The 126,315-nt window shown below is 40.8% G+C and overlaps 4 protein-coding genes and 1 long non-coding RNA gene across 6 annotated transcripts; 1 reads left to right on the forward strand and 4 right to left on the reverse strand.

Moving 5' to 3' along the window:
- Nucleotides 1-11,923: 11,923 nt before the first annotated feature.
- On the reverse strand, nt 11,924-38,478 carry cbsb (cystathionine beta-synthase b). The gene is made up of 15 exons (XM_072685485.1): nt 37,632-38,478; nt 29,615-29,950; nt 27,819-27,925; nt 23,937-24,071; nt 22,754-22,833; nt 22,406-22,610; nt 21,705-21,796; nt 20,994-21,119; nt 19,804-19,888; nt 19,496-19,601; nt 19,151-19,228; nt 18,264-18,398; nt 15,689-15,797; nt 13,876-13,960; nt 11,924-13,113 (listed from the first exon to the last, which is right to left on the reverse strand). The coding sequence occupies exons 2-15, from the start codon at nt 29,941-29,943 to the stop codon at nt 12,977-12,979; spliced, it is 1,809 nt and encodes a 602-aa protein (XP_072541586.1). The 5' UTR covers nt 29,944-29,950; nt 37,632-38,478; the 3' UTR covers nt 11,924-12,976.
- Nucleotides 38,479-40,919: 2,441 nt separating this feature from the next.
- u2af1 (U2 small nuclear RNA auxiliary factor 1) lies at nt 40,920-51,891 on the reverse strand. The gene is made up of 8 exons (XM_072685006.1): nt 51,795-51,891; nt 47,795-47,882; nt 46,794-46,857; nt 45,636-45,685; nt 43,892-43,990; nt 43,252-43,385; nt 42,528-42,620; nt 40,920-41,256 (listed from the first exon to the last, which is right to left on the reverse strand). The coding sequence occupies exons 1-8, from the start codon at nt 51,836-51,838 to the stop codon at nt 41,136-41,138; spliced, it is 693 nt and encodes a 230-aa protein (XP_072541107.1). The 5' UTR covers nt 51,839-51,891; the 3' UTR covers nt 40,920-41,135.
- A 9,866-nt stretch (nt 51,892-61,757) lies between these two features.
- LOC140560865 (uncharacterized) lies at nt 61,758-78,669 on the reverse strand. The gene is made up of 4 exons (XR_011980000.1): nt 78,593-78,669; nt 71,413-71,521; nt 69,279-69,446; nt 61,758-63,539 (listed from the first exon to the last, which is right to left on the reverse strand). It is a non-coding gene; the product is annotated as an uncharacterized lncRNA (long non-coding RNA).
- A 2,596-nt stretch (nt 78,670-81,265) lies between these two features.
- LOC140560866 (uncharacterized) lies at nt 81,266-101,983 on the reverse strand. Of its 2 annotated transcripts, none has more exons than XM_072685487.1 (4): nt 101,830-101,982; nt 98,036-98,135; nt 91,200-91,390; nt 81,266-81,441 (listed from the first exon to the last, which is right to left on the reverse strand). In XM_072685487.1, the coding sequence occupies exons 1-4, from the start codon at nt 101,888-101,890 to the stop codon at nt 81,374-81,376; spliced, it is 420 nt and encodes a 139-aa protein (XP_072541588.1). In that variant the 5' UTR covers nt 101,891-101,982; the 3' UTR covers nt 81,266-81,373. The 2 variants fall into 2 exon arrangements, with proteins under 2 accessions (XP_072541588.1, XP_072541589.1); XM_072685488.1 differs by lacking the exon at nt 81,266-81,441 and adding an exon at nt 81,448-90,732 and having other exon boundaries at nt 101,830-101,983.
- A 10,751-nt stretch (nt 101,984-112,734) lies between these two features.
- LOC140560533 (B- and T-lymphocyte attenuator-like) lies at nt 112,735-120,073 on the forward strand. Its single transcript, XM_072685007.1, has 6 exons — nt 112,735-112,887; nt 115,549-115,884; nt 116,010-116,036; nt 117,466-117,594; nt 117,744-117,775; nt 119,018-120,073. The coding sequence occupies exons 1-6, from the start codon at nt 112,800-112,802 to the stop codon at nt 119,258-119,260; spliced, it is 855 nt and encodes a 284-aa protein (XP_072541108.1). The 5' UTR covers nt 112,735-112,799; the 3' UTR covers nt 119,261-120,073.
- The last annotated feature ends 6,242 nt before the right edge of the window (nt 120,074-126,315 follow it).

Here is a 126,315-nt window from a genome sequence, read left to right on the forward strand (position 1 = left end):
ATTAATCTATCCTATATTTTCATTTTTAATGATGACATTAGTGATGCATGAGTAAGAACTTAGACAGTGTTAAGACTGTGTTGTACAGTGTTCTGCATGAGTGAGAAAATACAGATCTGAATCTGACTGCTTTTAGCCTCACTGCCATCTAACCCAACCTCTTACAGCTTTAAATAATGTATTATTATTATTATTATTATTATTATTATTATTATTATTATTATCTGATTAATATTCTTCTTAGTCTTCTTCTTCCTAATATTATTATTTTTACTTTTTACTTTGTATTTCATATCTTGCAGTTTTCAGGACATCGACACTGTTGTTCAGTCTGTGTGATTCAGGCAATAACTTGGGAAACCAAAGCAACCAGCTAGCAACCACTTGGCAACACCAAATTAACCACCTGGGAGTTCAATGGAATGCCATCTCTATGGTTTATAGCTTTCGTAGCAATGGTGCAAAATAGTCAAACTAAGACTGAAACTGGAAACACCACATCATCCTTCCCCTCCAATCACATGCTCCAAATATACAAATCAATTAACAAACAAGCAAACACATAAACAAATAAATACATAAATAAATAAGTACCCACATTGGATACCATAGCAAGCACCTACCAACCACTTCTCCCGAGCAACCACAGCATTCACCAAGCAACCACTTAGCAACACCATAGCAATCAAATTGGCTACCATAGCATCATCTTTGGAACCTCTTTAGATAACATAGCAATATTTAGCAGGGTCTTGGCAACCACTTTAGATACCTTCAGATAGCAACACCCTGAGATACCATGGCAACCAACTAGAAATCACTTAACAACACTATAGCAACCACCTGGGATACCATAACAACCACATATTAACATCCTAGTGGCTGCCTGGCAGAAGGAATGACTTTAATTCAGGAAATTCACTTTTCTTTTTATTTATTTTACTATGTGTACTTCCCCTCACGCTTTTCTTACTGTGTGTTTCATCACGAAGACAGAGGTGTATAATTCCACTCTCATTTGTGCCCATACACTTCTCTCTCTCTCTCTCTCTCTCTCTCTCTCTCTCTCTCTCTCTCTCTCAGTGTTGCTTTATTCTTTCTGTCTCTCTTGCGGCTCCTCATTTCTGCTTGCTGCTGCTCAGTGATAACTCATACATCGTCATCTGGGGCTATGGCTCACAGCTGGGGGAGGAAAGAGGGGGGAAGAGAATGCCTTCTCAATGTCTCAATGATTTTCGTAGCAATGACGCAAAATAGTCAAATTAAAACTGAAACTGTAAACACCATATCATCCTTCCCCTCCAATTACATGCTCTAAATATATATATATATATATATATATATATATATATATACCAACAGAGATGTATAGTAATGAAGTAGAAGTACTTAAGTACCAAAATACTGTATCTATAGTACTGTATCTTTTACTCCACTACATATTTTGGATGAGTTTTATACTTTTACTCCGTTACATTGTTTATGTGCTGCATCGTCACTCGCTACTATTATAAAAACAGTACGAATCATTTCAAACCCACATTATCACCTCCAGAGAGCTAGATGGCGCTGTCACCGGGTTTAAACAACATTGAGCAGAACAGGCGACCGAGCCGTGAGCGAGCATGCTGCCGTACTTCCTCTCACTCCGCTGCTGCAGTGAGGACGCTAACGCTAGAGCTCTGTTAGTTTATCTCCAGATGGAAGAAGAAGAAGAACCACCAGAAGAAACACCTCCATCTTCACCTCCTGCAAATACTCGTATGTGCCGAATGGCCTGAGATCTTTCAGCTGTAGCTGAGTTTACAGAGAGTGAAGCTCAGGGGTTTGAGCTGCTCCTCACTGGTTTTACAGATGAAACTCTTGGCGGGTTGAGTCAGGTGTGTTCAGCTCTCTCTCTTTTGGGTAAGTTTAATTAGAGAGTGAACTGAAGACTCGTGTGTCTTCTACAGTCCTGTCCTTCTACTACAGCCAGAGGAACTGAGACCGTCCTTAAGTCTGAGCGTTTATAATAATATACACACTGATACTCAAACTTTTGACTGCTTTCTGTAAGAACTACAGAACACAGTACTGTCCTTTTACTTTCAGTACTTAAGTAGTAAAGTTTAGAATACTAAACTACTTGCAGTACTTAAGTACAAAAAATGTTGAATACTTTAGTACTTTCACTTAAGTCTGGAGCTTAAAGACACGTCTACTTCTACTAAGTCACTTTTGAGCACATGTACTTTTACTCAAGTCTGGGCCTTTAGTACTTTATACATGCCTGCTCACCAAGCACTTTATTAGGAACACCACATTAATACTTGGTATTAAAACCATTGCCTCTGTTCTTCTAGACATGGATTCCACAAGATGCTGGATGCTGGAAACATTCCTTTTATAGATCCATGTTGACATGATTGCACCTTCATGCTCTCAATCTCCTGTTCCACCAAATCCTTTGGATTTAGATCCGGTGACTAGGAAGAACCACCACTGAAGATCATGACCATGAAACCGGTCTAAGAGACTTTTGCTTAGCCAGATGGTGCATTATCATGCTGAAGTAGCCGTTAGAGGATGGGTAAACTGTGGTCATTAAGGGATGCACACGGTCAGCAACACTACTCAGATAGTCTTTGTTGTTGAGGCCAAATTCGGACCTACCATCTGTGTACCTCAGCAGAAATGAGATCCATCAGACCAGGCTGTGTTTTTCCTGTCTTCAGCTGTGCAGTCTTAATGAGCCTGTGTCCACTGCAGCCTCAGCTTTCTGTTCTTGGCTGATCAAATGGGATCTACACATTAGTCAGCAAGTGAAGAGATTCGGTTCTTGAAGGTGATGAAGATGTTAAAAGCAGGTCAATGGCAAGCATAAGAATCTGAGCCACTTTGACAAGAACCAAACTGTGATGGCTAGACGACTGGGTCAGAACATCTCCTGAACATCAGCAGTGGAATGCAGTGGTCAGTACCTACCAAAAGTGCTCTAAGAAAGGACAACCAGTGAACCTGAGGTAGGGTCATGGGCACTTAAGACTCACTGAGGGGATCCACAGAGGTCCGGCCTCACCCCTTACCAGACTCTGTAACTAACAGGGATCTACTGCTAACATCTAACGTACCAGATACAACAGGACACCTTCATAGGTCTTGTGGAACTCATGCCAATAAGACAAGACAAGACAATAAGGTGACCATAGTACTCTATTCGTCCAAGTACTCTCGGAAGAAGTGGGTCTTTAGTCTGCGTTTGAAGACAGCGAGGGACTCGGCCGTTCGGACACCCAGGGGAAGCTCGTTCCAACACTTCGGTGCAGGACAGAAAAAAGCCTGGACGCTCGTCTTCCGTGGATTTTGAGGGATGGCGAGGTCGAGCCAGGGCCGTACTTGAAGCTGGAATGGTTCTTGGTGCGGATCGGCTTTTGACCATTGCCATCAAGTACAGAGGGGCTGGTCCATTCTGGGCTTTGTAGGCCAGCGTCAGGGTTTTGAATCTGATGTGGGCAGCAGCTACAGGAAGCCAGTGAAGAGAGAACGCAGCAGTGGAGTGACATGGCTGAATTTAGGAACATTGAAGACGACCCGTGCCGCTACATTCTGGATGAGTTGCAGGGGCTTGATGGAGCACAGAGGGAGACCAGCCAGAAGAGAGTTGCAGTAATCAAGTCTGGAAGTGACGAGAGACTGAACAAGCACCTGGGCGGCCTCTCTAGAGAGGAAGGGTCGAATTCTCCGGATGTTGTACAGGAGAAATCTGCAGGACCGAGTTACGTTTGCAACATGACTTGAGAACGATAACTGATCATCCATCACTACACCAAGGCTTCGAGCTTCAGTAGAAGGAGTGACCAGCGAGTTCTCAAAGGTGATGGCAAGATCGTTTTTTGGTCCAGCAGTTCCCGGGATGTACAGCAGCTCCGTCTTGCTGGGGTTGAGTTTGAGGTGGTGAGCCGCCATCCAAGAAGAGACGTCGGTGAGGCATGCTGAGATACGGGCAGAAACCTGTGTGTCAGACGGTGGGAAAGAGAGCATGAGTTGAGTGTCATCGGCGTAACAGTGGTAAGAGAATCCATGAGAGGATATCACTTTACCAAGAGAGCTAGTGTAGAGCGAGAAAAGAAGAGGACCAAGAACCGAGCCTTGTGGAACGCCAGTGGAGAGACTACAGGGAGCGGACGTGTCGCCCTGCCATGTTACCTGGTATGAGCGTCCCTGCAGGTATGATGCAAACCATTGCCATGCAGGGCCGGTAATTCCAAGGCCGGCAAGGATAGACAGGGTTGGTTTCCACTGAGTTGGTTTCTTTAGGATAGGCTCTGGCAGACTTGAAGGCCGATGGTACATGACCTGACATCATTTAATCATTTAAGTCCTGTAAGTTGTGAGGATGTGGGCCTCTGTGGATTACATCAATGAGCCTGGGGCACCCCTGATCCTGTACCCAGTTCAGGCTACTGACCACTGCATACCAGAAACACCCCATAAGACCTGCCAGATGTTCTGACCCAGACCTCACAATTTGGCTCTTGCTTTTAACACCTTCATCACCTTCGAAAACTGACCGTTTACTTGCTTGACAGATGCCATTGGAGCCAGATTATTAATGTTATTTAGATGTCAGTGTCCTAATGTTTTGGCAGGTCAGTATGTACGTACCTATACACAGTAATGAGCGCTGTATGTTGTAAGACCTCAGCTGTGACCTGAAAAGTATTTGCCTGCAAACTCTGAGTACACACTCTCTCTCTCCTCTCCTGCTCGTCCTTTCGCTTCTGAGAATCCCCAAGGTTTGTGGGAAACGCTGCGTTTCCCCCAAGAGGACACACACAGGAAATGAGCTTTTCCTGTAAATGTAGGTGTATATGAGGGTTACACGAGGACATGACATTTGCCTTTGTGAATAGAGGGAGAAAGTGGGAGTGTGTGGGCTGCTCAGGGAGGACTTTTGTGACCTTTGGTGTGTTGTGAGTGTAGGTCAGTGTGTGTGTGTGTGTGTGTGTGTGTGTGTGTGTGTGTATGTCGATGTGGAGTTCTTACAGCATTAGCTGTGTGATAATAATCAGGCTTGGGAAACCCATTGTTTTCAGCAGTGCTCACAGTTACTGTAATGCTGGGATCACTAGAACTCTGATATATGGATTAGTAACTCCTGAGTCATGGCATGAGTCAAATCATTCATTTCTCTGTAAGTGTATATATAGTTACGCAAAAACCTTGCATCTCTAAACGGCAGCTTTACAGGACAAGGAAAAGGACTTCCTAGTCATTTTGGAGCATTTTTATTGGTACAATTATCATAAATTCTGATACAATATGAAGAACAACTGCTGGATTCATATATGTTAAAAATGAAAACAAGCAAAAAGTCAAAGCAACTACATATCCAATTTTAGTTTTCGCCATGGTTGAACCCTGTAGCTGCTCTGTACACTGTGTAAATAATCCTGGATGAACAGACCAATAGAAATGCTCTAAATGACTTGGAATAAACTCTTATTTTACGTTAATTTTCATTCAGAGTTAACAACATTTTTGCCTTCTCCTGTAAAGTTGCCATCTTGAAGATACATGTTTTTTTATTGGACAGCGATGGTAATGTGCTTTCTGTATCCTAAACATTTTAGTGGTAGTGACTAATGCTCTTCTCACTGAATACAACCAAATCCACACAGCAGTGCTCCAAAATCTATTATCATTCAATTAGATTATTAGGATAGATTATTAAAATCTATCCTTCCCTGGACAGTAGCAGGATAAGCTATTTCAATACCATTGACTTCAGAAGAAACAATTAATAAATAGGTGTCCCAATACTTTTGTCTGTATTGTGTATGTGTAGGCGTTAGTACAAATGGAAAGAACTAGAAGTAAGCGGCAGTGCCTGGAGCACAGTAATGAATTACGTTCTGGGACGGCTGAGGGGAAGAAGTGATTATTTTGGCGATTAAGAGCCGGCTATGTCGTCCGCTAGACGGAAGATGGTGAAATATGAGGTGTGCTGGGTGAGAGGAGGCGGAGGTGAGGTTTGATTGATGATGGCGGGCGCATGATCTACGGGAATTTCACTGATGAGAAACAGCATATTTTTTGAGGCCTTATTTTGCATTTATTTTGCATGTGTGTGTACAGCCTCGCAGCTCCAGTTCAGGAATAAGGAGATTACCATCAGATGGCATTCATATCTCACTGAGTGACTGCGTTTGGGGTAAAGAGGAAAACTGCAAATTTGACTTCTGAATAAACTATTCCTTTATAGGAAAATAAACATTGAAGGAATGTCCGCAGCACATCTCCCCAAAGCTGGCCTGCACGTTAAACAAAGACATCCTGAAGCTCATCCCACAAAGCTTCCACTGAGCTGCTCTCCGGCACATAACGAGGAGCTTCAGCGAAGGCGGCCTGTTTCTAAAAAGCCACCACATGTTCTTGGCAGTTCCTCCTCCCTCATGAGAGAACACAGTTACCCTGTCTATAGCACACTGTGTTGACCGGCCAAGCCACAACAAGTGTTTCAAATTAGACTCCCTGTGGCCTCGGAAAGCTGCAGCGTGTGTCAGACTGAATGATGCCTCATCGTGAGAGAGCAAAGGTGTGCACTCTTAGTGATAACCTCCATTATCCACAAGGTCATACGATTGGCTGGTAATATGTTAATGAGTTCTGGGTATAGGCATTAAATAATGATTAAAATATGATAATATATATATATATATATATATATATATATATATATATATATATTACATAAGCCCAAAGATAGTAGTTATTTTAATGCAATTGCATGAAATATTATATATTATATATATAATATATATACTAAACTCCTCCTATACAGGTTAACACAGTTCCCTGGGGTCTTGATGAAATATCTGGGACATGCTTTAGTTTTAATATCCATAAGGATCCAGTATCCTTCTCACCCTGTCTAAACAGCCATGTGTATAGCTGCTGGTTTCAGTGTCTGTCCCTTTAAATGATAATGAGCCAGTGCTGACCCCGCCCCTCCCCCATCCTTTTCATTACTCCTTTTCCCAGCTACGAGAAATATTAGGTATTTACTTCACCTTGAGTTCATCTCTCTCTCGCTTGCTCTTTTACACCACACACACACACACACTCTCTCACTCCCAGGTAGTGGGAGGAGCTACTCAGATGGGCAGTGGGTGGAGCTATCCTATATGGAGGAGATATAATGCTATTGAGATGGCTTGTGACATAGAAAGCTGAGCAATATTACACCTTCAAACACGCTCTGCCTTTCCCCACCCAACCTCAGCGCTTCTTAGCCACAACCACTGACTACAGCTCTTAGCTACGTCTGACAATTGCTTCAGGGCTGTCCTCAGCACAAGGCCTCTAAATCCAAATTCAACCAGTGATGAAGCCTATGCTTGGCCACTTCAGCCACCAGATCTGCATACCTCAACCTTTTCCTTTCGTTAGGTCCATCTATGCTCAGCTATGCTCAGCTATAATATATATCATATATGTATATATATATATATATATATATATATATATATATATATATATATATATAAGCAATAATTATCAGTCAATTACCAGCTACCAGATCGATCGAGGTCTTTTTGAAGGCCTCATAAGTGCACTATAATGTCCTCCTATGCCATCACTAAAAGGAATAACTACATTCCTTCATTCCTTCAATCCAGAATACCTTACAAATCTGTAATCATATCTCAAAGCAAGCAATTTGAAATGTAACATATTTTAGATTCCTGTATTATAAAGTATGTAAAAATGCCTTTGTGCTCATAAGTATTTAATTATAACAATAATTAATGTGACAAGTTATTCCAAACCTTTAAATGGTAGTGTATTCTGGGCACAGGTGCCCTAATGTCACCGCAAACCACTGATGTAGCCAGTGTTATATTAATATTAATACATGCATTATGACAGGGTGGGGTATTATGGTGGATTGGTGGTGATTTGCATATGGATGATAAGAGCAGAGAGTGTTTCAGTCTCTCTCTCTCTCCGTTAGATAATGATCTTTAATATGAATTCTCACTTAATGAACTTCGACTCATCACTTAATGAATTTCTGCTCAAACGGCACCACAGCGATAGGGAATGACGCACTAAGGGGACACAGCCTAGCCCTTTTACATAGCCAGTGTGTGTCTGTGTGTGTGTGAGCACAACGACTCTGACAGAAGTGAGAGAGTGAGAGAGAGGTGGGATAACCATGACGACTGTGAAAGAGCTCAGCTTCATGGGTCTCTTCATCAGCCTTTCCGGCCTATTAGCGCTGTAGCCGCACAGCACTGACCAGGCTAATGATACGCTGCAGCTACAGGGCTGGTGTTGACACACTGGCTCACAGCTAATGGAGCGACCGTAAACCTTTGACAACTTCATGAGAATACTGTGATGTTAGCAGCACAGACGTCATTGTCATCATCATCATCATCATCATCACATTCAGGTTGTTGATATGTGAGCCTGGGTTATAAAAGCTATTCAATCAAGATTTATAGTAATAATAAATAATGCACTTTGCACTACTATATGGACAAAAGTATTGGGACACCTGCTCATTCACTGTTTTTCTTGGAATCAAGGGTATTTTAAAAACAGTTTATTCTACTTTTGTTGGAGTAACTGTCTCTACTGGCCAGGGAATGTTGGGAGCATTGCTGTGAGGATTTGATTGCATATAGTGACAAGAGCGTTCGTTGGTTGATGATGATTACCACCCCACCTCATTCTCAACTCCCCAGCTTATCCCAAAAGTATTTGATGGAACACCATTCATTATGTGACTTCTGAAGGTAATTGGTTGCACCAGAATCTTTTAGGGGCTTCATAGCAAAGGGGGTTTCTCATTTTACTTCTCCAACTTCATCACATACAGTTTATATGTAAAAAAAAAACATTTTAATACAGGTTGTAACAAAACAGGTAAAAAGCCAAGATGGTGTATACTTTGGAAGACACTGTATACACCACCAGTCAAAAGTTTTAGAGCACCTACGCCCAGTGAATAAGCTGAACTCATATAGAGTTCAGTGACCTCATCTACAACAGCATCAGAAGACCCTTGGAAACTGGAGGAAACTGAAGAGGTCTGGTACAGGAAGACATCTGACACACTCAAATCCACACCAGCATCGGAAGACGAGTTTAACTTTCTGAGAGTCAACAGCTTGTGTGAAAGGAGGCTCACTTGAGAGCGCCTTGTAGCTCAGCTGAACACTGGGCCGAGTCTCAGTTTTAGCTGTGAGGAGAAGGCCTGCCAGTGGACTACAGGTCAAATTGTTAAAAATGGGTTGTTCTAAAACTTTTGACTGGTAGTGTACATAATAATCCACTAATCTTACAATATTGCATATATAATGAATATATAGATATATAGTATGTAGAATATACAGTTAAGCTCAGTGCACCCGTTGTTGACGTCAGTGCTCAACTGCGTACACACAGCTTCTATATACCCGACCTCACTAACAATCCTGTGGCCGAAAGCAATAAACTCCCCACAGCAATCACAACAAGCTTCCAACCGAATTCCCAAGTCACAGCAGATTCCAAGAAGAAGACCATCTGAAGCTTTGAAGCCTGTGTGAAGTTCTGTCATCTTTCCACTCTCTGATAAACAGGCCTTGTTGTCCTGGTGATTAAATGGCTTCATGTTCCTGGATGGGAACAAAGCAGGGAATTCCCACAACATCCAGGGCCTTGGGCCAGGAGGCTGAAAAAAAGAGGAACAACAGATGACATCCCTGATGGTCAGGGAGGGGCGCCGTCCAAGATGAAAAGTTTCCCAAACAACATGTGTGCATTCATGTACACACACACACACACACACACACTCCATATTCCACTTGGGTTTCCTCTCCGCTTCTGCCACAGTCCTGTTACATCATCTCATTCCTTCCTCCTGACCTGCTTACGGTCACTCCAACCATCTGTTTGCCATGGACATGAGTTTACTGCTCCCAGCCATTGTCTGTGTGTGTGTGTGTAGTCATAACACAAAATTGCACAGTGTGTGTGTGTGTGTATGTCTTTTCAGGCTGGTCTGAAATGAGGCTAGGGAGGAGATTAGGTCAATAGTAGCTCAAATACAGCCACATATCAATGGATCTGCTCCTGGTCAAAAGCTAAATTGTTAGCAGCCACTGATGCTCGAATTAACGTTCTACAATGTTGTGCTGTAGCACTGAAGCACTGGTTCCAACAAATGTCACAGTTCACACAGTTATTCTCCTGCCCAAAGTGATTTAGTGTCTAAAGTCTGCTTCAGCTACAAGGCTAATCTAGCTAACAAGTAATGAAAGTTCATATCTGGCAGATTAGCACCGACAAAACTACATGGCTAAAGCATCACCAGAGACTTTCTAAATGAGGAGAACGGGATCTTGACGTGGAGATCTGTGCAAGCACAGTAGGGCAGTAGGGTTAAGGGCCTTGCCCAAGTTCCCAGCAGTTAGTAGAGCCAGGTATCACACCTACTAGCCTGTAGTTAATACCACGGCACTCCCAAGTAAAATTCCATGAAAGACGTGGGAAAGGTTCTCACTAGTGATGGTGTTGGTGGCCTTTGCTTGATTCTTATCAGAGTATTTACCAGAGGTTATGTCACACTAACTCACATTGCTGTTTTCAGGCTTTGACTGGCTGATTGGTACCAATTTAATTCCAAAAGTGTTGGATAGAGCTTCACCACTCCAGACATTGCAATTCCAATGTAACCCTCTAACCCCGCAGTTCCCAACCCTGCTCTGACACCACCGTCAACTCCGGAAGGGCTTTATAATTAGCTGATTACCTGGATCAGGTGAAGGGTTCGGAACCACTGCTATATAACCAGTAATTGGCATTTGGAATGATGACCTTAGGCTCGTGTGCAGCTGTTCTGGAGAATCCTGTAGTGTTGATGATGCTTTTTCAAGGAGATAATAGAAGCTGTGTATAACTGAACGCCTGTGTTCACCTTAAAGTAGCTAAATTAATTAAGAGATTAACCAGGGATACAGTCAGACATCTATTGGAGTCCATGTTGGGTTGTAGTACATTAATCTTCAAACTTTAATGATACAGTAAACCTTTTAAAGATGGAGTGTGAGGTGCTAGTGACAACATATGTATGCATGCAAGCAACATATACATAGGTAATGTTATCCTAATTAGAACATGTTTAAATAGGGTTAAATTAATTAAATGGGGTGTCTTATAATAATGCTGGTTATTAAAGCTGTACACACTTTTACTGAACACAGATCGCACATTATGAACTTTATGAGGCAATATATACTAATCAGCCATAACATTAGTACCAATGAATACTGGGTAGGTCCCTTTTGAGCCACCACAACAGATCTTACCATTCAAAGTATGGACTCCGCAAGACTTCTGAAGGAATCCTGTGGTATCTGGCACCAAGACGTTAGCAGCAGTTCTTCAAGTCCTGTAAGTTGTGAGGTGGGTCCTCCGTGGATCACATCAATGAGCCTTGGGTGCCTTGTTCACCAGTTGTCCTTTGTTGAAGCACTTTTGGTAGATACTGACTACTCCATACCAATAACTCCCCACATGACCTGTCTGATGTTTTGGAGATGTTCTGATTTGTCGTCCAACCATCACAAAGTTCTTATCTAAGCGGATCAGATTCTTCAGCCTGGCCATTTTTCCTGCTTTTAACACCTCACTGTTCACTTGCTGTCTAATATCTCCCATCCTCTGGCAGAGGTCACTGCAGATTATGAAGGTTATAAATATTTTATTTTTTACTTTTCAGTGGTATTAAGGTTATGTCTGATCAGTGTAGTATACCAGTGGCCAACAATCCTACTCCTGAAGCTCTACCAGTCATCCTGCAGACTTTAGAAGATCTAGATATAAATGAAAAATGTTTATTTTGTGCCCTCTTGTGGTCAAATGAAGAAGTACAAGAATTGGTCCTCAAGAGAGAGAAAAAAGATTTTATTTTAAAACTATAGCAAATTCATTACAGCATTCAACAGATCATATCAACAAACAAGAAAAAAATCAAATGAAGTTACTAATATACAGTAAAGACACTTTCTGAGAGCCAGACACACAGCCTTGTCCACATTTAGGCTCCTGACAGGAGTCTGCAGACCTCATATCTCACATTCATCCCTATTCTACAATCCTGATCCAAACAAACATGCTCCTCTTTAGTCACTTTAACCTGCTCATACACTCAGATCCAAGCACATAAAAAGCAAAGTCAAAAGAACAGAATAAAAAGGAGATAAAAGAATAAAACATTGAAACATTCAAGCCCGCCGTAGCCAGGACCACGGCGCACAAGCAAGGGCTGACCCTCTGGAACTATTTACACACTCGTCCGCTATCGCAGAAGCTTTCTGCCAAAAAAATTGTTGATACAAGTCAGTCAAGGCTGTTCGCTCAGCCAAACACACCTGTGCTGCACCACCAGCCATATTTACCACAACCAGCCAAGGTCAACCACAGGCTTGAATTATCCAAGCATGACTGGAGAAGGCTGATGATTCTGCAGTGACTTTTTACAGGTCACAAGGTGGCGCTAATCAGTCCTTCAGGAGGATGGTCAATTTTAAAAGCAGAAATGAGAAAATAGCAGCATCAAAAGTGAAAAGTATAAGTTAGAACAAACCCAAGATAATTCATGCTTTTATATCAGTATATACACGCTGTAGAATTTGGTAGTGACAAACCTGCACAGCTTCCTTCTCTGATTGTAAATAAGGCTACTCTAAAACAATCAGCCGACAGTAAACTTATGACTAATTATTTGGCAAAGCAGAGCAACCCAGTCTGGATCAACAACACTGACCTGATCTCCAACAACAGCGAATCAATCATTAGGTTCACATATGCGTTTATATAAACAGAAAAAAGAGAAAAGTAACTAAAAGTTACAGCCTCTCTTTCTGTAGTACGATCTTCAGCTGCTTGAGCGTAGATGAGAATGCGTGTGCTCTGAAGGTGTATCGTGATCAGAAAGCAGTTACAGGTCATCAGGGAGCGAGCACTCGGACAGTGTTCGCTCTCTCCTCTCGCGAGTGGTCACGTAGTTCAGCAGGTCGATAGCTGTGACAATGCCAAATACCATCTGCTTCAAGGTGGACGACCCATCAGTCATGACTACAACAAACAAACAAACAAACAAACAAACAAAGAAGGTAAACGGGCTAAACTCATTAAATTCACTACATGTGCAATTTTTCTTGGACACCCCTTCTACTAATGAAGTTGCACTTTTTGCCGATACAGAGGTGCAAATGCACACCACTTATCTAATCCCTGTAGAGATGTACTGCCAAAAGCACAGGACTCCCCAGAGCAGATAAGCATGAACCTATTGGCACTGTGCCTAATGCCAGGCATGGGCTAGAGGGGTATAAAGGGGGGGTAAATCATGAGGTCAGATGAGAACATCATGAGAACAGATAAAAGAGGCAACTGCCATATGAATAAACACCCAAGACCGTACACTACTTACATACTCTTAGGTATAAAAGGAAAGATCAGGACATTGAGAAGTTTATAATTTCTCCCACAGTGCAAAATAATGTCTAGGAGACTATTTTGTGAGAAGTGTGTGTGATTAATCTGGAATATAACTTGCACAAAGCTAATTGGTGGTCAAAACCTTCCCTTAACCATTAGCTTCACTAGCCTCATAGATCCAGTGCAAAGCTTTGGAAGCATTGTTCTGACTCCAAACCGGTCTTGGCTGATCAACTACATTTGGGGTAGGTGGGAAATCGGTGTGATTATTTCGCCAAAATAACCTTTAAAAAAAAAAGGGTCATGACCAAAAGATCGGCAGCGGAGAGCTCAGTGCAAACTGAGTAAATCGAAAAAAGGGTTGAGGCTGAAAACTCAGAGTGTGAGATTACTTACACTGGATTTGTTCGTGCACCACCAGGGCGAAGTGATCCGTCTCCAGGATTCGGGAGAGTTTGCCCAGATTATCTGTGAGACGAACCTGCACACACACACACGCACAGTCAAACTTAAGAGTCCATATGACGGTCTATTGTGGATCAGACAGCGATTAAGCCTAGTCCTAGACTACACAGCACTTGAAATAGAGATTCCCCACTGAACGAAAAGTCTAGTACATTCATGGTATTTAGCTGACTTACATGGTTACTTGTATTACACAGGTGGGCCAATAGTAGTGTTCAGAGTCTTGCCCAAGGACTCTTATTGGTGCAGCAGTGTCATCCAGGCCAGGAATCGAACCACACTCCTACATATTGTGGTAACTCACTGGCAGGTAGTGGTGTTATCTTTTGCACCACACCAACCACACGAGGACTATGACTCAATATTGATTCCCTAACTGTAAAACAAGTATAGAAATCAATCAAGTAATTCTAGTTCGTTGCAGTCCTCTCCAAAAAGGAAACTTTACAGGAGATAAACAAAACCCCTTAATTAGTCATTTTGGAGCATTTATATTTGTCCATTCATCAAATTCTGACTCAATGTAAAGAATTAATGCCAGATTTACATCATGTCAAATGGCTTGCTGTGGTCCACGGCGTTGCATGAACCTGCTGGCTGAATGAGGGGACACCGAAAGCAAGAGCAGGCCGAAAAGCTGCAAGCGAGCTGGAGTACTCACTAGGCTAATGGCCGACAGCGGTCATTTAATGTGCCTGTTGTTGCTGTGGTCATGAACTACCCCTTACTTGGTTAATATGAGTGTTTAAAAGCAGGAAATGCACATCAACGTCCTTTTTTTTTGTTTTGTTTTTTGCAGAGAGACGCGCTACTGCCCAGCATGTTTTTGTGCCCAGCATGTTTTTGTGCGTTTCCAGCAACTTCAGCCACACTAAATGACCACTGTAACAGCTAGAGTCAGCCATTAGCCTAGTGCGTACTCCGGCTCACTTGCAGCATTTCCGCCTCCTCTTGCTTTCGGTGCCCCCCCAATTAAGCCAGCAGGCTCATGCAACACCATGGACCACAGCAAGCCTATCATGATCATGGCAGGGTCTGGGAACGTTATGCATTAGTTGGAGCAGTTGTGTTGGAAGCAGGGGAGAGAAAACGTGCAGAGCAGTGTGCCACGGCCAGTTTGGGAAACCCTTTGGTGAATGTGAAAGCAGAGCACACTGAGGGCGGGTTCACAGTTTTTAAGCCGGGCCGGGCCGGGCCGGGCCAGGCCGGGCCCCCCCCCGGTCAAAATTAAACCCAAAGCTATTCTGAGAGTTTTTGGAAAGCACACCCAGCTGCCACATTGTGTTTTTGCTACATTTGCTTCATCATCATCCAACAGCCTGGACAGTTCTGCTTTACTTTCTGGACCTGAATTTGCCATCTCTAGTTAGGTTCAGATGTAGGGTGTGGGTGAGTGACTAAATATCTGTTCTACTGTCCTTCACTTCATCTCACTAAAGCCTGAAGCTTCTACAGCAGACCCATGATCTAGTTCACTAGTTTATAGAACACAGAGCGAAACCAGCTTCCTGCTGCTGTGGGGGGTGAGAGCGCATGTGGTATGGGAGGGTACAGGCAGGAACACATGCGCTTTCCCAGAGAGGGTGTGTCTGGCAGTGTGCCCAAATGTCAGTGAGCCTCTGTGTGTTGATCTTCTGGGAGTTTTTTTGAGTGTGAGGTGTAAGCAGAGAATTTGTTTGCCGAATGAGTGTGTGCACACGTGTGTGTGCATGCGCACACCAGTGTGTAGCAGTTTAACTTTTACCTGTTTGAACTGCTTGTAGAGCACCTTGACGACGGGATCCGATGGGCTAACCTTACCAGCGAGCACAGAGGAGAGCATGTTGCCCAGTGTCACCATACCCAGAATCACTCTGCAGACAAACGGAGAAACACAAACAAACACACACATTAATACTTTCTCCTTTGGACTCAAACATGACCAGTGTGTGGGTGAAGATAAGATAAGATAAGATAATCCTTTATTAGTCCCGCAGTGGGGAAATTTACAAGAGTGAAGACCTGCCGATTCAGCGAATTTCACTCGCAGAGGGTCTGGATGCAACTTTATAGCCAAATGCAGCTTCTGGCTGAACAAGGGTCAAGAACTCAGCACAGCTCTGCTTTTCTTGTTGGAATCTCAGTTTTTAAACTCTAAATTTACATATTTCTTTTTTCCTTTATTTACATTTGAAAAACTATCAATTACGTAGTATTTGTAGACGTTTTGTTCAGTAGTTTAAGAATTCAGATCAAGTGGATTATCCTAAATGTACTAATATTATACTTCTAATTCTTAATCTTGTAAATTGATTAGTTTTGAAATGTGATTCATTGTGAATATTCATTTATTTTTAACCTAAGATGGATGAATTATTTTTTCCTTATTTATTTATTTATTTTTTCTTTATTTACAGCCATCAGGTGCCCAAACTATAATTTGGAAGTAGTGAAGGTGCACAGACCTGGCATATTAGAACCATTTCATACACTCGTCCTCAATCAAATTGGGTTCATGCTGTTAAAACACACAGAGTGGTTGTGTACACTGGCTTTCAAAGGGGAGAGGGACTACTTAAAATAGTCAGGCTAAAAGTAATCTCTTCTAGTAAAGACATCAACACACGCAGAATTACAGGCATGAACGTTCACATTGCTGAATGCAGTATTGTGTTGATGTCAGCTTTACTTCTTTAGAAGGATTGCTTAAGAGAACACAAACAGCATGTGAAGAGAAACCTCGCTAAAATTTACTGCTGAAAACAGGAAAGAAATGTACAGTCACAACCGGGTCTATTCACGAATGATTTAATGCAAGGCTGATTATTCAATCCTCTGAGGTTGAAGGGCATTTACTCAATTTATGCACAAATTTCATTTAAAAGGCACTTGAATAAGATGATACCCAGAGGTTTTTATATGAAAGGAACAACCTCAGCTAAACCTCCCTCTCTATAAGGAGACCTCATGTGACCTTGAGCACAGTGAGTAGATACTCTATGACCCGACTCCGGAAAAACTTCAGATTGATCAAGGACAGACAGGTGAGGGAGTATCTTGACCAGTCTTCATAGCCTCGTAACTCTGGATGGGAGTCATGTGTAATCTGTACATTGCTGCAATTGGAAAGACGGCTTGTCAGGAAATGTTTGGAAAAAAAAATGTTCGCAAAGATATTCATAGAAACGGTGGGTTTGGCGTGCCGGCAGTTCGTAGACTCCAGAGGGCTAATTATTGAAAAGGCAGACTTCTGGTTGACAATCAGCTGCATGTTTCTGCAAAAATAAAAGCTTTCCAAGCTTCAGAATTCATTTTTCTTGACTTGATAAATGTTGATGTAAGTAGTTTTGGGCCATTAGTATTCAGCTGGTGTTTTACGATGAAAATAATGGATTATACATGAATAATTATAATAAATAGAAAAGTCACTGATTTACTCATTCAACTGGCTAAGAGTCAGATTTTTTTTTTGTAATTAGATTTTTTTTGTTGTTGTTGTTTAAAACACAGTATCTCTATCAATGCTGTAATTTTCCATGGTGTAGATCTCCTGTTTGACAACCACAAAAACCACCTGACTCCACATTCCAGGACCTTGGTGATAGCTCTTATCTGCTTTGTAGCAGTGGCTGCAGGGCACCAGAGAAAATGTTCCTTAAATGGGCCATCTTGAAGCTTCAGTGGCATCAATCATTTTTATAAATAACCGTCACATGGTTTCAGAAAGTACATAAACAAGTCTACCTACAATTTACGATCTTTGAGGAGAGGCTCTGATGATTTAGGCCTGCAGTTTGTACAATGGCAAGTGTCACATAAGCTTTTATTTGCTTGTTTAAAATAAATAAATAAATTAATTAATTAAAATAAAATAATATTGATTTGAATTTGATTTCAGATGCAGTCGATCATCAAAACATGTCTTTGCGATCTGATGTGCGCTTTAGTTTACAACAGGAGATGCTAGGCTAATGATTCTAGCAAACACTGGATTTAGATTGTCCCCAACCTCATCTTGGATGTTTAAAATACGCACCAGCTTTATTTACTTGTTATAAAGATAGAATTTAGTTCAAATGCTTTCATCATATTTAATCATTTCTAAGGTCAGAACATGTTCTAAACCAGATTGCTTTTGAACACATTGACATGTTATGTAGGTGGGTTTTAAGCCTAACATCTAACTAGTCCTTGCTGATTGACTGCAACTGTTCCTTTAACTAATTTGGCCTTAAGGCTCCGGAGCTAAACTAAGGGGTAAAGGGGAAACTGTAGATTTAATTGATAAACCTGATCTGACGTTCATAAGCTTAACAGTGTACTTGAGATGAATAACCTACCCAGACTCGTCCACAACAGGAGCCTGGTCAAAAGCCTTCTCCTTCAGGATCTTAATGGTGTTTTTAATATTGACCGAGGGCAGAACTGTCAGAGGGGCAGACAGGCGCAACTCCTGAAGAGTCAGATTCCACCACCTAGAAAGACATCAGAGACACAGAGCGAGAGAGAGATGGTAAGACCACACGTCCCACACATCAGGGTTGGTGTTCAGTACCTAGCTGGACATTCCAGGCACAGGCCCACATGCTGAACGACTGTGCCTATGTTTAGAGCCGCTTCTCTAGCCAGCAACACACTAAATTTGCCGAGAGGAGTTCAGATTTACACAAGTATGAAATTCTAGAAGGAGTAAACGGTCTATACCCATATTCCAAGATTTTTGTGTCTGTTTTAAATGCAGGCATTTAAGGAAATAAATAAATATATGAATTATCAACCAAAACCAAACAAACAAAAAAATAAGTAAAAAAAATAATTCAATAAATAAAATTACCACCCTGTTACAACTTCTCTATAAATACTGTGCTGTTGCTTGAAATTACATCACATTAAAAGAAAATGACATCACAAAATTAATAAATAAACAATACACTGCTTATTTGTTATTTTATCCATGTTAGGCCGGTCAAGCTCAACCCAATTAATAAAAGGTTTAATAATACCATTAACGCAAAGAAATTTATATTTCACATTGATTGAAGTGTACCAACTTAGGAAGAACTGTGGCCACTTTTGGAGTGAAATTTAAAAATGCCTCGTCACATTTTATTGTAAAAATGGCTCCCATGTCCGAATAAAAAGGATTATGAGGATTTTTTTTCCCCATGAGGTGAGAAAAATATGAATATCGTTCTGGTTAATATTACTGTGCGTTTCCATATCTTACCATGGTTTGTTTACTATCAGGTCGTCTTCTCTGATGAAGCCTTTTTCACACATCCACTTGTCGCTGAGGAATTTGGACCTGCGGAAGGATTTACGCCCTCTTCGGTCAGAGATCACTACATGCCTTAAAAATTCACTGGTCAGTTCAACACCATTCTCATCATGTTTCCAGAAATCTCACTAGGCTGTGCAATTTACCATTACAAAATTTCAGTATGTTTAACTACCCAGGTGTTAAATATCAATTTCTTTAAAAGCTGAAGTTGTCTGTAAATGGCAGAGAGGTCCCCTGAGGACAGGGGTCAGATCATATTATGCAGCTGAAGCTTGAAAAGAATCAGCTTACATGTAGTTGCGAACGGAGTCTGGCAAAAGGACGACACAGCGCTGGCCCTCTTTCAGCTCCTTGGCCACGGTCACTGCTGCAACCATGGCTGAACCTGAACTACCACCTACATACACACACAAACAGAGATTAAGTTTTGACTAACCCCTTAAATCTTACGGGCTTGTATGAGAGTCTACACCACACTTCAATTCCTCAGTTTTGTAATAAGTGAATAATATCCCTGTTAAAGGATTGATGCTCATACGCTGGATCATTTAATGCCATTTTCACTCATTTCTAAGCAAGTATCCATAAGGAGTTCATACCGCACAGTAAGCCTTCGTCTCGGATCAGCATGCGTGACATGGCAAAGGACTCTGCATCATTGGACTTGTACCAGTTGTCCACCACCTGCCAACAAGCGAGCAGTGAGAGGGTTAATAGTTCCCCCTAAATAATTATTGCAACATTCACCCGAATCAAACCCAGCAACATGGTGGTGATCCATTCAAAGTCTTTATCCCATTTAAAAGCTGATAGAAATAATTAAATGTACTTTTTTGCTGCTTTTTAATCACTGTACGGCTCAAAGAGTGCTTAAAGAACACTGACTCATTACTGAGTGTGTTATTAGTGCTGTAATTAGAGGAAGTGTCTAATATTAATCCCGGTATTCAGTATGGGAGAGTATTTGAATAGCAGTTTTTAAGAATCTGCCACTACTGATGCATTTTACCAGCATGTCAAATACTGTCTACCCTAAAACTGTCAAAATATCAATACTTAACTGCAATAGATTCTGACCGGGTCATATTGCAATGAAAACACTCATTACTGTTTTGTTTAAATACTAATAATTCAAAATTCAATAAAATAAAAAGTATATAGTCCCAGTCAAAACATGCAAAAACCTTGTATCCCCATTTTTGTTGTTTTCAGTTTGACATAATTTAAGTACTGAAGACTTTTCTTATATTTGTGTCAGACTTCATGAGGACTAGACCAATGGAAATGCTCCAAAATGACTTGAATTAAAATTATCTTCCATTGAAAGTTAAGAAAGTTTCCTTCTCTCTGTAAAATTGCCTCATATTTTAATTATTTATTATTTTTTCATATTCGAATCAATAAATCAATACTTTCAGCTTTCCTCAGATCAAGTTCTCACATATAAAAGTCCAACAGCAGATTTGAGAAATTAATCCTGAACTAAACGAAAAATGCTCTTCTGTTAATGGTGTAAAGGGGTTAGAAAGTGTCACAGTACCATGGTACATAACCAAGTTACCAAGATCTTTGCCGATGGCCTTGTATAAGAGGAGGCTTGATAAAAGACACTATGTAAACAGGACATTCCATTTAGCAGAGAAAGCATTTCCAGGACATGAAGAGAACATTGCTCATATTATCTGTATAATATCAGAGAGTAGAAATACTGGGATGAGCTCCTCACTGTTCTTCTTTCTTACAAACACATTCATTTAATAAACACACAACTCCAATGGTTCATACTTACAGATTTATCCATAACAGTGGGGATGAAGTCATATCCGATGCCCTCCACCTCATAAGAGGTCTTATCGGACTTATTAAGGTCCTCCGGCTCTGCCAGGATTGAGCCCTCGGGGTCAACACCAACAATCTAACATCATAGATGTCACAGATGTCACATCATTACATTCTGAGCAGGGATCATACCAAGCACAAAACATGATGAATGGCAATACAGACCATTTTTTAATCTGGTAATAGAAAACGTAAACCCTGATGTTAAACAGACCCCACAGGTGTCAAACCTCACGTCACTTAAACCAAATCACAGTAAGTCAGTTGTTATGTAGATTCTTTATATAGGCTACTGCCCTGCCATTGTAACGTATGCGTTTATACAGAGGGAGTGGACTAATACCATCAACCTGCCTGCCAACCACAGCTGATGACTCACAGCCATGTGCCATGACTGCATTACAGTCATTATAAATTATATGTTATAAATACTATGCAATTAAGAGTCATTTGCAATAATCTGTAAATAATACTGTTATTGCTTTTTTTTTTATTCTTATTTATATTGTGAATATAGTGTAAATTATTTATCTACATTTTTTGTAACTGAGTGTCTTGCTATCCCTTTCTGCTGCGACACTGAGACTTGACCCACTGTGGGACTAATAAAGGATTATCTTATCTTATCAAAGGTGTTCGATAGTATTGGTCGGAGCCAAACCTTGACGTTGGGGCACTTTTCCTTCAGCTTGCGGGCAATGCCAGTGATTGTGCCACCTGTGCCAGCTCCAGCCACCAGCATGTCAATTTTACCTGTAGGAGCACAATGATGAGAGTTACAAATGCTAAAAAATACTTTTGCATATTTAAGGGAGAAAGGAAGAGAGGTTTACGATAAATTTAGCTTCATAATCTCGAAAGTCAGGATTGGCGCCTTGTCTCGGTTTCGTGTCATATTTGGACACATATGCTTATACCCTAAAATTCAAATGGTTGAAATCTAATTTTCTGAAGTTTATAAAAAAAACTATTTGGTTGCAGGTGACTGTCTGAATGTCTAACATTCTCAACTTCTAATCAGATAACAGATAATTAGGAAGGTAAGATCATATAAAACCAGTCCAGAATGATGCACAGAGCAGTCGATGATTGTAAAACCTTAAGAATTAAGCTGTAACCTAAGGAATCTGTGTGTAAAAGGTGGTGATTAAATGTCATGGAAAATTACAATTGTACAGAAAATAGATTGTAGCAGCACATTTTACTTATTCAGTAACTTTCATGGTTCTCAAAACACCCCAAAATACCACTTGCTGGCTACAGTATTTAAATCTACAGTGTATTCCAAAATATTATTACATACAGCATACAGTTACAAAAATATTATAGTATTAAATATTATATAAAACATCGACACATTACCGTCACACTGCTCCAGGATCTCCTCAGCAGTGGAGTCGTAGTGAGCCAGGGGGTTGCTGGGATTGCGGTACTGATCCAGGATGTGAGCGTTGAGAATTTCGTTTTTCAGACGCCAGGCCACGCCTACGTGAGACTCGGGAGAGTCAAAGCGAGCCGAGGTTGGGGTTCGAACAATCTCCGCACCAAGAGCTCGCAGTACGTCCACCTAACAAAATACACAAATTACCTAAAAACCTATTGTTTTCAAAAAGACATGTACAACAGATGCACACATCTGCCCCCGTGTGTTCAGCTGTATACTCTGACTTTATCCAGAGTTTCAATTGCAGGATTCTCACACACACTCACCTTCTCCATGCTCATTTTCTCAGGCATCACGATGATGCAGCGGTAGCCCTTTACTGCCGCAGCCAGGGCAAGGCCAATGCCTGAGAATACACACATGCAGAACACACGCAAAACAGTAAGAAATCATGCGTTAAATATTTTAAAAAGAATCAGGAGCCAATATTCAAAATATATTTGTTATATTAGAAAGCATGATGTGTTAATTTGCCTTATGTGACTTTGTACATTCTGTGGTGTGATTAACGTGCACATGCGCAATGCAATGATGATGCTAAAATGATAAATTGTGCAGTCCTAACTTGGATGTACAAAAAAAACAAAAAATAAATAACATGACAATCACTTCATAATTAGAATACAAAAATAATATAAAAAGGCAACAGCAAGATAGTTACAATAATAATATATAATAATCTTTCTAAAAGATGCAAAGCAACCAGTAATTTGAACAAAAGACAAATCATATTCCTGTAGGCTCCATATACTGCGAAGCCTATAGAAAGGGACAGCCAGATCACCACAGCAGTGTGTAGTCTACCAAAAATAAATGTAAAAATGACCCTGTAGCGTTACTTTACAAATTACAGGCCTGATGACCATAGTTTCCAGACCATTAGAGCTCAAGTTCATTAATTTGTGAATCAACCAAGATAAAATATTAGATTACATTAACATTTAGAAAAAGTCAAACTGAAAACAATGGTCTATTGGTCATTTTGCTTGTCAGTCAATTCAAGCTTTCCTTTAACCAAGGAGGTTTTTGGGGTCATGCTGATCAACAGAATATACCAGTATACAGGACAACATGCCTACAGCTAACCAGTAGGTAAAATGCATCAAAGGTACACAGATGAAGTCCAATGCTTAATGGTAAAAAGTATATTAATGTAGCACTCAATGTCAAAGATATAGGGGCGGTTCCTGGCTTTTAACGCACCGGTTGTTCCAGTTTGCACCGCTTTACATGTGGCTTTCGATTAATGTATTTAATGTCACAAAGCCTAAGGGGTTAAAATAACCCCATACATGAACCCACACACCCCCACACACGCCCATGTGACCCCTATATTTAGAATGTGCTTCCAGTGTTGAAGTGAAAGATGATATTTTGCCTGTGCCAAACAATTGTAGACTATGTGCCAATCCTTCCCTTGGTACAACTGGTCCACAGACACACACAGACCTGTGTTTCCAGAGGTGGGCTCAATGATGGTGTCTCCAGGTTTGAGGATTCCAGCTTTCTCTGCGTCCTCCACCATACGCAGACTGATGCGATCCTTCACGCTGCCCCCAGCGTTGAAGAATTCACATTTAGCCACTGCAAAAACACACATCAACCAACACAATCATCAAAATAATCACCACCACCACCACCACCACCATCACATGTTAAACCATGACTAAGCCATAAAAAAAAAAAAAAAACAACTTTTAAACTGTTAAATCCATTTTTCACAACCTCACTCAACGCTAATTGGGGGACACATCTACCCTGGACATTTTCTATAGGCCACAGACACCTACAGTATTCACTACTGTCTCGAGGTGCCCTTTGTGGCTGGTTGCTGCTGCCTACCTGCACTCTGGACCAGTTTCTCACCCTGTGTGAATTTGGGCATGTGCAACTCCTTCAAATCCCTTTGTGTTTTTTCCTTTTGTTCTGTCTCTCTTCCCCATGTATCCACTTCATCCAGATATCCACCCACCTGCTACCTACTTCAATTCTGTCCTGCTCTAGACCTTTGTGTTGATTAATTTTCAGCAAGAGGATACGGCACAGCTGTACATAGACTTTAATTCAGTTTTACCCCCCCCCCTCCTCCTCCTCCTCCTCCTCCTCCCCACTCACAATAGGACAAACCTTGCATCCTGCACTTACTCACATCTTCATAACTAATGACCTTCTTTCACATTAAGGCTGGTTCATACCTAGCGCAGACGCAGCAAGACACGGCATGTGTGCCATAGCACTGGACCATCTGCGCTGCTCGATGTTCATACCTCTTGTGCAATTAAAAAGGAAACGGAACTAAAAAAAAAAAAAAAAAAGGAACTAAAAAGCAATTGTTGATCAGCAACATACAGGAACTTCTGCTGAACCTGGCTCACAGGCGGAAAAGCAGTGGCATGTACATAATTTACATTTACTACAAGAGGCAGCAGTGTTCATTTAGCCAATTCGTTTAGCCATATATTCTACTGCCATTTTGTTGTGTTGTGCTTGATTCTTGATTCCCCTCAAGAATTACCTCCAGTTGATCTTAGGGAGTTTTTTCTGCCAAGAGACTCGAGAGAATAAGTTGCTTTGTTACATGATCCGCTGTACAAAGCGCCATATAAGAAATACATTTGACTGATTACATCAGTAATTGAACATTATTTTGACATAATTGACTACAATTCTGTTTTTAAAGGCCAAAAGGCTAAAACAGGCTTGAGTGAATAGTAACTATAAATACTATAAAAGTGTTAATTGTTACTGTTTTTGCTGTTGTATAGTAAACATAACACGACCACTCAGATAACCAACTGCTCACATACACATGGTAAACTGGCAACCATTCCAAAGCCCTTCTGTTCAGACAGTGAGCTAGTGAATAATCTGTTTCACATGAGCTTTCTAGAAATATCCTGGTTTTGAGCTTCGTTAAGCGGTTCAGAATCATTTGGCTTTGACTTCCACACGGTTAAATAAACGGCTTGTTAAATAAAAGAGGGGCTTAAGCAAAAGCCTGTGATCCATCTGACCCGTTCAACTGAACCCGCTCACCCTCAGACTAGAACTAGCTCCAGTTACAGGCCAGCCACAGGGCTCCTTCACAGCCACACCATTCCTAGAGTTCCTCTAACAAGGAACCAGACAGGTGGCAAACGGACAGATCGCAGATCCGTCCCCCCAATGACTGTCCAAATGTTTATGTTTGTTGTGGTCTTTGTTTGTCGGACCCCAGGACGAATAGCCGATATTGTGATAGCAGCTAATGGGCATCCAAATAAAACAAACACACACAAACAAACAATTTATTTAAAACAAATCAATATTCTTATGTATATGTAGGTATGTGTGTTTTGCTAAGTTGCATAAAGCAAAATACAGATAGTAGTAAGGTTAGGTCTTTTTATTCATTTATTTATTTAAAAATTGTCTTTTTATTAATTTTTAAAACCTTATTTTACCATCAATTTTGAGCAGTGCATCAGGCAGAGATTTCCATTCTTTTACGGCTCTGTAAATAACTGATCTACACATGTAGGTGGTTTTTGCTCCTGGTACTTTTAAGTAATTTTTTGCTAAATATCTTGTAGTACATGTTCCTTTCTCTGTCATTTGTTCCAATTGATCATTAAGGCTGGATGTTTTAGTTCATAAGCATTCTTTATGAGTTCCACAAGGATGGCCCCACCTTTTCAACCTTTAACCACTTTAGTTTGTTGTGCATTTTATTTATACTTGTTCAGTATGAACACTGCAAGACCATTCCTGCAGCCTTATTCTGCTGTCTTTGTAACTTTGTTAAATGTTTTTTGCTGCATTTGACCACAGTGCTGCACAGTAATCTAGTTTAGATAACACAACAGATTGTATTACTATTTTTAAAGAGTAAAAAATGCTGTGCATCATCTTATTACAGCCTGTATGACTCCAAGACTGATAAGATAAACATGCTCCATTCTGATAGGCTGGGCTATACTGTGCCCCTATCAAAAAGCAGGCCTTATAATTTTAGTGTGAATGAGCAGACGTAAACGGCTATTAGGTTGATTACAAAGATATACAGAAAGTAAGCAAGTGTGTTAATATGTGTGGCTTTAAGTGTGCTTAAATGTTGAAATTGATAAAGAATAAACATTAATTTATTAATAACAGAAATTCAAAGTGTGTGTGGCAAGTTCCATCAAAGCAATACAGATGAGAATATTCCATGAAAATGCAGAAAAAGGATCAGACCCACTATATAAATACTGCGGGCCACTGGTAACTCTAAGAATTCCCATTTCCCAGCCCCTCGTGACAATCCAAATCCGGCTTGGTGCCGACTCGGCCCTTAGCAGTCTTCCTGAGATTTACAACTGCTGCCAACTTTTGATTCCCCATCTCACCAACCTTGCCAAACGAGTCTCATATCTCCAGAAGACAGAAAGGTTTTCTAAGCCCCATTGAAAAAGGAGGGGTTAAAGTGATGTTGTTGATGTGCGAGTGGACGAACAGCTCAGTAAGTCCCTGTACTGGTTGAAATTTGATAAAGCTTATCTTTGTGAGGGAGTGTACAAGAGTACCAATTTTGGGTTCATTGGTTTTCTTGTATTTGGCAACAAATGCGGTCGGTCCAGAATGTTCCGGAAAGCTACAAATACCTGTCCTGTTCCGTTTCCACCTCACTGATTTTGACAAAAACAAATGATAAACTTTATTTTTTGTCCTCTCAGACTTAAAAGGTAAGCCTAGATCAAGTATTCATCTTTTATTCCTAAAGTATTATTAATTAGTTCAGAAAGCAGATTCTTTTATTAATAGGACACCAAAACCCTGCAAGATGACTTACAAGGTTTCTGTGAGTGGTGCCAACAGCAAGTGCAGTTGGACAGTATGGTGGACCTCACAACTGTTCTGCACAAGGGAGAATGGGGGTTCAATCCCCTGCTCAGGCAGGAATCCGGAGCACCATCAACATAACAGTATCTACCACAGTGGAACCTTATATTTTACCAAGTACTCTTGATAATGATAGTGTAGCGGGATGGTGATGTTAACTGGAAGTCTGAGGAGCTGCTAGTATGGGAAATCGAATTGCTCAAGAACCATATTAACACAACCTCAAGATCCTGATCGTCACCATCCACCCTTTTTTTTTTTTTTTAAAACCTCTCCACACCAACCAACCTGCTAAATGGCACTCACCCATATTACATGATTTAAAAGTAAAACCCTGATCAAAGAACACCTGACAGCAAAGTCAAAGAAAATTGAGGAAGAATCTGGTGAGTCTTCATTATCTACTCATCATCTACCCATTCCTATCCCAAGGAGTTAGGACCTGTGAAGCTTCAGCTGATCCATACTCACAGATCTCACACTTCAGCCCGAAGGTTTTTGGGATCTTGTTGATGCGGACCATCGGGGTCTCCCCAATTTTTCTTAGGATGTTGGGAAGAATGCTGGGCACTTTCGTCCTGGTTGAAGATGAAGCAAATTACTGTTAAACATCTTGAGGAGATCCTTAACAAAAATTACCCAAATAAAACATTGACGAGAGTGCTTCATAAAGCAGGATTCTTCAGGTTCGTCCAGCAAAGGAAGATGTCAGGGAAATTTTTAGATTTCTTCATATGCATAGAAATCGGACACAGAAGCTCAAACTAATGCCAAGCAGTCAAGAAACCCTTTCAGGTATCCATGACATCTACATGTTTTTGGTCACAGGGCATTGGTAAGCATATATACATGTTCAGCCCAAAGTTAAAAGCAGGACAAAAACATATGGAACCAAATTTGACTTTATATATTTTTAGATACAATTGCAAGCAAAGGTTTGGGGCATACGTGGCCTTTTTTACTGTGAATAGTTTAGAGAGTAGAAGACATTTTAAGAGAGATTACTGCATTATTTTTCAAACTTTGTCCCAACAACCAGCAGCCATGTGCTCATCTAAGCAGCTGCCCACAATGCAGAACAAGGTTATTAGGAGAAAGTAGGTCATTTTCAGGTGGCTGTCTCCTCCGTTTGTAACGTAATTAAGACATGGCAGTTAACCGGAACGGTAGAGGTGAACTGGAGGTCTGGAAGACCAAGAAAACTAGGAAAGGAGCAACGTTGGAGAAAAGGGTCATTCACACATTTCCAACTTCATGAGTTCTACAGCAGGACAATGATCCTAAACACACCTCAAACTCCACACTGGACTGAATCAAGAGTCTCAAGCCGAAGGTAGTACATTGGCTCTTACAGGCCCCGAACCTAAACATGGGGAAAAATCCCCAAAACAGGAAAAGAAAGGCACTAAGCTGGCTGGAAAAAAAAAAAGAAAAAAAAAAAGATATTTGCCAAGGTGGGTTTCACAAGGGACTGACCAATGTTTGATTTGGTCTCTTTAGTACATTTAGTAAAAAGAAAGAGTTTTAGAAGTAGGTGGCTTACACACTGCAACCAATCAATGGAGTATAAATATCACTGGATCAAAAAGGTAGTCTATGTCTGGCTCACTAATAAGACACTCGCAACACTCGCCAAGAGACACATGTTCAGTTCTGTTCAGGCACTATGATTCTGCAACCTACTTGGCGAATCATGGAGTCATGCTGTTGCATGGGGGGGGGGGGGGGGGGGCACTGTAAAACAGGTTATTTGAAAATAGCGCAGCACATTTAATCGCCACATGAATCAGTTTACAAACAAAGGCTCCGGTTACGATCTTTAACATGCCCATGCGGGACACTGGTGTTTACGAGCGCATAACTCAAGGATATGATATCTGGGGAATGTTTCACAACAGTATTTTATACAGGGCTAGATTTTAAGTAGACCTGCTATACTGTAAAGATCACTGCTCTAAATCTATTCCTTTAACTTCTCGAGACCCTGCGTCTTCATATGGGGACATTACATTTCTGCTTCTCTTAATTTTTTTCAACTTTGACCCTTTGGCCTCATATGAGGACTTTGTTTTTTGCAAAAATTACTTCCTGTACAAGTTCCAAGTTTAGTTTTTATACTTGTTAGGTCCTACTAATCCCAAATGGAAGAAATTAAAAATTAACACCAAGCAAAAGTTTGGATCTCAGGAGGTAAAAAGTGTGAAAAGAAAAAAATAATTGTCATTGGGACTCGACAGCTTCCCAATCATGTTTATCCATTTCCTCACCGAATGGAATGGTCATGTGGCGAATCCACGTTCGGCCCACCAAGCTTCCAAGTGCATCTGCTGGCCAGATCTGGACGGATCCATTTCCTCTCTATGACGCCCTCATCTCCGTTTTTTATCTGCTCTTCGTTCTCCACTATCTTGTGAACCGAGCCCTTCTCGACACGGTGACTGTTTTCTTCCTTCTTATGAGCCGAGCCATTGGCCGTCACCTTGAGGGCATCTTTCCCGTTCAGTACAGCCTCCTCGCTCAGGAGCGCCATCCCTTCCATGTGTGGGCAGACCGGAGCCAGAGCGGCAGTGTCTGAATCAGTAGGGACGGAAGGCATGACTCACCTGTATGAGAGAGAAGGAAAATATATAAAAAAAAATGAATCAATATAGTGTCCTAATAAACCCCAGGTTCTCAACCCAGTTCACAGTTCTGTTTGGGTGGTCTGGTGACTGATTAGCTGAGGCCTCCTAGAAACAGTTCGCACCAGAACTATGAACTACCATCACTTTTGTCATTAGGGAAGCGATTCAGGAAGATTTGCTGCTGCACCAGCAGACTAAAAAACAGCATCTGTCCCTAGTCGTTTATATCACCACTGTTCAAGAACACAGCAGTAGTGCTATAATTGCTTGATTCCTATTTAGCCTTTCTGGTTAGACGCCAACTGCATTTCACTGGCTTGTATTTGTGCTCGCTCAATGACTTGTTGAATTGAATCAGAGCTAATCTAATCCAATTATACTCACTGAACGGATTCAATAGAGGATCCAAAGTGACACATGGAGTTAGGTAACTTTCTAGAGCAATTACAACTTTAGTTAACTTTTCTAGTTAGTTTAGCAAGGTCCAGTCTGGTGAACATTTCCTCAAGCCAAGGTCTAGAACATCTTGCAACTTGCACTATAATTCAGTGCCATATCCTGTATACTGAAGTAGCTTAGTAGGTTATACTGACATTTTACCTACTAAACAACTGACTGTTCAAACTTTTCCCTTTTTAAGAGCCCTTTTGACTGGCTTTCTTCCCTGACGCACAGACTGGAAGAGTCAAGTGTGAGGAGTACAATGCATGTGAAAGGTTTGAGAGGTTCCCGGGTCGTTAAACTTGCACTGCAAAAGCTAGAACATTTACACCACCTCAAATTACAAATAAACAGCAGACAGGACACCGTCTGGGTTCGGACCCGGACCACGGTGCGCCCATTAGTGATCTGTGCTCTTGAGTACTGATTGCATGGTTATTGGGAGATCCAAGGTTTTTGCATGACCGGCAGGGCCTTTACCCTCCATGAGAGAATTACTAAAGATCCTTTTAACATCCATGTAATAAGTGGCCTCACACTGTCTCTCTAATCCGATAGTGGAGACAACCCACACTCTATTCCAGCAACCAACATCCCTGTAACAGGGTGGTAACACTGCTGTTTACCAGCCCCAGGTCCGCTGTTCCCCCCCTTAGTCTGATTTAATAAAGCCTAAATCACAATCATAACTGAATCCACGTCAGGAACACCTAAAAACTGAATAGACCCATTATCCCCAAGCTCCCACCAGACCAGTGGAGCACTACTGCAACAACCTGGCTACAACCTGTCCGGATACAGAGCTGCATTATCCAGGTTCTTACGTAACGAGAACAAACCAGAACAGGTCAGAAAAGCAAGACGCTTTAGCTGAGCCAAGAGCACCAGACACACCCACCGACACGCAGCAACTCTGGCAGACTCGACTCCAAAACTCCAAACACAACATACACACCCCTCAAACTCCGCTGTGCTTCGTCAGGAACTGAAAGGGTAATCAGCGGTAATCAAAGGCCACAGCTCCAGCTCGGAGTTCAGAAATCTTTAACCTGAGGAATGTTATAGCCTTATTACGGAAAAACCCGAAACTTTGAGGGGTTTATGCCGGAGGCCAGCATGGCAGAGAGACGTTGGTAGATCAGACATGCTCAGACCTGCTCATTGCATAAAGAATGAATGTCAGCATGCATCTATTAGATCCTAAAAATGCACTAGTGTCCAAAAGTTTGTGGACACCCCTTCATATGAGCAAACTGAGCTAGTTTTCCATCAAGTCAAATCAACAGAATGGGATGGGCTTGAGTAAGTCATCCTCCGAGCAGCCCCTAGAGGGGGGATAAATCTCCCCCGGCATTGGCAAAGGAACATTTCAAGAATTTTCTGGAACGAAGGAGCTCGATCCAAAACCTTTGAGAAAAGTTGGGAGAAGAGCAGAATTAGCCTCCACATGCTGCCACTGGGCCAAACAGTGCAGGACAACAAAAAGATTCATCATTTACTGCATGTTCAAAAGTATACGGACACCCCTTTTAATGGGTGCACTGAGCTTCCAGTGCCAACACTGGTTTTCTGCAGCACACTCCGCTTGTCCAATCTCCTAAATAAATAAAAAAAATAAATAAAAGGAGACACTCTGGAGCAGGGACACATGATCCTAAGGTGCCCAAAGCAAAGCACCTAGCGGTACTGGGCTGTGGAGCAGAGGAACCATGTTCTTTGGAGAGATGGAGCTCCAGCCAAACCCTTTAAACCCTTCCAACATGTCGTGTAAAGCCTTCCTGAAAGATTTGAGGTTCTTACTGCAGCAAAAAAAATAAAAATAAATAAATAAATAAAAAAAATGGGACACACTCCTTTTTAATTACCCCGAAACTTGGATGAGCAGGTGTCCACAGTCTTTTGGTCATATACTGTACAGTTCCACATCAGAATCTGTTAATTTAGCTGTGCAGTAAACAGGTGGCCTCATTCTAGAAACCCCAGAGCACAGCACGAAGCATAAAAAAAAGGTACAGGTCAACATCCTTTTTATATAAATCTTTTATTGCACACTGAAAAGTGCGATTGCCTTTGACCTTAGTCCGAATTGTAAAGTCTGATTACCAGCAAATAAGGAGTCGACAATTGCAGACTTCCCATGGAATGGCTCCTGTTCCTCTCCGAGAGATAACAATAGTAGATAAAGTCCCTTTCAGAAACATAGAGAGAGAGAAAAGAACAGACGAGAGATGCCATTTGGTACATAACACACAGTTGTGTCCATAAGTATTTGGACAGTGACTTTTTTTTGGGAGTTGTATCTCTGTACACCAACACCAATTTGCAAGTCAGTGACTGCCTGAAGTCTGAGACTAACGAACATTATCAAATGCTGAGGTCTCACAACACCAGTGACCCAGTTTCACCCAGTTCCACTGGCAGCAAGATTTGTATATACCCAGATCATAACACTACTTCCACCATGTGTGACCGATGATACGAAATGGCATTGCTTCAGATCATGAACCTTTCCCCTTTTTGGCTCAGCGGTCTATTGGGTTGGGAGTTCAAACCCATGTTCTATGCGAGTGGGTAGGTGGTTCATTCTACCCTCATCACTCTTAAAGCGATGTTGGCCGACACAGGCTTCTATTAGCTGGGGTGGCGGAGCCAGGGATCTGGCACTTTCCTCAGAGCGTGTTGGCCGCCCAGCAATGCTGTATCGGTGGCTGTTTGAAAAGAGGCAGAGGATTACATCTTGTATGGCTTTTGATGCCACATTTATTTATGTCACATTTTTTTCCTTAATTTTGTTTTATTGTTTTTAATCTTGTTTGAATTTTTATTATGATCCAGTGTCGACCTGAGTAGGATGGGTTTCCCTTTTGAGTCTTGGTTCCTCTCAAGTTTTTCCTTGCCACTGTTGCCACTAGCTTGCTCAAAAGAGGCTCAGACCCAGATCTCTGTAAAGCTTCTTTGTGACATTTGTTGTAAAAAGCCTCTATAAATAAAATTGAATGGAATTGAATGTGTTAAGTCCCTACCCTCCCAGTGTCATGAGCAATACTCCCCTTTCCTTCCCTCCCTCATACTCAAATTAATCTTGGTTTTATTTGTCCAAAGAGTCCAATTCCAGAACTGGGCATGCTCAGCAGGTCTAATCTGGCCTTTGAATGTCACCAGGTTTACATCTTGACTGAAACTTGTCCCTTGATTATAGACTTTGACAGGTGATCAGTCGAAAGACCTGATGAAGAGGTTTTAATTCACCAAGAAATCTCTAATCATCTACTTCGGTTGAATCTACGTCACCTTCGGTTGTCTTCCCTGACTTTTGGTGTGCACCCAATGCACCCCCGCCACCCTACTAAAGTTTCTGCTCTCCTCCTTCACTTCACTCCACTGCACTGCATGACCTCGTTCATTTGCATCAACACCTCTTCAGACCACAAATTAAGATTTCCAATGAACAGCTGCTAAATACAAAATTCAACTTCAGACCATTTATCTCCTTCATTAAATTGGACAATTAGGGAAACAAGCCACACCTGACATGAAACTTGAGTAAATGTTCAAATTACTTCTGAGCCTGTGAAATGTGAATGGAAGGAAAATGTGTAAAGAAAATAAATACGGAGAAGGGCTGTAATTCTTAAACAGCCAATGCAATAACCCTGTTGAGATAAAGCTGGGAGTCTACACTTCAAACACAGCCTCATTGCTTTATTTCAGAGCTATTAGATAATGCTTGCCTCTGGATACCACAACAATGGCATCTCTGTCCAAATACCTACAGACCCAATTGTACATTAGACCATTTGAGTTGAAGTAGGGTGGGGCATTCTTATAAGTATTATTATTGACTATCCTTAGGAGGTTTTCACACCTACAGTTGGCTTGCTCTGGTCCGAATCACCTAACGAGTTTGTGAACTTTAAGTGGAGAACCAAGAAGAAAATGCTCAATGGTCAGACCTGTCTGGGACAGAGGAAGGCAGCCCTGTTTTCTGGACTAGTGCAGATTTCTGTGCGGTTTAACATGGAGGAACAGCAGAGCTGGCATTTGTTCATAGCTGTGGTCATTAAGCTGAGTTGTAGACCAGTATACCAGGTTAACTCCTGGAAACGGGAGCCAATTGGCTCAAACTTGTGGAGTGCACCTGATAGTTTGGTCAGATCAGGGTCAGGTTATGTTCTCAACACAAACTAACAGCTCCAAAGTTCATTTGGGACCAGACCAAGACCACCTTTTCTCAAGGGTCCTGATGCGATCATTTTGGTCCACATTTGAATGCAATAACTGTATTCACACCTGCCCAAACGAATCAGACCAAGGGTGGGAATGAACCAGGGCCTGATTTAACCAGTGCAGGTGTGAATGCACCCTTAGTTTAAAAATCAAGACTAAAAATGAACAATCCCTAAACCCCAAAACCCATCACAGTATTTAAGAGTATTTGACACACACAGTGGTCCTCTAATCACTTCATACTGAACACAACACCCTGCAGACCATTTGTCCTGCAATTTACATCTGGAGGAGCTTAGCAGGAGCACAGCAGAACCCACGAGTCCAAGAGCTGCTACCACTGCTGCCCTGTAAAACCATATCAGGCCTGAAATTACTTGCTTTAGTGTTTTACTTTTATAAAATCTCAGACTTTAAAAAAAAATAAAACAAATAAAAAGCCTCCAACAGACTCATCTGTCCACAGGCCGATAACCCATGGCCTGAATAAATGCAGAGATCAGCATTATTAGAGCCAAATTATTAGGGAGTGAGAGAACCAGGGAAACCAGCGAACTGTGCTGGACTCCAGCCCCTGTTGCCCACCTCGGTTTTAAAGGCCCGAGTTCTTTACCCAATAGTACGGCCCTACATGTGGGATTAGAGTATTCGCTGTTGAAAGTGAAGAATCAGTCACTAACTAAGCTTCCCACAACATCCAGCGCATCCCTAAAATACAGGAATTTTCCGTTCCACCTTAAATGATGCAGAAGTTACAGAAAAGGAACTCTCTGGACCTCTCTGGACGGACTATTACAGGTCACTTCACACTCCCACACCTCCATCACAAAAATGTGGTTCTTCTGTGCTATTGCCCAAAGATCCACATTTTTGTGATGGAGATGTGGGAGTAAACATAGACATAAAAGCTGACTGGAGTCATTTCCTGTTTATGTGAACCTTACACCTCACATAAAGGCAACTATGAGGAACGTACCAACGTTCAGGGCCTGAGCAATTTCACACTTTGTCTTGCATCATGTCTAAACAAGTCCACACATGGCAGTTGTACTACACACGTCCTTCACAGTCAGGAAGAGAAACCAGACTTAAGGGCTCAGTTTATCACAGATCCGTTCTTCACAGTTACGGCAAATGCCAGTTTTATGGACTCACTCAAAATGCCTCAAAAAGGGCCTGTATACTTTTATATGACTTTCCATGGATTTCTTTATTTCTGATATTTTTGAAGCTGTGTTTTTATGAGCATTTATTAAACATAGGTTATTCTTATTTTAAATAAAGTGAGTGGACTTTAAATCTAAAGTTTTAAAGACTTCTGAGCAAAAAGTCTCTTATAGATTTCCACAGGGCATCAAACATGACCATTTTACTGTCATTGACTATTATTATAATATAAACAAAGAAAAATAAGACCAAATCAATAAAACCAGTAAAAACATTATTTTAAAGCCATTTTTGGAATGTAAAAATAAGGTAGGGAAACCAACAATTTAAAAAATCCATTCCCGTGAACCACCATGGAGCATCTTACCAAGTGTATTGGTCACGTACATACATAGAATCAATATCACATAAAACCTCAGATCTCCAAAAGGCCAACTTTACAGGAGAAGGGAAAACGATTTTATTCCAAGTCATTTCTATTGGTCAATTCATCATGAAATTCTAACAAAGAACAAAGAACTACCAGATTCACATTGTCAAAAAGTGAAAAACTGATACTAAAAGAAAAGATTTGCTTGACAAGGTTTTTGCATGGCAGAGGTACAATGTGTAGTACGATGTTTTGCTAAATGCATTTGCATCAATCATTTAAATTATTTAATAAAACAAAAGTGAATTGTTTATTTGTTAAATATATACACAATGCTTGGGTTGGGCGATATGGTATAAAACATTATATCACAATATTTAGCACTGACAGCATCAAATATGCTCAAAAAGGCTTTTTTTTTAAAAATCACAATTCACAATTAATGATAGTATGATAAATATGGTCCATATGGTCCAATTGCCCACCTCTGAATAACTTCAGCAGGGCAGCTTCTTTTAGACAGAGGGGACAGTTTACCCCAACTTCATTAATGCATTATTTTAACAAGGAAAGTTGAAACACTCATATGAATTATTAATATGTTACTTTACTAAATGATAAATTCAATAAATAAAAAGATCAAAGGTTTTACCTTTATTACCTTTACTAGCCAAGTTTTAGACTTGACGCCTAGCCAGCCCTCCAGCCAGAGTGTTTATGGTAGGACCAGCAGGGGAGCAGTAAAATCACACACACTAGACTTAAATACACCTTATTCTCGATAAAATTTACAAAATAGCCTTAATTGAAGAATAAAAATGTGTTTAATTAATCTATGTAGAAGGTACTGACAGATTCACTAGGGCTGTGATTATAATAAACCTGCAACCTCAATGCAAAAAGGCACAGCTGAACATAACAGCTGGTTAGCTTTGCAATAATAATAATAATAATAATAATAATAATAATAAATACTATAGCAATGACATTAATTAGCAATACATGAAGGACTTTTAACCATGCAAGCCTACACTGAGTCATTCAATATACACATATACATTTAAGTAAAGCATATTAATAAAATCAGCACCTCGTTTAATTAATATAAGGCTGATAATCTTAATTTAGGACACCCTTCTGCAGGACCCCGGTTAAAGGAGCATTTGTACCCTGGATGATGCAATCGACACCAAGCTAATGCAGCCTGTCTGTATTAGAGATGCTGGGCTGGATCATCCCGTACAAAGCAGAAATGGCCGATCTGATGACCATAACATTGCAGTAAACGAAATATGAACATTTAAAACGATGGATGCATAAAAACACCCCCGTGTGAACAAAGCCCCCGTACAGCATGCGTGCCCCCCTGCACCGGCGTGATGCTCAGAGGCGCTGGAAACGCTCAGAGCGCAACACTGGGCTTGATTTCGGCTAATAAACAGAGGTTCCGCTCACCTGAAGGGTGTATAAGTTTGTCTGGAGCCGAGACTGGAGACCTGGTTTCAGTGATGACCTTCCTAAAGGCTGAACACCGAGCGAGTGGGAGAGGGAGAGGGAGAGGGAGGGAGAGCGAGCCCAGCTTCCCCAGCTGCTCACATGCGTTAAAGGGCCGAGCAGGCGACCAATCAGCGCTGATTGGCTACGGCGAGGGTGTCTGCTGATCTCAGCCAATCACAGGGCGGGATTTCTGCCGAGCCTCTGCGACGTCACGCAAAACAATCCGCCTTCCTCTCGTCCGGGCTGCTAGCTAGTGGCTGCTAAAGCGCGACGACAGCGACGATTTCAGCTGTTTTTCGAGCTCATTTCATTAAATATCCAGCGATAGTTGTGGGATTGAGAGGTAGACGCGATGTTGGCGTGTTTAACGCACGCGGTACACGTTTATAAAGCACGCTACGGCCCACGTTGTGAGCTTCCTTCCTTCCGTACAGCTTATCATGTGGGAGGGTTCTCTTTCTGTGACCTAGGAAGTTAGGGGTGTTTTCATAATTCACCCCCCATGCCCGACTAATACACTTGATGTCCAAATATTTGTGGACACCCCTTCTAGTGAATGCATTCAGCTACTTGTGCAACTTGTGCAGCTGGTCTAGTCCCTGTAGAGAAGCACTGCCAGTAGAGTAGGACTATCTGGTGCAGGTACACATGGACCTATTGACACCATGCTGCTTAGAGGGGTGTAAAGCCACCCCCCAGCATTGAGCTGTGGAGCAGTGAAGCTACTGTGTTCTCTGGAATGATGGTGGTTGGTGCTCCATCCAATACTTTTGGGATGAGTTAGGGGGTTGGAGATGAGGTGGGGTGGTGATCATCCAACATCCTGAGCTCACTAATGCTTTTGTTGCTGAATGCAATCAAATCCTCACAGCAATGCTCTTCCAAAATCTAGTAAAATACTTTCCCTAGACAGTAGAGACAGTTACTCCCACAAAAGCAGGACAAACTTTTTGTTAAAAAGGTAAAGGTGCATGTATTTGTCACTGTACAGTGTCCTCTGCATTTGACCCATCTGTGGTAGTGAACACACACACACACACACACACACACACACACACGCACTTGTGGTGTGGGGCAGTGAGTACAGACACACACCCAGAGCGGTGGGCAGCCAACTCCAGCATCCGGGGAGCAGAGATGCTCAAGGGCCCAACAGTAGCAGCTTGCCGAGCCCGGGAATCGAACCCACTACCCTGTTATCGATAGTCTGGCGCTCTAACTGCTGAGCCACCACTGCCCCATAGTAGCTGTTTTAGAACACGTGTCCCAATACTTATGGCACAGCCTCCTCTTCTTCTTAGATATGTATTGTTGCTGGTTTTAAAGCCCAGTCCCACACTTCATTATAAAGCCCCCTTCATTTGTGCAACTTAATAAAACCCATTCACACACAAGGTGGAGACGTTTGCTGTGGTTCTATGCCCCAGCCAAACCCATGGAAAGCCATTCAAAACCTTACCAAAATAAGCCAGACACTTAAAGGTCCACCTTGTTTCTCCACCTTTGAGAAACCATTCCTGGGTTTTACTGCCTGAAATATGTTAAATACGTTGGGTATCACTACCTTTTATCTGATACAGGAGCACTGATGCTGTATAATTAGACCCTCTTTACTACAAGCTCAGTCCTAGACTCAATCCATGACCCTAACTGGGTTGCTACATGGGGTCAGTCTGCCTTTCCTTTTGTTTTTCTTACGGTTTTAAGATTCTTTTAATTGCTTTAGTCATGTCGGCAACTCCTCACCAGTCCCCATAAGCAAACCCTCCTCCACAGAGATTCCTCAGGAATTTCATTTTGGCTATAATCATTACTGGTATTTTCATTCCAAAATAACAGTAATACAGATTTGCGTATACAACGCCCCATGTAGACAGAAATGAGATGGAACATTTTCTTTAAGACAGAAATAGTGTCAGAAATCCATGTTATATCAGGAGATCCATCCCTCACTGTTAAAAATAGCCAAAATAATGAAATCACTAACGAAGTGTTTGAAATGGTTAATTGGGAAGAAATGTATACAAAAGATTTACTCCCCAAACAACCAGTAAACCTACATGTGAGACAGTTAGAGTTGTATGGCCACAGTGACATGTTCAGAGGCCATATGTCCACACACATTCAGGTGGTTGGGGTATGGGCAAAGAAGCGAACATTAAGCTTTTGAAATGTCCTTAAAAAAGTCCGGACCTCAACTCTATAGAAATTATGTGGAGGGTGCTAAGATAAAGATCAGGTTCAAGCCAGGAAACCAAAACCTTTTCTTGAATTATCCAACCAGAATTCTACCAGAAGAATTCTGCTGAGGGCTACCAAAAGCATCTGGTCAAGGTGCAATATGCTAAAGGGACATTTAATCCACTATTAGGTGTGCTGTGTGTATATTCTTGAGCCTGTATGTATACTGATAATCCCATGTTGATTTCAGAACCCCTTCAAAAACCACTTGTTTTTATCTGTATGTGTGTGTGTATATATAATCACTGAAAGCCCTATACTGCCATGACAGAATGATAGAAGTCTATTTGAACTTGCAACCACTAGTGCAGCTTTTCAGAGGCATTAAACACATTGGATGCATGGTTTTCATCACTACCACGGTCAACTATTCTGCCTAAGCAGTTTGTCTAAAATGGAGCATCACACCAAACCACTATGAACGACGTAAATTACACAGAAATTTGGGGGAAAAGTGGTGGAATTCCCTTTCAAATTTACATAACATCAGCAAAGTCAAGGGCAGTCATTGTTTATATTTTTGGGATAGATGTAACTCTGGCAGCTCTTTATATTGTGGCAGTATTGCACCAAGAATGGACCAACAGAAATGCTCCAAAATGACTTATACTGACTTCCACTGAAAGCTAAAAAGGTCTTTTCCTCCTCCTGTAAAGTTGCCATTTGGATCTGAAACACGAGTGAATCAACAGAAGCTAGCAGTCAAGGTCTTGCTATAGATGCAGCAAAATGATAATAATAATAATAATAATAATAATAAAAAAAGCCATGAGGCAAGTCAGCTGTTAGTAAACCAAAGGTGGCAAACTTTGACAGTGTGAATCTGGGAGTCAACATTTCATGATCAACCACTTTAAATGTTCCAAAATGACTTTCTATTGACGCCCATCGAAAGCTTAAAAAAAAAAAGAAAAAAGAAAAAGTATTTTCTTTCCTTTTGGAGAGGTTTTCACATGACAGCAACAATACATTACCCAGTAAACCCTCACATAATGAGTTCACTACTACAGTACTACAGAGATTTTTTATTCAGAAACCAAAATTATGTCTGTAAAAAGGATACAGGACAAGTACGCAAGGGGAGGGCTACCAAAAAAGAAAAAGAAAAAGTAAAAGTCAACTGATGTAAAAACAAGTAACATTTGTTACGTTTTTTTGCCATTCGGGCTGAAGACAACCACTGGAGGGCAGAGTGTGAGCGTGAAGAAGAGATGGATGGTTTTAAAATCTTCCGGAGCGTTCTCTATCCCGGGACCTCCGCCGCTCGCGTTCTCGTCCACCTCCACGGTTGCGTTCACGGGAGCGGGAGCGGCGCTCACGAGAGCGAGAGCGGGAACGATGCCTGAAAGACATTAAAGAAATTATTTTACTCCCTTTCTTTCTTCCTCTCACACACACAACTTTGTCTAAAACACATCTTTGCTTAATTTCAGAAAGCAAGTTAGGAGATTAAATAAATGGTCCTTATTTTTAAAAGAAGGGACTACATGGCGATCTTCCACAAAGGCTATAAACCTACTGCACAGGGAAACCTCCACAAGTCAGACCTACATTCCTGGTGTCCAGTTCTGACAGATTTTAACAAGATACTCAAGAACTGCTGTTTTTTTCCCGGTTCTGTATTACAGTACATCCCAGAAACATAAAAGCACAAGCATTTACTTTTATTGCTCACAATTGAATATGATGCTTTTCCATCACAAAACACAAGTGCCTTGAAATAAGTAATGAAGGACAATTAGGGGTGCATTACAAAAAAAAAAAAAAGCCAAGAGGTAGGTCATCTCTAACTACACTCATTTTAGTTGCCGGCCCACATTACACTCAGTCCTAATTGTAGTGGACAGCAGACATGGTGAAAATGTTGACCTCTGTTTGCTTCTTAGCCTACAGTTTAGCCATTTTGGTATCATGAGCTAGAATGTGATTAAAAGGTAAAGGTGCACGTATTTGTCACTGTACAGTGTACACTGCACAGCGAAATGTGTCCTCCGCATTTAACCCATCTGTGAACACACACACGTCAACTAGGGGCAGTGAGTACACAGAGAGGGTAAAGGGCCTTGCTCAAGGGCCCAACAGTGGCAGCTTGTCGAGCCTGGGTATCGAACTCACAACCCTGTTGCACCTTATTAATCAATATCAGCAGTTAATATTCATTTATTAACTGCTCATGCAATATCAGAGTTGCTGAAAGTGCCTAGAGAAAAATCACAAAGTGCTTAATTCTGTGTGACCTAACAGATGCTTACAACTGGTTAGATTAGTTCTATATAATCACAACCCAGGATTACAGCACCATTCAGGCCCTGTTTAGCACCAAGAAGCTTCTGGAAAACGCTGTCCAGACTCTTCCTAAAGAATCACTGTTCAGTCAATTGCTTTTGCTGCCCTTATCAGCACGGTCAACTACACTGTGCAGTGGCCCTCTGAAGAAAACTCAACCAGAATGAGGTCACTCACTACCACAGGGGTTTCCTTTGCCTCGCCGTGGCCACTGTATGGTCAGCACATTTATAGATTTATCCTACTTTAAACACACTAGACCCAGCACATGAGGAGCCTGTTAATTAGCCAAGTTAACCAAGTTACGACTCAATCTGAGAAACACACCTCTTCCTTCGGCGGCCGTACAGCTCTCTCCTGAGTTCTCGTGAGATCGGCTTTAGGTGCATGAAATTGCAGAAGCCACCTCGAGTGCACTCTCTAGGGGAAGACAGAGGAACTACGGTTAGTCACTGTGAGGGAAGAGCACAGTGGAGCACAACTTTTCTTTTTGGACCAGACCCTGTAGAATTTTATGACGCAATAAAAGTAGCATCCACCCTTACGTTATGCTATATTGGGGATATATATATGGGGATGTGTGAAAACACAAGTTAACTGCCAGAGACACACAAACCCATTAACGGCTGTGTTTAGTAGTCAGAAGAGAAGGATAGATTAAAAGCATATTCCTCACGGTGTGGCTGCACAGTGCTAGTGTCTTTACTACCATTTATACATCAATTTATTTATTACTTTAGGAACGTAACTGTAAATGCATGTCACAAGCCATTTTTTTTATTTTTTTAAAACACATTAAGACATACACATGTTGGGGGTAAATGGGAATGTACCACGCCTGGCAATAAACAGGGGAGGTCAAGAAGAAAAGCATGAAACCGTGCAGAAATTCATCCTCCAAGACTGGACTTCCCTTCCCCTGGTGTGGAGTCAACATAAACATCCACAGACATTTCTCAGAAAGTAAATCAGTTTACAACAGAGATGAGCATGAGGGTGTTTTCTCAATATATAGTCTGTGGTGTAGTTCACTGGATGTAGCACTACTCACCCCATTTCATACTGCCTGCAGCAGGCCTCCCTAAAGTCTGTGACTGGAGAAAGCTCAGCATGGATGGGCTGCCCGTTAAACCAGCGGTTGTTGAGGTTCAGCACAGCCTTCTCAGCATCCTCCTCACGACGGAACTGCAGACAGCCAAACATAACTTTGACAATGTGCAAAATGCTCCAAGACACATCCAGAAACAAGTGTTTGCTAGTGAGATTTTGCAGACGTTAAAATAGCTTAATAATGTTTTTAACGGCTGTGTAATGATGCACAGCTATTCCAACAGACTGCCATCCACTACAGGCATAATAAACACTGATGTGGCTTTTTTTCGTTTCATATTTGAAATAAATAAAGAAATTAAATACACTAGCTCTACAGACAGAACTTTAGATGACACTGGTGCTGTGAAAGGAAAATTCCTCATGGTTAGATAGTTAATTAACAGTCAACACACTCAAACACCTCCACGCAGCCCAAGAAAACAAAATTACTCCCCCATTCAACTCAAATGAGGCCGTCTGGTCAATAATTAATCTATAAAAAAGATGCTATTAAGGTGTAACTGGTCACAAATCAACCTTTCTGGAGTTTACCAGAGCCTGAATGCCCCTTTTGCTCATTTGGTTCTTGCTTGACTCACCTTCACATAGACATTCCCCACCAAGTGATCACCCAGATTATCACACACGTTCATCTCCTCCACCTCGCCATACTTTTCCTCCATCTCTGTGAAGACCTCCTAAAAAGCAGCATAAAAAAAAAATAAGATAGTGATCAACAACAAGCGCTGTAAACCCTGTGCCTCAGAAAGTCTGCTCAGAAAGAATGGGGACCACTGAAGGCTGGGTTCCCAGCTAGTGCAGACAGACATTGACACGGCAGAGTTGTTCACAGTATAAACCCGCACAGTACAAACGAGGTACAAGGAGGAAACAGACCCCAGTTGGGATTGCACATATGACTCAATAAAGTTACACGATCTCCTTTTCTCAAGATAACGTTATATAATATTAGCATAAACTTACGTGACCCATTAAACCTCGTCATGTTATATAAAAGTGTAAACACACTGATCACACAAACACCATGGAGCTGGTTGGTGTTGATCAATAAGGAACAGGTGGTTGTCAGAATTGGTTTACAGACTGAGAAGTCCGTGGCATTTATACATCCTGAAAGGCAGCAGCATCAGTTTGGCCAATGAACAGTCAAGGCACGTCTGCAGTACAACAGTTTTAAACTACTGGAGTAGTTTGCGCCGTATTGTCTGCAATTATGTTACTTTGGCAATGTGCCCTATGGTGCAGTAGGCATGAACCAGCCTTAAAACACAAATAAAATTCCATACCATTTCAATTAGTGTTGCCCTGATAACGTTTACGTTTATTTATTTATTATTTATTTACTTTTTACATGGTTGTTTAAATGTTTGGTTTCCGCAAAGTCAAAAATGTTCTAATAAAGTTAATAAATATAAATGATAAATCATAAATAATCATAAATAATTCTTACCATTGAACAGACATTTAATGGAACTTTTTAAGCAGCTTGCTTAAAGGAAACACACTGAAGTTTAGTAGCTTTACACAGAGACGAGTACCTCAATGTGAAATTTGCTGCAGAAGCACTTCTTGTTTCTAAACTGGCATTTTATTTTTACTGCTCTCAAATGTGAATTTAGATGTTTAAATGTGAATTTGGTCAAACTTAGCAAGATCATGCTTCCCATGTGTTTCTGCATTGTGGCAACTTACATTGTGTCATAGCAATCAAACTTTACTAATGTAACTTTCTTACTCGACCAGTAAATGCTTTTCTTTCAAGCTAATCAGATCTTATTTGTGATAAAATAAGTGTTGGACACAAGGAAACCATATTGCCACTCGACAGCCAATGTGATGCTTAACAGCAGTTTCACGTTTACTATAGGCAGCAACACAGTGCAGCCCAAGAGTGTAATTTTCTTCAGATTTTCGATTATCTACACAAACAATTGGCACGACAATGTCTGACAGAGCACAAAGTTTTTTTTTTTTTGGAGTAAAGGCATGAGAACTGCATCAGACAGAATAAACCTCTTACTGTTCCACTGCCTACGAGTAAAACTGTTCAATACTGTGAGAACTGTTACGTAATGGTTTCAGCATTATAGTCAGGGAAAGCTGGGCACCAAAGTTAGCCAGCTAAGCAACATTGGGTTATGGAACCTGATCAACTGAAATTAGTGCCTGAGGAAGACAAACATCTAGTAATAATTTATTTATATTTATTAATAATTATATACATTTAATTTATAACCAGATCATTACATTTCCCCACACACCTAAAAACACAGCAACTGTATTCACAATCAACTAAAGTCCTGCTGGGACCAAACGGCTCACCTCAAAGAACTCATCATAGTGCTCCTGCATCTCCACATCACTAACCGCATCTGGAGGAAGAGAGAACACAGGGTCAGAAAATATGCAGTCTAAATCTGTTTGAGTTGCCTAAAGGGTGGTTATCCACCTTGAGATCTGAAGCAGAGCACTGTTTAATTACTGGGGATTTATTTTTTATGAATTTATTTTATTAATTTATATTTATTTTACTGCATCGTATCAAGCATGGGTTTGCTTGCGTCTAGAGCAGGGGGCAGCAACCCTAATGACTGTACATAATCTCAGTACATACTAATGCCCAGTATGGGCTAATATTAGTTTCTGTGTATAAAATCTGAACATATGGAACAGTTATTAAATTTATCGTCTCAGAACTTGCCTACAGCTTAAACAAGACGAGACCGACAGGAATAATAAAAGGTCCAAGTGTTGCGCAGTTTTACTAACCGTTATTATTGAATTCTACACATGTACCCACAAGATTTTAAGAAACCCACATGTACGTTGCTGATCACTTGTCTAGAGTGCTCTGGTCACTAAAGCCCAGCTTATGTTTACAATATTGTAATTTCTGAAGCCCCTAAAACTGAAAAATGTAAACACTACACTATACAAATTTAAGCCACTTTTAGTGTCACTGTTCAAAAACACTGCACAATACAAAGTCCTTGTATATAATAACCAACACAACACACCTACACCAAACAGCCATAACATTAGCACCACCTGCCTAATACTGACTAGGTCATCTTTGTGCCACCACAACGGATCTGACGATTCAAGGCATGGACTCCACAGATCCTTCAAGTCCTATAAGTTGTGAGGTGGGGCCTCCATTGATCTCATCAATGAGACCCTGTGGTCTGTTCAACAGTTGACCGTTCTTGGAGCACATTTGGTATGCACTGACTACTGTACGCCAGAAAAGAAAAGACCAACAGGACCTGCCTGATGTTTTGAAGATGCTTTGACCCAGATGTCTAGCAATCACAGTTTGCCCCTTTGTTAAAGCAGCTCAGACTCATCACTAGCTGCCTAATTTATACTCTGACAGATGCCACTGTAGATGAGGATAATCAGTGTTTTCCACTTCATCTGTTAGGTATGGCTGATCAGTGTATATAGTGCGCACACACACAGGAATGAATGAAGACTTACTTAATCCATCAGCAGACTGGGCAGTGTTTTGAGGGTTGCGGTATATGTTCAGGAGGGCAATAGTCTGCAACACAGGAGAGGACAAAAACACCACACATTAAAGACTCATGCCATGGAGGTCGGTCTACACTGAGCTACTTTAACACGTACATATCAGATATGCTTTTCTAAGCATATCATGGATATTAACGCTTGAAAAATATTGACCTACTGCACGTTTCATTACAAAGAGTGAAATTAATCCTGATAAACTGGATGATGGGCAGCATGTATTAAGGCAATGTATCAAGTATGAGACAGTATCTGGATAGCAGTTTTTAAAATCTGCTGCACAAATATGGTGCCTTTTGTCTGTGTGTCTAAATACTGTGATAAATAGAGACTGAGAGCTGTTTCGCTTTCTTTCACTGGAGAACAGGGATTTGGTCCCTGTGCTCATGCAGAGGCACACCTACACGTTAAATGTTAGTTGCTATGAATCATTTAAGCTAATTCCTAATACTAGAAACATCACACAGTAATAACAGAAGAACGAAATTCTAATATTAAATGCTCTCATAAGTGACTAGAACTGCTTAAAGCTCATTTTATCTCGAACGCTCCTGCTCTTCAACGTACAAGTTAGATGAGCTAATAGTAAGTCTGGTGCGTTTTGTCTGTGTATAAAAATACTGTGATGAACAGCATGAAAATCTCTTTAAATATTGTGCAAACATCTCTCTGTTGTACTCAATGTAAAGCACAATAAGCCTTTCAAATGCTGTATACACTCAACTACGCAAGCAAAAATTAACACCATTCAATTAATCGGCACAGAAGTAAACTAAATTGAATCACACTGTTAATTTTCTACTTTGTAGATATTATTGTTATAATAGAGCATGGTGCATTTACTCTTTCTCTGATACGGTGCTGTTCTGTACTTGCGGTGTGAATGGACTCATTCTGGTCTCACATTCAGTGAAAAAAATGGGGACAAACACTCTGAATGTGGGTCCTACCTGGCTGAAGGTGGGCTTGTTGTGGAGTCTGGAGCACCTGTCCCCATGGCGGCACGCTCCGATTTTGAAGTAGAAAGAGCAGTTTACTCTGGGGAAAGAGTGAAAAAAAAAGAATGCACAATGTAATCAATAAAAAACTGACAAAACAAGACATTTCTGGTCTGTTAACAAATCAATTCAAATCCCTCCAAGACTAAGAGTAAAGTAGCAGGATCACTACAGTTCTTCAAGAGGAAACGATGATCCCACTTTATTTACTTACTTACTTACTTATTATTGCACCTCGTTATACTTAAAGTCTACGCACTAGGGCTGGGCAATATGATAAAAATACTACATCACGATATTTAAAGACATTTTTCTTGATATCAGTAGCGTCAGATTCTTAAAAACTGCTTCTCAGATACGCTCCTGTACTGAATACAGTGATTTATACGCAACATCTGCTGCTCTTCATCTAATTAAACCATCCTAATTACACTGTTTATAACAAAACCTGCATCTAATCAGTGTTTATTAAGCACTAACAATATCCTCTATATGCTTAGAGAAACATATCGCGTATCACAATATTGCCCAGCTCTACTAAGCACCCTGTCTCGTGCTTTATCTAGTGACCCTGCACTATTGTGTTCTGCACCGGAAGACTTACCCCTACAGTGTTTGGTAGCACTGTACAGGCCTGTATTAGTAGAACGATGTTTAATAATCTGACTGCTTCTTTTAAAACTGTTTAACACGCTTTTACATGAGGTGTTCAATTAATACAGGTTATTTAATACGAGCTTCTAAAAGTAGGCCTTGATGCTCAATCCATCACACACCCCACTACCCCACAGGTAGAAACACACAGCTAATATCAAACCACTGTGAGTGTGTGTTGTTACATGATAGACGGATCATGGATGGGTAAATCAGGTGAGCTGGTGGTAGACCTGAACACATCCACACTGTGCTGGCCGCTGGGGACGTCCAGGAGAACCCAGGAACCAAGCTTTGTACTTCAGACTAGCTCACAAGATCTCCCCTACGTTCTGGTTTCGTTTTACTGGATTTATGTTCATCTGATCTGGAGTTTCAACAAGCAACAACACTCGGCAGCGTGGGTTCCCCTCACTGGAGAACACGGGTTGGTTCCTGGGTTTGTCCAGAAACACAGAGGGAGGGAGGGAGGGAGGGAGCGCAGTGTGGGTCTCTCTCAGACACTGATCTGGTTCATGGGTTCATCCAGAGACAGTGAGAGCAGGCTGTTTGGGGTTTTACCCCCATTGGAGAACAGGGGTTTGGTCCCTGTGTTCATCCAGAGACAGTGAGGGCAGGCTGTTTGGGGTTTTACCCCCAATGAAGAACAGGGGTTTGGTCCCTGTGTTCATCCAGAGACAGGGAGGGCAGGCTGTTTGGGGTTTTACCCCCATTGGAGAACAGGGGTTTGGTCCCTGTGTTCATCCAGAGACAGTGAGAGCAGGCTGTTTGGGGTTTTACCCCCATTGGAGAACAGGGGTTTGGTCCCTGTGTTCATCCAGAGACAGTGAGAGCAGGCTGTTTGGGGTTTTACCCCCATTGGAGAACAGGGGTTTGGTCCCTGTGTTCATCCAGAGACAGTGAGAGCAGGCTGTTTGGGGTTTTACCCCCATTGGAGAACAGGGGTTTGGTCCCTGTGTTCATCCAGAGGCAGTGAGGGCAGGCTGTTTGGGGTTTTACCCCCATTGGAGAACAGGGGTTTGGTCCCTGTGTTCATCCAGAGGCAGGGAGGGCAGCCTGTTTGGGGTTTTACCCCCATTGGAGAACAGGGGTTTGGTCCCTGTGTTCATCCAGAGGCAGTGAGAGCAGGCTGTTTGGGGTTTAACCCCCATTGGAGAACAGGGGTTTGGTCCCTGTGTTCATCCAGAGGCAGGGAGGGCAGGCTGTTTGGGGTTTAACCCCCATTGGAGAACAGGGGTTTGGTCCCTGTGTTCATCCAGAGGCAGGGAGGGCAGGCTGTTTGGGGTTTTACCCCCATTGGAGAACAGGGGTTTGGTCCCTGTGTTCATCCAGAGACAGTGAGGGCAGGCTGTTTGGGGTTTTACCCCCATTGGAGAACAGGGGTTCGGTCCCTGTGTTCATCCAGAGACAGTGAGAGCAGGCTGTTTGGGGTTTTACCCCCACTGGAGAACAGGGGTTCGGTCCCTGTGTTCATCCAGAGACAGTGAGAGCTGGCTGTTTGGGGTTTTACCCCCATTGGAGAACAGGGGTTCGGTCCCTGTGTTCATCCAGAGACAGTGAGGGCAGGCTGTTTGGGGTTTTACCCCCATTGGAGAACAGGGGTTCGGTCCCTGTGTTCATCCAGAGACAGTGAGAGCAGGCTGTTTGGGGTTTTACCCCCATTGGAGAACAGGGGTTTGGTCCCTGTGTTCATCCAGAGACAGTGAGGGCAGGCTGTTTGGGGTTTTACCCCCATTGGAGAACAGGGGTTTGGTCCCTGTGTTCATCCAGAGACAGTGAGGGCAGGCTGTTTGGGGTTTTACCCCCATTGGAGAACAGGGGTTTGGTCCCTGTGTTCATCCAGAGACAGTGAGAGCAGGCTGTTTGGGGTTTTACCCCCATTGGAGAACAGGGGTTCGGTCCCTGTGTTCATCCAGAGGCAGGGAGGGCAGGCTGTTTGGGGTTTTACCCCCATTGGAGAACAGGGGTTCGGTCCCTGTGTTCATCCAGAGGCAGGGAGGGCAGGCTGTTTGGGGTTTTACCCCCATTGGAGAACAGGGGTTCGGTCCCTGTGTTCATCCAGAGACAGTGAGAGCAGGCTGTTTGGGGTTTTACCCCCATTGGAGAACAGGGGTTTGGTCCCTGTGTTCATCCAGAGACAGTGAGGGCAGGCTGTTTGGGGTTTTACCCCCATTGGAGAACAGGGGTTCGGTCCCTGTGTTCATCCAGAGGCAGGGAGGGCAGGCTGTTTGGGGTTTTACCCCCATTGGAGAACAGGGGTTCGGTCCCTGTGTTCATCCAGAGACAGTGAGAGCAGGCTGTTTGGGGTTTTACCCCCATTGGAGAACAGGGGTTTGGTCCCTGTGTTCATCCAGAGACAGTGAGGGCAGGCTGTTTGGGGTTTTACCCCCATTGGAGAACAGGGGTTTGGTCCCTGTGTTCATCCAGAGGCAGTGAGAGCAGGCTGTTTGGGGTTTTACCCCCATTGGAGAACAGGGGTTTGGTCCCTGTGTTCATCCAGAGGCAGGGAGGGCAGGCTGTTTGGGGTTTTACCCCCATTGGAGAACAGGGGTTTGGTCCCTGTGTTCATCCAGAGACAGTGAGGGCAGGCTGTTTGGGGTTTTACCCCCATTGGAGAACAGGGGTTTGGTCCCTGATCAGCAAAATCCTGATGTTATTCGCTCTTATGTGTCTAGAACAAGTTAAAGCTCATTATCTAGAACGCTCCTCCTCTTCAACTCACCAGCTAGCCAGCTAGCCAATAGCTAAGTTAGCTAGCTAGCACTAACATTACTATCTATAGCTAATATTACTTAGCTAAATGCTTCTAAAATCAGAGTAAAACATACTTACATATTATATTTACTGTAATAATAGTGATAGCTACATCAGAGAGACACGGCGAGGTTACCTTTGAGACACAGCACCTAAGCACTGCGCCAAATATCAGCTAGGCTAATGACTATGCTAAGCTAATGCTAAAACCTTAGATTAGGCCGGTCTGTGAGCACCGTGGTTCTCCGACGATCTCTCAGATTACATTAGAAATAAGCCACGATTTGCACCCCAGCTAAATGACCACACTATTGATTTATTTAGCTAACTAACTTTAAGGCTTAGCGTGATCAGCTGGGTAGCTAGCTATAGCGCTAGCAGCTATGGCTAACGTGCTAGCTAGCTAGCATCTCTCCACACCACTGCTGCATGCTGCTGCAATAAGGCATTAAGCTCGTTAATTAAGCTCCAGTTTGAGATGCTGCCGTTGAGAGGAGCTCTGCAGAGAACACAGCATCTACAAAAGCATAGAAATGGCACTTACTTGTCCTTCTCTGTGCCGAAGATTGAAGCCAAATACTCAGCCATGTTCAACAAAAACCGCACACGGCGCGGGTTCTTCTGCGCCCGGTCAGCGGCTCGTCATAATACGGCACAGCGCCGCCCGCAGGCAGAGGGTGCACACAGCAAATGTGCACATGTGTGTGAACGCCCCCTTTTCACTGAATGCAGTAGGCAGCTACTTTACGTTGCATGACTTGCTGGCATTGATGTGCAAATGCACACGCACACACAGCTGGTCTGGTCTCTGGAGAGAGGTCAGAATCAGAATCTCTTTAGTTCACCAAGTATGTTACACATACAAGGAATTTGTCCTGGTGAGAGCAACACGTATGACAAGTAACACACACACAAAAAAAAACACAGAACACAGATTATTTACAGTATTAAACTAAAGGAAAATGACACTGAACAATAAATAGGGTAGGGGATAAATTAAAAAAAGTAAAAAGTAAAAGGTGCGAAATGCGTCCTCCGCATTTAACCCATCTGGTAGTGAACACACACTCACACTCACACATGTGTTAGGGGCAGTGAGTACACACACACACACACACACACACACACACACACACACACACACACACCCAGAGCAGTGGGCAGGCGACTCCAGCGCCCGGGGAGCAGAGAGGGTAAAGGGCCTTGCTCAAGGGCCCAACAGTGGCAGCTTGCCGAGCCCAGGAATCGAACCCACAACCCTGTTATCGATATCCCAGCGCTCTTACCGCTGAGCCACCACTGCCCCATGTAGTACTAAGGTACAAACATGAACCTACTGGCACCATGCTGCCTAATGCCAGGCGTGGGCTAGTAGAGGGGTATAAAGCCCCCCCCCCCCCCCCCAGCATTGAGCTGCAGAGCAATGGAGCAACTGTGGTCTGGTCTGGAATGATGATGATGATGATGATGATGGTGGTGGTGGTGGAGCTCCATCCAGTACTTTTTTGGGATGAGTTGGGGAGCTGGGGGAGGTGGTGGGGGGGAGGGGGGGTGATCATCATCTCAACCTCCAGACCTTATAAACGCTTTCTCAAGTCGCTAAATGCAATCAAATCCTCACAGCAATGCTCCTTCAAATTCTATTAGAAAGCCTTCTGGACGGCTACTCCAACAAAAGCAGGATAAATTCTATTTTTAATTGGGAAAAATACATTGAATGAGCAAGTGTCCCAATACTTTTGTCAATGTAGTGTATTCTCCGTTGCTTGTGATTTACAGGCCAACTTGAATTCATGCAGTAACTGATTACAGGGTGCTTTTCTGATTGAATTGTATTTAAGTCAGCTTAGTTTAGCCAACAATTCTCCTATTTGACATTTTTAACTTCGACATCTCAGTTTGGTCAGCATTAAATATTAAGTTATCATAAAGGTTAAGAATGAAGGATGTCAAAACACACCTGAGTGAATGTCAGTTAATGAGTTAATTAACCATTCTCTGTAACGTGATCTCATACAGGCCGGCTTTTGCCTTTTGGAATCCTAGGCCAGATTTGTTGGTAGGCCCAAATCTGCCTAGGCACTGCCCCCACTGCATGTTAATGTAAGCGAATGCTAAGGTAGGCCTATATGCGATACTTTTCTTCTTAGGAAATCTGAAAGAGTCGTTCCAGGAAACAGAAAACACAGCAGATACAATACAGAGGCAGCTCAAATCCAGTAATCTGAGATATCCAATCTGGGCAGGACAGATTGGTTGCAGTCTGAACCGCAAAACATAAGATCTGGATTTGTCTCATACTGTGCCACCAGGTGCCGCCATTTACTTACATTACATCTGCAGCATACGGCTGAGACTCTTATCCAGAGTGACCTGGCTTAATTGCTACCAGTATAGCCTGCTGTGTTTGCCCCAACCAAGGACTCGAACCCTAGTCTGGCACTAAGAGGCAGTGTTGTTATCCACTATTCTACACCAACCACTATCTGGTAAAACGTTAAGAAGTGCTTGGAGACCTTCTTACACTTTTAACAAGAAAGGTGATGCAAAGTGGCTCATAGAGGAAACCCATTTCTGTAAAGGGGCTTTGAGCTCGAGTTAAACAAACCTTTACACTGACTGTTCTGATTAAAAATCAATATATTCTGAGGATTGCTGGGTCAAACCCCGGGTCATGCTGCTTGCCATCAGCACCCAGAGACAGAGAGAGCACAACTGGCCTTGCCCTCTGAGGGGTGGGTTGATGGCACTTCCTGCCCACGTCACTCCTAGTGAGGTGTTGGTCAACACAGGCATCTGTTAGCCGCTTTCCTCCAAGCACGCTGGCTACCTAGTGATGCTGCATCAGTGGCAGTTGGAAAAGAGGCGATGGCTTGCTTTACACGTGTCGGAGGAGACGCATTTCAAGTGATAGGGGGGAGTGTGTAACTGGCATTCCAAATTTGGATGATTATTATGATTATTATGATTATTATTATTATTATTATTAATTCATTAATTATTAGTGTGGAAACATGACTTTTAAAAGTAAATAGTATTTTATTCTAGTGTAATTAAGTAAAAGTACAAATATTCATTTTCATCAATACCTAAAACTTGTAAAGGCACAAATTGACACTGTCACGCAAAAACCTGCCATCGCATTTTTCACTTTTTGACATAATTGTAATCTGACAGTTTAAGAATTAAGAATGGACCAATAGAAATGCTCCAAAATCTTTTACATTGACTTCCACTGAAAGCTAAGGTGTCCTCACCCTGTAAAGTGGCCATTTCATGTGATTAAATGAACCATGTTTAATTACTAAAGTATTTTTCGCCCAGTTTTCCACAGTTAACAGTAACTGTATAGTTACTGAGTTATAGTTAAAGATATAAGTTAGCATTATACACATATTTTGTCACAGACATATTATATATATACATATATATATATACATATATATCAGACATAGTCACTCAAATCAACAACAAAAACGATATCAGGGAACTGCTACCAGCCAGGATGGGAGAGTTAGTTGGTTTCACATAGTTTTCCCAGGCAGTCTTCTTTCCCATGGTGTTTCCAGTCTGCACCAGGAGCCAGACACCTGTAAACAATAGCTTTACAACAACAAATGACTCTGAAATCTGCTCCTTTCAGTTCAATGTACAACTTAGGCCTACTCGAACCTCCCAGCCACGACCCCATGTGTCCTCTTAAAAAATATAGTCATCCTAGCGTTTGAATCAGATGTTTTTAAGATACTGATTAGCACACATTCCACCAGGTGTGTCCAAACTCTTGACCGGTCCTGTATATAGACCTATTTTGTTTAAGACCCTTGGCTTCATTGTTCATGAATCAGTTTCTGACCATATGACTGCTGTTGGCATCATCTGAGTGAATCATTTCTAGCACCCGGAGCATTTATTATGGTAGTGTGTGTGTGTGTGTGTGTGTGTGTGTGTGTGGCGTTTGTGTTCCGCAAACTGTTCAGTGGATCTGTGAGGGAGGGTTTGTTTTTGAATAAATGGGCTATTATTAGTGCATATAGAAACTATTTAAAAGGTCACAAAGGTGTTAACTGCTCTTCTTAGAAGTTATTCATCCGATAGGATGCGCCCTTTCCTTGTGGAAGCTTCGCGGCTGGTTTATGCTGGAAGGTCACAGTACAGATCTGGACATTCCTGAGGCACAACATTCCAGCTGTGAAGTTTATAAAGCATCGGGAGCCGCCTCACTTGAAATGCATTCTGCTGAGGAGTAAGTTTATTTGAAAAGCAGTGTTGAATAAACAGGGGAGACATTGTGTACATGTGTTTACTTATTATAAAAAACCTTGAGGCAAGACTTTTGATTGTGCATAGTCAAAGTTAACACCCCAAAAATATTTGTACTGTGTAGGGGTATCCTTCACTTCTTTAAACCCTTAACTCAGAAAGGCTTATTACACACTAATGCGTATTACTCATCATACTCATACAACCACAGGGACTTCTGTACAAACTGGTGGGGCTGTAATAACACCTTTGGTCCTAGAAAAGGGGTGAATTTCTAATTTTATTTCTAAATAAAATCACAACTTAATAAGGCATAAAAATTCTAATTCAGATTCTAATACTTTTGTCCATCTACTGTAGGTTGTTCCAAAGAGCCTTACTTAATGTGTTAAAATATAGGCCTATCATAATGCCATAAAATAAAAATGATCAAATCAACAACCCCGGATGTTCTTCCCCTTCCCCTAAACCTGCACTGATCCTCCACTATGCTTAACTCATGGCTGTTGATAGGGCTTGAAGAGTCTTCATCATCAGCTCCACATCTGTTTTCACTTACAGTGATGTGTTGTTTTCTCACAGTGGAAGGATGGACAGAATAAGCAGAAGTAGAGGAGCTTGTGGATTTTCTTCTCTTTATCTGAGTGGAAAAGTGACCGTAGTCTACAGTCGTTGCCAGTTCTCACAGCTGCCAAGCAGCAGGAGGGACAGTTTTACCCTCAAGCAATTAGGCTGCTAAATAAAAAACAGCACAGTGTACCGGTCCATAGCAACAAATATAAAAACACTCTGCCCCCACTTACTCCCTGGAACTGTTCCTATGATCAGTCACACTGCTCTCACAAAGACTTCTGCCCACTGATACTGCATGCGCATTCACACACCTCCGGTGTCATTAGTAAATAGTAATGTCAGCATTTCAGATTATACCTAACCTGTACATTTAAACTGCGTTAAACCAGTGCAACATTGTGAACAGAGAGTATGTGTAGAGTATGTATAATGTGTGTATAATATATGTAAAGTGTAAGTTAATGTGTAAATATGCAGTATTTCTATTTTGTAAATATCTGTGTTTTTCACTCACCTTTACACCCGTGAAATGTGACATGACAATAAACGTGATTTCATTTGATTTAGAAATACTCAAACCAACAATCACGCCACACCCAAAATCACTGAGATCACATTTTCCCCCTTTCTGATGGTTGATGTGAACATTACCTGAAGCTGCTGACCTGCACATGCATGGTTTTATGTATTACACTGCTGCCAAACGATTGGCCGATGACATAATTGCATAGATGAGTATGAGTACAGGTGCTAGGTGAGAGTATACAGCCTATAATCATTGGTACATTATATAAAACACAGCATCAGATTCACAGTGACGTGCTGTGCTGAGTTGTTAGGTTTATTAAATGATGTAAACATATATACAGCTTGACTTACAATATGTACACAGTGTGATCAGACACAGTACGTGTACAATCATGAGCTTTCCAGTCATGGAAATAAAAAAAATAAAAAATCCTATCCTGGCTAAAGTTCTTGTGTTTTTGAAAAAAGACTTTCCCCTTCCAAAAAAGAAGTAGCCTATCCTTGAACTTTGTATCAGGAAGACACTCTCATCCTTTCCAATAGTGTCTTTGCATTGGGGGTCATTTGGTGACCATTATAAGCACCTCCGGGGCTTCAAAAGTACTGTATTTTTCTTCATATCAGTTACCAGGTTTCACTTAACCAAGGTGTGCCTGTGTCCAGCTATGCTAGATGGCACGATGACTTGATGATGACGATGACGTCTGTAGCACCGCAATCTCAAAAGCCGTCTATGTAGTCTTAGTGAGCTCCATAGGGATTAGTCTGCTTGTGGAGTTTACTCCTGGATGCACTTCCACAGCCAAGCCTTGGTACTCTCGCCTCTTCTCGGACACTGTATTAACGATATTGCGATCCAAAGGAAGGGCGATGTTGACAATGATTGCCTTATAAGCTTTACATCCCAGATGACTATGGATGGCCTCAACAGTGCAGTCTGTGGTGATTGCTATGTCCCAAAGTAGCTTAGTGTGTTTTTTTTTGACTCAGCTTGAAGACCGGCTCACTGGGTAGAGCTCCGGGCCATTGATTGACCTTTAGGTGTTGTATGGCTCCCTCTTTTCCACAAGGTCTGCTATTCTGCCAAGAACCTGATGTATTTACTACAGTAGCCACATCATTGTGTCCTGCTACACTGCTAAAAGTATAAGATCCTTGAGGACCTTTTGGAGGTCTTCAATCTTAAACTGTGAAACTGTTGCTTGGCCTTGAACAATGTACCAGTCAGATACATTCACACAGTTTCCTGCTAACTAGCGCATGAGATAGACATCTAGGAGAGGTTTATAATGCTGAAATAAACTGTTTATGTCTCCACATTTTCTAAAATAAGTCACATAAGATCTTTATCTGGTGCAGCTGTATCTACTGTTTACAAAAAGACAGCAACGGTACCTATAAGAATAAGAGATTGTGGTCATCAGCACCCTGACAATTTCAGGATATCATATTATGTAGATAATGGTAATGGCTGAAATCCGTGATCGAATTAGCATGATCACACTTTAACAATTCTGTCAGCCTTATCAACATGTTTTAGCGCAGGATTCCTTTTAGTGAGGTCAGGTTTGAATGTACTGATTGGAGAATGGCTTATCTATTAAGGACTCATGAGATTCCCTAAGTAGGGTGGAGCAGCATCCTGTACAAAAAAAAAACATGTGGGAAATTGCACTTCCTATGCTTTCATGGTTTCCTCTATTACTCTGTCTGAATCTGACTTGAACAGCTGGACCCCTCTTATGCTGTATGGTTTCCTGTAGCTTTTGATCCCTGAGTGATGATTGAGTGAGTGAGGAAAATCACAGGCCAGGTTGTAAACACTGTGTTCACTTGCTGGACACCTTAATAAACACACCTACCTTGTTGTTACAAAGGATTCTGAGAGTGATGCCATAGAAGGACCACTTTTGGTTTTATTAAGGCCTGTAATAGGGATGCGTGGGAGTGGGATGGGGCGAAAGAACCATCACTCGATGGAAAGGTTTTTACAAACATGTCTCTACAGTGGAGGAAAGTATTTGATCCCCCACTGATTTTGAAAGTTTGTATTCTGACAAATAATTAAACAACAGTGATTTTTATGGTAGCTTCATTTTAACAGTGAGAGATGGAATATCAAAAAAAAAATCTAGAAAATTAAATAATATTTAAATAAAAAATAATTTGCATTTCATTGAGGGAACTAAGTATTTGATCCCCTAAAAACCATGACTAGTGTTAGCTCCCACAGACCACTGACACAGCCTAATCTCAGTGAAGTCGTTACCTGCATGAGAAACACCTGTCTTAAATTGTCACCTGTGTTAAAGGCCACCTGCCAAGATTCTCAGTGATACTCCAACAGCTCCATCATGGGCAAGACTAAAGAGCTGTCGAAAGATGTCAGGGACAAAATTGTTGACCTACACAAGGCTGGAATGGGCTACAAAGCCATAAGTAAGAAGCTAGATGAGAAGGTGACAACTGTTGGTGCAATTATTTGGAAGTAGATAAAGTACAACATTACTGTCATTCGACCTAGGCCTGGAGCTTCATGCAAGATATCACCTAGTGGAGTCTCATTGATCATAAGAAAGGTTAAAAATCAGCCAAGAACTACACAGGAGAAGCTGGTTAATGATCTCATGGCGGCTGGGACCACAGTCTCCAAAAAACTATTGGTAACACACTAAGACGTAATGGTTTAAAGTCCTGCAGTGCACGCAAGGTTCCTCTGCTCAAGAAGACTCATGTACAGGCCTGCCTCAAGTTCGCACGTGAACATATTAATGACTCAGAGAGAGACTGGAAGAAGGTGCTGTGATCTGATGAGACCAAAATTGAGCTCTTTCGTATTATGTTTTGGGGTGTTTTTCTTTTAAGGGCACAGGCCAACTTCACCGCATCGATGGGAAGATGAACGGGGCCATGTATTGCAAAATCCTGGGTGACAACCTCCTTGCCTCTGCCAGGGCACTGAAAAAGGGGTGTGGATGGGTCTTTTAGCACGACAACAACCCAAACCATACAGCCAAGGAAACAAAGGAGTGGCTCCATAAGAAGCATATCAAGGTCATGGAATGGCCTAGCCAGTCTCCTGACCTCAATCCCATAGAAAATCTATGGAGAGAGCTGAAGCTTTGTGTTTCCAAATGCACGCCTAAAAACCTTAAGGATTTGGAGATGATCTGCAGAGAGGAGTGGGCCAAAATTACTCCTGAAGTGTGTGCAAACCTTATAAAAAACTACAAGAAACGTCTGACTGGGGCCAACAAGGGTTTTGCCACCAAGTATTAAAAAATTTCATGTAATGTGTCACTGTTAAAATAAAGCTGGCATAAAATGATGAGACATTTCATTAATTTTTTTGTATTAAAACTTTTAAAGTCAGTGGGGGGTGAAATACTTATTTCCTCCACTGTATATGGACCAGAAGTGGTTCTTTTATGACATTGCTCCTAGAACCTTTCGTAGCACCTTCATTTTTCACTTTTTTTGTAGATTTGTTTAGTCATCTTCTAGCCTGCAAGAGAGGCAACAGTAACTTTCCACTACTCTCACCACCAGTAGGCCTGGCACTGAAGTGGTGGAACAAACTTCCTCTGGGAGTCTGAACGGCAGAGCCGCTCGCTTCAAAAGTATTTGAGCAGAGTGTAGTGTCGAGTATTGTGTCTCCATATTGACTTCTGTATTTAGTAGTATCTAAGCTTAGAGGGATCTTTTGGACCCTAGTCTATACAAACTAGCTAAGGGTATTTTCTGAGTAAACAGTGAAGCACTTTTGTAAGTCGCTCTGGAGAAGAGCATCTGCTCAATGCCTTTAACGTAATGTAAACATAATGTCCGAGAAGCTCAGTGTAGATTTGAGAAGGATTATTATTGCCAAGAGCAAACAGCTGCAGACTCTTGGTAGGTGCAGCCAAACAGTCACTCTGAACTGAGTCACTCTGAACTTTTCTGGCCACAACTGTGAATAAATAAATAAATGGCAAACCTCTAACTGGGCTTCTAAACGTGCCATGTGCCCAGCCTGAACTAATGAACTGCCAAGTTCTTACATTTCTACTGTGCTTCAGTTGGCTACTTAAAGGAATACCACAGCACTGTCCATTCTGTCCATGACCTATTCTCTATTGGCTGTATTTGTAAAAGATGTTCTAGGTAAAGAACAGGGCGTTTGTGGACTCAAAACATAAGCTACTTATAATAGCAACTCATATGAAGGTGCTCTCATGATTGCCTTTGTTAGAAGTGTGCTTTCCTTCATGCTATGTCATTGAATACCTTCTTTCTCGCTGTTGCTCTTGGCTTGCTCATTAGGGGCATGAACAAGATTTCCTATGAACAGGATTTTTTAGAATTCAGGAATGTGAAACTTGTCCTGGAAACTGGAGGACATTCATTTCTCAGCATTATGTACGTAAACATACAGGGCACCTCCAATACGCCACACAGCCATACTTCTCTAGTCTTTCCTGGAAAGGCCTCGTGAACATCATGTAAAACCACAGGTAGGAAACTGGTCATGGGGCTTATGTTGTAGAACGGCTCTTCGCTCCAGTAAACCGTGAAGGCCAAATGACAACAATTGCAATTACATTTACATTTAGGGCATTTAGCAGACGCTCTTATCCAGAGCGACTTACAAAAGTGCTTTGCTATTTACCCAAGAAAAACCTCAGCTAGTTAGAATAGACTAATAGTTCAAAGATACCTCAAAGCTTAGACTCTACTAAACACAAGTCAAACACAAGTGAAACCCGAAACAGATCAGTTAAGGCAGAGAACACTGACAAAGCACCGATTTTACTTTAAACAGAACAAAACTTGAAATGTATGTGTCTGTGTGTGTGTGTGTGTGTGTGTGGTAGCAGTCTCTGTGTCACATGTATAGCATGCCAGAAATTCCTGGAATATCGACATTTAACCAGAATTGCTGTAAAATTAGATGAATATTGTAAATTTGTTGGGAATCTGTCAATGTATTAATCTAGCAATGCTAATCTAGCTGCAAGCCTCTGCTAACGGTACTCTCAAACAAGGACATCATCATTTATCACCTGGCCAATGTGCAACTTCATTGTCCTTTATTGTCCTTCATTTCTCAAGGTTTTGGGGGACAGGGATTTCTCAGCGTTATGTACATAAACAGACAGGGCACTTTCAACTTTCAAATTGGTGAATTTCAACACCAAGCACTTTTTAATACGCCACACTTCTGCAGTCTTGTCTGGAAAGGCCATGTGAATGTCATGTAAAACCACAGGTAGGAAACTGGTCATGGGGCTTATGTTGTAGAACGGCTCTTCGCTCCAGTAAACCATGAAGGCCAAATGACAACAATTGCAATTACATTTACATTTAGGGCATTTAGCAGACGCTCTTATCCAGAGCGACTTACAAAAGTGCTTTGCTATTTACCCAAGAAAAACCTCAGCTAGTTTGAATAGACTAATAATTTAAAGATACCTCTAAGCTTAGACTCTACTAAACACAAGTCAAACACAAGTGAAACCGAAACACAGATCAATTAAGGCAGAGAACACTGACAAAGCACCGATTTTTACTTTAAACAGAACAAAACTTCAAATGTATGTGTCTGTGTGTGTGTGTGTGTGTGGTAGCAGTCTCTGTGTCACATGTATAGCATGCCAGAAATTCCTGGAATATCGACATTTAACCAGAATTGCTGTAAAATTTGTTCTCAGCGTTATGTACATAAACAGACAGGGCACTTTCAACTTTCAAATTGGTGAATTTCAACACCAAGCACTTTTTAATACGCCACACTTCTGCAGTCTTGTCTGGAAAGGCCACGTGAACGTCATGTAAAACCACAGGTAGGAAACTGGTCATGGGGCTTATGCCGTAGAACGGCTCTGCGCTCCAGTAAACCACGAATGGCCAAATAACAACAGTAGAAATCTGTTAAATTCATAGTGAGCATTTGATGCTCAACGAGCTGCATCTAAAGGATCACACACATTTCATGTGTACAGTACATTTACATAAAAAACAAACAAACAAAAAACTAACAAACAAACAAACAATGCCCTTGACTCAAAAATGGGACCTGCCTCTCACAAGTTCCTCAATTGAACGTCTTTAAAACTTTGGTTAAGGCAGAGAACACTGACAAAGCACAGATTTTACTTTAAACAGAACAAAACTGTGTGTGTGTGTGTGTGGTAGCAGTCTCTGTGTCACATGCATAGCATGTCAGAAATACCTGGAATATCGACATTTACGGAATTACAGTAAAATCATATGAATATCGTAAATTTTGTTTTATGTGTATTTGTCAATTTATTAAGCTAGCAATGCTAACCTAGCTACAAGCCTCTACTAATGGTACTCTCAAACAAGGTCATCATCATTTATCACCTGGCCAACATAAAGCTGCATACTGTGTCACACAGATGTCAGTGAATTTTGTAATATTTAGATTTTAAAGAAAGAACAACTTCACATGTAGCACAAATTTATAATATTGCCTTTGTGTGTAACTACCTGGTAGCTCAGTAGCTAAATAGTAATATATAGTAAATATAGTAAGTATAGTAAATAGCTAGTAGTAAATTGTGCATAGTGCTGTTTACTGTGCAATGTAGATGCATATTTGTGCAATTATAGTATATGAGCAATACAGTGATATAACACATTTCTGACTGTAAGAGACGCTCAATGGATCAGCGTCGGGCCACTGGTTAAGAGTTCTTGACAAATCATAAATAGCCTGAGTATCAAATATTTACACAATAGGCAGCTATCCTTTAGGGATGGTATTGGTCCCCGGTATTGCACTGAATAGTTTGGTATAGGGAATTCTTTGGCAGGAAGAACAAATCCCCTTATAAATACTCTCAAGCTCAACAGCTTGTGAAGACAGCATGTCTCTTTCCTTCCTGAGATGTTTTCCATGTTGGAGGCCCTTCGTTAGATCCTGGAAAAAGAAAGACATTTAAGGTCAGTATGGTCAATGTACCATGCCTCTGTTGTTTTGGCACCAAAACTGCCCTGAGAGTTTCTTGAGTTGGCAAAGGCAAATCCATGCAAGGCAAGTGTATGTAAATAGCACATTTTAAAGGCAAAGAAAAACAAATGAGAATCATTAGTTTGAGAAATCGTGAAGCTCTATCCAAAGCTGGCAAGTCTGAATGATAGGTTTGAATTCAATTAGATTCCTCACTCAGTAGACAAGACACAGAGCAGAGAGATCAATCATTTCATCAGTTCATCAGTGTTTTGTTTGATAATGTGATGTAATTCTCCTTCTGCCTTTTCTACAATTATGGTATGCATTAGTTGGTATTAGGTGAGGGGAGATGTTAATTATAGTGGTTGACTGGTCGACTGGGGCGCATCGATTGCTTTGTACCATTTGCTGCAGTCATCGTTAACCTCTGGCATCAATGCCGCATGGGCTCCCACTGTAATACCATTGGGAGATATTCAGTATGTGAGTCCATTCTCACTATACCTTCACTACGATGACTCTGGAACATCCCACAAAGTACGTGGTTTAAAAAGATGCAACCACCCTTTGCCCACCGTCACAGTAATATGAGAATATTATGAATCACAGATGCCATCAGACAGTGTTTGCTGTACGTATAAATAAGCGAGCACACCAGTCAGTTGTAGCAGAGTGCAAAATGATTGTCATGGGCAAAGGATGCGATTTGACTGGTGTCCAAAAGAGCATGATAATAGGGTACCGGGAGAAGGATGGTAGCATCTCAGAACTGATCATATTGCAGGATGTTCTATAGCCTCCGTAGTAAAGGTGTACCAAGAATAGACTTCAATTCTAGTCAAGTCAAGCCAAATGTATTTGTATAGCTTTTTACAACTTTTTATAAATTATTGATGAAATTTACCAAACCATTGATACTGTTGAACTGCTCTGATCATAATCATAATGTATTAATCATGGTGTACTTCACACATTGGGTGCCTCCCAGTGATATAACAGTGGTGCCCCACAGGTCATTGATGCCAGAGATGAATGACGATTCCGGTGAGTGGTGTAGACCAATTGACGCGCCACTGTGGAGCAGTTAACCCGGTGGTCATAATAGTCAGATATGACTGTATGAGTGTATTATATATGAGTGTATTATTAGTAAGCAGTCATAAATCACAGTCATCTGTCATGAATTATCTCTGGCTAACTGCAAACCTTCCGAGACCTTAACAACCTTCTCCAGAAACTGAGAGTGTGTTGCGGTTAGTGCTGGATGATATGACCGCATATCAATATCACAATCTCTTTTACATTTTATCTCAATAACGATTATAGAGATATTACTTTATGGCCGACTGACATAAATTTTTTCTTTGGTACAAGCTGCATGAGTTGCTCAGTTGACTGGGTGTTTGAGTCCTCCTCCATTCTGATTCAATGTCACAGACATAAAATGTGAAATACTACTGAAAAAGATGAAAAATCCTGCACATTATTCTTGGGGTTACACATAGGGTCCAGCCTATTCCCTTCACCCCAATTCTAATCACTCACTATGCCACGACCCCTTTACTGGATTTTTAGCTAGGCACTTCCCTCCATCAGTGCTTCGCTGGGTTAAACCCACCTCAACCACCAAATACTACAACCTTACTGTGAGCAGAACACAGACATCGCTACTGTTTGATACTGGCTTCACCCAGTAGCACCGTAAAACACTGTGTTCATAATCTATTGTCTTAGCTACTAATTAGTCAGGCCTATTAACATTAGCATGAATGCATCAATACAGTTTAGTCATGCTCAGACATGCTGGGCCCTATTTACACCCTGCGCAAGGTGCGTTGTGATGCTCATTGCTATCTTACACCCTGCCAACAGTCTATTTTCACACCTTCTGCCTGGAGCCAAATGCCATTACTTATAAAAAGACTGAGGTAGCAGTTCTGCTGGAACTCATATCGTGGTGTTCCTAGAAGGACTTGTGGAGACTCGTGACCACCGTCTTTCAGTTGCAATGATGAAACATTTTATTACAATCAAAAGTACAGTGTGGAGAGAGCCTGCCAATTCTCTGTGCCCCTCTGCTCTCTCTTCAGACAAGAGGAACACCTCACATTTTATACCCGTCTACAGGTCATGTGTTGTTGCACTATTTCCATATATAGGATGTCACTGTCTAACTCCATGAGGGGTGTAAATCAACTGTCACATACTATATTTGTTCAGTTCATCTATGGCTTTACCAAGTTAGGCCTGGGAATGGATCACGTTCTCCTTTTTCAAGTCTAACCCATAGGCCTCACCATATTATTTCTCAACTCCATACCATTTCTTTAGATCTATGAACACCCGCAGAGCCAGTGTATATACACTACACTACACTACACTGTATATGCACTTGCACAATTTTATACTGCATTACAGTCATCGGTTTTTGCATATACTCATAGACTTCACATTACATTCCTAACGACTAGTATTGGACATAAGAATAGGAATAAACAAATTAACAGTACAGAAATTGAACTTCTACCAATAGAACTGGGTAGGGACATGTCCTTACCAATATCCAGCGACTACTGAATTGTCCCTAGCAATAATATTATTATATTGTATAATATATTATATAATATATTGATCATAAATTGAAATGCAGCGGTCAGTCAGCGTCTAGTCAATGTATTTAGGCCACAAACAGCTAACAGATCTAATTGTCTCTACCCAGATCACTAACAGGATTGGCCTTCCTGTTTTTCGCTAATGTGTGAGAGGCTGTGTGGGTATAAGAAGTGGAAAAACTTTGTCATCTAGATGTGCATGTATACACTCCTGAACATCCTGTTTTACACAACACACCCATCTCTGCTGTGCATATTTAATGCATTTTACTATTAGTGTACTATATATAGTATACAAGACTTAGTTTGGACAATATTCACCCAGTCTTAATGCACACATTTGCAAATGCACATATTTGTTATTTGTATAATTTTTGTATGTATTTGTACTTATTTTCTATGCACCCTGTCTCAAGTCTTGTCTTGTCTTACCTGTTGTGCACCAGAGACTGAGCCTAACAGTGTTTGGTTGTATTGTAAAGTTCTGTATTAGTAAAATGACAGTAAAACTGAATTGAATTGAATTGATTTTAACTGAATCATGTCTTGTACTAATTCAGTCAGAGACAGTGTATTTATTTTTAAACGAGAAAAGGTGTGTGTGTGTGTGTGTGTGTGTGTGTGTGTGTGTGTGTGTGTTTGGCAATTAGCCTAATGTGGTGATACACTCAGTCAGGATGGCTGCCAGGTGGACATTAGGAGCTGATTTACTACAAATCAAAGTGTGAATCAAAGAGCAAGAATCTCAGTTGCTGATGTGGAGAGTCAACACTACTGGTACTAATTCACTCGGTGCACGATGCAAGATGGCGTCTCTTAATTTCCAGTTCATGGTTGGTATGCATTACTGTTTCGATCATGAGTGTTTTTAAGATAAAGGAGAAACGATTAACATATCAACGCCAAGAGAAGAAGATCTCTACATTGTGAGGTGCCTTTGCGTGCTAATCCTTCAAGGTACAACTCAGAGAATAGCTTTCATAGGTTTCCAGAGGATCCTTAGGTGCGGGCTTACAAAGATACGTAGGGATATGTGAAGGCCGTGGAAAAGAGAAAACTCAATAAACAAGCGGTGCCTGCATAAGCAGCATATGACTGCATCAGTGTTATTTTATCAGACAACAAAAACAACCCGAGCGTGTAGTAGAGCAGACAGAGGCGAGGCAGGTGAAGAGGGAGGGTCACAGGTAAAGACGAATGATGACTTATGACTGATGTTGGTTGTGAGATTCAGAGTTGTGATGGATGTGAAGGATGATGACGTACAAAGACTGATATTTATTCAGTCATGTGAACAACAACCCATAAAAACTGAAATGAATCCAAAGCTGAATTATTTGGACACAGAAACAGAGGACATGTTTGTTGGGAGCCAGACACAGCATTTGAGAACAAGAACCCCTGTCAGCAATGAAGCATGGAGGTGGAAATGTCATGGTTTGGGGCTGCCTTTCTGAAGTAGGGCAGAGGAGAGCTCTCCAACATAGAATCCACTAGAACTTTTGCTGTATCAAAGGGGGCTTGAGGAAAATGTGAAACCAGTAGCCTATGACACAGCCATCCTGTGATATCACATCCTGTGTTTGGTTTGTTTACATGCTCTTGGATCAGGCAGTCTCACAGGAGGTCTCAGTCTTGGAAAGGCATTGTTCATACTCACTCTATCAAACCACACCATCAGGGCTCGTTTTACATTTACATTTATGGCATTTAGCTGACGCTCTTATCCAGAGCGACTTACAAGGTTACTCATACTACAGATGTGGGCCAAAGTAGTGTTAGGAGTCTTGCCCAAGGACCCTGCACATTGGTGCAGCACAGCATAGTCACCCAGTCACCCAGACTGAGAATCGAACCCCCTAGTGCTGTTATCTGTTGCGCCACACCAATCTAGTTTTAGACAAACTAAAGCTGACAAATAGAAAGACACCCTAAAAGACACAGGTGTACAGATGTGTTCATGTTCTGTTTGCTTGGCTGGTCTGTGCACATCTGGCAGCGTCTGGCACTTCACTCCAGCTGACTGAAGTACAGTGGCTGAAGGCCACCTCACTGTGTATAGTTCTGGTACCAGACACGGTTAACTGGCCAGAGTCTAGTGATCTGAGATCTGAGATGATCCAGTAAGGCTGCATTTTTCCAGCATACCTGTGATGTCATTCAGCCCTAGTTTATTTCTGGATTTGCAGACAAGCTTAGATACACTTTGAATGAATGCTTTCAGCTACTTCAAGCCACACTATTGCTGGCACAGATGTGCAAGTGCAAAACCCACACTCAGCTTGTCTAGGTCCTGTGGAAAAGTACTGCCAAAAGATGAACGTGCAAAGGGGGTGCATGTGATGTCACAAGTGGTGGCTTAATGCCAGGCATGGGCTAGAGAGAGAGAGAGAGAGAGAGAGAGAGAGAGGTAAAGCCTCGAGAAGTGAGCTGTGGAGCAGTGGAACTGTGTTCCCTGGAATTAAGATACCCAGGACTTTTTTAAAATACACACCCGGGAGAAACACTTTAGTCAAAACAAACCACTATCAGCTCTGCATCGCCATTACTTTTTTGTGAAGGCAGAAGACAAAAAGTGTTTCTCTCATTCCTCATTTATCTCATTCATCTTTATTCCTCATTTCTGTCTACTGAGGGAGCGATACAAGTGGTTGGTGTGGCGCAACAGATAACACCACTACCTGCCACTGAGCTACCACACCTTGTGGGAGACTGGGGTTCAATTCCCGGTCTGGGTGACTATGCTGCGCTACACCAATAAGAGTCCTTGGACCAGACTCCTAACACTGTGTTGGCCCAATCTTGTAAGTCGCTCTGGATGAGAGCGTCAGCTAAATGCCATAAATGCTATGAACACGTGTAGCATTATTTGTCATGTCAAAGAGAGAGAGGGAGGAATTGGAGAAGAGAGGATTAAAGAAGAGAGAGAGGGGGGAATAAGAAAAACCCACAGAAGAGTAAGAGGGAAAGAATGGGGTGAAGGTTAGAGAGGGGGGATAGGAAAGTGAGGGGGAGAGACAGAAAGATCCTACAGTGAATAGTGAGGACAGCTCAGAAGATTATGCAGAGTATTTGTAGTTTTCATTATTCCTACCTTCATTAAAGCTCTGTGTGTCTTTGTCGATAGAGAGATCCCACTGTTGTTCCGAGCTGGTTCACTACTTGACAGATGTATAAGCCATTAAGTTCAGGGATGGACTTCATGAAGAGAAGCCTGTTGCCCTCTGCCTTCACTCCATCAGGAAGGGCATTCCAGCCCTGCCTAGAAAAAGGCAAGAGGTCTGTCAGACGGCATGTATAGATTTGTTTAATCTAAGATAATCTAAGATAAAGGTGCTTCAGATCAGGGCTGCCCCAAGCCTTTATGAGGCCCACCTGAGCACCAATGCTTCCTCATTTCATAGGGACAGAGATATTGTGCAATACGGCGAAGCACCCGGGCCTTTATCGACCGCCCAAGTGGCACATTTCTGCTTTTGCCCAAACGTGTTCTTTGACACGGATAGATAAAGGTGCTCAATTCAATATGTTTAGCATGAATTATGGATGAGGTGGGGTGGTAATCATTCAATATCCTGACCTGACTAATGCTCCTGTTGCTAAATTCAATCAAATCTTCACATCAATGCTTCTTTAAAATCAAAGATACTAGAAAGTCGTCTTCTCTGGACAGTATAGACAGTTACTCCAACAAAAGCAGGATAAACTCTTTCTCAGAAGAAACAATAAATGAGGAGGTGTCCCAATATTTTTGTCAATATTGTGGAATGTGTATAAATCTTTTCTTTTAGAATATTAAGGCGCTCAATGTGCATCATTTTCTTTTTTAAAACAAAACAGAACAGCTATACTGGTGAATACCTCACTGGTCTCAACATGTGAACACTACATGAGAAGAGACTGCATGGTAACACTTCAGTCAAAACAAACCAGATCCGCCACTGCAATCATACACTATATGGATAAAAGGACAGGGACACCTGTTCATATTTGTTTCTTCTGAAATCAAAGGTATTAAAAAAGACTTAATCCTGCTTTTGTTGAAGTAACTGTTGGGGGCATTGCTGTGAGGATTTGATTGCATTGATGTTGAATGATCACGACCCCACTTCATCCCCAACTTGTCAAATCATCCCAAAAGTACTGGATGGAGCACCAACCATCATTCCAAAGAACACAGTTCCTCTGCTCCACAGCTCAATGCTTTATACCCCTCTAGCCCACACCTGGCATTAGACATGGTGGCAATAGGTTAATGTCTATCTACTCCAGAGAGTCCTTGTCTATTGGCAATACTTCTCTAAAGGGTGTAGACAAGCTGTATGTGTGCATTTGTACAACTGTATAAGGGTTGTATAAGGGTTGTCCACAAACATTTGGACATATAATATATCAGTTACTTCTTTGATAAACAGCACATTCTAATTATACATTGCTGTACATATTGTATTTATTCTAATGTAATCTGGTGATAGCTGTCAGATATTTGAACAGGACTGTCTGTAGTGGATTTCAAAGTAGGTGGAGATACAAGGTATGAGGTGTGGAATTTTTTTGTAAACAAATGTAAAATAGAATTTCCATAGAACAGCCTGGTTTAGATCTTCTCATTCTGAAGAAAGAAAGTAGTGAGATCTTGTCGGTGAGCTAGTCTGAAGAACAGAGCTCGGTTCCTCCAGATTTCTCCTGGACGCCCCCCAGTCCAGCCAGCACAGCGTGGAGGATGTGTTCAACTCCATCATCAGCAGCAGCAGCAGCAGCAGCAGCTCACCTGATTTACCATCATTAAGCCCTGATTTACCACCAAACCAGGTGTTGATCTGAGGAGAACTCTAAATAATACTAGACTCCATGAGGAGAACTTTGGAGATGTTCTAATGATGAACACAGTGATGGAGAACCACCACCACTTTCTGTAGGAGTGTTATTATTAGTTTTTATTCTAATATCAGTGATTTACTGAGGGAATAAACACTCACTGCCAATATAAGGAGCCTAATTATATTACTATTATTAATAAAGTCTAAAACTTTCTCATGTGAGCTGATAGTTAGTTTCACTTAGCTGGTCAAGTGAAACTAACCCTGGTTTTCACCATCATGGAACACAAGGGACCTGTCCTGACTGACCTAAATCACAAACTGCAGTCAACCTACACTGGCAGAACAGAGCTGATGACAGTAATGTCATTTATATGCAGAAGCATCAGGGGGTTTACTGTAACTTACCTGTACCAGCTGTACTTAGAGGTTTCAGGGTTGGCTTCGCTTATGCAGTGATACTCTTCAGCATGAGTTGGGTTTTCGACTGGAATGACGTAGACCATCTGAGGATAGGCTATGACAAATAGAACAAACAGTAGGTTGGTTTCCTTTTATACACCTCCACTGGAAGTCAAACTTGTGCAGTCTCTTTCTAATGGTAGATGCTTTGCTTTGATATCAACTGAGTGTGGTGAGATCTACCTGTAGGTCCTGTGATGAGAATTTAGGATTGTTGGAGACTGCTTTACTCATCCTTTGGTCTGCTTATGGGCTGAATTTGCTAGAACAGCCTGCCCTGGCCATGCTGGCAGTTGTTCTGCTTGTAAATGATTTAGCAGACAGTGGAAATGCTGATTTCTAATGGTTCTGAAATTATTTTGTAACTCCCTTCCCAGACTCATCTGCATCTACAACCTTAAAGTCAGTTAGGAGTGTTTCTATTCTAGTTTTGGATTATTAAAAGGTCAGTCTAGTTGTTTATATATAGTGGTGGTGGTGTAATGGAGATACTCTGTCTCCGGCCTCCCAGAGACTGAATAAAAGGCTATACAACAGCAATATAGTTCATTCATTTTTGAGACAATATGGACATTATTTTATATTTCTAATGAACCAGAGTTAAAGAAAAAGCATGTGCTGATTTGTTTTTTTGTTTTTTTTTTGTTTTTTTTGCCCACCACTCCCTTCCTCAGAAGACTATTATCTATTGAAATGCAAGCAGAACAAAGTGCAAGCACAAAGTAAAGAGATGTAATAAGCAAAATGATGGACATACATTCAGCTACTTTAAGTTGCATCCATTGCTGACACAGAGTAGCAAATACACTCACATCCAGCTTGTCTAGACCCTGTAGAGAAGTACTGCCAATAGAATAGGACTCTCTGAAGGAGATAAACATTAAACTATTGGCACCATGCTGCCTAATGCCAGGAGTGGGCTAGGGGGTATAAAGCCCCCCAGCAGTGAGCTGTGGAGGAGTGGAAGAACTGTGTTCTCTGGAATGAGGGATGGTGCTTCATTCAATACTTTTGAGATGAGTTAGGGAGTGAAGAATTAGGTGGGATGATCAACCATCATCATTTACCAACTCATTTATACTTTTGTCACTGAATGCAATCAAATCTTCTACCCATTTCACAAGGCAACTGGTTTGATAATCTGTTCAAAATAATAGAATAATAATAGAAGCCATTTTCATTGACAGGTTTTTGCTCCTGGGCTTCCCCTACAGTTGGGGAGTGTTATTCACTTTCACACCACTGCTGTGAATACAAATCACGGTTTTTTACACGCCCCCTCATTGACAAGTTAAAGAAGCATGTGGACTGAGCCGGTGCAGTAAAATTACAGGATTTCATACTAATATGACTTGGGTTATGCAACGTAACACAGTTCTCATGCAGCTCCACCAAAGACCCATAGTGCAGTAGCAGTGCTCCAGCCTGGAGTGGGAATGACAGAGACGCCATTCTCCCTGTTGCAGTCAGTGGAGCATCAGGATGATCCTGATAATGTGTCTTTAACTGATGGATTACTTGCTGTTACTTGTTTTTGGAGTGTGCAGTGCCACAGGGCATGTATATGGCTGTTCAGCCTGTTTAGTGAGCAGAATTAAGAATCTGTGACGCCCATTATAAATGGGTGAAGCCCAAGTTGTGCGCTCTGTGAATGAACCTAGTGTTGTATGAAGTGTAGACTGGTGTTGTAATTTTTTAATCAAAGGAAATACATTTAGAAAATGATGTTGGAGCAAACAAATGGAAAGGAATGCAAACTATGTTTCTATCTGCAGCTTCAGATCTTCTCATATCTTGATTGTCTTCGTCAGATTATGATTGTTGTAAGGTCACAAAGTGAGTCTTTATACTTAGATTTCCAGGTAAAAATATAAGAGAGGTTTGTCAGAGTTCAGCTAGTTCACACTATGAACTAGCTGAACTCTGACATGCACCCATTAATATGAGCCCACTGCATATATCACAATACTGGTTACTTTTGTACCTGCACAAACTTTACACATGCATCCATACTGTACTGTACTCTTTAACTTTACTTACTTAGTGTTTTTCTTTTACTTAGCTGTACTTTAGTACACTGTACAGTGTAACTGCTTGTTTCTACTTTGCACATAACTATAAACTCTTGAATCTTGAATCTTGAACATCAGGCCCAACTCTCACTATAAATCCACAGGTGTCTCTGTCCATTCTTCCACTGTGAGAAGATGACATCAACACTGTTGGTCTGAACAGATATTGAGCTGTTGGAAGCAGAAAAAAATTATTTCTGGTTCAATCTGTTAAAAGTGGCTTGCAGTGTCGGTGTGTGTGTGTGTGTTTGTGTAGGATCCCAAGCTGAGTCATGAATATGAATGTTGCTGAACTGAAACATTCAGATTCCACAGGTGGCGACTGCAAGCAGATTGGTATTAGAGATGTACAAAAGAGAAGACTGACAGATGACACACAGAATGTGCTTCCTGACATTCCAACAATCATCCGAGGTCATTGATAATGGAGAACGACAGCCCCACACAATCAGCTTTAAGATGAAGGAGTGTTGTGTTATACCTAAATAACCAGGACTTTCTGTGAAGAATTCATAAACATACTGTAGTTAGATTTATACTGCATTTCACTATACTACTGACGTATCTACAGGTACTGGCATTCCCAAAGACATCTAATCAAATTCTTTCAATTGTTGAACACTCCATACACCAGCTAACACATGACCTTAACACAGGGGTGCCCAAAATACAGCCGGTGAAATAAGTATTGAACTTATCACCAGTTTTTAATTGGCCAATTTTCAAGTCAATTTTCAAAAATGACACAGGGAAAGTATTGGACAAACCTATTGAAATAAAAAATATATATATTTTGTACAAAAGCCTTTGTAGGTGGTGACGGCTTCAAGATGCCTTCTAAATGGTGAAACCAGTTGCATGCATTGCTCGGGTGTGATTTTGGCCCATTCATCCACACAAACATTCTTCACATCCTAAAGGTTCATGGGCTCCTTCTATGAACTCTGAGTTTTAGTTTCTTCCATAGATTTTGGATTGACAGTTGGATTCAGGTCAGGTGGGCTGGGCCATTCTAGCCATTGACTGGGCCATTCTAGCAGCTTTATTTCCCTTGGCTGTGTGTTTGAAATCATTGTCTTGCTGAAATGTGCAGCCTCATTTAATCTTCAACATGCTGATAGATCTCGGCAGATGTTCATCAAGAGTGTTTAAGTACATTGGTCCATTCATCCTTCCATCAATTATATGAAGCGTGCCAGTGTTGTATGCTAAAAAACAGCCCCACATCATGATGTTTCCACCTCCAACCTTTACTGTTGGTATGTTGGGTGTTTTTCGGATGATATGCAGTGCGTTTAGATCTCCAAACATGGTGAATATTATGGCATCCAAAGAGTGAAAGTGAAAGTAAACTTTGATCCCATACTATATTTTCCCAGTAATTCACAAGCTTGACTAAATGTTGTTGAGCTGAACTTTAAACGCGCTTCAACAGGCTTTTTCTTCAGCAGTGGAGTCTTGCGTGGTGAGCGTGCATACAGGCCATGGCTTGGTTGAGTGCATTATTTGTTTTCTTTGAAACAATTGTACCTGCTGATTCCAAGTCTTTCTGTAAATGATCCTTGGCTCATGAACAACTCTTCTGATAATTCGTTTCACTCTTTTGCCTGAAATCTTGAAGGGTGCACCTGGTCCTGGCTGGTTTATAATTAAATTACATTCGTTCCACTTCTGGATAATGACCTCAGCAGTGCTCACTGGAACCTTTACTAGTTTAGAAATTCCTCTGCAATGTCATCAGTATGTTTTGCAACAATAAGGTTGCAAAGGTCCTGAGAAAGCTCACTGGTTTTACTCATCATGAGATGAGTTTCTCGTGTGGCACCTTTTTATAGGCCATCAGTTGATGCAGCTGCACTGTGTCAAATTAGTGGCAGGATTGCTTTTTAATTACTGACAGATTTCAGCTGGTGTCGTGACTTTCCATGGCTTTTTGCACCACTTTTTCTTCATGTGTTAAATACTTTTTACCTGTGTAATTTCCCATCAATACACATAACTTAATTTCTGAACATCTATGGTTTGATTTCTTTACATGTGTGGATTTGATGGGTTGTGTGAGAATTATGACATATAATGTGGTTATGTTGATCATTTTGTGTTAGGTATCATTTTGTGATTATGTTCATCATCGGGGGTACGAACAATAATTTAGCTTGCCGTGTGTAATCAAAGTAACCAAGGCCATGACTGCGTATATTCTAATCAGAATCCACAGGACAAGAGGTTCAAGTACAGAGTGTTCTAGTAGAAGATACATTGGGAAGATACAGTTGGGATGTAACTATACCAGCTTGGGAGACGTGCAGAAAAACATGTTTATCTGAACAAAAGAGACTCCCTATAGAGAACTATAAAAGGGAACAACTTTTGTACGAACATCAGACTACTACGGGCATTTTCCGTGTGCTGTGTGGTCTCCGTATTCTGCAGAATATTGTAATAAACCTTTTCTACTTAACACGGACAGCTCTCTGTGTGATCCTTTCCTCATCCACGAGCATGCTGATCATGGACTTAGAGCTGTGATCACGACAGTTGTTACCAACGTCTGGTGAGAATTTCATGTCAATAAAACCTTTAGAAATGTATTTTCTTAGAAAATTGGTGACATGTTTAATACTTATTTCAACCAATGTGTGCTTATAGAGATCTACTACACTGCAGAGTTTAGCTTCAACCTGATCTAGGTAAGGAAGACTAGGGCTGTGTATTGGCCAGAAATTGGCGACTTGATCTGTGTCACAAAACAGGTTTACAATTCTATATACTGTGAAATACACAGTCATTTTGGAATAGTACCACCCACCCAGCCCGACCTGCTGGAAGATTGCCCGCTGAGGTCCCCTCTACCTGCATCAGACCAGCTGCCACCTACCAGTCCAACCAGCAGGCCCCCCACCCTCCACCACCCATAGCAGACCAGCAGCACACCCGCCTACCACTGCTACCTGTCTAATGACCATGTTAAAACCTAAATGGACTCGTAACTATCTGCCACTATTAATATCACCACTATTATTAACTATCTGCTGTATCTGGTTTGGTCATTTTTATCAATAATGTGTAAATAGTTCTGATCAGAGGAGGACGGGTCGGGTCCCCCTTGTGAGTCTTGGTTCCTCCCAAGGTTTCTTCCTCCAGCTCTGAGGGAGTTTTTCCTTGCCACTGTCACCGCTGGCTGCTCACTGGTGGTCTTTGATCCTTCATGTCTTACGTTATTTCTTCTTTGTCTCTGTCTTTTATTAATTACTAATTATGTAAAGCTAAATATAGCTCTCCTGCAGGAAGACCAACCTTTAAAGACCCCACCCAACACCTAGTTTACCTAATCAGTCCTCCATTAAAGTAAATCAGGTAGCTGATTTGGTGAATCTGAACACACTCAGTCTGGAGTTCACTCGTGGGCGGAGCTCTGGGATAGCCCTGGGGGAGAGCACGGGAACGAGGCCCTGACATATATTATAGGTCGAGTACCACTATAGATACAGTACTATATTAAAGATCCAGTACTACACAGCTACAAAGTCTGTTAAATATCAGTCAGTCTGACTCATGCCACGTCTCATCTGTTTGGTTTCACTCCCAGTAAAAAAGAAGACAGTGTTAAAATGGAGTGTTAAACTTACTCTCTTTAAATTAACTCTGGAAGTGTCAAATTTTACTAAACTCTAAATATTCTTCATTATGTACGCTGTGTAGCATATACTATAACGTAAACACTGCTGTGTTCGCTAGCTTGAAAGCCAACACACACACACACCGAGTCATGGAGCAGAGAACATGAGCAGCTTGAGCCGATAAATGCCAAGTTCAAGTTTACACGCTTTATGTATAACCAAATGTACTGAGATAAAACCAGATTCATTCATCACAGATTTTCAACGCTGGGTTAATTCGTATTTCTTTTATTTAATAGCTACCATATGACGAGATACGCCCAGTCAGCAGGTTACAGCGTAGCAGTATGCCTTTTGCTATGTTATTCAAAGCTTTGAGCAATGCAGATGAAACGTCTTTATTGATTTATGTTACAAACACAAGTAACAAAGTAAGCCTGAATGCAGCTACGAGTAAAACATTCATTCGTAGTGTGCTTCTTAATATGGCGCGATTGTTTTACAGGAAGAAGCCATTACAACAACAGAGGACAAAGGAGGATGGAGATCACCATTTTGCTCTATTTGTCTCGACAGCTGATTAACCTGTGTCTCAGGCTAATCTCATCGGTAAGTGCTGCATTCTGTTACATTTATGTTGGTTTGCATGTTTATTAGTTACGTGTTTTTAAAACTAATTATTGCTTTGTGGTGGTGGAGTCGCGTAACGGAGAGGTGAGTCATGCCGAGTGCATGAATTTGAACATTTACATTCTACCATGTTCTACCATTTTAGGGCCGAAACATTTTAGAATAATTCGCCAGGAGGGTAAAAATATTAAATATGGCATACAATTACCAACCAAACCTGGCATAAATGGCATAAAATGAAGTCCAAAAGCTTTCGGAATAGTTTGCCTGGACACATACTATGTGTCTATTACATGTACACAGGTAAGTACTCATATTTATTATCTATAACACATCTATAGCACATAATTTATATTTGTAACCTGGTAAACCATCACAACTCCTTTACTTCCTTCCCTTGTCGGATATTCTGGCTAAAGCTGAGTTTAAAGAAACACAACGATATGTCAAAGTGCTACACAGTCTTACATCATGTAAGTACTATATTATGACATGTAAGTTATCTATCTGGCCAGGGAGTGTAAAACGATACACTGCCATTTCCAGAGCTCTCCTGGAGGAAGACCAACCTTTAAAGACCCCACCCAACACCTAGTTTACCTAATTAGCCCTCGATTAAAGTAAATCAGGTAGCTGATTTGGTGAATCTGAACACATTCATACAGAGTCTAGAGTTCACAGAAAATGAGCAACCAGGTTTGTGTTGTTCTAACTCTGCCTGGGAGCCCTGAGGCTGTATACACTTTAAAATGTTAATCTGAGACACAATAAGGCTGCTTTTATCTGTATTTAACAAGCACTTACCTTCTGCCATGAGTGTAAGAGAAGTTATGATCAGATAGTGACACAGCCCCATCCTGACCCATCTGAGCTGCAGCAGAGCATTGTCAAGTGTATTTATACACCACATAGCTTTCCTGCCTCAGTGCACTGTGATTGGCTCTTAAGTTTCACTCTGTTTTTTGCTTTGATTGGCTAGTAGTGTGCTGCCTTTGCTATTTGGGGATTTATTAGCTTTACATTAGTGACAAAAATTATCTGTTAGCGAAGTGAAAGAGTATTTGGTGACTGAAACTCGACTCCTTTTTGGAGCAGCAGGGTTATTTTTGAAAGCCCAAAGAGGCATTCACTGATTTTCACTCATTTCTACTCATTTAAAGCTGTAGAATATATAGAACATATTAAAATAATTATTATTTCATCAATGCCGTCAGCATGTGTTAAAAAACAGTCCACTCCAGACCTTTACATCAAACAGCAAAATAAAGTGTTTTACACCTACAGCAGAGGTCCTAGGAGATCACCTGGCCAATCCCTGCATTCATCTCCTTGTAGCACAAAACAAAGGATATTAAATACACTACGGATGCACAAATACAACCAATAAATTCCTATTAAAACTATGTCCCAAAGTTGTTATTCTTGGTTGAATGGCTGAAGATACTGCCCTTTCCAAACACAATTACAACAGGGTTTTTTTCTAATTCATGTTTAAAAATGTTCGACTCCAGCTTTTTTTAATGAGTCAGCCAATAAAATGAGACAGGTCGAGGGGAAGTCCTTATTTGGACCAGGATTACCCGGTCCAAATCCTGGGATTATTCCATGGGAGAGTGTAGTAACGATGGCCTGACACTGTTTCTCAAAGATTTTTTGAAAAAACTAAGTTCAGCGGAGCATAAATGGCATTATAGATCTGTAAACACACTAACAGACTTTCCATAACTAATCGAGTAGATAAATCTTGTGACTTGGAGAGCTGAGTATAGTAAAGCGTTGGATAAACTTCCTTCAGAAAAAAGGAGGCAGCAGTGACCGATGCTAACTAACTAACACAGAAAGTGACTGATAACGCATTGGAACTCATTACTAAGACCAGTGAATACACGCAGCTATTAACACCTCAGCTAATCCTCACAAGCTGAATTCTACGTGTTTATACGTAGATAGTTTACTATCAATAAACAAAGTTTAATAATGGGCTGCATGTCCAGGTAAAATGCTAACACCATCACACCTCCCAGACAATGGGGTTTGTTGCCCACTGGGATGAAATGCACCACTAGTGAGGAGGTCTAGGTTAGGGTGCAGTGTATTATGATAAAATGGTAAATGGTGTTACAGAACTTGTAGGAAATGACAAATTAAGGTGACGAGTGCACACGAAAGGCACCACAAATGTACAACTATTTACAATTGTGTAACTCAGATTTTTAGATAAGCCTCGGCTTTCACAGTGTGGTTATACAGCAGCAACACAAACACTGCAGTCTAATTCCTAAGGGTTTACTTGTATCCATATGTGAAAAAAAATACAGAAAGCTACATGCTACTGATACTTCTTACTGGATACAAATATCTCTCCTCTAATGCTCATCCTGTGCTTTTTGTTTGTTTGTTTTGTTGGTGGTAATTGTAAATACACTTGCTCTCTGTTATTGAGAGAAAAACAGAAGTAAATAAAGTGTTTTTTTTTCTTAGGGTGTTTCTGACCAAAACCACTCGAACAGAAATTACATAGTACTCACGAGCCCCAACGTAAAGTAGCAGAATGCATTCATTGAAAGGAGTGTCCACAAACATTTGAACATATATTTCTTTCCAGTTTTCCGTGGGTTTGCTCCAGTACTAAGGCACTTGAGCAGACACTTAGTCTGAGTCATGAGTGCGTAGTGAAGTGAAACTAAATGTGCCAACACATCAAGTGCGACCAAACACTTGAGGGACCAACACTCAAGAAGTTGGAGATTGTTTCTATGTCCATTATGCATTCCAGTATTTTGTTTTTTTTTATAAAAAAAAACCTGAGCTTATTCAGTTTGAATCAATATCATAGACTCTGGGTGAGTGACTATTAACCCTTTCCCAAATAAGTTCTGGCTCGCAAAGAATGAGTTGCTGTAGATCCTGAATTTTAGGGATGCGCTGTGTGTTGTGGGAAGACACAAGACACATCAGTGGAGGGATTTGCTGAATCAAAGTTGAATTAATGCTGATTGTTGTGTGGTGGGACCGTACTTGTAAAAGGATTAGGAGCTGAAAGCAGACCATTCTCTCAGAAAACACATCACAGAAACAACCAACAGCATTTGATAAATAAATTAATAAACACATTATACTGGGGGCTCTAAGTAGCTCACCAGTCTAATGCACTACCACTATGGGCCTGGGCAACTGACAATGAATCCTGAGCCATGCCGCTTTGCCATTAGTGGCCGGAGTCTAAGAAAGCAGGGTTGGGAAGATGAAGCACTCTCCCCTCATCACTCTTAAGTGATGTTGGCTGGCACTGTATCTGTTTGCTGGTGCAGTGGAGCTGTGGACCTGTTGCTTTCCTTCTAAGCTTGTCGGCTTCCCGTCCATGCTGCATCAGTCCTTACCTTCCTTCAGTGTCTGGAGCATTGCTAGTGCTAGAGGGAGTTATGAAGGGGTGAGTTAATTGGCAGGACCACATTTGATAAGTTCTTTTTTAATAAACACATCATACACAACATTATTTGATACTGCAAGATATCAATTAGGATTTAGCATTAGCATTTTGGATGCAAACTGTTATTAAGTCTATTTGTCTGTGTTCATATTGTCCTAAAACGTCTGACCGAGTCTTCTGGAGAAAGTCCCTTTGAAACGCCCTCCTCTCTGCAGTTGTGGAGCTGTGGTAGAAAAACATATTTATGTAATACCCAGCAGAATGTCATTGGGTTGAGTAACATGAACACAAAGAACACGAACAAAGCACAGAAAAGGAGAGAGTGCCAGTGGGGAAGCATTCCTCAAAAACTAGATAAATAAATCTGCAAATCTGTGGCTCTGTAGGACGTCTGTACAAGTCTACAAACAGTGACTGTATTTCTACATTGTGCTTCCATTCCCATGCCCCCTTCCTGCATTCCCAGTTTTTTGTCCAGTAAGTGGAAATTTACCCACAGTAAAAGTGGAGCTCATCAAAGATCCGCTCAGCAAAGATAACTCAGCTACTCCATGTAATATTCAGAAAGATATCCGTCAAGTCAAATCTGCCCAAGACTTACACCATCATATACTCTCTCAAAATACAAGACACAGATACAAACAGCACATAACAGATCTCCAGTCACAGTGTTTTTTAATACAGGGGGACCGTTGTTCCAAAGCCAGCACAGGGATTAGAGGGGGCTGCAGAGGAAATGCATTCTAGACAGCAAGGCTGAGAAAAAAAATTGTCTCTAGAAGAATGTGTATTCTACTGAATACGTTTTATACAGTCTTCAGTTATTTCATATTCTACAAGAACCCATAGTCAAAACACAGCAGCGAGTCTCCCTCACAGATGCTATTGAAATAAGCAAGTCCACTGTATCAGAATGGCCTTGCGTTTCGCTAAGAAGGTTGAGATAGGGAGGGAAGAGAACGCTGTGATTTACAGTTTTCGAGCAGAACAGTTTCCTCATTTGGCAACAGAGTTATTCCATAGTTCATGTGCACAGGAGGCTTATTCCAACGTATTTATATTCAGGTATGTGCTCAAATTCATGCTATCTGTATATATAAATGATCACTATATGCATTTTCATACATTACATCATTTTGCATCTGGAAATCGTGTTACAAGACGTCAACATTTCTGCAGGCACTGATGAAACATCTGTAAATCGTCGCTGTCCAATGAAAAACATGCAAACTCCAAAACAGCAACTTTACAGGAGGAGGAAAAACCTTTCAATGCATGTCAGTGTAAAAAGATTTTAAAGTATAATTATATAATAATACATTAATATGTAAATTTGGAGCATTTCTGTTGGTCCATCCATCCACAATTATTTACACAGGGTATGGGGCAGCTACAGGGTTCAAATGATGGAGAAAAGTAAAAAAAAAAAAAAAATGGACAAAAATGTAGATGCATATTTTTAATTGGACAGCAGCAAAATATTCATGAGCCATTACAGATTAGTGATTTCCTGACTGGTGTTACTGAAGGGCTGTTGGAACTGCTAAATATTAATATGAGCAGAGGCTGAATATTAAACACTTGAATACAAGGGAAGCAAAGTGAGCAAGCATGCAAGGGGTGTGAGCTGTTGACCTACTTGTCTCAAGCCCACTTCTCTTGTCATTAGGTCAAAGCAGCCCATTAATGAAACCTCAAAGCAAAGCTCTGGGTTCAGACAAAAATGTCAAACACCTACATACACAAGGCCAGAAGAGGACTGAAATTACTGTAGGCGGGCACAACATAGAAGAACTCTTTGAAGTCCTAAAAGAAGAGGTGGGAGTGCAGAGACCAGTAATAGTAATGTTGTGATTAGCCTTTCTCCGGAGAAGGACTTTGTTTGAAAAGGAGACTCGAGAACACTGTCTTTCAGTTGTAACAATGAAACATTTTATTCCAATCAAAAGTACAGTGTGGAGAGAGTCTGCCAATTCTGGGTGCCTCTCTTCTCTTCCCTCTCTCTCTTAATACCTTATGCTTTATACCCCACTATACGTCATATGTTGTTGGACCGTTCCGATATGCAGGATGTCTGCTTTTCATCCATAAGTAATATTTATTGGCCCCCACCATTACTTACGTCGCCTATGTCCAGAAGACACAGCTGGACCGCTTAACATCTCAGTTACATACACCCAAAAGTATGTCCAATCTACACAACATCATATGGTCATTCAGTTCATGTACAGTTTCCCACGGTCTGGGAACGGATTCCACTCTCCTTTTCAAGTCTACCCCATGGGCCTCTGCCACATGAGAAGCGAGGAGGGCCTGAATACAGAGCCACAGAGCTGAACTTTAACACCAGCAGTCTCACCCCAGCAGTTTCAGGCCAGTGGCATTCATCACATGTGCATTTGGACAGCGCAGTTGTGCTGGGAAGTATACTGTGTATGACGCCATGCATATTGCCATTCGGGAAGGGATGTCTTTATTATTTCAATTAAATATTTATGTTTACTTTTTGTTTAAAGCACTTTTCTTCTTCCACATGTTTAAGTGTCTACATAAAGCCCATATGTTTTAATGCCTACTTTCAACACTTCATTCAAGGAAGACTGAGCAATTTGTTGTGCTAATAATTATTTTAATTAAGGTATTAAGTTCTTAGACCTACTACAGCACATTTTGGGGTGTCTACACAACCCATTAGCCCATCCAGGCCACATAAGCTAAAGTATGTGTAATATTCACCCTGTGAATGTCTATATGCATTCATAAATGAAAGTTTGTTTTAGCCTAAAGCTTAAAATGATGCTCAGTTTTAGTCTGTTCTATGTGAAGGTTTAATCCTGCACATATAATATCAGTGTAAACATAAATCCCATGCATTAGTAAAGCCACGAATTAACTTTAGGGTTAAATGAACCGAAACAAGTGTCCGCTTTCCATTGCAACCCATATTCCAAACAGCTCTGGAGAGTCAAACAGAGTCTGGAAGTGATGAGTTGCTTTCCAATATCGGCAACACTATCTTCTCCCAGAGTGGCCGTTGTGTTTTACCGGTTTGCTAGCTTTGACAAGAGCTTTCTCTACTATGTAACCAATATACTAGTATCCAGTATGTAACTTCTCATTATTTACTATTTAGATAAAATGGCCCAATAGTTTTGAAACCTCATGCTTTTCTTTCCAGATATGTGTTAAAATCTGTGTCTCCATGGTTTAATTGATGGTCAACACCCAGCTAACATGTCTATGTAGAGTCTGTATAGCCAGCCCAACTAGAAATGAGAAAGTTTTGTCTTCTGGTTCCACGTTCACTCCACATATGGATGCCCACCAGCGTCAGTGATGGGACCATGGGCCCCTTCTGAGTTGTATATGGTATACGGGGCCTAGATGGGACCCATGTAAAATTAAGGTGAACTGTAATGGTGGGGCCCATTTGGGAAGCCCAACTGGGTCCCAGTAATAACCTACTCAGAGCCTATGCCCAACTGGAACCCACTTAACCCATTTTCCACCCATGTGAGCCTCACATGAGCATGTTGGCTGGGCAGTGTTACTCCAGTACTATTATTATAATTACAAAATTTTAACACTATAATATTAAAAAGTAATTATATTCATATATAAAAGTAATTCTAAGATACCACATGCTTGCAAGCTCAAACAGGCCCACATGGTTACGGATGTCAACTATGTAACCCATCAGTAAAGAGAGAGAGCGAGAGAGAGAAAGAGAGAGAGAGAAAGAGAGAGAGAGAGAGAGAGAGAGAGAGAGAGAGAGAGAGAGAGAGAGAGAGAGAGGGAGAAAGAGAAGGGGTGGAGGTGGCGGAAGCGTGTGTTGGTCACAATGATTAGGTCCTCACATGAATCTGAAGGTGTTAAGCTGTACTTGCATTGTGTATTTGCTAATGAACCTCTGCGTATCTCTGTAGCCCTTCAATCACAATGGATAAACGTTTAGTGAAGATCCTGGTCCTTGTGGTTCTTGGTCTCTTGTCAAATGTAGTTGCACAAGGTAAGGTAACTTCTGTCCAATTAGCAAGCGCTGTGTTTGAGGCATAATGCCACTATGCAAACTGATGTAAACGAAAACAGCCATTATTTAATGCAGATTGATGGGTTTTACTGTGATGTTACTGAAAGATAGTTTCTAGGAGAAGCACACTGATGTGAATGGGTCATGTGCCAGGACTGAGTTTGTACGATATAGAAGGATTTGCATGTACAGGTTCAGTAAAACCACACCTTACAAAAAAAAACCACCTCACAGAAATCAGCAATCATCTGATTTTTAGTTCATTTTCAGTCCTCCATTGATTCATCACCAAACGCAAAACACCATAAACACGTCTATGACTTCCTAAAGAGTAAGTCTAAGTGTTTCTCTGTTTCCTGTAGGCTCTGAAGGTGGATGTGCTCCTGAAGTCAGAGCTCGGAAGACAATTTTAAGAGTCTTCAGGAACAGCCCTGTTACAATCTCCTGCCCTGTGAGATACTGTGAGGAGATACCATCTGTGAAGTGGTTCAGATATGATGATAAAGATAAGGGGACACCCGTCAATGAAACAGGTCAAATAACAGTTACTCAGGAGCGGTCGACTGCACACGAGAAGGAAATCATCTCATATTTGATCTTCAGGAGCATATCCAGCAGTGATGAAGGACTGTATAGATGTGTAGCTTCAGTGCCTGGTTTTATATTAGAGAGCCACAACATTAACATCTCTGTTTCAGGTGAGAAATGAAGTCGACAGTGTTCTGCTTCTTATGACAGTGTTTAATTTAGTAGAAAGTTTGGCTGAGATTAGTGACAGTGATAAAAGTAAATGCTGATCTAAAGTTTTAATCATTTCCCACAGATACTGTCCTGGAGTCTGACAATGGAAGTAAGAGCACCAGCTTTGATTTTATCCTTTATGTTTTATAAAATAAAAGCACCCGTATAAACCAATAACAGGTTTACAATAAAAGTAAACAAATGCAAAGGAAAGCAAATAAAAGTTTGAAAGTAATCTATATCTGTCAAACAGCAAATCCTGCATTAAAAAAGAATTAATGAATTGCAGCACTGTAGATGAAGATAGTAGATGAAGAAGTAGATGAAGTGGTTTTAATGTTATGGCTGGTCAGTGTAAGAGTAATCATTGGCTATTCATTTTAATTCATTGTTCGCAATTAAGAGTTGGAAGTCTTCTACATCAGCTTTGGTTATGGTATATTTCAGTTATTTGATTTTTTAGAGTGTGTATAGAATGTACATTATATGGACAAAAGTATTGGGACACCTGCTCATTAATTTCTTTTAAAACATGTATCCTGCTTTTGTTGGATTAACTACCTGTACTGTCCAGGAAAGACTTTCTAATAGATTTTGGATCTTTGCTGTGAGGATTTGATTGCATTCAGTTGCGACAAGAGCCTTAGTGTGATCAAGTGTGATCAATATGTTGTATAATTTCCCACCCCACCTCATCCTCCCTCAACTTCCTAGATTACTCAATGCTGGGGGGGGGGGGGGGTGGATTGTAGCTTTATACCCCTCTTTCAGGGAGTCCTATTCTATTTACAGTACTTCTCTGCAGAGACTAGACAAGCTGTGTGTGCGTTTGCACATCTGTGTCAGCAATGGGTGCAACCTAGCCGAATGTGTTCATTAGAAGGGGTGTCCACAAACATTTAGACATAGGCCTTTCTTCTCCTGTAAAGTTACCAGGTTTTGGTTTGCCGATGCTTTTACTCATGTAGCCCTTCTGTATTCTCTCCATTCACTCATGTCAAACCTTTTACACCTGCATTACTCTTCCCTTGACCAGCTTTCACCCCTCTCACTGTGAGTAACTCGGGTGCTGGGTGGATGCCCTACGTTATAATCTGCTCTGGTGTCCTTGGCCTGGCAATGATCATGATGTTAATCATTTTGCTGTTGGTACAGGAAAATACATGTAAGTGAAATAATGCATTTTTCAGTTGTTTTGGTATTTAAAGCAGTTGAGTTTTTGTACAAGCAGTTCATCAAAGTTCACTCTTTAAAATATAGGTGCTTCATTGGTTCGAAATTCCATAAAGAAGCATGTTTATAATAGAGATGTCTTTAGACCTTTAAAAGATTCCTCACACCCCACACCCATCTCTATCACGAACATGGTTCTTTATGAATCCAAAAGAAACAAAGACATTCCCCATGTGTGTTGAATACAGACTGAATTTGGCCTCCGCCTTTCCCCCATCCATGCAGCGAACACACACATACCCTAGTAGGCACACATGCCCAGAGCAGTGGGCCTCCATCACTGCAGCGAGCAGCGAGGGCCGTGCTTAAGAGCCCAACAGTGGCAGCAATGGCAGTTAGCGAACATACACTGTTAAACTGTGAAGGAACATCTTAAGGTGCTTTGAAGAACCTTCAAGGAACCTTTTTCTTCTAAACTCCTTTTCTTGAAGGATCCTCAAAGATCCATAAGAGGTTCCTCCACAGTTTCAAATTGAAGAACTTGCAAAAGCTCCTCAAGGATTTTCTACTTTTACCCTATATTATACTTGTACTTCTACCCTGTCATCAATATCCCAGTGCCCAGTGATTACTGCCCCCCATCCCATAAAAGAACCAGTTGAAGCATCTTTATTTTTTAAAATGAGAGAAGATTTTAGCACCGAAACTCAAAACCATTGTTATAAATGCCATTTCTTTATAAATGCCTCTCATGATTTAGGTTCAAGAAAATCCATCAAGCACACAGCTCAGGTAAGTAAACAAAGGTCGAAGGACACTTGAATGGTCCATTGTAGATACCTCATAGATGCTCACCTGACCTTCAACTACAATGCAACTGAATTCCTATTAAATTAATCTGAGCTGTGTATATATATATATATATATATATGTTATATATATATATATATATATATATATATATATATATATAACAAATCACAAATATATACAAAAAAAATACTTATATAGAACTTATATTGAACAATTTACACACACTATACATGCACTATACTATACACACTTAATACAAACTGTTTAAAATGTACAGCTTTAATATATAATCTGTGACCTGCTTACACTAATAGTAACATGTAGACACTGGTGTAAGTGGGAAGGGTCTTTGGTGGGTGCAGTGTGACTGAGCAGATGTCACAGTGTGTTCGTATGAGGTGGAGGTGCGATGTGATATCTTGTGTGATGAGACCGGTGAGATAGCTTTGTGATGGACTGGACTGATTAAAGGTTTAGGTTATGGGTTAGGGTTAAGATTTAGGGTTAAGGGGAAGGTTGAGGTTGGAGTTACATTTACATTACAGCATTTAGCAGACGCTCTTATCCAGAGCGACTTACAAAAAAGCTTCACTGTTTACTCAAGAAAAACCTCAGCTAGTTTAAATAGACTAAAAATTCAAAGATACCTTTAATTTTAGACACTACTAAACACAAGTCAATATGGAGACCATAAAACTCTACTATTCGCCCAAGTACTCTCTGAAGAGGTGAGTTGGTCTGCATTTGAAGACAGCGAGCGTTGGACTTCAGCGTTGCAGGACAGAAAAAAGCTGGGTTAGGATTTAGGGTTGATTGAAAGGTAAGGATTAGGGTTAGGATTTAAATTTGATTCAAGGGTACGGGTTGGGGTCAGGATTTAGGGTTGATTCAAGGGATAAGGGTAGGGTTAAGGTAAGGGTTAGAATTACATTCAACAGACAAACCATTTACAGTCAACCTAGAGTTTGGTTGGATTTAATAAAGATTCAGCTGAATGTTAGTTGATGGTCAGGTGAGCATCTATGAGGCATCTACAATGGATCATCCAAGTAAAGTGAGACCTAAACTAGAAACACCTTTTCTTCTATGCTATTCTATGCTTCTGAACTATAACAGCTACCCATTGGACAACCTTATAAGCTTGTTCTCTTTTACAGTACACCATGGCAGTCTTCACTCTGGTTACATCCATTTCAGAGCATGATGAAGAGGCTTAAGCCTTTGTGCTTAAGCCATTGTAATGTCTAAAATGTAAACTTATAATAACCAATAATGAAGAAAACCATGAGGAACCAAACAATGCATGTTTTTTCTTTTTAACTCCATTAAAATCTTCTAATTTGGCATCTCTTATTTTCTATTTTATTTGCTATTGGTATAATTAAACAGAAATGGAAACTGATCTTGATGAGAACAGAAAGCAGTGTCTAAACTAATGTTTTGTGGTCATTACTCAACTGCTGTGAATAACATCCTGTAGATACCCTGAGGAGCAGGATGTGGCATTGCTTGCGGTGCAAAAAAATCTGCATAGTGCAAACATGTGAGCAATAGCTTATGAACATCAATGTGCATATTCACAAATCAGATTTAAAGACCTGATTCTGGCTTACCAAGCCAAAAATACACCTAAGAACAATGACCAAAACCTAATATTTACCAGGACCCCTTCCACCTTCAGACACCTGCTTGGGTTGACCCACAATCATTCAAATTGTATTAGGGACTAGCATCTAGACTTTTCTCTGTGCTGACACCAAGATGGTGGTATGAGCCTCCTCAGCAGAGTTGCTGAAGACCATCTCTTAAGAGAAGTTGTGGCATGTGGGTGCCCTACTTAAAGAGTCAGGCACAGTGTAGTATATGCATATAGTGGTTGGGTATTGTGCAGCTTTTGTATTTTGGTTTCCATATAGACATTTGTATTTGGTAGTATCTAAGCTTAGAGGTCTCTTTAGACTAATCTGTTCACACTAGATAGGGATATTTTTTTAATCAAATAGCAAAGTACTTCTGGATAAGAGCTTCTGCTCAACACAATGAATGTAAATGTAGAAGAAATTGCTTAATAGTCGTCTTACTGGTTTAAAATTTCCCCCCAAATAATAAGAAGCTGAGCTTTGTAACCTCTGCGGGCCAGGAGCATAAGCCTAGAATTTCCAGTGTAGTCATTGGCAAACGTTTGGGTCAAGACTAGGCTTCGATACACAATTTTAAATTTGAACAAGTTGTGAAGGCCACAGCTTTATGTATAAATACACAAAACGAAATCCATCATCCATGTATGCATACTGTGGTATGTCCCTAGAGAAGGGGCTTGACCACTGTGACCCTGTCTGGTAGTCAGCCAAACACAGTGACAAGACAGGCTGGTGACCTTTATTTTTCACCCACTGGTCACCAAACACCAACTGAACTATAGGCCCTGTGAGGCTTATAAGAGGACTACAAGCTGAAGTATTTAATAGACCTGGTAGGCTTTGACCCTTATGCTCTCAACTCTTTTGGCCCCCAACCTTACACCCTGCGCAGGGGCCCGTCGTAATGCTCATTGCTATTCTACATCACCAACAGTCTATTTTTTACGACAACTCATTTGTGTAGGTCATCTTGTCCCTGGTAGTAAAAGGCCTGCATTGACTGGCAAAGGGTCCATGACTACATGACTAGGCTAATTTCTGTCCAGTCCTGGAGATCAGCACTGAGGAGACTGGGAGAATCCATGAGGGAGCTTCAGCAGAGTCCACAGCCCTAAAACTGCAGAAAAAGTTGCAAAAACAAATCAGGTCTTAAGAATGATCCTAACTGATGCTTAATTTAAGCGAATTAGTGTAACGCTAGGCATATTAATAAAATTACAAAACTGGAAGCCGAGTGTTTCAGCAGTCTAATTCACAACCATTATGGCCATTATGGTGCTACGTGTGAGAATCCAGGCATCTGTTAGCTGGTAAAGTGACCTGGAATTTCCTCAGAGCGCGTCAGCTCTTATGACATGACTTATTACACACATATGCTTAATATTCGCTAATATATATTAATATAAACTGGTTGAGCTAGCTCACATTGTAGAAGTGAGTAACAGAAGCATGAATCTGGCAGCAGGTCATGACCATTTAAGGAATTAAGAAGGTGGAAATAGTTGATGAGCACAAACAGGAAGGTACCCCTCATCTAAGCCATCTAGAATGAGCTTTAATCTACAGGACAAAGCTCCACTTTACCTTTTTTTAAAATCCAGCTACAGAAGCACTCTTCCCTTTTCTGGATGTAGGTGTAGAATGAAGCAGAGTTTACGCCCTTCTGGTTGATGGCCACACAGATGTATGTTCCACTAATGTCATAAGTCCACTTTAGGAAGTGCAGTGTGTCTCCTTCTGCCATAACCCCTTCAGGAAGACCTTTCTGGTCCTGCCTACACAGAAAGACAGACAGAAACAAGATGCATCAGAAGATGTGAGAGTGTATGTGTGGGATGCTTGTCAAATCCATGGCATTGACTACGTGTCCAAATATTTGTGACTTTAGACATTAGAAAGTATTTTTTATACATTTAAAAAAATCACTATGATGTCCTTAATGAAAACGGGAAAGATGAAACCTCCAAGGGGGTCAACAATTTTATAGACAATGTAATATAAAAGAACTTAAACACAATAATACATTTGTAAAATTTCTAAATATCCAACATCCAACATTAACCATGTCATGGTTGTGAAGCTTGGAGGTGGACGTGGACGTAAATGCAAATAACATTTATTAGAACTAAAACAAAAAGAAAACATCAGACAATAAATAAAAGAAACAGCCTGAGTACAAACAGGCCGCACTAACACGCACCATGAGCTGACCTGCGACACAAGGACACAAGGAGAAAGATCTGAGAAAGACAACGAGCGGACAAGAGTACAAAGACGGCAAGGGTAGGCTAGGGCTAGGGTGGAAACAAAAACACAAGAGTGGACAAGAACACAAACAAAACACAGCTGTGTGATAAAGAGGACATGGGAAAACAGCAGAAAACACAGCAGAAAGTAGGAGGAAATTGGGGTATCAGGAAAAAAAACCCACACAAACACGAGGAGAACACACAAAAGATTCCTCACATATGGAGACCGGAGCAAGGATCATTAAGCGGAAACGGGTGGGGGGCCCCCTGTGACTACTGCGGATCTCACGTCGCTGCCTCCACCCTTATTGAAAGCATTCTTTACTTAACATGAAATCCCCTGGTCCCCGCTACAAGATCTTACAAAATCCTAACCTAACCTGAAAGCATGAAGGACCCCACACATAACGACATTTTTCATTTACATTTACATTTACATTTAAGGCATTTAGCAGACACTCTTATCCAGAGCGACTTACAAAGTGCTTTGCTATTTACTCAAGAAAAACCTTGGCTAGTTAGAATAGACTAATGGTTCAAAGATACCTCTAAGCTTTAGACATTACTAAACACAAGACAATAAGGTGACCATAGTACTCTGCTATTCGTAGGAGGGTCTTCAGTCTGCGTTTGAAGACAGCGAGCGACTCGGCCGTTCGGACACCCAGGGGAAGCTCATTCCACCACTTTGTTGCAGGAAAGAAAAAAGCCTGGACGCTTGTCTTCCGCGGTTTTTGAGGGATGGTGGGTCGAGCCGAGCCGTACTTGAAGCTGGAAGGGCTCTTGGTGCGGATCGGCTTTTGACCATTGCCATCAAATATGGAGGGGCTGGTCCGTTACTGGTAATTCTCTGTGTGTCGCCACACTCACAAATCAGTATTGGTCTGATCGAATCCTGCAATAATGTGGGATGCTTCACTGTCTGACAATGAGCAGTTTGAGAGCTATTTCTGACAGGACATCCAACAGTTCAGTCAACCAGTCCTTATCAAGTCTTTTTGTCTTTGTTGAATAGACTATAATTAGTTTTAGATTTGAGATTTGCTGTTTAATAAGCCATCAAGAGAATCACGGGGAGCTGCAGTGCTCTTAACAGCAAAGACTGATTTTCTTACCAACAAAACATTCAAAAAATGTTTTTTTTGGCATCTACATCTAAACAGACAGAAGAGTGTAGGAGCAAAACATGCATAAACAAATAAGAGGAGGTATATGAATATATATGTATGTATATATGTAGAAATATGGTAAATACACTATATGGACAAAAGTATTGGGACACATACACATTATACCTACATAAGCTTTTATGGTATCTCATTCTAAACCCATTGGCATTAATATGGAGTTGATCCCCCTTTGCAGCTCTAACAACAGGTCTGGAGCGCTGCAGTTATTGAGTCAGCAGAGCGTTGGAGACTTTTTTGCACTATGCTCAGCTCAACACTCGGCCCTGACCCTGCTCTGGAACTTTACATGGTCTGAAAGACACTCGGTGGCTGAGTTGCTCTATGTGGTTCCTAAAAGCTTCCACTGTTCAATAATAATACCACTCACAGCTGATAGGGGAAGATCTATGGAAGAAATTTCACCAGCTGACTTGTTGTTGTTGTTGCAGCTATGGCTCCTACTACATACAGAACCACACTGGAGTTCAGTGAGCTCTTCAGAAACACCCATTCTTTCACTAATGTGTGGAAAGACAGGCTAGGTGCTTGGTTTTTTAACCTTGTGGCAATGGGACTGAATAAAACACCTGAATTCAATGATTAAGAGGTGTGTATCTTTTGTCCATATAGTGTATAGCAAGATATACACATGTGGACAAAATTGTTGGTACCTCTCAGTTAATGATAGAAAAACCCAAAATGGTCCCCTCCTCATGAGAAAAACTGCTCCAGTTGTCTCAGGTTTAAAGGGTATCTATTCCAGACGGCATGTTTCAGCTCCTCCCAAAGAAACTCAATAGGATTTAGATCAGGGCTCATAGAAGACACTACAGAATAGTCCAATGTTTTCCTCTTAGCCATTCTTGGGTGTTTAGGGTCATTATCCTGTTGCCTGTTGTAAAAAGACCCATGACCTGTGACTGAGACCAAGCTTTCTGAGACTGGGCAGCACATTTCTCTCTAGAATCCCTTGATAGTGTTGAGATTTCATTGTACCCTGCACAGATTCAAGACACCCTGTGCCAGATGCAGCAACGCAGCCCCAGAACATAACAAAGCCTCCTCCATGTTTCACAGTAGGGACAGTGTTCTTTTCTTGATATGCTTAATTTTTCCATCTGTGAACATAGAGCTGATGTGTCTTGGCAAAAAGTTCCATTCGTATCATTACCATTCGTATTATCTGTCTCTTTAATTTGTCATCAATTTTCCTCCTACGGCCACATCCAGGGAGGTTGGCTACAGTCCCATGGATCTTAAATGTCTGAATAATATGTGCAACTGTAGTCACAGGAACATCAAGCTGCGTGGAGATGGTCTTATGGTTTTCTTTCATTAACTGAGGTGTACCAACAATTTTGTCCATGTGTGTAGATTATGATAGATAGATAGGTACACAGATAGATAGATAATATGGATTTAATCATCACCCATTTATGAAATGTTAGTTCAGGAGTCGGCCTACGACTCCAAACCATTATTCCTCCCAAAAATCATTGTAGGTGTCATGTTTACAGAGCTTCTCATTACAACCCATCACACACCCTAATCTGTGCACAGCTGGCATGTTTTTACACACCCTTCAGTACTGGGTGTGACTGAAATTGACAAACCCTTTTGTCTAATGTCTGAAAGATGCCAATGAGATCAAAGGATATCATAAACCACACAGCATATGGGATCTTGGGTAATTTGTCTAAATAGTACAAGCTAGGCTGCATATTGTCACTGTCATGCAAAGGCCTTGTATATCCAGAACAACAACTTTACAGGAGAAGGAAAAAACCTTAGCTTTCATTGGGAGTCAATGTAAAAAAAAAGATTCCAGGTAATTTTGGAGCATTTCTATTGGCCCATTCATCATGAAAAATCAAGGCTTTTACTGGACAGGGATGATATATGCATAAATGCAGGGTTGTATTTGAGCTATGAGACTACTGTCAGAGTCCCAGTCTTGAACCCTGGATACAATAAACCAGCAGCAGCTCTCTATTCCAACCTCTTTAATAGCATCTGGGTCAAAATAAAGTGCTAGCATCATGCCATCACACTGTGCTTGATCCTGCATGAAAAAGAACCCTTGAACGTTGTTAATATTTTACTCAAGTAGGACTATATACCACTGAGTAAATCAATAAGGTTAGAGATGGTACTGTATTATGGGTGTGATTCACTTTGTGGTTTACCCAGAGTACAAAGATCAGGACAAATAGAGGCATGTCTTCATTTATAATCAGGGAAGTAGCAGCGCAGAGAGTGTGACACTGTGAGGACGTGTCTGTGAGAGTCTGTACTCAAGCCAAAAGTAATTTTAGTATAAAAAAGCAGGATCGGACATCTGTGAGAGTGAAACTAATGTGAGAACACAACTTTGCCCTTTCTGCTTCCTCTACGAGGAACGTTAGTTTCACACAGTTCCCAAGCACCTATGACATAGTCTGGGTCAGATATGCTGAAAAACAGAAAGACTGACCACATGTTTTGGCAAGATCCTGCCAAAGAGCTGCCAAAGAGCTGATAAAGAAAATAATGGCCTGACATTTATGGAGAAACAGTAAGGACTCCTCACTACAGTTAAAGTTAGCTGTAGATTAAGGTTAGGTTAAGATTAGGTTTAGGTGTAGATTAGTGTGTAGGTTAAGGTTAGGTGTAGATTAAGGTGTAGATTAAGGTTAGGTGTTTATTAAGGTCTAGGTTATGGTATAGGTTAAAGTTAGGGGTAGACTAAGGTGTAGATTAAGATTAGGTGTAGGCTAAGGTATAGATTAAGGTTAGGTGTTGACTAAGGCGTAGATTAAGGTTAGGTGTTGATTAAGGTCTAGGTTAAGGTATAGGTTAAAGTTAGGGGTAGATTAAGGTGTAGTTTAAGGTTAGGTGTAGACTAAGGTGTAGATTAAGGGTAGGTGTTGATTAAGGTGTAGATTAAGGTTAGATGTAGACTAAGGTGTAGATTAATCTTAGGTATAGATTAGGGTGTAGGTTAAGGTATAGGTTAAGGTTAGATGTAGACTAAGGTGTAGATTAAAGTTATGTGTTGACAAAGGTGTAGATTAATTTTAGGTGTAGATTAGGGTGTAGATTAAGGTATAGGTAAAGTTAGATGTGGACTAATGTGTAGATTAAGGTTAGGGGTAGGTTAAGGTATATGGTAAGGTAAGGATGCAGACTAAGGTGTGAGTTAAGGTATATGTTAAGGTTAGATTAGGGTTAGGTGTAGATTAAGGTCTAGTTTAAGATTAGGTGTAGATTAAGGTATATATTAAGATTAGGTTTAGGTGTAGATTAGTGTAATGTGTAGATTAAGATGTAGATTAAGGTAAAATGTAGATTACGGTTAGGTGTAGGTGTGGATTAAGATAAAATGTAGATTAAGGATAGGTTTAGGTTAGGTGTAGGTGTAGATTAAGGTTTAGGTTAATGTAAGGTGTAGATTAAGATAAATTGTAGATTAAGGTATATACACTACTAAAAAAAATAAAGGGAACACACAAATAATCCTGGATCTGAATAAATGAAATATTCTCATTAAATACTTTGTTCTGTACAAAGTTGAGTGTGCTGACAACAAAATCACACAAAGATCATCAATGGAAATCAATTGTATTAACCAATTGAGGCCTGGATTTGGAGTCACACACAAAATGAAAGTGGAAAAACACACTACAGGCTGATCCAACTTTGATGTAATGTCCTTAAAACAAGTCAAAAAGAGGCTCAGTATTGTGTGTGACCTCCACGTGCCTGTATGACCTCCCTACAACGCCTGGGCATGCTCCTGATGAGGATCTCCTCCTAGACCTGGACTAAAGCATCCACCAACTCCTGGACAGTCTGTGGTGCAACGTGACGTTGGTAAATGGAGCGAGACATGATGTCCCAGATGTACTCAATCGGATTCAGGTCTGGGGAACGGGCGGGCCAGTCCATAGCTTCAATGCCTTCATCTTGCAGCAACTGCTGACACAACAACATGAGGTCTAGCATTGTCCTGCATTAGGAGGAACCCAGGGCCAACCGCACCAGCATATGGTCTCACAAGGGGTCTGAGGATCTCATCTCGGTACCTAATGGCAGTCAGGCTACCTCTGGCGAGCACATGTGTGGAGAGCGATCTGCTGCCTGCAACATTCTTACATTTACATTTACTGCATTTAGCAGACGCTCTTATCCAGAGCGACTTACAAGGTTACTCGTATTACAGAGGTGGGCCAATGACTCTTATTGGTGTAGCGCAGCATAGTCACCCAGACCGGGAATCGAACCCTGGTCTCCCACATGGTGTTGTTGTAACGCAATGGTAGGTGGTGGTGTTATCTGTTGCGCCACACCAACCACAATCTTCAGCATGACCGGTTTGGCAGTGGGTCAGTAATGGTGTGGGGTGGCATTTCAGTGGACAGATTTCACAGAAGTTTGATTTACTTGGAGTTATATTGTGTTTTTGAGCAGTGTATTTTGGTTAGGTGTAGGTGTAGATTAAAGTGTAGGTTAATATTAGGAAAATATTAAGGTTAATTGTAGGTGTTGATTAATTAAGGTTAATTAAGGCGTGGGTGTGGGGCTGGGCAAAAACGGACATTCAGGACCTTTAATCTCTAATCGATGTAGTCTTCATTTATTAATTCATATAATTAATTTTATTTTTTTTGTTTAATCTCAGTAGTTTCTGCAGTATGTGTGTTCATGTATTGTCCCTTTAAAACCACACAACTGCATGGGTGGTCATGTGACTCCACCCAGTTCACACTGTGACATGGAAGCAACATGGAGAAGCAAAATGTTTGCACATCTTTGTCAGCAGTGGGTGCAACTTAAGTAGCTGAGTATTTATGTTACGAGCATTTTAATAAATGATCGTTTTGAAACATTCATAATAATTTGAATATAATTTTCACTTTAAGTTCACAAGGACAGTAATTGGGCAACTAAATTATTCATCAGTTTTAAACTTATATTTCATTGCCTTTTTAGTAGCTTAATTTTATTTAAATTTTGTACTTACTTATACCAGGTGTAGTTAGTTACTGCTGCGTCCCCATTGGATATACACCGGTATTCCTCGGTGTAGGTTGGATTCTCAACACAGCAGACTTTGAGGGGGACTGTGTGGAAGAATACAAAAGTACAAATAAGAGCAAATATAAAAGTTAAAGACGACTCGTTTCTTTAATATTCTAAGCAGGAGCAGAGCAACAAGGTCCAAACATTAGGAAGCACTATCACATATATTATCTGTGTCTATATATTTTTTGTTTATCCTTTAAAGGCTTAATACACACTAAGGCGGATTACACTGTTAAAGGTAAAAGATCCTTGAGGAACTTTTGGAGATTCTTCAGTTTGAGACTGTGGAGAAACCTCTTAAGGTGCTTTGATGAACCTTCAAGAGAAGACTTTTAGAAGAAAAAAGGTTCCTTGAAGGTTCCTCCTCAGTTTCAAACTGAAGAACCTCCAAAAGTCTTTTTTTGAGTAAAAAGTAGGCTTTTTAAAGGTTTAAGACCAATTAGCTTTAGCAGTTGCACGTAGGAGGTTTACCCCATTGTAAGTACTTTATGACACAAACAAGCACAAAGCGTCACCCATTAAATCGTGATTACTGTTCAGTGGTTTTTTTAATGCCATTTCAGGGCATTTCCCACTGGTTTCAAGAAGCCTCCTCTGACACATTAAAGATTTGGAGACTTGTCTGGTCTGAAATTAGTTGTAGAAGTTGTGTAAAAAATTATGAAATAATATCTTTTCAGAAGCTGCTTGTTTGTACTCTTGTTGTGATGGTTTCACACACACTACATGGACAAAGGTATGGAGATCAACACCTGATCATTCCTTCTTTCTTTCCAAAATTAAGGGAATTAAAAATTAGTTGGAGTAACAGAAGTTGGAGTAGCGGGAAGGCTTCCTGCTAGATTTTGGAGGAGCATTGTTGTGTGGATGTGACTGCATTCAGCAACAGGAGCTGTAGTAAGGTCAGGATGTTGGATTATCCCCACCCCACCTCATCCCCAACTCATGCCAAAAGTAGTGGATGGAGCACCAACCATCATTCCAGAGCACACAGTCATTTTACTGTTCCACAGCTGGGGCACTTTACAACCCTCTAGCCCATCCCTCTTCTCAGGCATAATGTTTATCTGCTCCAGAGAGTCCTGTTGCATTGGCAGTACTGCTCTACAGGGACTAACCAAGCTGTAAGTGTGTGTGCATTTGCACGTGTCAGCAATAAGTGCAAGTTAAAGTAGCCGAATGCTTTCATTAGAAGTTCAGTTCAGATTATGGGTTTTTGCTGACTCATCTGGCAGGCAGATGTAGCTTACAGTGAGTTTCAGATTACAGAAATGCAGAGACTTGGATAACTAGGCTTTATATTACTCCTGTATGATTGTGCATAAAACATAATATTTAAAATATTACATTTGGAAATTTTCCTACCAGTTTTATGATTTTTAGGGTGATCTGAGGAGTATGAAATTACATATTTCAACAGTCGTTACACAACAGGCTTTATTTCTTAATACAAGAATCATTCAATCCATACAGTCCTTTTCCAATCTACACCAATCAGCCATAACATTAATACCACTTCCAGTGGTGCCCGTTCAGAGGTGTGGATATATTATGCAGCAGAACAGTCATTTCCAATGAGAATTAACAGGAATAAACGGGTTACTATATGAATTAATGGGAATAAACAGGTAACTATGGGAATTAATGGGAAGTAATGGGAATAAAATGGGAATATTCAAAGCCCTTCAGTGTGTAATGTGCCATGTGCCTAGGGTTAAGGAGCAGCTTTGATATTCAACTGTTTTGGTATCAAATCTAATTATTTTAGCCAAGATTATGGTTTTTATTATTTTTCCCAACTATATGTAAGTTTCTTATCTTTTGCTTTGAATATTCCCATTTTAATTCCAGGTAATTCCCATTACTTCCCATTAATTCCCATGGTATGTTTATTTGTATTGTTATGCCTTATGGTACATTGATGAAAGTGCATGATATAATTACTTTAAATTATCCAATATTTCCAATATTAATTCCAATAAATTCTAATAAGTTCTCAACATTTCCATGGAAAATGTACATTTTGAAATATTTCCCCTGGAAAGATACTAGCAATTCACTGGAAATTTACCAGAACTTTTATATCCCTTTGCACAATGTTTGGCTGTTGGTGTTAAGAGTTAAGTGTTTTTGTTTGCAGTGTAAATCTCTGCCAGAGTCTGCATACCTTCCTTGATAGTAGCGGAGAACAGCAGGACACAATCAAAGTTTCCGCAAAATCATTTTCAAGACATTTGACACCATCCTGCACCATCTTGTCTTTTGTAATAGGACACAGTGACTGTTTCCTTAAAGTTACATAGCTCTAAGCAACTGAAAGATACTCATTAGTTTTAGCTGTAAGCTGTGTCCTGTCCTCAGACAGGTTTATTCCTCCGTCATCTGTCCAACATATTCACTTTTAGGGTTCACCTGGACACTTCACCCAGGGTGATCCTTAAGTGAAGTCAAAGGGCTCTTTATCATAACACAAAAATCATTACACCTCAATGATCAACATGACTACCATGACAATTTCACTACTTCACTCCACAACGATTACCAAGAGCTGACATGAGGACACCAGGCTGGATTAGGTCTTATTCACCCAACACATTCACAGGATCTGAGGGATGGGAATATCTTCCTATCCTGAAGGATGGTTCTCAAGATGTTTCTGACCCCAAACATGACTCAGTATGTCCCACAACTCTCCCACAACATTTGGTTGTGACAAAGGGAAGCATTGTAAGCAGTGGGTTAGTCACAGGCTAACATAACTGTAAGCAGATGTGATGCACATAGTCCACAGTGCATAGGTATTCCTATGTCGAGAGAGAGAGAGAGATCGAGGGGCACTCAGAATTGGCAGACTCTCTCCACACTGTTCTTTTGATTGAAATAAAATATTTCATTGTTACAACTAAAGACGGTGGTTACAGACTCTCCTTTTTAAAGAAGAAGGCCATCTCCAGAGGAAGATGAACTGAGATGATACAAGCTCTGCTAACAAACCGCCTAAAGGCATCCACAGGTTTCCACAGAACAGGATTTCCACAGAAGAACACATCCAGCATGTTACGTAACCCCAGCAGAAGTACTCCTGTCCTACAGCAGGCCCCTGTACGTTTTTTGCCGCTCCCCTCAAGCACACTTCAATTTGCAAATCAGCTGCCAGGTTTGGTAGGTCTGTTGGAGCAGGAAAACCAGCTGTACTGGACTTCGGCCCTCACTGTCCACCCCTGCTCTAGAGGAAGATTACAGACCAGCGCGGACAGAACTTCCCCGACCTCAAAGAATGGCATTAAAGCAAATACACTACATGGAGTATAGTATAGTAAAAGTATTGGGACACCTGCTCACCCCTCCACTGCAGTAAGGATTTGTTTGCATTCACCAACAAGAGTGTTAGTAAGGTCAGGATTTTGGATAATCACCACCCATCACCACCCCCAACTCCCTAACTTATCCCAGACGTATTGGATGGAGCACTAACCATAATTTCAGAGGAGACTGTTCTTCCACTGCTCCACAGCTCAATACTAGGGGGCTTTATACCCCTCTAGCCAACGCTAGAGGTTATTTAGAGGGTGCTCTATGTACAGCGCATCTGCCTTCAAGAACAGGGTTAAACAGTTACGCAGCTAAGAAGCTGACTCTCACCCACTCTCACCCACTCTCACCCCGACCACAACAAGTATCTGTTGAAATGACAGTGACAAACTCACGAAACAGGCAGATTCACTCGCTTACCTTCTCCCCAGGTGAACCACAAAGGGCTCAATGCTAAAAGCAAAGAAACTCGGAGCAGCATTTCTGAAGCTCAGCTGTGTGTGTCCATAGGGAGTGCGTACAGCCACAGCGCGTCAGGAGAGAAGCGGGGTGGAGAATAACCCTACCTTCTTTCCCCACCCATACACACCCACCTAGCTCGCAGTCCCATAAGCTCCGCTTTTCACTTCCCTTTCTCTCTCTCTCTCTCTCTCTCTCTCTCTTTATTTCTCTCTCTCTCTCTCTTTATTTCTCTCTCTCTCTCTCTCTCTCTCTCTTTATTTCTCTCTCTCTTTCTCTCTCTCTCTCTCTCTCTCTCTCTCTCTCTTTATTTCTCTCTCTCTCTCTCTCTTTATTTCTCTCTCTCTCTCTCTCTCTCTCTCTCTCTCTCTCTCTCTCTCTCTCTCTCTCTCTCTGTCTCTCTCTCTCTCTCTCTCTCTCTCTCTCTGCCGCTCAGAGAATCTGCGGTCTCATGAACTGCCACCAGTTACCCAAACTAAGGTCCTGTGGCTGTGCGCCTGGGAGAGGTTCACACTGCTGAGTCCAGCTGCATATCTGCAGACCACAAACTGGCCCTCTTCTTAGGAACAGAGAGACAGCAATGTGCTGATTTTTCTGAACTTTCTTATTTTTTTATTATTCTATAAACTATATATTGTATATTTTTAGATTTCTAAAAATTAAATACCATTCTTTATTGCTACTTAATTGTATTAGTGTTATCTTTATTAATAATACATTATAGATTATTATATAAATGTATAAATAAATGAATGGTCTTTATTATTATTGCTCAATGTGCTGGCACGCTCTCTGCTCTTTAGGCAGCCAGGACTGAGTATAGCTGCCAGTCTGCACGTACAGGCTGTGTGTGTTTCAGTGGGTGTGCCCCTCCTGCAAAGGTTTGGCACCTTGTGTGTGAGTGTGTGAAAGAAAGGCTTTCTTTAGTCTGGATTTGACTTTAATTTACTGTGGTAAAGCAGAATTCGGACTGGAGCACCGTGATGTGCTTATTATTCTGTACTGTGTTGTGTTGTCTGTCTGCACTATTACTGTGTTGCACTTGTGTTCTGTATGCACTGTGTCTGTGTTGCACCATGGTCCTGGAGTTTCACTATGTACTCTTTATGTAGTTGAAATGACAATAAAACCCCACTTGACTTGACTTGACTTGACTTGACTTGACTTGAAATTGAGCAGTGATTTGAGTTTCTGAGTGCTGGCATGCATCCAGTTTTAACTGTTCATTTTCATGATGGCGCAACCGGATAGTTTTTGTCTGATGTTAGATTACAATATTATTTTTTACATTTAATAATAAAAATGGAATGAATGGATCTTGGTTTATATTCAGTTGGCTTTATCTGGCGGCTTCTGATTACGTTTTGACTCGCTCTAGAGCTTGACTACTGTCATGGCGTGTACAGCCAGACAAGGAGGGATGAACACTTGCAGAGATGGAATCAAATCAAGAATGTTTATTAACGCAACAGAACACAAACACGGTACTAAGAGTAAACAAGGTGCAGCAACTAAGGGTCAAAACAAAGAACTCAGCGGAATGTGACAAGATGGCGAACACAACAAATCTGGGACTGGGAGGAGCAGGGAGCTGAATGAGAGAATATTGAGGGGGTGAACTAAAGAGGGGACTGAACTGAAAGCTGCAAGCCTCGCTTAGGCAACATGAGCAACAACGACAGATCCACGCTCTATATACAAACAGGGGTAGCACTAAACTAGATCCAGAGCTGCACTCTGTGAACATACAGGGGTAGCTGGAGAGCCAGCCACATGACCAGAAAGCCTGACCTGAGTATGTAGCGACTGTCTCGAGCCTAGGGGTCACCTAGGAGCATGAATAGGAAGCGAACGTAACATGCTTGCCTCTCAAACCAGACTATATCTCTTGACTAATAACAGAACACTAGCTCCAGAGCCGCGCTCTGTGAACACACAGGGGTAGCTGCAGAGCCAGCTGCCTGACTAGAAAATGAGGCAAGCCAACCCTGAGTAAGCAGCAACTGCCTAGAACCGGGGTCGCCTAGGAGCATGAGCAGGAAGATAACGTAACACACTTGCCTCTCAAACCAGACTGTGGTATCACCTGACTAAGAACGGATCACTTGCCAACCTGAACACTCCACCAACGCATGGGGAGTAAAGGAGATCCCTGGAGATCCAAGGATTTAATAAGATTAAATTCACGGCCCAGAGTGGCCGTCGTGAAGCCCCTTGTGAATGCTCCCAGTCCCAGGTGCAACTCATGAACAACAAACAAACCCAACTGAAAAACAGGAAGTACTAATATGGGCCTGTGGGCGGAGGCTTGGGATCGCCCCAGGGAGGGCGCGATGACGAGGGCCTGACACCTACAACACTAATGCCACAGTACATCTGTTGGTGAGACTTTATTAACCTGGTCTGTGGTGTTTTAAATTTAGGTTTATAGAAGAGGAAATGAGGCGAGAAAGTCTGTGAAGTGAAGTGACGATTGGAGAAGTAGCTCCTGTTACATTCCAGGTTAAAATAAAAACCTAAAGCGTTCCAGCAGTCTAATGGCTTTTTGTTTTCTATGCTCTCAGAAAAACAACCAGAAATTCCATGTTACAGGCGAGTAGAGTCAGACCTCCTGTCAGCTGGAACCAGTCTGATCATTCTCTTTTAACTCTTCATTTGCAGAAAGGCGTCTCCGCCTGCAGAACTGTCGCTCACTGGGTGCCAGTTTTTCATTCCATTACTCTTTTATTCCATTACTCTACTACTTTTCGGCAGAAAATCCCAGAAGATCAGCAGTTCAAGAAACACTCTAACTAGCCATTCTGACAACACCAGTCATGCCCCCTCTCAAAATTGCTGAGGTCACATTTGTTCTCCATTCTGATGGTTGATGTGAACATTAGCTGAAGCTGCTGGCCTGTATCTGCATGGTTTTATGTATTGCGCTGCTGTCATACGATTTGCTGATTACATAATATCATGAATGACAGATCTGTGACAGTGTATATTAAACATTTCCTGATTTTGCAGCATCTTTTACAATCCCATCCTCATTCAGCTTGATGGATATGATGTCACTGTGTTTCTCAAGCACAGACAGCAAAAATGATGGGTTCAACCCTCTTAAACCAATAATAGGAGACTGTAGTGCAACTGTAAAGTTCAGCAATCAAAGAGGTCACCATTAACACAGAGATGGTGTTAATAAATTTGACTCAAAGTTAAGCAGTGCACTCTTAGCTTTACACTTACTGTTGGATTAAAGCAATATTATGTCACATTTTCACCAGAAAATAGCATCTTTAAAATCATTGTGATATGAGGTTCTGTATCTCTCAGCTTGTCCAGAAATGCATGTGTAAAGCATGGCCTTTAGTGGTGGCTCAAAGTGTGAATTACACTTCCAGACTATAAAAAATACCAGTTCTCTCATAATACTGCTGTAATAACCCTTTCCTTTTAAATCCACTTGGTCTTGTGCTACTTATCAGCATGTGTCAATAAGCCTGTGTGTGTGCTTGTGCCACTGTTAGCCATTCACTTTTAGAACAGGATGAGGCTCAAGTCCAAGCTAAACAAATCTAAGGGTGTTCATTTGAGCTTAGGCATTAGAGACATTGTTGAATTTAATGCTAGCCTGATTATTCTCTCAACCAATTCCTGAAACATCTTCTTCCTCTTTGGAATAGTTTTAAATAACAAACATGTTTATTATATTTGTTCATTTTAATAATAAAACAAATATCATGGTGTCTTCATAACATACAACCTGCAAAGGAGTGAGTCTTCTCACAGTTCCTTACAAACATTTCCTTATGAGTGGGTGTAGTGGAATTGGTGTTTTAAAAAAACCTTTAAAAACTTTCTGTTTAAGTCCACACTTCATTACTGCAATGGTTTACTTTGGCTTTATAGGCCTTGTAATAGAACCCTGAGGGACATCACACAATCTAGTAAGCTATACAGCTGTACAAAGGTGCAGGATCAATAGATGAATAATTAACCTAGGGGTTAAAGGGTTAACTATAGAATTTGATGATATTGTGTAACTATAAAGCATACTGCAGCGTGTATAAACCCTAAATATTTTATTATTCCCTTATTTAAATTGCACAGAAAGTCACTCTGCACATTTTGCACACTGCACTACAATCTTAATCATGCTTAATTATTTTTATTTCCTATATATATAGTATAAGAAATAAGGGAATACATTTATATAAATCTGCATCTGTATATATTTTATTTCTTTTTTATATTTTTTTAAATAATTAAAACACTTTGATCTTATATATTTAATACATTTTATCCTGTATCCTGTCCATTGTTGTGTCCTGTGATCAGACAGTTGTACGGTACATGGTTTATGTGACAAAAATCTTTATTTGTAAACATAGTAATAAGTGCAGTGTAACCATGGAAATTAGTATAGTGTAAACATAAACATAAGTGTAAACATGGATTTAACTGTAATGGGACCATGGAAATGAGCAGCGGAAACCCTTAGGGTCTTCAAGGCCCTCTATGCCCAACAATGTAATCCGGAAATAACATTGGAATCAGCTGACCACTGTCCTCCTATCCCTAGTGGACACTGTGGCTATGAATCAATCCCTGAGCTTTGAGTAATCAGAAGTAATCTAATGCAGGTAATTGTGGAAAACAATTACTTCAAAAAAGCCCCCCTTGATGAGTTTATTAGCAGAGACAGAGTAGCTGCCCTAATTAAAATTGTTTACTGTGTCAGGCCCTCTGTATCGCGCCTTCCCCCGGGGTAGCTCCCAACTCCTCCCAGTCCCAGATGAGTTGTGTTCGCCATTTTGTTAGTCACGTTCTGGTTCTGTTTATTGTTTTACCCCTAGTTGCTGCTCACGTTTTTCATAGACTTATTTATGCTCATTTTGGTTAATAAACCCTCTTTTTTGATCTCCATCTCTGCGAGTGTTCATCCCTCTTGGTCTGGCACTGTTAAAAGTTCCTTAAGGATTCGGTCCGTTGTTCGGACACCCAGGGGAAGTTCGTTCCACCACTTCGGTGCAGGACAGAAAAAATTCTGGGCGCTTGTCTTTCGTGGATTTTGAGGGATGGGGGGTCGAGCCGAGCCGTACTTTAAGCTGGATAGGCTCTTGGTGCGGATCGGCTTTTGACCATTGCCATCAAGTACGGAGGGGCTGGTCCGTTCTGGGCTTTGTAGACCAGAGTCAGGGTTCTGAATCTGATGCAGGCAGCAGCTACAGGAAGCCAGTGAAGACAGAACGCAGCAGTGGAGTGACATGGCTGAATTTAGGAACATTGAAGACGACCCGTGCCGCTGCATTCTGGATAAGTTGCAGGGGCCTGATGGTGCGCAGAGGGAGAGCAGCCAGAAGAGAGTGCAGTTGCAGTGTAACCTTGGCTATTACTGCAGCATAACAATGAAAATGAATGTAGTGAATTCAGTGATGTGAGTGCAGTTTGTCTATGTGTGTGAGTGCAGTGTTACAGGGGAAATGGGTTCAATCGTGGATTTGTTGTGCTGTGACCATGAAAATCAGCAGAGGGTCGGGATCCTAGATAAAGTCTGTCTGCCCAGAAGGATTTATTTGAATACTTCATTTTACTGCTTTGCCTGTCACACAGACTTACACATGGTTATTTTGACTAGACTGTTTCCTTAAACCAAGCAGAGTTTTGTGACTTCTGCTTTTCTTTTTTTATTGAATCTTTTTACCCACTTACTCCGGCCAAGGTCACGGTCAGTTCAGAGCCTAGCAGGATACACTGGGCTCAATGAAGGAAACTCTTACATAACACTCATACACAGGAGAGATTTAGCATAACCAATTTTTTTAAGGTGGCACAATGGGCCAAAATATAGATGGCCCACATATAGCTGAACATCACAACCTGGTTTGGAAACAGCACCAAACAGTATAGGGTGGGCTCTCCAGAGGGTGGTCAGATCAACTGAGCATATCATCTGGACCAAGCTGAAGATCAAGTGAAGGACCTGAGCTATCCCAACAATGGATTCCTCACAGACTACCTTCATAAATATGCATATTACTATTTATTTGGCTCTTTATTAAGATCTGATGATTGCACAACATGGTAGTGCGCAAACACTTTTGCTCAATTCATGTAGCAACTTCTTACTATAGCCGCAGCATTACACAGTTCTGGCGAGAGGCTTGTGCAGCTCCACTAAAGCTCCATAGTGCAGTAGCAGTCTTCTGGCCTGGAGTGTGAATGTCAGAGACGCTGGTCCCCCTGTTACAGTCAGTTAATTTAGGGCAAAATTGCTGCAGAATCTACCAACCCACCACAGCCTAACCGTATAGCCTGTAACTGTTTAAAAAGATGTTTTTAGATTTTTGGGAAATATCACACACATCATCACACACTGAGAAATATGACAACTGAGCTAAAATCCTGCTCTCTTTATTGGATTTGTAGAAGCTAGACTTTTTTTTTTAAGCTAGACTTTTACCTGGCTAGTTTGGCTAAAGTGTCCATATTTCGTTTTTCAGAAAACAGAACACTGGGGACCATCCATGGTGGTAAAGAGGTTGTGGCTGGGGGCTTCAAGTAGGCCTCAGTTGTAGGACTTTGGAAGTGTGTACACCACAGCCTAACCGTATAGCCTGTAACTGTTTAAAGAGATTTTTAGCACAACACTTGGTGGTGTTTGTGGTGCATTGCTGTTGAGGAACCAACCCACACAGGAATGTAGAAGAGGGCAACTCACAGTCCCAACAGCTTGTTGAGCTTGTGTCAAAAAGCTTTTCTCTCTCCCTGGTTGCCTTGCGGTTAACTGGCTGGGGATCAAGTGTGGAACATTTACTGTGCTGTTAGATAAATTAGGCAATAAACAGAATAGATCAGGCTGCTATGACTGGGACAACAGAGCTCATGAAGCAAATGAAGAAACCACACTGGATTATCCGTAAAGACCTTAACACGTAGATGTAGATCTGGCAACCCTTTCACCAACTTTTGAGAAATTGAACACCACCTGCTGAAATACTTTAAAGCTTTGTTCTTTGTTTACATCACTGACAAGGACATTGGTGCACTGTTTTTATGCACCCCTCCTTACAGCACTCTCTTTTAGACTAGCTCACCTATTGTATTACTTTCCCTTTTGTAATTGGTGAATTTATCCTCTGTGGTTAGATGATACAAATGATGTGTGTGTGTGTTAGAGTGTGTGTGTGTGATCCAGAACTAGCCAGCCTAACATTACTGGTGCTCTTGTGGCTGAATGCAATCTGAGTACTTACAGCAACAAGTGTGTTTACAAACACTTCAAAAATTCGTTAAACTGCAGGAAATCAGATTTTGTTAGTAATCAATGTGTTTACACGGACTTGGGGAAAATCTGGTAGTAATTGGAGTTCTTCTGTGCAACAAGCCAATAAACTCATGGAGTAAGATGTGACTTAGACGTCAGGTAAAAGCCAAACTCTACGCTTTTTTTGTTACCCCTACCTTACACCCTGTGCAAGGCACGTCACGATGCTCATTGCTATCTTACACCCCACCAATAGTCTATTCTCACTCCTTCCGTCTACGTCATTTAAATAGCAATGGTGCTTGCGAATATATCTGCGCCGTGTGTTCAGGTACATTTTTGCCATATTGCTATCTTGGCATCTGAAAACACAGGAGCTCCACTGACTGAATACAACATATGTTCCTTTGCTATCTTAGCAGTGAATTGCGTGCCCATATCATTATTCTAATGGTGAGGCGCTCCACCACTTCAGCAAGCCTTCCCAGACCGTGTGCCATGCGCCACTGAAATAGCAATCCGCTAAAGTCAGACCACACCTGGCTCATAAAGGGAATGGCGAGACACTCTAAATGGTTTAGGGCAAGTTACACCTAAAAACACACCCATGATTAATTAAGAGGCTTAGTACATGACTTTTTTGCTTTTTGAACCGAGCAAGGTGAACGTTTCCCATTATTGCGATAGCAAAGACACACTGACACAGCCTAAATCCAGATGCACTGTGTATAGTTAATGACTCGCCAAAAGATCACTAAAAATGGGCCCATAGAGCAACAATTATGAGCACATCATCATATTCGGAGAAATATGACACACATCATCACACTGAGAAATATGACAACTGAGCTAAAATCCTGCTCTCTTTATTGGATTTGTTTTAGGTTGTGTATTAGACATTCACTTTTAACATGTTCACACAGTGCCACCTTTAGGTAAGTGCTTGTTAAGTGTTTCCTGATAATGTGCCTGCATCCTTTGCAAACATAAGACTGGCTAAGCAGTTGTGTCGTAGTGGTTTAAGCTAGAATTTTACCTGGCAAAAGTGTCCATTTTGGTTTTCAGAAAAGAGAACACTGGGGACACACGGGCATCTATTGTGGTAAAGAGGTTGTGGGTGGGGGCTTCAAGTAGGCCTCAGTTGTAGGACCATGGCAGTGTATATACATGAGAGTAGGAGGAACTTAAACATTTAGAAAATCAGACTTTTAAGATTTTAAGCTGTGGCCAATCTTACACAATTTACACCTGCTTTTTTTTACATATAAAAAAGAGGACATGTCCAGGAAGAAAGGACATCTGGTCTGGTCGTGTCTATGTACTTGTTGAACAATAGGCAAAAGTCTCGCCCAAACTCTTCCTTAGGTGGCAGTAAAGAGCTTCATGATAAGACTACTTTCAGGACGAAATAAGCTACACATCTATGACTCATACAGGGTTTTGATGGATTGTCCCTGAACTGAAGCTGTCCCTGGAAATGTCCCCATTTTCTTTTTACTGTGAATTAAAAACCGGAAAGACCTGCCGCAGACAGACGTCTCGCATTGTGCTTGTTTTGGCCAGCAGAGGGTCTACTCACCATGTCTACCCCTTGCTCGCCTGGTTTTAGAGAGTACTGTAGTGTCAAGTGAGTCCACAACATCACCACAAACACCTTGTGGCCAAATGTTTGTGGACAGCCCTTCGTATTAATGCATTTAACTGCTATGAGTTACACACATTGCTGACACAGATGTTCAAATGTACAGACTATAGAGGGGTATTAAGCCCCCCAGCACCGAGCTGTGGCGCATGATGCTGAAATGATGGTTTTCCATCTTTCTGCATCTCTGGAATGTTGGTCCTCCATCCAATACTTTTGGGATGATTTGAGGATGAGGTGGGGTGGTGATGCAATCAAATCCACACAGGAAGGCTCCAAATTCTAGTAAAAAGCCTTCTTCCCTGAACAATAGATCAATAGAAGGAATAATAAATAAGCTGGTATCCCAATTCTTTTGTCCATGTAGTTTCTAGTGTGCATCACCAGAGGGCAGGCTTGTATCTCAACAGAGCAGTGAGACACAACACAGCAGCACATCTTCAGCAAGCAGCTTCTCCTTAAGCTCTAGGATTTGCTGTGAGCTGACAGTTGACCCCGACCACAAATTGCTTAACCTTTGCTGACCTACAGGTAAAAAGGCATCACCTTTTCACACTGGCAATAAGTTTATCCTGGCTGCATAAGACACATCTAACTACATATAGTGTACTAGGCCGCATTCTGACCTGTCATTAACACTTGTCCTGGGTGTACTGATCCTGTCCTGGATCTCAGTGTGATCGGAACACTCAAACCACCTTTGAAGGAGGTCAGGTTTGTCTGATGATCAAACCTGATAAGTTCTCCACCAGAAGATTCCAACAGAATCTGCCAAACCTTTCCTCATGTCTCCACCCCTCCCATTAGACACTGCCCTCCTTCCAGTTATCTGCATTGTTTCTTTCCACAGACGAAGTTGAGCATTGTATCCGGGTCTCTACACTGACCTTTGCATTGGGCAGTATCTGAGTATCTTCAGACTTTAGACTATTCACATTAATTAGGTGATATTCTCTGAGTGGACAGCCAAGGATTTTTTCTACAATACTCTGGGTGTTGTGAGAGTGTGTCACAGGCGTTCATTTTGCCACAGGAGTGTTGATGAAGTCAGGTTCTGATGTTGGATGACTAGTTTTGCCACACACTGATCCAACAAAGGAACTGAAAAGAGCTCCATCACTCTAGAGAACACTGTTCCACTGCTCTTCAGCCCAACGACTGGGGGCTTGAAACCCCTCTAGGCATTGGACAGGGTGATCCAAGACTGCAGGATTTATTCAGTTATTATCATGAATGTAAGAGTTCAGCTTTAATGTAACCATTTTATTTATTTATCTTATTAACCAGTGTAAATTGGAACTGAGCCCACTTAAATTGATACAGTAACTGATTACAGGGCATTTAATAATGTAAATAATTTAACTCAGCTTAGTTCAGTTAAAAGTTTCCCTAATTCACATTTTTACTTCTGCATCTCAGTTTGGTCAACACAAAAATACTGAAATGAGCCTCAAAAGCAGCTGAAACTGATGTTTAGTCTGTGGCTCCGCCCCTAAATCTGTTTATAGTTTTTCCCATCTGGGGGTTATAATTTCCCTCTTTCACATGACGTCCCCAGACTGGGAGGCTTTTGACAATGGAGAGCCAAGGCCTTGCTGGGATTTGAACTTCTGATCTCCTCACGCTTGATGGGCAGCAGTTAGACCGTAGGGCCGGTCTAGAGCTGTTAAATTACACTACATGCAAACCTTTGACTGAACTACGCTGAACTATCTCACAGACCCTCTGTGATCAGTTGCTTTATTATTTTTGAGTTGATCTGACCCATGTTTTTTTACAGTGTACAAAAAATGGCAATCTTGATGTTTCACAAGGGAGGGAACACGGCAAGCGGAAGTGAAGATGACTGGAGTCAAAACGTAGGAAATGGAAACCACATATGTAGGTGAGAATGAGAGAGAGCGAGAGATAGAGTAGACAAGGCGCTGTCAGAGATGAGCTCACAGTTTCTTTCGCTCCAGACTGAAACACTGAAGATGGACATGTTTTGATTATGAAAACTTTCAGAACTGCTCAGTTTTTTTCTTTTTTTCATTAATGATGGATAAAGCACTTCTGGAAATGAGCTGGATGTTAAATACCTTAACTGTGGTTCTTATTCTCTTTGGACATGTAGATGCACAAGGTAGGTCCTCTTTTTCTCCATTTAGTAACTGCTGTGTTTCAGGTAGAAGGACCATCAGGTCATCCCTGCTGTATGATCTAGGTGTTGCAATGTCCTCTAGCTTCAAGACCCATTTGATGTCATGCAGGTGCACAGTTTTAGGGAAACAGAGCTACTGTGAGCGCAGATCATTATTTAACTTGCAAATTCATAAAACAGATTACATCATACTCTCCTGGTGAGCACATATCACTGGTGTGGCTGTGAGCTTCTACAGAGCACATGCACCTCAAAGGTGTTATGGTAGATGATGAGGTTTTTTTTTTTAGATTTGCCAGAAAGGTTTTACTGGGGAGTTTTACTCTAAACACCTACAAGCAGTATTTATCGCACATGATCTAAGAGTGCATGCATGGAAGATATGAGCAGTTGAAACCACAGAAAGCAGCATGAATATACATGTGCATGCAGTACTGTGCAAAAGTGTAAGGTAAAAAAATTATATATAGAATTTATCAGTAGGTGTGTTTTGCTTGGAACACTTGTAACACTTATAACATTTGAAATTGAATATATATATATATATATATAGTCAGTGGTCAGAAAATGTTGGTCAGTGAAGTTACTGATATGTTGGTTAGAAGAACTAAAGTCAGTGATGTGTGCAGTTGCATTAGCAGCTCACCTGATTTACTTTAATGAAGGACTGATTAGATAAACTAGGGTTTGGATGGGGATTGGAAATATTGGCTTTCTTTAAGGGGAATCTTTGGGTATGGTTAAGCTAATAAACTTGCACACACAAACACACAATTACAATGGGTTGTGTATTTGTTTTTGTGTATTTATAAAAATGTTAGTGCTTTTTAATAAATGCTTACTAATAAACGATAAAACAAATAAACAGATGTACATATTTCCTTAGAAACAACTTCCGCACCGTCCTGTGTATGTCCTCATATTTAAAATATATGTCAGTTTAATATTCATAGATTTGTCATCATACGTTAGAAATTGTTTATGCATTGTTTAGATTGTTTATTACTTTATTTAAATGGTAAAATATTATTATATTAACAATAGGCCAAAAACTACATATAAAACATATCTTATTACATTAAATTATATTAGAAGTTAAGAGGTTTTATTTATTTTCTAAGACACTAAACATTTTATCAACACAAAGATGTCTTCTGACAGCAACAGTATGTGATAGCACTAAAATTCCAAATGTATTTACTACATATCAATATATATTGTAGATATACAGTGTATTCATGATCTTTATTTATAATGCACTATCCATCTAAGTTTTTTGTCTTTTCAAATTACAGTATTAAGTAATTTATTTGATGATAGATTTTCAGAAATACACTCTTTTATATGTGCGTTATGTCTTTTATTAAAAGACTAATTTAATGGTTTAATCATGGTTAATTCAAATTAAAATCACTGAAATTATCCAGTAAGGATCAGTCTAGAAGAATCAACACTGTGTTAAATTGTTTGTTAGGTGGCAAATGATAAACACAGAAGAAGCTGCTGGTGTTTAATATAAACAAATAAAAAAAAATCACTGCCACAGTCTTGGAGCAAGACTCCTAATTCTGGATTTTCTGGATCTATAACATGATTAAAGCATACGTTACTCTGTATAAGAGTGTCTGGCATAAACAAATGTAAGTTAAATGTTATACTATAGTATTCTTACTATAATATATAGTTGTTATTCTAAAACTTCCTGTTGTTTATTTTCAAACTTAAAAAAACAAACCAACCAAACAAACATCTCAGATTTTTGATGTAGTTTCAGACTTTTGAACCTCACTGTATACCAACACATCATACACTTATAAAACCATGTATATAGAAATATATGTCTGTGTCAAAACATATTGAGTTGCTGGAAGAACAAATCCCTGTATCTCCATTTTACATCTTCCATTTTAACTCATCTGTTCTTTACATTTAATCAACATTTCATAATGAATGAACCAACAGAAATGCTCCAAAATGACTTTATATACTTTAAATAATAAACAAATAAACAAATTATTCTTCTAATGTTTTTCTTTTGTCCTGTAAAGTAAAAATGTTACTATTTAATTTTAGGTAAATTAAATTTCAGCTTAAATTTCTGTTGACCTCATTATGCAGCGCTTTGTGAGTAGGTCTGCATGATATGATGAAAACATCAGAGAAATACACCAATGGTGCCAAACACTCATTTCTTGTGTATCAAAGTGAGGTTAGTTATGATCTTGATGCTGGACTGTTGTTGATAGACTGATCTGTTGGTTAAAAGTGATGTTACCATACATTCTTACAAATAAAGGTTCTGCATGTGGTTCTTTAAGCAACACCACAAAAAAACATGTTTGGTCACATGAAGAACCTTTTAAGGGTTTAATGAAGTTAAAGTTCTTTATAAATGTAAATGTTGTTCAGACTCGCATCTCTTTCTCACATGCCTTTATTTATCCTGAAATGTTCTCAAAGAACCTCTTTGTAATAAAAGGTATAAAACCCAACAGCATTTCAAAGCATTTCAGAGGAGAACAAACCTGGAGGACTTTACCTGTAGTGTACCACCCAGACCTTCATTCAACATCAATAAAAGGTTTTGGGCCTTGTAACAAAGTTACCATTGAGGGACTGATTGTTTTTTTTTATTTCCTGTAGGCTCTGAAGGTGGATGTGCTCCTGAAGTCAGAGCTCGGAAGACATTTTTAAGAGTCTTCAGGAACAGCCCTGTTACAATCTCCTGCCCTGTGAGATACTGTGAGGAGATACCATCTGTGAAGTGGTTCATATATGATGATAAAGATAAAGGGATACCCGTCAATGAAACAGGTCAAATAACCGTTACTCAGGAGCGGTCGACTGCACACGAGAAGGAAATCATCTCATATTTGATCTTCAGGAGCATATCCAGCAGTGATGAAGGACTGTATAGATGTGTAGCTTCAGTGCCTGGTTTTATATTAGAGAGCCACAACATTAACATCTCTGTTTCAGGTGAGAAATGAAGTCGACAGTGTTCTGCTTCTTATGACAGTGTTTAATTTAGTAGAAAGTTTGGCTGAGATTAGTGACAGTGATAAAAGTAACTGCTGATCTAAAGTTCTAATCATTTCCCACAGATACTGTCCTGGAGTCTGACAATGGAAGTAAGAGCACCAGCTTTGATTTTTTGTGTTGTCACAGTAGGAAAATGCTAGTGCTATTTATTTGATGTGTGTATATCAAATAAACACGAGAGACCTGATCATGAATGGCAGCTACACAAAGTTACAGTGAATAATCTACACAGAAGCATCTTAAAATTACATAAAACATCTAAACAAAGACAATCAGGGCTCAATCCACTTCACCAGAGTCCTAAAACTGTTCAAAAACAGCTGTACTATATTTACTATATTTCAAATCTTAAGTTTATTGTGTAGGTTATTTCAGGAAACATTAAAAGAGAAGACAAATAAACAGGTGAATGATGAGTAAGAGGACCACAATGTGTAATGAATGCCCCGTGATACACACTATCCAGCATATGAAAACAATCAGCAGAGGCATTCATGTACAACACATCTCCATAATCAATAACAGGCAAAAAGGTTGATTCCACCAACATCCTTTTTTACAGAAAAAGAAAAGTAGGCCTTATCTCTGTAGTAAAATCCTATTAAAAGCCTGAGCCTTATTTAAAAGACCGGATATGGGATTTAAAAGACATGTTGTCATCAATTACAAACTTAAAATATTGAACATTAGATACCTACTCAATTTGTTTCTACTCACTTTAAATTTTCAATTTACTCAGACAGTACTTTCTTCTTTAAAGAACTATTTAGTTAAAGGTGTGTGGGATGGGCCAAATGATTCTTTCATCAGTACAAAACCTTCCTCTTGCAACAGGTTTTATTCTAACATTGAAAAAATATTCTCACCTTCTTTTAAAAAAGCATCTAGTGAAAGGCTGAATTAGTCTAAGTAATTTAAAGACTAACCTAATATTCATGGTTAATTAAAACCTTTATCACTGAAACTATCCAGTAAAGATCTGTCTAGAAGAATCAACACTGTGTTAAATTTATTAACCTTTTTTCTATAAAGTTTGCACACCTAGTGATTGGACAGTAAAATCACTGCCATACACAGTGTGAGGTGGGGGTCTTATGTTCTGCCTGTACAGACGAACCCTTCGCTATATCAGTAAGAGTTCTAATTCTGGATTTGCTGACATTTATAGCATGATTAAAGCATACGTGACTCTGTAGAAGAGCATCTACCATAAACAAATGTGAGTTCAATATTATTCAATACATTTAAACATGCCAAATCTTTTCAAAACAATAGGGGTCATTCATCCAACTGCTTCATTAATATGAATTATTGTCTGAATGTAAGTTTTAATGGACTTAAACACTTCTGACCTTTCAGTTCAGAGAGCTCTTCCTCTTTTCATTTCTTTGAGTTGTGCAGAAGCAAATATTTCCATGTGTACTCTTGCTGTAGCAGTTTTACATTTTCTCTGTTTGTCTTTGTAGCTCCTTTTAAAAGAGTTTAAAAGATTTCCTCTTTTTTCTTTTCTCTGAACAGCTTTTACTCCTTTAACTGTCAGTAACTCAGGTGTTGGATGGATGCCGTACGTTATAATCTGCTCAAGTATCCTCAGCCTGGTTATAGTTGTGATGGTAATCTTTTTCCTGAGCATAAATGGATGTAAATGTAAGTATTTGTTATTGCTTGTTATTTTGATATTTGTATTTTTCACATGGGATGCTAAAGTTATATATATAGTTATATATGGATTTCTTTGATGATGATATATGGTATATGAGTTTTTTAAATATATATTTTTTATGTATACATTTTAGGTTCAAGAAAAGGTAAAAGCCACAGAACACAGGTAAGCACTACATATTTCTTTATTTTAGATCATTTAGATATTTTTTGATATTTTATATATACATATTAATAATTGTATTCAGATTCTTTAAGCTGTCCCTGTAAAGAAGTACTGCCAGTAGAATAGGATTCCTATTCCTCTTGGCACCATGCTGCCCAATGCCAGGCGTGGGCTAGTAGAGGGGAATAAAGACCCCCAGCATTGAGCTGTGGAGCAGTGGAGCAGTGTTTTCTCTGGAATGATGATGGTGCTCCATCCATTACTTTTTGGCTTTTTTGTGCATGTGTTGGGGAGTTGGAGATCCTGACTAATTGTCTTGTCGCAATCAAATCCACAAAGCAATGCTCCAAAATCCTCCAAAATCTAGTAGGAAGCCTTCTGCCCTGGACAGTAGAGACGGTTACTCCAACAAAAACAGGATAATAACCTTGAATCAGCAGGTGTCCCAATACTTTTGTCAAGACATGTATGTTCACACCAAACTGTCAAGGTACGAATTTCACAGTTCTGAGCGTGCATTCGTATGAAGAATACATGGTACATGTATCCCATAGATATGTGTGAAGATTGTGGGTTTCACATAAAACGGTTCTCCACACTTCTAACATGCTCATGTTGTCAGTGTTAATGGTCACACCCGTGAGAGACGACCACAGGGATGTGTAAAGTGTTTCGAAGTGTGAGCCTGTGTGAAAGTCTGCACTCTGTGTGAGAGTGCCGAAAGCTCCCTGCTACCATCCTCGGGTCAGAAATAATCCCCATTGTCTGCAGTGACTGGTTAGTTTCCAGTAGCACACCAGTAAAAACCAGTGTTAAATGTAAGGGTGATCAGATACAGAGCAGCTGACTGACCCCAGCTCAGCTTCTCAACAGCTTCGCACTATTAGGATCATTTTAAAAAGTGAGAGAGAGAAAGTGTTTCATGTGATGCTCGCTCGACCAATGTGTTCATACTGAAGGTTGGAGCTGAGTACAGAACGAATAAGGGTTCCTCCATAAAAGAGGCAGGCGTGAGTGAGCGCAAGTGGGAACAGGTGGGTCTTGGCATTAAAAACATTGGGAACCCTTACCTTAAGCCTAATTCCCATGGTCTTAATGTGGGCCCACATTTCAGCTCCTCTGTCCTTTTCAGTAGCTCGTAAACAGATTCTGAAAGTCTTTGGATTACAAGCTGAATGGTAGGCCTGTACGGGAGGGTACAAATGACTTCACTGGCTTCTTCTCTCTTTTTCATCCTGCTAGGTGCCGCCCAGCCCCAACATTTCAGGCCAGGAAATGCCAGATCAGCGAAAGAATGTCTACAACTTGCCCGCAGAGACACTACAGATCGACGAGCCCTCAGTTTACCCAGCGAGGGATCAGGAGAACACAGCGCAGCAGATCGTTTACGCCACTCTGGAACACCTCACACCCAGAGAACATTCTGCAATGTACCATCAGTCCCGAGAGCAGCAATCAGAGTATGCGTCGATCCGGATTTGCTAGAACTGTCCGAGGACAAAGAGAAGCGATGTTGGAACGGTTTCAGGAAGCAGTGAATTTTAGATACAATATGAGCAGATTCCTTCAGACCTCTCCACAGAGGTGAACCAGGAAGACTAACGTCACCGCCTTTCCTGGCACATCACCCTTTTGCTAAGGCAGGATTTGAGCAATCATTGTGATATTGCGGGACATAGGGATCTAAGTGAGAAGCTAAGGCCAGCTGAATGTCTTAGCTAACCCTGAGACATGTGTACGTCTTCACCAAATGTTCTTCAGAAGACTTTTCTTCTTGAAACCCACTTACACAGCTTTCAGGATTCTGACATTCCCCAGGGTTGTTTCCCATTTTGGGATTTGTTCAGTTCACGAGGACAAGGGAATCTGTCATTATAAGAGTATAGCTGTCAACAATTCTGCTGTATAAAACATACCATGAATTTGACCTGACTGTTAGTTAGATTTTTTCTCAAGAACGAATTTTAGAAACATCTTTGGAGGATACTGGTGAATTTTTGTAAACTTTTCTTTTTTCCTCATCATTTTTTATTATAACTTAATTCACTTAACTTAACTCAGGAAACATATGTTGTTTTCACATAAAACACAATTTCCACATGTAATATTGATGTTATGGATTAATACATACATATATATATCCAGAATCCAGAATAATTGGGCAAAAATGGGCAAAAAATGGAGATTCATTGGAATTAATTGGAATCTCATGGCTTTCTTCGGACAGCAGCAATATATATATATATATATATATATATATATATATATATATATATGGATGGATGGATAGATAGATAGGCTGGATGTATTTGGTCTTGTTTTGGTTATTCTAATCATGATTGTGTTTGTACCTCTGCTTATGTCCATTTATATAATCATAACTAATAAGTTACAGCTGCAGTCTGTGTGAGGGCTGGCGTAAGAGAATGTAACTGTCAGAGGTTTCCCTGAAGGGAAGTTTCCCTCCATGTCTGAACTTAACAGTGATCATTACAGTTGTCTACAAACGCAGAGTCTCTTCATTATAGTGTGAAACAAACTAATATGAAAATCCACAGAAGATATTTTCTGTGAAGGGGTGAACAGTTGTATGTTTGTTGATTTATCATGATGGAAGAAAAGTGTTAAATTCAGGATGCAGAATTACATGAAAAGAGCACCTCTCCAACTGCTAAGCACAGGAGTGGACCGATTAAGCTTTGGGTTTGTGTGCTAGACAGTGGCACAGGCAATGTTTCCTTGGTGAATGGATGGTCGATACTATTAAATACCAGGGGGTTAGGATGATTCTTAGGACTGACTGATTAAGGGCCTGTGATGCGACGGACATTTTAGGGTGCCTGTGAGTATTACAAGTATTGCAACATCACACCATCTGTAAAAAGACTGAAGATGAACAGATGAAAAGCTTTTACTGAAGGATCATAATCTGAAACACCCCTTAGAACCCATAATGTACTACCTCAAGAGACAAACGCTGAAGGATTTAAGGATTTGCATGGCCCTCACCTACAAATTGTCTCTTACTCAGTGTTTAGTGAAACAAGTGTTGTAATGCTGCGTGGCAGTGGTGCAGTGGTGTCGGAAAAAATGGGTGTGCATCATTCGCACCTCAAACAGCCAATGAAGTGATATTTACAGGTAGGAAACTCTGTATTCTAGCTGACACATAAGTTTATGAGATGTGTTACCCAAAATAATACCACAACCTTTTACCTTTTCCGATGTTATCATATGTTTTTGTAATTACACTCCAACGCTTATCTGCCTTTTGATAATTCGCAGTGCTTGTGGACGACTCTGTGGTGATGTTTTGGGACATCCTACAGATCCCGTGCTTAGTGGGTGGACCTTCCAACAAGCACCTGAACAGAGATTTGAAGTTGGGTTTATTAGTTAACCACCTGGTACAGATACAAGCTTCTGTTGAGCGCTTGAACACAGCATGAGCACAGATTCTGAACTTTCAGTGGAGACCACATTGGTGTTTGTAAGTAGAAGAGGAAACACTTACGGTTGCTGCTGTGCACCCAGTGCCGAGCTGTGGAAGGAAATTTTAACCATTACAACTATCCTGTCAGCTTTAGCCAACTTGTTCTTTGTTGGCATTGACCCAGAATGTGAGGTAAAATTATATGTAATTCATTACATGAGTAATTATGTAATTAACTCTGGACTTCAAAGGGTTAAAACTAGTCTAGACTACACTTGTTCACAAGCCCAACATCAATGAGTAACCTAGCAGGTGCGCCGGCTTCCACTGGCCCATGAATGGAGGAGGTGTAATTTTAATACATGCTATGTCTTTGATTCCTGACACCTCCCGAAAACATCTCCAGGCCAAAGGAATCAGACGACAGACGTTCTTTGGTTTTATTTGAATATAAAGGTTAATATTGACTATCCCCTGCTTATGTCATCGCCAGCTAATGACCTTATTATGGAAAGAGTAAAACGTGTCAAACCGCTGTTCTGCTTTGAGTCACTTAGCCTGCGTCACACGAGCGAGGAGACAGATTGGGGGAGTGTGTTGGGGTCGTATGATTCGCACTTTGTGGTTTTCAAGTGTGCTTTCTGTTTAGCGACCGAGGATAACGGAATGAAATTCACACCAAAGTTTCCACCTGAGCTGCGCACAGAGTGTTCACGCTCTGCACCCTGTAAATGTTGCAGACGGTTTTTACTCTTTCTCACGAGACACTCGACACGTTACCACATCCCTGTAATAGATCTTATAGAAGTATCAGACAGTGCAGGTGAATGTGCAGAAATGATTTTATTAAAAGTCAGCACTGGACGTATTGGTGTTAGTGTTGTTAATGTTATCGCATTACCTCACATGATAAATCTGCACGATTCAACTTTAATTAATTCAATAATTAATAAATTAATTAATTAATTCTCTTACCAAGTTTGGCCCAAGCTGCCTTCCCTTAGCTTTCTCTCTTTACAGAGCCTGGTGACATATCAGTGCTTTTATTTAGGGACGTAAACACAGCACCGCTACTGTAGAGCTCAGAGTGTAGATTACACTTTGTTTATGGTGAAATATGGATTAAATATCATAACTAACTCTTATTCTCTTATTCTCTATTCTCACACACACACACACACACACACACACACACACACACACACACACACAGCTGATCCAGCCCAATAACTGATCATCCATTTATCTCTTAAGAAGTTGTTAAAGCTTTTCTCTATTAAAGCTTATAAGAAAAACGGAGTTCATTTATAGACAGTTTATTAGGCACACCACACATTAATTATTACATCAATTTGTTCTCCAGCCTAAACATTCAAGGATGTGCTAGCTGGCATTTTAAATTTGTGAATAATCATCATAATTAATCACAGAATATTTGTTGTGATTAACGTTGTTAAAGTTTTTAATAATTTGACTGATTTGTAGTTTTTTTGTTTTACACTGATTATAAAACTGTCGGGTGTACAATATTTATACACTGGAAGATACAAAGACGGGACGAGTCTCTGCCAGTATTGTGCAGGACCTCCTCTGACCTTGATGAGCATCTCACACTGCTTTGTCGCATATTCCTGATGCTGTTTTTTTTTTTTTACTTTATCTCAGTTTGGTTAATAAGTTTGGAGTTGAGCCTCAAAGGCATTAGTGAATGATCAGCAGCTGAAACTGGTCTGCAGCTCAATCTGTTGACTGTTTTTTGCCATCTGCAGGTTAGAACTCACACTATTATATTTTTTTCACGTTAATGTTCAACCTGCTACAAAGGGTTCTTTGAGTGATGCTGTAGAAGAACCATTTTTGTGAAAGAGATGTGAAGAACCTTTTAAGGCTTTGAAGATTTAGATGTAAAGATTCTTTACCAATTTCTTTACACTCACATCACTTGATGTGAAAAATGGTTATTTATGCATCCAAGGGTGGCTCTTTAATGACACTGCTCAAATAAACTTCTGTATGGATTTAATTTTGTGCCAAACATTTTGGAATAACAAATCATAATAATAAGAAGTCATAAAATAATTGTAATTAAAACATTAATATTTATATTTAAATATAACACAGTAGTTAACCAAAATGAGTAGCAATTAACTGCAAAGAGTAATACAGTAGTCAAGCATCTTTAAATGTACATCATTTATTTACATACATTTTTGTCACAAAACTGCTTACTACTGCAGCTCCTTTATTTTTTAAATTATGCAGAAAAAATCAAATTAGGTAAAAAAAAAAAAGATTGGTAGGTGATGGAACATCAGTTACGCAGCTTTTCACAGACAATTTACACAATACAAGTTTCCCAAATAGCGTGAGTGTAAGGACACCTGACGTAAATGACACTGCCCATCTGAATACAAAGCACAGTTTCTGGTTTTATGAGATGTTTGGGGTTTTTCGTTAAAAAACGGAACTTTCATTTTCTGGTTTCATATTAAATGTCAGCTTGGAGTTCAAGAAAACACTCAAACAGGAAAAAGTGTGACTAATGCATCTGATCCTACAGAAACAGCAATAACGAGAGAAGAGAGCTGGATGGGAGCAGTGGACAGTGTTCTGTTATGATTAGACCTGGACACAGAACAGCGTCCTCACAGCGACAAACTCCAGTGGAGCTTTTGAGTCATTTTACACAGCTGCAAACAACCCACTGTCTGTTCTTCTGTTCACTCACAGAGAACAAAGCTCTGCTGATATAGGGAGAGAGGGCGAGAGAAAGGGGGGTGGGGAGAGAGAGAGAGAGAGAGAGAAGAAGGTTTCACCCAGTGACAAATCATACTGATCTGAGCAAGATGTAAGTCTGTGTGTGTGTGTGTGTGTGTGTGTGTGTGTGTGTGTGTGTGTGTGTGTTTTGTAGTTAAACCAGGAAAACACATGACACAGATGACAGGAGCAATATAATACAACAAATGCCCAAAAGTATTCAGACACCCCCCCAGTGATTTAGCCACTTTAAGACGAACCAGTTGCTGATACAGTAGTTAAGTTGTACAAATGCAGATTACATAATCAATAGGAAAGCAGTGCCAATAGAGTGGAGAGACCATACACGAGCCACCATGAGGTCACCATGCCCAGTATCAAGCAGTGTCAAGCAAGGGCCCGGCACTGGGGGCAGTAGAGCCGTGGAACTGTGTTCTCTGCAGTGCTGGAGCTCCATCCAGTATATTTGGGATGACTTGGAAAGGCCCAAAGATCCAGAACTAATCACCCAACATCAGTACCTGACCTCTCTGATGCTCTTGTGGCAGAACACAATCAGATCCTTGCAACAAAGTTCCACACACTTGGAACAGGGTTAGGGTTAAAAAAAAAACTATGTCAATATATAGTGATACATTTCTGCTAAGATGAATGTGGTGCCAAGCATTTTACACAAAACCTGATTGGCTGATTTCAACAATTACATTATTAAGTTGGTGATTCATCTGAAGCATTCAGCCTTCAATTCTGCTTGTGAAGTTTTAACCATTGGCATCTGATGAATGGGCATCATTTTTTGATATAAATATATATAAATATAAATATATTTATATATTCTAAGCTTTAGTAATCATGAGGACTTCTTTGAACATATGAACCATATACACTCACCGGGCAATTATCAGAAAGACCCGCGCACCTCCTGATTCATGTAGTTGTAGAGATGGTAATGGTGTGTTGCAAAGTTTTCTTGGCACACTTTAGGCTTGTTAATACCAATCAGTCATTGCTTGAAGGCTACCAGGCTTGTCCGACATCACCACTGTGGCATTAGCATGGCCCGGCTACTGGGCTAATCCAACATCACCACTGTAGTGCTAGCACAGCCTGGCTACCAAGCTCCAACGTTGCAACAGCGGGGTTAGCATGGCCCAGATTGCTTAGTCTAAACTTGAATTACCTTTGAATATTGTTGCTGACTATGTGTATCCCTTCATGAATGTCAGTTCAGTGTTCTTTAGTGGAGTTCTCAGTCATCTAATCTAATCCAACAGAACACATTTGGCATGTGGTAGAATAGGTGATTCAGTGCATGAAGGTGGACCTAAAAGATCTGCAGGAATTGCTTGACGCAATCATGTCAAAATGGATCATACAGTGCTCAGTGAGGGTATGCACTTTAGACCCCATATACAAAGTTAATGGGATGCAGTTCTCATTTGTAAGTAGGTCTATGTTTACATTACAGGGCTTCGAATGACCCCATGGTCTAATCCTAATGTGTAAAAACCAAGCGGATGTTTGTGAGCAACAGAAAGAGACCAGACAAACCTGGCAAGCAGGGACGACCTCAGCAAGTCCATATTTAGCTCAACCACTGCAGCCTGAAATGGGTTGAGTGTGACACCAGTCATAAGAACTGTTTAGCAGCTTTTCTCAATTCTCAAAATCTGTTACGCTCAACTTTAGAGATAATATCTAATGCGTGACAGACATACAGTGACACATACACACACTCAAACACACACACATGTTGTACATTTAACATTTTAAAAAGAAAAGGTTATTAAGGTCAAAAACTGCAGGGATTCTTTGGCTAATGCAGCTTCTTCACTCACTGGACCCACATCAAACAGGGCCCGGAGGCATGGGCATGTGCCCCGCAGGCCTGGAGCCATGAGAGCCAAGTAAAAACACTAAGCAAATCTCCTGCTCTGTTCTAAATCAGACCAGGTGTGCCAGGAATGCAGGACTCTGAACTGTCCAAATCCTCCTCTTCAAAAAACATCATCCGTTGCACTGTCAGATCAGAAGAATGAACAGTGTTTAGGGTGTAAATCTGGAACGGTGCATTGAATATGTTGAATTAATCAACAAAACTATTATGCATTTAACTTTGTTATGATATTTAGAGCTAGGGATTGACAATGATGGTATTTAACATCTACAACATCCAGCAGCTGCTTACAGTCCTTTAATCTACAGATGGCTCAGTCAGTTTGCACAGATTTTAAATGTTACACACCCCATAATTAAATAAGCCTGGGAATTTAAGGATGCAACATTATGTAGTAATTGTACCCTTAAACTAGCAGCTCCAGGATTATGTTGATGCTCCACTGACTATAAC

The sequence above is a fragment of the Salminus brasiliensis genome, chromosome 8 (assembly GCF_030463535.1).
Source record: "Salminus brasiliensis chromosome 8, fSalBra1.hap2, whole genome shotgun sequence".
Classification (NCBI taxonomy): Eukaryota; Metazoa; Chordata; class Actinopteri; order Characiformes; family Bryconidae; genus Salminus; species Salminus brasiliensis.

Bases quoted from the DNA above. Each gene is read 5' to 3' on its own strand.
- cbsb (XM_072685485.1), bottom strand. From the start codon at position 29,943: ATGCCTTCCGTCCCTACTGATTCAGACACTGCCGCTCTGGCTCCGGTC. The intron at 22,834-23,936 runs GTCTGTGTGTGT...GTGTATTCTCAG, and splicing joins GCCCACCTCTGGAAACACAG to GCATTGGCCTTGCCCTGGCT. The intron at 19,229-19,495 runs GTAAGCTGATTC...ATCCTTCCGCAG, and splicing joins GACTCCGTTCGCAACTACAT to GTCCAAATTCCTCAGCGACA.
- u2af1 (XM_072685006.1), bottom strand. From the start codon at position 51,838: ATGGCTGAGTATTTGGCTTCAATCTTCGGCACAGAGAAGGACAA. The intron at 43,991-45,635 runs GTGAGCCGTTTG...GCTGCTTTTTAG, and splicing joins ACTATGATGAGTTCTTTGAG to GAGGTCTTCACAGAGATGGA. The intron at 41,257-42,527 runs GTGTGTTTCTCA...AATGTCTTTCAG, and splicing joins TACGGCCGCCGAAGGAAGAG to GCATCGTTCCCGCTCTCGCT.
- LOC140560866 (XM_072685487.1), bottom strand. From the start codon at position 101,890: ATGCTGCTCCGAGTTTCTTTGCTTTTAGCATTGAGCCCTTTGTGGTTC. The intron at 98,136-101,829 runs GTAAGCGAGTGA...TCTTCCACACAG, and splicing joins GTGGTTCACCTGGGGAGAAG to TCCCCCTCAAAGTCTGCTGT. The intron at 81,442-91,199 runs GTAAAGTGGAGC...TTTCTACCACAG, and splicing joins TAGCTGGATTTTAAAAAAAG to CTCCACAACTGCAGAGAGGA.
- LOC140560533 (XM_072685007.1), top strand. From the start codon at position 112,800: ATGATGGATAAAGCACTTCTGGAAATGAGCTGGATGTTAAATACCTTA. The intron at 115,885-116,009 runs GTGAGAAATGAA...CATTTCCCACAG, and splicing joins CATTAACATCTCTGTTTCAG to ATACTGTCCTGGAGTCTGAC. The intron at 116,037-117,465 runs GTAAGAGCACCA...TTCTCTGAACAG, and splicing joins CCTGGAGTCTGACAATGGAA to CTTTTACTCCTTTAACTGTC.